This window comes from Quercus lobata, chromosome 2, assembly GCF_001633185.2.
Source record: "Quercus lobata isolate SW786 chromosome 2, ValleyOak3.0 Primary Assembly, whole genome shotgun sequence".
Lineage (NCBI taxonomy): Eukaryota > Viridiplantae > Streptophyta > Magnoliopsida > Fagales > Fagaceae > Quercus > Quercus lobata.
In genome coordinates this window covers 28450882-28595060 of record NC_044905.1, presented here as the reverse complement: position 1 = coordinate 28595060, position 144179 = coordinate 28450882, and the positions used below count along the sequence as shown (strand labels likewise).

The following is a 144179-nucleotide window of genomic DNA, read 5'->3' as shown; positions in this document are numbered from 1 at the left end:
TTTCAAACTCCATTTCCACTCTCTCATTTCAAACCCTAACAAATAACCCTAACTTCGATTCCAAAACTGCCCTCTTCGGCGACGCCGAGCTCGCCGACGATGGCTCCTACGTGAGGCTCACGCGCCCATCGATCTCGAGCTCGGGAATGGTAATGCACGCGGATCCTCTCGTGTTCACCGATCCGACGACGTCGTTTTCGTCGGAGTTCTCCTTCTCGATCTCTCCCGGCGACGGTGACGGGCTCGTTCTCGCTTTGGTTCCGAGTGGAGGCTCGTTCGTGCTTTCCGATGCGACGCGGTTTCTCGGGGTTGAATTCGATACCAGGATGGACGTTAATGTAGGTGATTTGAATGCCAATCATGTGGGAATCAACGTGAACGATTTTGAATCTGTCAGTGTTAGCAATGTTACGGCTTTGAATTTGGTGCTGAACAGTGGAGAAAGGTTGAAATCGTGGATCGATTACGAATCGAGTTCGAAGAGAATTGAAGTTAGGTTAGGTAAATTCGAAGATCCGAGGCCTAACAATCCTGTACTCGCGTACGCGATCGATTTGGCCAAAATGTGGGGAGCTGAGGAGGTCCGCGTAGGGATAACTTCGTTTAATTCGAATTCCACGCAGAGCTGTAGTGTGTATTCATGGAGTTTTAGGGTTCGGAAGGTTCGGAATTCGATGCATTCTATGCCGGTGGATCCGCGGAACGTTGGGAAAGAGCATGGTGAGAGTGTCAGGACGGAGAAGAGGGGTTTTTGTCTGTTGAGGATGATCGGCCAGCTGATTTTCGCGACGGCGTGTGCGGCATTGGTGGCGTTTATGGTGATTTTTATGTGGATGATCTTCGGCAATGTGCGTAGCTGCAGCCCGGTGTTCACGGCCAAGTCTGCGGTGTACCCTGGCGATTTCAGGTACGAGAAATTTGATGTTGTTGTTGTTGAGAAAGATGGTGATGATTTGAAGAAGTAAGGACTAAGGCATGGAAATGTATGACTATTATGAATGTTGGTTTGCTTTGTGTGTATTTTGTTGTGTTTGTTAGGAAGTAGTAATGGTAATGATGTATTTCGTAGTTTTGTACTATGTAAGACTAAGATATGTTGTACAATGTTGATGGGTAGGAATCTTATCTAACAATGTAGCTTTGATGGAATTGAACCTCTTGGTTGTGAATGTTATCAGAGCTAAATTGTGTATTGTAAAAAAATTTACATTTCAATGGGCATAACTATGTTGCTTATTAAACAACTCGTGGATTTATCCACGATTTTCTTGTCACAGAGGGTCGGTCTTTGTAAAAAAAAAGATTGGCAGTAGGCTTGCTTGGAATAACTTTTTTCAAGATGTACTTTAATGATAAGTTGTAGGATAACCTTTGCTTCATTGTTGAAATGCTAGACTGATAGTTCATTAGACTGAGTATTGGCTCCATTATGTACAAGAAAGCTAATTTTGGTTCCAATCAAAATGTCCAAGGTTCAAATCCCCCCTCCCCTATCGTTTTTACTATCGAATTATCCAAAAAAAATTAACTCCAGTTTAGACACTTGTGGCCTTGTGGGGTCTATATGTTCATTAAGTGCTTTTCTAGAAGGCTGATGAGTCTTTAAAGTGTTATCAGTTTTACAAGTATGGTTAAGTCTGCATTTCCAAGTTTTGCAAGCCACTCTAACTGGCTTGCTTGTATTTGATTGGGGAGAATGTATGAAATAGTCATTATCCTAAGGAACCATTGAGTTCTTTTTTTTTTTTTTTATAAGTAAGAAAATTATATTAAAACCTCAAGAAAACAAAAGGACAAACAGAGAGTACAGAGGAGGAAACAAAAAAAGAAGAAGAAAAGTAGAAAACAAGAAAACAAGCGAAGCCAACAAAGAACTAATTACAAAGAAGAGAACTAAGGAACATAGGGATAGAATCACTAGAGGTGAGTCCCCAAGCCCTAGACCAATCAAAAAGAGAGCCACTAAAGTAAGCGAGCAGTTGGTCATCAGTTTTGTCCCTGTGCTCAAAAGTACGCTAGTTTCGCTCCCTCCAAATGCACCACATTAGGCACAACGGAGCTAGATTCCAAACTCTAGAAGAGTGCTTTCCGAGCCAGTTCCACCAGTTGAAAAGCGTATCTGCAATCGATCTTGGCAAGACCCAAGAAATCCCAAAAGATCTAAACACCAGGCTCCACAACTGAAAAGCTTTTCCACAATGAAGAAGCAAGTGATTCGCCGTCTCCCCATTACTACGGCACAAAATGCACCAATCAACAAAATCGAAGCCTTTACACCGCAGAATGTCAGAACCATTGAGTTCTTCTGGTCAAAGAGATTGAATGTGAATTTTCCATTAATTAATAATATCAGATCTTGAGTCTAAATCTATTTGAGGAGGTGAAGAACTCCTACCGATCTTTGTTTTTCAACCTGCAGAATTCATTTAATACTTTTTTTCAGATCTAACGCTCAATTTACCAGCTATATAGAAAGAAAAAACAAAATATATTCCCTTCTCCAAACCATTTCTAGTTGCATATCCTTGGCAACTATGGTGTGGAACAAAGTTCTTCAACGGACAGCCTTTACATAGCTTTAACCAATGATTTGAATATAGATGTAGATAGAAGTTTGAACTTAAAGGATCACAGAAAAATAAATGTACAAAAACGGTATGAGTGCTTACACACTGGTACCTTTTTCTTCTTCTAGAATATCATTAAGACAATCTAAAAAACTCAGGTTACTGCTCTCTCACATCACACACTTACTCAAAATGAAGCTGTAGGCTTTTTATGCAAGCTACTGGTATTGGTGCTTCTGCCAACTTGGTTTATCTTAGGTAGTAAAATCCTGATAGAGAGAGATCTAGGGGGTGGTGGAGACTGGATAGAAAGGATTAGAGAGAAGCAAAATAGTCAGTGGTGCTGGAAGGGGGTTCTACAGAGACAAACCATGAAGACAGGGGAAGTTCTAGACAGAAGTGAGGTGGTAGAGGTTTGGTTTTCAATGTATTTTGCTATCTGTATAACAGGTACTTAATTCCATTTCTAATAGAAGCATACTTTTAATGACATCATTCCCTCAAAAAACCGTTTTTGCCACTATCATTTTCTTTCTGAATCTCAATCTTGAAAGCATTCTAGCATTATTATAGATGCCCTTTGATGATTCCGGCCTTGATTAATGTTTATAGTCATTGTTCTCTTAGTTAACTATGTACCAAGTGTTGATTGTTACACTTCAACTGTCCGTTTTTGTTCATCCCTAATTAACTGTCTGTGGAAGCTTATCACTGAAGAATTTTGAATGACACATTAGATATGATCATTTCTTTTATATGCATTTCTGCTGCCCTAAGCACGCGCTCTCTCTCTCTCTCTCATATAAGAGGGGGATCATGTTTGACTCATTATTTGGGTTGCATTTTAGTTGGAATAGATCTGTTCTTAAGATTTTGGTCAAAATAATTCAAGCCACTTACTAAGATGAAATATCTTTTCATTTTAGCCTATCCAAAATTCTTTAGCATGTATGAGAAAGAAATCCCAAGAAGATTAGAGGTGCATAAATATCCAACCATTGACATAAACATTTTTGTATAGGAATCATAGAGGTGCATAAACCCATTGCTTTCTTTGGGGTTATGCAACTAACAAGGCAGCACCCAATGTGATTCTACAATCCAAATACTGATTAGATTAGCCCCAAAAAAAAAAAAAAAAAATTATTGATTTTTCACTACTTTTCTACGGAGGTTAGCACTTGCAATGAGGGTCATAGTCATAGAAGGTTTGCATATGCAATAACTCTTGCATAGCACTCTAAGAGCATTAATATTGGTGGTGTTAGAAAGCTATATTGCTATTTTTAGCACCACCAAATACAAAAATATGACTACATTGGTGGAGCCAAAGCCAAATAATTTGGCTCCACAACTACAGTGCACAGCTAATTATTTTTGGCTATGCACTGTAGATCATAGGTAAAAAAAAAATATATATATATATATATATATTCACATGTTGTCTTTTTCTCCTGGTAGTGTTCACACTGCCAGTTACTTTTATTCACATGTTTACACTATGTAGATCATATTATTTATTGTAGTGGTTGTTTATTGTAGTGAATATATTATTTTATTGTAGTAGATATATTATTTTATTGTGTTGAAAACTAAAATAAAATTACTGATGTTGAGTGTTTTGTAAAATAAGAAGGTAAAATAAATAAAGTAGCTTTTTGTAGAGCTATAATTTATGGCTGTGGATGCTCTTAGAAGTGTAAGTATAAATAATTCCAGGCCACTGAAGCCCATATGGGTCTGTGTAAGGCCCGGAATCCAAATTGTATCGGTATGTTAGTATGTATAGGTCTAATATTGTTTGGCAGGCCTCTAATTGGATTGGCCCTAAAGCCTCCTAAAACCAGTGGCTTAAAAGTCCTCAAAAACAAATTGGACAGCGGATGCTATTTTTTTTTTTTTGATAGGAACGGATGCTATTTTTTATTACTGCTTAATAAAATAAAATAAAAAGCATTACGTGTGTGGTATGCTTTCTTTCTTTCTTTCTTTCTTATTTTCAAACATGTGGGGGGATGCGGGGATTTCAATTTAGCTTCTACCTATAGGTGGCTTTCAAGGTTTTCTCTCTGGCGTGTGTATAGGAAATAGCGTTGTGTATTTATTTTATATATGCAGAGCTCAACTGTACAACTGTGGGGGGATGCGGGGATTTCAATTTAGATCACTGTCTAATTAATTATTGTGATGCCAAAGAACGAAGTTATAGAAGGGAACTGTGTCTGTGATTGGCATATTGCTCGGGAGTGTTGTGGCTAGGCAGAGGCTAGGGCCCCACAATATTAGGTGACAAATTGCATTCGATTTGCGTCTTTTATTTGAAGATATTTGCTTTGTTTTTTTGGACCTTTATTAGAAGATACAGTATTGACGTCGGTATCAATATATACATGGGGTATAGTATCCCCGGGCTTGGATTTATATCTGAGCTAAACTAAAGTGAAAACGTGACTCAAACCTTTTTTTTTTCCTAAAAAAAAAAAAAAAAAAACTAGGATTTTATTGTACAACTGTACAAGGCCGGTAGGTTTTAAATTTCATCATGCTTGATTTAAGATCGTTGTCAAGGAAAATTGAAGTAAAAAACAAGTCTTAATAGTTTGGCAGATTATCTAACTGATGTTACGTTAACTTGTATCACTATAATTCTTTTTATTAAAAAAAAAAACCTTGAATTCCTGCAACCTCTTCTACAATTTCTCTCGGTGATCTAATGCTTCCAACACTGTTTGTATTAATTACAATTTTTTTGAATCATAAGTGTTAGAAATCTAAAATAAAGAGAGTATAGATAGTGAAATAGAACGTTTGAATTACATAGTTCAGTCTAATATCCATACATGAAAACTTCTTGATAACTACGTTTTCACTATACTGAATTGTATATTATAATGAATCTAATACATGATGTTTATTGTATGCTAAACCATATATCAACCATGGTTATTAGTCTTGTACAAATAGAATACTTTGTTTGCACACTAAATAGGATTAGACTTGATTTTTTTAATGATAAGGACATAACAAGCGGCACAATAGTGAGTTTACATTCATAAAACCACCATGATGTGGAGAGCAATATGGGCATAAGAGCTCGTTCTTGCGGTAATTATTGATCCATGTAATAGTGTATATAGTGAATTCAAGTGGCAACAAAACAGTTTTAAAGAAGTTACTAGCAATATTTAACATTGTGATATGTTTTAGTCAAGCCTAAAAAGAGAGACACCGCACTCCACTAACAAACTTGTTTATACAAAAATAATTCTCTTGTAGTTGTAGCTCCTTAAGAGACTCTCTTAGTTCATATGGCTTTAGGAGGTGTTCATGTCAGTAATTTCATTTCTTCGTAATTTCTTACGTTGATTAATCTTGTTTATTCAAGTTTCCTCTATGTTGATTTAAGCTCTTAGTTGTTAATCCTGTTTGATGTAGAGTGCATTAGGCATCAAACTGTTTTGTTGACTTTTATACTTAACATAATTTTGGTTTACTTAACTTTCCTGGAATCAATGATATTGGATTTCACTTAGAATTTAAGTTTGGTACTTGTTAAGTTAGAGTTACAATCTATTTGCTTTCCATAGTTCTCTATTAGACTATTACTAGCACGTGCTTCATCCAACCTAAAAGTCCTCTTAATTGAGGTAATACCAAACCACATTCCCTTAAACATGGAGCCAAATAATCCATCCACAACATGACACCAGGCATCGATGCACTTGTTGTAATCACATTCAACGGGTCAAAATTAGAATCATATCAAACAAACACATTCAATTCTGTCCTATTCTTTTAAAAAATTCATTTATGTTCTTTTATAATAGTTCAAACATCGTATTAAAAAAATGTTCAAACATAGTATTAAAAAAATGTTATGTTTCTATAATGAATAATTTAAATAAAGAGTGTAAGGAGAAAAAAAGACATATTCGGACATGTTATAAAATGATTTTTTCCTATTTAAATCTTCAAGTTTTAAATCATAATTCTCTTAATAAAGGAGACAAGACAATACCACTGAATTATAAGGCTTTTTAACAAACCAAATATTTATTTTAAACTCCTTAAAATAGTGTGTTTTATATCCTTGTTGATCAAAAAATATGTATCATTTTCATATTAAAAGGTGGTAACATAATTTTATTTTATTTTATAAAAGGTTAGAAATGCTAACAGTATGTTAGCATTATAGAGCAATTGGATTACCTTCCGGGTCCATCGATCTTTTCCATAATATATGCTGCTATATAAAAGAAGCATACCTTTACTTTGGAATCACTTTTACTCCCAACTTTTTTCTTGGGTCATTAGCGAATAACCTTTTCTAACCACTAAAAATAAAGAAATAAAGTAGCCTTTGATGCCTACAAATGTTAGTGGAATGCATTCGTAGGTACTGTTATTAAATAATAATATTGATAATGATCTCAAATTATTTAGTATTTAAAAAAAAAAAAAAAAAAACCTGGTGGGCCTGTGAATGAGCATTACATTTCCAATCATTGTATAGGTGGTAGATTTTAGACATTTTGTGTAATATAATTGGTATAAACAAGGTTGTCAAAATCGAGATCCTACGTAAAATCGTAGGAGGTAGATGAGATCGTGGATCATAAGATCGGAGCATAGATCGTAGGATCCTACATTATTTGAGAAAAAAAACAAAAAAAAACACATTGGTATATTAAATAATCACATAAATTAATTATACATCAATTCATAATTTGCATCCATTTGAAGTAATTACCTTACATCACTATATCCATTTATAAGATCATTTAAAAAGGTCAAAAACCTCAAAACGTGACACTCTATTAAGATGTTATTTTTCATTGGGTCCAATTGAGTATTCTGTCAAGTAAAAGAAGATTACAAGAAATCAAGATTGTTTGAGATCATTAGAATCGTACGATCCTACCGATCTTGAACGGTCGCAAAGATTGTTTGAGATCATTAGAATCGTATGATCCTACCGATCATAAGATCATTCAAGGATCTTTGCGATCATTCAAGATCCAGATTGTTTTAGACAAGTGAGATCATAAAATTGTAGGATCGTAGAATTCAAATTGGGATTTTGACAATCATGGGTATAAATATAATTAATTTGAAAAAAAAAATGTATAATACAATTGGTATAGTGGGTTATAATAATATGGGTGGCTAGATTTTCTTTGCATAGGGAAGCCACCATCATTTCGTTACCATTAGATGATTTATTGGGGGATTGCAGAGAAGGCTTTGATGCATAACTCAAACTATCATTTTATTAGTGATTCAATTTCAATGTCAATATGGTGGTGTGTTTCAATAAGGAGACATACCCTCCACTAGGGACTGGATCACTTTTAATATTAATGCCTCACAGGTCCTTAAAAATCATGTTTTTTTTTTTTTTTTTTGACGAATTGGGCTTCATTTGGTAACGATATTTAAACAATGAAAACTATTGTTTAAACACCACAACACGTATTTCCACATATTTTTTCATTCACATGTATTTTCACAAAACTTAAATAACATTATTAGAAATCTCTTATCAAACGGGCTTTTCATTTATGATATTGATAGAATAGTTTGTATTTGTATAATTACCTTTGTTCTAATTCTATTGAATTCAGTTGTTCTAATTCTATTGAATTCAGTTGTCGACTATTAATATGAGTTTGATTTTGAAATAATTGTAATTTAATATATATATATATATATATATATTGAAAAAATATATATGTAATTAGATTGAGATAAGCCAAGTAGATCAAGCTTTCTCGAGTCTCTAGGCAGCTTGACATCAAAAGCTGTTCTCTCTCGAGGAGGATGTGGTAGTTTGATGTCCTTAAGTCGCTTTCTACATTGGGGCTGGAGGCTATGTTTCATTCAACTTATAAGAATTAATCAATTAAGTCATGGGTTGTGTTTGGAGATTTTAATGAAATCTTGAACTCTGATGAAAAATTAGGATGGTTAGAGAGGGATGCTAGACAGATGGAAGGTTTTAGGGAGTGTTTAAGTACTTGTGGTTTGATTGACTTGGGTTTGTGGGTCAGAGATTTACCTGGTGTAATGGGAGAATTGGGGATCAACGAACCCTAGTTAGGCTGGATAGAATGGTAGCTAATGAGGCCTGGTTGAATTTGTTTTCGGAGGCGAAGGTAGTTCACAGATCAATGGCGGCCTCTGATCATTGTTTGTTGTCATTGTCGACTAGAAGGAGAGAAACGAGGAAGGCAGCTAGAAGGAGATTTATGTTTGAAGAGATGTGGACTAGGGAGGAGGGTTGTAGGGAAGTAATTGAAAGGGCATGGGACCCTCTGGACTGTAATCCGGATTTTTCGATCCAGAAACGCCTGAAATCCTGCCAGTTCCAACTCCAGAATTGGAACCAGAGAGTGTTTGGAAATGTTAATAATTCTTTGAAGCAGAAACAAAAACGATTACAACAGTTGGAAGAGTTGAATTTACTTCATGAATCAGCGGAGGAAGTGCAAAAGCTGAAAATGGAAATTAATGAAGTGATGCTTAGGGAGGAGATAATGTGGAATCAGAGGTCAAGGGCGCTGTGGATCAAATATGGTGATAGGAACACGAGGTTCTTTCATGCAACGGCGAACAATAGACAAAGGAAGAATAGAATTGAAGGAATAAATGACTCTGAGGGGAGGTGGAGGGAGAGCAATGAGGAAGTTGAAGGAGTTATTCTGGATTATTTCAAGGAAATCTATAGTACGACTTTCCCCACGGAATTTGGGGCGAGCTTGGGGGCAGTAGGCAGAAGGGTGACAGAGGCAATGAATGACGACCTTTTAAAGGAGTTTAAGGAAGAAGAAGTTTGGCAAGCTCTTATGCAAATGCATCCGACAAAATCTCCGGGCCCGGACGGTATGTCCCCAATTTTCTTCCAAAAGTATTGGGATGTGGTTGGACCTCAAGTAGTTCAAAGTGTTATCCATTCTCTTAGATCGGGGGTTATGCCTAATGGAATTAATGATACTTACATTTGTTTGATTCCCAAAGTAAAATGCCCCCAAAAAATTACAGAATACCGCCCAATTAGTTTATGTAATGTGACGTACAAACTTGTATCCAAGGTTCTTGCTAATAGGTTGAAGAGGGTTCTTCCGGATGTTGTTGATGAAGCTCAAAGTGCTTTCGTTCCCGGAAGACAAATCACGGATAACGTTCTTGTAGCCTTCGAAGTTATGCATTGCATTAACCAAAGGAGGAAGGGAAAGGAAGGGTTAATGGCAATTAAACTAGATATGAGCAAGGCGTACGATCGGGTGGAATGGGGGTATTTGGAGGCGATGATGCGAAAAATGGGCTTTAGGGAGAGATGGATATCTCTAATGATGATGTGTGTGACCACTGTTTCCTTCTCGGTGTTAATTAATGGGGAGCCAAAGGGAAGGATTGTTCCTACTAGAGGACTTAGGCAAGGAGATCCTATCTCTCCTTACCTTTTCCTCTTATGTGCGGAGGGCCTCTCGGCCATGTTGCAAAGGAATGGGGGAGGGGAGGCCGTGAGTGGGGTTCAAATATGTAGAAGGGCGCCAAGGATCTCTCATCTCCTTTTTGCGGATGATTGCATTGTATTTGGTAAGGCGTCGTTGGAAGAGGGCCTAAAAGTCACCAAAATCCTTGAAGACTATGAAAGAGAATCCGGGCAAAAGCTAAATAAGGAAAAGACTTCCCTCTTTTTTAGTAAGAACACGGGGGTGGAGGTTAAAGAAGCGGTGAAGGAGATGTTTGGGGCGGAAATAATCCACCAACACGAAAGGTATTTGGGGCTGCCTCCGTTAGTAGGCAGGGGCAAGAGGAAAGCCTTTAATCAGATAAAAGATCAAGTGGGGCGGAAAGTAGCAAACTGGAAGGGCAGGTTACTGTCCAATGCAGGCCGGGAAATACTGATAAAGGCAGTGGCTCAGGCTACCCCGACGTATACAATGAATTGTTTTATGCTTCCCGACTCCCTGTGCAGCGAGCTAAACTCTATGGTTCGCAATTTCTGGTGGGGCCAAAGGGATAAAGAAAAGAAGCTTGCTTGGATCGCTTGGGAGAAAATGTGCAAGCCAAAAGCTGATGGGGGAATGGGTTTCAAAGATTTAAAGGCTTTTAATCTGGCTTTGTTGGCGAAACAAGGGTGGCGGCTCTCCCAAAACCCGTGCTCCCTTGCTCATAGAGTTCTAAAAGCAAGGTACTTCCCGGGTAACAACTTCATGGAGGCACAGCTTGGTAATATGCCATCTTACACGTGGAGGAGCTTGTTGGCAGCAAGGGGGATCCTGGAGAGGGGTATGTGATGGAGTATTGGAAATAGACAAAAGGTGCGAATTTGGGCGGATAGGTGGCTGCCAACCCCCCATTCTTTCAAGGTGATTAGTCCTAAACCACAAGATTTTGAAGGGGAAATGGTGGAGTTCTTAATTAATCAGATTGAGGGGGGCTGGGACAAAAATCTGGTGAGAAGTGTCTTTATTCCCCACGAAGCGGAAACCATCTTGGGTATTCCAATAAGCTTCTCTCTTCCTGAGGATGGGGTGACATGGGCTTGGACCCCAAATGGGAGGTTCACGGTAAGCAGTGCATATAAGGTGGCTTGCAGCTGGTTGTGTGAAAGAAGCAACAAAGGGGAAACTTGTGAAGGGTCGGATCCAGGAAAGGGCAGAAAATTTTGGAAGTTCCTCTGGCAGATGCAATGTCCTAGTAAGATTAAGCAATTTTTGTGGAGGGCATGTAAGAATATTCTCCCTACGAACTACTATTTAAAGCTTAGGAAAATTCCTATTGAGGAGGCGTGTGGGGTATGTGGAATGGTAGAGTCATCAGGGCATGCCTTATGGGACTGTGAGGCGGCGGGGACTGTGTGGAGAGAGTCCAATCTGCTGCTGCCAAAATTCAGAAGTGCACACCGTGACTTCATGGAGATTGTGTGGAAGCTTTGGGAAGGCAGTAGGGAGGTGAATTGGGAGTGTTTTGCGACTACGGCTTGGTGCATTTGGAAAAATAGGAACTCATTAAAATTTGAAGGGAGGGGCAAGGCAGGAAAGGTGATTGTCAAGGAGGCCGAGCTGCTGGTGGAGGAATTCAGAATAGGGAATTCAAGGGAAAAGCTTCCTGTGGCGTTGAGATCTCAAGCTTGGAAGTCGCCTAGGGAGGGGTGGTATAAAGCTAATGTGGATGGGGCAGTTTTTAAGGAGTCTAGCAGCTGTGGTATTGGAGTTGTGATTAGAAATGACCAAGGCCAAATCATGGGAGCTATGAGTATTGGAGTTGTGATTAGAAATGACCAAGGCCAAATCATGGGAGCTATGAGTAAGAAGCTGAATATTCCCTTAGAAGCTGTGGAAGTTGAAGTGAAAGCGTTTGAAGAAGGCCTTTTGCTAGCAGGGGACCTCGGTTTGAAGAAGATAATTCTGGAAGGTGATGCTCAGCTTGTTACAAATGCCTTGCTGGGTAAGTGCTTGCCGCCAAGCTCAATACAAATGCTGATTTCTGGTGCCAGTCGCTGGAAGCATTGGGTTCCGGATTGGGAAGTAAGCTTTGTCCGTAGAACAGGAAATTAGGCTGCTCATGTATTGGCTCAAAATGCCAAATTTACTAATGATTGTGTAGTGTGGGTAGAAGACACCCCACCGATGATTCAATGCCAAGTGCATAGAGATGTTCTTTTGATGAACAATTGCTCAAGTTAATGAAAGCTATTTGTGTTGACTATCAAAAAAAAAAAAAAAAAAATCAATTAAGTCAAATGACTCACCTCGCCAGCGTCAAAAAAGAAAGAGAGACCGAAATAGAAAAGAGGCGTGGTTAACTAACATTAATCACCTTTTACCTTGCTACGCTGGGTAACCCTTTTTGACTCCATAAATTAATTCAAAACCATGAAAAATGAATATTTAGAATCAATAATAATAATAATCATAGTTCTATTTGAGAGCGAAAAACAATCAATAATCAAAATGTTTCTTATTTTATGATAACTTTACTTTTTTTTTTTTTTTCCTTTTTAGATATGATAGTATTTAAAACTTATAATATCTACTCTAAGATGATTATTTTTTATTATCACGTCAAGGTCAAGGCACCAATTAAATTTTGGTGTTGGTAGAAATTAAATCTTACATTTTTTATTCGAGACAAGAGGCTTTATTATTGTAGGTGCTTAAGAATTCTTGCCTTTGGCTTTGGCATTTTTGGCTTGATTGCCTAGCCTTGCCTTTGGCTTGATTTCTCTTGTCCCACATTGGAAAGATCTGTTTCCTCTTCATGCCTTATACCAAGCTAGTGGTACTCTTCATCCATTGGTTCATGCCTTATAAGGCATGAAGAGGAAAGAGATCTTTCCAATGTGGGACAACAAGAATTCATGCCAAGGCAAGGCAAGGCAATCAAGCCAAAGCCAATGCCAAAGGCAAAAATTCTTGAGCACCTACAATTATTATTAGAGCTCAGCTAACTGACCCACAATTAGCTTTTTATTTGAGCAAATCATGCACTTCAATCATACAATTTGACCAAAATGGAGACAATTATTCGTTCATATATATAATAAATAAAATACTAGAAAATGAAATTACTAAAAGACTAAAATGTAGTGCCCTCACTTTCACTTTTTTTTTTTTTTATAAAATATTTTCTTTGAACTAAAAAAAACAATTAAATAAGAAAGGGGGTGTATAATGGTGAGAGCCCACTCCAAATTGGGATAGTGATTGATAATAATTCTACAAGAACCGTGAAAGCTACGAATAATTTCCAACACACATGTGAACTCCCAAAAGATCTCACTGGGGGGTTAATACTTAATACTCTTCTTTTTTTTTTTTTTTTGGCTGAATAATAATACTCTATTGAGTCTATATTCCTCATATCCGAGGAACCAGACCACAACAACTATGTGACTGTGAGTGGATTCCAGTTAACTCAATTGGTAAAATCTCTGATAGTTGTATAAGAAATTTGGGATTTAATCCTCGCCTACACCAAAAACTAATTGGTATCTTGGTCTGATGATAAAGAGCTATTATCAGAAGCGAATGTTATAGGTTAAAACTCTCTCAAAAAAAAAAAAAAAAAAAACTCTGTGAATATTAGTTATTTTTGAGTCAAAAAAGAAAAAGAATAAATACGTTTCTTTTTCAGTCCCCAAATAATTTATCATCTTTTTTGTTTTCAGGAATTAGGATGTCTCGAAATGATTGTTTAAATCAAGAGTCAAAAGTTCAATTTTGCTTTCATTTGTCATTCCGATAATAATAATAACCTAAGACAAAATTGAAAAAAGAAAGATAAAAGCCCAAAATATTTTCACATGCGTTATTTTAATTGGATGTTTTGTTTAATATGTCTATCTTATAAAAATTAAGTTGTATTTAGATAAATGGGCTTTTAAAAGCTATATATAGGATTGAGAATTCAATTTATCAATATGACGAACTTGATTCCACTCAACACCTTGGTTTTCATGGGTTGATGAATTTGTTTCTAATTTTTTTTTAAACTTAGGGTTGGATCAAGTTCAAGTTGGCAAGATTTCCAACCCGATTAACCTCTAAACCAACCCCATTTTATTAATAGTTTAAAAAATATGTGTATTATTTGTGACTTCAATTTATTTTGAAATTTGAGACCTAGTTTAAATTTCTTTGTTTGATGTATTTTAATATTTTAAAACTTAAATTATGATATGAATTTGAAATATTGAACTCAATTGTGTAAATTTCAATCAATTATTCAATATTGAAACTAAATAATTGTATAAAATCTCTAATTTTTATTAGCTCTGAAAAAAAAAATTGCCATAAACCCAATGACATAACCCAATGACCTAACCCAACTCAACCCCAATAACGTAAGAGGTGGGTTGATTTTTAGATTATCCAAGGTTGGGTTGTTCTTAACCTAAAAAAGTCAAGTGAGTTGAAAAATGTCACAAACCCAACTCATCCCCTAGCTGTACCTTAAAAAATAATCTAACTTTATTTCCATTTGTTTTGTAGAGAGAGTTTCCAACATGTGGTGTCCGCTCCTGATAATAGTTCTTTATCATCAGACTAAGGCACCAATCAGTTTTTGGTGTAGGCAAGGATTGAACCCCAGATCTCTTAGACAACCGTTAGAGACTTTACCAATTGAGCTAAATAGAACCCACATTTTATTTTCATTTTTAAGCCTAACAAAACAATAAGAAATAATAATAATATGTTGCTGAAAATGGGTAAAATTATAGTCATACATAGAAAGATTGATAACTTAAAAAATTGTACATAAATAAATAACATAATTAGACCTTAAAAAAAAAAAAAAAAAAAGCTAAAACAAATGGAAACTTACACTTATTTGGCAACAACTTTTTTTACTTTTTATAAGTACCAAGTGTACAACTATACTTTTAGTAAATAAGTACAAATGGACTCATATACTCCTCTATTTTTTTTAGGCACTACTGCTCTAAAATTATGTAGCTTTTGTTTGTTTGTTATTATTATTATTATTATTTTTTTAATAATATGTAGCTTCTATTAGTATGCGTTTTGATGCAACTTTTTACTTAGGGCACGTTTGGTAAATTGTAATAGGTATTGTAATATAATAGTTATTCCTATGGTTTAACTATTCAATAGTTTTGTTATGTTTTTATTATAGGGAATAGTCATTCCTTATGAATAGCTATTCTTTAAAATGAGGAATAACTATTCATCTCTAAAAGGATTGTAATAGTTATTCCTTAGTAGATGTAATAATTTCTAACATTAATATATTTCCAAATAAATAAACTTTCCATATCCACATAACAATTATGGAAATAAAAAATCATCAAAAAATAACCCATCTCTCTAAAATTTAAAATATATTATTTTCTAGGAAATATATTTGTATAAATGAGATATTTCCTAAAGTAGATCATAAGTTTTATTCTAATGTTACAACTCACAACCAAACTAATGAATAAGTTTAGTTATTCCATTACAACACATTTTATTTCTGGTAATAAAGATTACTTTTCTTGTTGTAATCCACGTCCAGTGTACCAAACGTACCCTTACTGTATATTGCTTGTTATATTGTAAGCTTTAAACTCTAAAAATGTTCACATAAATTAGAACTAATTGGTTATATAATATATTATAAATCCAGTTTAAAACACTAATATTACTATTTTCATATGTGATCTAATAAGTATTACTGTTTACTAAAAAAAAAAAAAAAAGTTGTAAAATTTCTCATTTAACTCATGGTCGGCTAACATTCCACCCAACCTAAATTATATATAAGGGTGGAAAAAGTTATGAGACTAAAAGGTGTAAAATTTCTCATTTAACTCATGGTCGGCTAACATTCCACCCAACCTAAATTATATATAGGGGTGGAAAAAGTTAAGGGACTTTATACTTCAGCTTTTCCCTATACGAATGTTTTGTTATGTTGCAACTGATATGAAAGTGTGAGAGTGCTTTTCTTTCAAGATACTCAGGCCCAAGGATCCCGGGCCTAAATGAAAAAAAAGGAAGAGAGGATTTGGTGGACCGGGCCTTGGCTCACCGCAGCTAACGAGCTGTTTAAGAGTCAAGTAGGTGCAGAGAATACTCCTGACATCATACAAAAATGATAAACGAGGATATTGTAGAATGCCAAAATATTAACAACGTAAATTCAGAAGAAAGACAGGATTAGCAAAAAAAAAGAACGATAAAGAAAAAGGTGCAGTGGGATCCTGGGAATTAATAAGCAGTATTTTATTAACAAATTGTCTGTTTGATTACAGAAAGCTCACTAAGACGTGATACAAGGTCCAATCAAGCTCAAAAATTGCAGTCTTGAATGTCTATTTCAGCCTTCAAAACTTGCAAAGTTTGATTCCCGTTGAATCCGAGTATGTGCAATAGTGGCCTTTACAGGATATCGGGAGACAGTATTTTGTTCTTCCCTTAGTATTTTTCTTTCTGGATGGATCTTTCTGATGGTTCTTCCTAGAGAGTTTCTTCTCTCTCTTTTTTTGTGCTTCTTTTCTTTTTTCTCGTCCCTTTCTTCACGACCCGTCCCCTCCTTTTATAATGGAATTTTTCTGGGTATCCCGGGTTCCTCTGTTTTGCTCTTTTGCAAACAGAGCATGTTCTGTCCCTGTTGCCTTGGTAAGTTCCTTTGCCGTTTTCCCTCATTCTTCCCTTCTCTTGGTTCTGATTCCTTCAAAAGCTTCTGGTCGGTCATCCTCTTTGGGACGTGCTGAGGTATGCCCTTCTCGGTATCCCCATTTCTGGCGTGTTTCTCTTTTCCCTTTCTTTCCTATTTGGGCGGAATCTTGTTCTGCCATCAACGAAAGTCGTTCGTTGCTATTCTTTCTTCCCTGTCCTGGTTCCCCGAGGCCTTTTGCTGTCTGTGCTATGAGAGGTCGTTTTGCGCTTCTTGTTTTTTTCTTCTTTTCCTGTCTTCTTTCTACCGATCTGTCTCAGTCTTCCTTTTTATTTGTGCTTGAAGGGTTCTGGGGATCCTTGCTTCTTTATATTTTTGCCATGGTCTCTTTTGGGATGCTGCTTCCTTTTTTGGGCTTCAGGATCCTCTGGCTTTTCTTTTATCCCCCATGGGTCATCCGTTCCTGTTACTTTTGGGTTTAGCCTGGATTTTTTATCCCGGGCCTAAATGAAAAAAAAGGAAGAGAGGATTTGGTGGACCGGGCCTTGGCTCACCGCAGCTAACGAGCTGTTTAAGAGTCAAGTAGGTGCAGAGAATACTCCTGACATCATACAAAAATGACAAACGAGGATATTGTAGAATGCCAAAATATTAACAACGTAAATTCAGAAGAAAGACAGGATTAGCAAAAAAAAGAACGATAAAGAAAAAGGTGCAATGGGATCCTGGGAATTAATAAGCAGTATTTTATTAACAAATTGTCTGTTTGATTACAGAAAGCTCACTAAGACGTGATACAAGGTCCAATCAAGCTCAAAAATTGCAGTCTTGAATGGCTATTTCAGCCTTCAAAACTTGCAAAGTTTGATTCCCGTTGAATCCGAGTATGTGCAATAGTGGCCTTTACAGGATATCGGGAGACAATATTTTGTTCTTCCCTTAGTATTTTTCTTTCTGGATGGATCTTTCTGATGGTTCTTCCTAGAGAGTTTCTTCTCTTTTTTTTTTTGTGCTTCTTTTCTTTTTTCTCGTGCCTTTCTTCACGACCCGTCCCCTCCTTTTATAATGGAATTTTTCTGGGTATCCCGGGTTCCTCTGTTTTGCTCTTTTGCAAACAGAGCATGTTCTGTCCCTGTTGCCTTGGTAAGTTCCTTTGCCGTTTTCCCTCATTCTTCCCTTCTCTTGGTTCTGATTCCTTCAAAAGCTTCTGGTCGGTCATCCTCTTTGGGACGTGCTGAGGTATGCCCTTCTCGGTATCCCCATTTCTGGCGTGTTTCTCTTTTCCCTTTCTTTCCTATTTGGGCGGAATCTTGTTCTGCCATCAACGAAAGTCGTTCGTTGCTATTCTTTCTTCCCTGTCCTGGTTCCCCGAGGCCTTTTGCTGTCTGTGCTATGAGAGGTCGTTTTGCGCTTCTTGTTTTTTTCTTCTTTTCCTGTCTTCTTTCTACCGATCTGTCTCAGTCTTCCTTTTTATTTGTGCTTGAAGGGTTCTGGGGATCCTTGCTTCTTTATATTTTTGCCATGGTCTCTTTTGGGATGCTGCTTCCTTTTTTGGGCTTCAGGATCCTCTGGCTTTTCTTTTATCCCCCATGGGTCATCCGTTCCTGTTACTTTTGGGTTTAGCCTGGATTTTTTCTTTTGGGCTTTGACTTGCTCTTCCATTTCTTTTGGGCTTGACTTGCTCTTCCATTTCTTTTGGGCTTATTTTATTGTAACCCCTTTTTTTTTTGGACCTCAACATTTAGCCCCCCGAGCTCGTGGGTTGCCTGAAACCCACGCGTGAGTGATTTAGGTTTCCTAGGATTCTCATGGTATCCCCCTTTCCTTTGACTTCTACTGGATTTCCTTCCCTTTTAATTGGGATCCCGGCTCTTTTCTGCTGCTTTTAGTTGCCTCCTTTTGGCGTGTTGCGTTCCCTTATCATTATTACCTCTCGCAGCTTCCTCTTTATACGGGACGTGGCAGTTGGGTATTTGAGGTAAAACTCCTCTACCCACTTTTCTCGTTTCCCGTTATCCCTCATTAATAACTGCTGATCACTTCAAATTAAATTTCTTGGCAACTGGCGCGTCTTTCCATAAACTGTTTTTCCCCAACTGCTATTTGCGCCTTTATTGTAGCCGTTTCACCTTATCACTTTGCTTCTCTGAGTTTTTCACTCTGTGTTTCTCTTTCTTTTTTTTTTCTTCTTCTCCGTTACTCTGGTCTTCTTCCTTTTCGCACTTTCAATCTTTCTTTCTTCTCAGAGCGGGTGCTGTTTCGATGGCTTCTTCTTCTTCTAGAAAGAGGAGAGAACGTACTCCCAGTCCTTCTGAGGGTGAGGGTTCTTCTGGTTCTGCTCCGAGTGATTCTCACGAGGTTACTGAACGTCCGGCCTTTCCTTTACGGGATCCTTGGTATTCTCTCAGCGCATTTTTTCCTCATATATCTCATGGTGAGGCTCCTCCATCCCCTCACGTTTGGATGTTTTCTGGTCAAGCGGGTTTCGCTGGTTCCGCCCAAGTTCCTGACCCTAGAGAGATTTTTGATCTCCAGATCAGACAAGGAATCCGAGAGGCGGTTCCTATTTTCTTTGATTTTGTTCCAGGAAAGATTCAGGGCTGGCCTATATGGGTAGACAAAGAACTGTCTGATGCTGAATTTGTGGGTCGTTTGGAGCGCGCCGGTATCCTAAAGGCAGTGGCTATTTCCAGAAACCTTGAGGGCTTCAGAGACGCCAAAGGGCTCAGGCATCTGGTACGTCGTTGGTGTCCTTCCCTTCATACTTTTTTCTTTTCTACTGGTGAATTAACAGTCACCTTGGAGGATGTGGTTAATAACTTCCTCCTCCCGGTGTTTGGCGAAGAGAATCCCTTTGATATTGACCTTTCTGGTGAGGATCTCATGGTAGAAGAGAAATTATTTGGCCATTTTGGTGGTCGCGCCGCTTCTTCTGGTGGTAAGCCTGCTAGGATGGGGAGATGGGTGATGACCCTCTCTCGTGAAAAAGATAAGGAGGTGAGGTGGGCCGGTTTCCTGGCTTTTTGGCTTAGTAAATTTTTGTTCAGTGAGTTCCCTGGGTACGGAGTTAAGTCTTCGTTTTTTCCATTGGCAATCAAGTTGGCTCGAGGTACCCAGTATCCTTTGGCCCCTCTGTTTTTGGGTCATGTCTATTCTCAATTAGACCAGCTTCATGGAGATGAGGCTGAGGGTGACTCTTGTTATGCGATCACTTCGTCTCTTCACTGTGCTATCCTTCAGATTTTCATGTGGGACCGTTCTGCAGCTACTTTGGCTAAGTGCAGGAATTTGAAGTTTGTGAAAGACAAGTTCCAAGGATCCCCCGACATAGTGAAAGGTCTTTGTGGCAATTCTACCGATGCCTTTCCCATTATTTTTCGTTGGATCAGCTTAAAGGGTGGTGGTCTCAATCTTGTGGAGTTGTTTGACCAAGCTGGGAGCTTATGTTGGAGATCTCCTCGTGAGTTTGGTTCTGGCTTTGCGTGTGATTCTGTGTTGTCTTCTTTTTTATCTTCTACAGGTAATACCTTTGACTTGCGCCGTGGTGATGAGGGCAGTCTGGCCTACCTTGCTTGCGTTAGCCCTTCCTGGCTTCCTGTGCCTTCTTCAAGTGGCCCAAAATATACTCATTATTCAGCACACCGGGTGCTCCGACAATTTGGTTTTGATCAGGACATTCCTCCAGTTTTTAAGGATGTGGTGCCATCCCTTCCTTCATTGGATCCTTTCTTGAGGCTGCAGGCCTTTTCTTATTGGTCACGGAGGAGCCCCCAATTTGCAGTGCCTAACTCCCAAAGAGGAGTCTTTGCTTCTAGTGGCTATACAAGTTATTGGAGGAGAGTGCAAAAGTCCTTTGTTGATTATGTTAGCACTGGCACAGTTCGGGATGTCCCGGATCCTAGCATTGTTTCTGCTCCAACATCCAATAGGCGCTTATCCCTTCCTACTGCTGGGATTGTTTCTGCTGCTGCAAGCAGCAAGACTGGGTTTGCAGAGTGGCATGCCTCCAGGGGAGGTTGGGTGGTTTATGGACAGGATTTTCCTGAGACCTGGCTAGGTGATAGCTTCATCATTGGTGCTTCCTCTGGGGTGCCCATCAAAAGGGGTGCAACAGAGACAATAAGTGCTGCCACTGCTCCGAGTAAAGGTAAGAATGTCAAGTCGAAGAAAATGAAAGCTGCTGATGTTGGTGAAAGTACAGGAGGTGTGGAGATAGGCTCTGAGGCGAAAAGAAGGAAATCGGGGAAATCTCAAGCACACTTGGCACCTCAGGAAGGCAAGGATGTCAGGGAACCTTTGGTTTCAAGGACCCGGAAGAAGACTAAGGTAGAGCCTTCTTTTCCCCAGGTTCCTGTGACTGCCTCAGTCCATGGTTCTTTAGGATCCTCTGGTTTGGTATCCCAGCCTCCTTTAGGACCCTCTGGGCGTACTCGCAGTAAGCAAAAGACTTCCAGAGAATCTGTAGAGAGAGAGAGAAGGGCAAGACTTCTTTCCTTCTTCTCTCTTTTTTTTTTGTTGCACTTGTTTCTATTTTGCTGACGAGTGGTGATTTCCCTTGCAGTCCAAGCACAAGTCTGATCCCAAGACGGGTAAGAGCCAATCTTCTGGAGACGACGTGGTATGTGTTCCCTTTTTTTTGTTCTTTCCCTTTTGTTCTGTCATTGTATTGTCTGCATTTCCTGCTGTCTTTCTTTTGACACTGCCTTCTCCTCTTCTTCTTCCTTTAGGTGGAGGTATCCCCTCCTATGACTGACAAGGCTCTGGGGGAGGAAGTTATTACAACTCTTTCCGTTGTTTTTCCTGTCATGGGGGAGGAGCCCCCTACTGATGACCCAGCTGAGGAAACCGGGCAACCAGTGCAAGGTTCCCAGGATTCTCAGGATCCCAAAGCTTCTGGGATTCTGTTATCTCAAAGTCCCCGTCCTGAGCGTACTCCTAGTCCTATTAGGACTGTGTTTCCTCAGTCCTTGTCAGATAAAGGTGCTTTGGGAGACACTCCTTTATCCAAACAAACAGGTAATCCTTGTTTCCTTGGAATGGCGTTATATTCTTCTTTCTTTTCCAAATTTTTTTTTTTTTGAGTTCCTCCTTTTCCTTTTAGGTCAAACCAGTGAGAAATCTGGTCCCAGTGTTGCCTCTTCTTTAGAATCAGAAAGCTCAGAAGGTGAGTGCAAGCTACTCCCATCGTGTTTCCCTTTTCTTCCTTTCTTTTTTTTTTATGGCGAAGCCCCCTGCATCTATCCCTTCTTTTAGCCACTTTGCCACTGGTCCTTCACCTTTTCTTCAACTTGCCTTATGTTCCTTCCCAGAATCTTCGGGGAAGTCAGGAGATCAGGAAGAAGAGGCTCTGCCCCAAGAAGCTGGAACCGGTTTGTTCTTCTTTTTCTCCCCCTTTTTTTTTTTAAGACTAAATCTGTTCTTCTTTTTCTTTTCTTTTCTTCTATTCTTTTTTGAATATTGATGCAGGCTTTGCAGGTTCTGAGCCTGTTATTCCGGAAGGAATTGTGAGACCTGTTCAAGTTGCTGACCTTCGTCCAGAGCAAAAGGCTGCAAGTCCCCCTGTTTCTGCAAGTGGTGACACAGTGATGGGGGATGCCTCGAAGATGACTGCCTCAGATCTTGATTCAAAGCTTTCTTCTTTTCTGGCTCGCTTTGATCTCTTGGAATTCAACAGTCTTCCTGCTAGCCACTTCCATGTCTTTGGGTCTTCTTATGGCAGCTTCCTGCGTTTCTCTGTTCCTGTGGAAGGCCTGCCGCTGCTAGAGAGTCTGCTTAAGAGTCACGGGGATTTCACCAGCGGCTTCAGGGGAGGCGTCTTTCTAGGCAATATTTTAATGGAGTTGCTGTGTGCTGTGTGCTGTGCTGATTTCCCTAAGGAATTCCTCTGTAGATTCCTTGTCTGAAGAAAGCTTCTGGAGTGGAGAGGGGTGGTGCAAGACCTTCTAGAGGCCAAGTTTAATTTGTCTTTTCTGCTGGATCACTTGCGTCTGTTGGCTCATATGCTATTTCAGAGGCAATCTTTCAAGAGTGTAGACACTGAGATAGCTGCTGCTGAGGAAGCTTTGGCTCGTGCTCACAAGGTTTTACAAGACCTGAAGGTCAAACGGCAGAGGATCCTTTCTACTTTGGCTGTGCCTGTCATTTCTCCGGATGCCTCCCTGTTGGCCGGCCTCATTCCTTAGCCCCTTTTTTTTTAGATTTACATAAACAATTTGGGATTGTATAAGTTCTTTATTTTGAACATTGTTCTGCTCTTTGCTTTCTCTTTTGTGTTTCAAGACTGCTTTTTTTTTTAGTATGTGAATCTGCCTTTTATACTGCCTTTTCTTTCCTATGGCTCTTTTTTTTTCCCTGAGTCCTGGACCATGGTCTTCACAGGTTTTACTGTAAATTCTGGTCCAGGTACCCGGTAATCTATTGTGCAAGCACTGAACTGGGTACACTGGTATCCTTCTTATATTTCTTTTGAGATACGGTCCCAGTTCATGAACTTTGACAGGTTCCCCTTTTGCCAAGTGCTAGGCTAGGTATCCTAGATATTTTGCTTTTTATTCTGTGATCCTAGACCTATGCACTTGGGACTGTTTGGGGGATATCTGAAATTATTTGTGGGATGAATCCTGGGCCATATGTAAAAGGGTATTACACACTCTCCCCTTTTTTTGACTCAGGTATTCTTCCTTAAATTTATCCAAACTTTGTTTTTTTTTTTTTTTTGTAGTATGAAAAACTTAAATGTTGAAGAAACAGGAATTTCATTAAAACATAGTCATTTTCAAGGAACAAAGAAAAGTCTTTTGGTGCAGTATTGACCACAAAGTGTCAATCTATCACATGTTCCTGAACAAAATTATCTTAGACTAGAATTCATGATAAAAGCTGAAAAAGACAAAAAAATAAAAGGAACTTAGCAGATAGTGAAGCTGGTGAAAGGACCCTGAGGTACCGGGATCCCCTTGTCCTTATGCATAATATTGCTTCAACCACTTCCCGTTTATGGGCTCTGTCAGGACTGTTCCATCTTCTTTGGCAAGGTAGTAATACCCACTTTCATGAGCTGTATTGATGATGTAAGGTCCTTCCCATTTCGGGGTGAACTTGGAAGGCCCTGGCAGGTTCCTCCTCACATGCTCCGCCATCCTTAGCACTAATTGCCCTTTACTGAACACTCTTGGGCGTACTGCTTGTGCATATGCTCTGGTCATTCTTTGCTGGTATCTCTGGCTTCTTTTCTTGGCCAGTTCTCTTTCTTCTTCTACTCCTTCCAGATCTGCTAGCCTCTTTTCATTGCTGGCGTCCTCACTTTCTCCCTGGTTTTCCTCCAGAACTACCCTTGGTGTAGGAATGACTAACTCCACAGGGCTGATGGCTTCTGTTCCATAAACCAGGGAGAATAGGGAGAATCCTGTGGCTGTCTTTACAGAGCTTCTACATGCCCAAAGCGCATCTGCCAGATGGTCACTCCATTTTCCCCCATACTCATGCTTCATTTTCTTAAGGATCTTTAATATTACCCTATTAGTGGCTTCAGCTTGGCCGTTTCCTTGTGGGTAGTAGGGGGTAGATCTTCCATGCTTGATGTGGTATGCCTCAGTTAATCCTTTCATATCTTTGTTTATGAATGGGGTTCCATTGTCGCTGATCAATCTTCTGGGGATCCCAAACCTTGTAATGATGTGGTCTCGAATGAAATTTGCCACAGCTGCTCCAGTAGCTTTTTTCAAAGGGATGGCCTCTACCCATTTTGTAAAGTACTCCGTGGCTGCCAGGATCCATATATAACCATTGGATGGAGGGTTTATAGGCCCTATGAGATCGAGCCCCCAAGTATGAAAAGGCCATGGCGTCGTCATATCCTGTAGGACATTTGGGTGAGTGTGAATTGCATCTCCCAGGACTTGGCAGGCATGACATGTTTTGACCAGCTCCTCAGAGTCTCTTTTCATCGTTGGCCAGTAATATCCCAACAATAGCAACTGCTTGTACAGCCTTCTCTTCCCTGGGTGACTCCCACAATCTCCCGAGTGCACCTCTCTGACTACTTCTCTGGCTTCCTTTGGTCCCAGGCACCTGAGGGGGTCTCCATGGTATCCTCTTTTGAATAAAATGTCATTCTGTAGGAAGTACCTGCACGCTAGCTTTTTGAGCTTGTGGGCCAGTTCCCTGTCGGTTGGCAGGATCCCCTGGGCCAGGTATCCTATGAAAGGAACCCGCCAGTCTTCTGCAATAAACACCGCGTAGCTTTCTTCTTTGTCTACTGCCAAACGACATTCCTGGCATCTCCCCTGTATGATTGCTGCTTCCTTGTCCATATCCGGCCAGTAATACCCCATGCGTTGCATTCTTCTGTATAGACTGACTTTTTCTGCAACTCCACATGCCTGGGCGTGTAATTCTTCTAGTTTCGCTTTTCCTTCCTTCTCGGTAATACATCTGGACAGTATTCCTCCTGGCAGTCTCTTATACAATTCTCCTTCTATTTGAGTGTAATCCATTAGTTCTTTGATGTTCCCTCTGGGGCTTGCCTCTTTCATCCTTTCTTTGATTTCGTCCCTCCAGTCCCACTGTTTGGATTCCCCGGGGTACATCCCTTGAAGGATCCTCACAATAGAATGTTCCTGCCTTCCTATTTTTATCAGCGTATCCCTCCCATTAAATGGTATTTGGGATCCCAGGGTGGCGAGAGCATCTGCAAACTTGTTCTCACTTCTTTGAGTGTATTCTACGCTGAAGGTTTGAAATTCCATCTCCAGCCTTTGTGCCCAAGTCCTGTAGGCTGCTAGGCTTTGTTCTCGTAGTGCAAAGTCACCTTTCACTTGGGAGACTACAAGATTAGAATCTCCCAGCACCCTCATATGTTTCACTCCTATGCTGAGTGCTACAGTTAACCCAGTTAAGTATGCCTCATATTCAGCTGCGTTATTAGAGCATGAGAAACCAAGCTTGAAGGACAGGGGCATGATATCCCCATTTTCGCAGCTTAGTACAATTCCTACCCCATTTGAAGTTGCTGTAGCTGATCCGTCAAACCTCATGGTCCATTTCTTCCCTGGGATCTCCATTACTGCTACCTCACCAGGGATTTCTTCACTCAGCGGGCCTTCTTCCTTTCCTGGGAATTGAGCTAGCAAATCTGCTATGGCCTGGCTTTTAACAGCTTTGGGAGTTCTTATACCTATATCATATTGTGAGAGCAACACTAGCCATTGTGCTATCCTTCCTGTGAGAAGGGGCTGGTGAAGGAGTGCCTTTATGGGGTGGGACTTGGTTACTAGGAGGATTTGGTGAGCTGAGAAGTACCTCTTCAACCTCTGGGATGCATAAATGATCACTAGGCAGGCTTTCTCTATTCTGGGGTACCTGGTCTCGGTATCCTTGAGTGTTCTGCTTACATAATATATGGGCTGCTCATTTCCTTGGTCATCTTCTTGTGCCAGCAAAGCTCCTATTGCCTGAGAGTTTGATGCTAAGTATAACAACAGAGGTCGCCCACGTACCGGTGCCTGGAGGGTGGGCAGATGATTCATAATGCCCTGAATCCTTTGAAAAGCTTCCTGCTGCTCTGTTCCCCAGGTAAATTCATTTCCCTTTTTCAATAGTTTGGATAGGCCTGCTGTGGCTGAGGCTAAACCAGGAACAAATCTCCTGATATAGGAAACTCTTCCCAGGAAACTTTTGAGTTCTCTAATAGTAGTTGGTCTTCTCATCGTGGCAATGGCTGTGGCCTTGGCTGGGTCCACGCTTATGCCTTTGTGATGCACCAGGAACCCAAGGAACTTTCCAGCAGACACTCCAAAGGCGCACTTCATGGGGTTCATACGTAACTTGTATTTCCTGCATCTTTCAAAGACTTGCTCAAGTACTTGGAAATGTCCTGTTCTGGTTTTTGACTTGACCACAATATCGTCTACATAATCTTCCATCTCCTCATGCATCATGTCATGGAAAATGGCTGTCATGGTCCGTTGATACGTAGCCCCCGCATTTTTTAGGCCAAAGGGCATTACAGTATAGTAAAAGTTCCCAATCGGAGTTCTGAATGCCGTCTTCTCTGCATCTTTGGCTGCCATGCGGATCTGGTTGTATCCACTGTACCCATCCATAAATGAGAACATCGAGTTTCCAGCGGCTGAATCTACAAGGAGGTCTATATTGGGCAAGGGGAACTCATCTTTAGGACATGCCTTGTTCAGGTTGCGAAAGTCTACACAGCAACGGATTTGACCATTTTTCTTCTTCACAGGTACAATGTTGGAAAGCCATTTTGGATGTTGGATGGGTTTGATAAAACCAGCTGTTAGTAATTTCCTGACCTCTTGGACTATTTGAGCTTCTATCTCAGTGTGGAAGACCCTAGCTGGTTGGACTACTGGCCTCATCCCCGGGTCCACATTAAGAGAATGGACTACCAACTCTGGGTCTAGACCAGGCATCTCATCATAGGTCCATGCAAACACATCTCTGTATTTTTGAAGTAAGGTTACCAGTTGCTCTCTTTCTTGAGCCACCAGTTGACTGCTAATGAAGACAGGTTTTCGGGATCCTGGTTCTGTTCCCAAGTCTACTTCCTTTAATTCTTCCTCAGGCTGGATCTGAGCCTCCTTAACTGGTTCTTCTGGGATTTCTTCTTGGGCCATCATGCAGCTTGGTGGTCCGGGACCTTCCTGCACAATGCATTCAGGTCCCGCGCACCTTCACAAACGATAAATCAGCCTTCCCCCAGGTTCCCGAACCACCACACATTCTCGGGATCCTGAAGAGCTGGGCTCCCTCTTCTGTCTCTTTCTTTCTAGAAGGTTTCTCAGGTCACGGGTGCCCCTTCCTCCTTCTTCTTCTTCTAGGACTGGTGTCCCCGGGGTCCCTGGGGCGGGGTTCTCATCATCTGGCTCCAATTCATCATAAAACATTGTTTCTGCGAAGTTCACTTCTCCCTGGCTGAAAGGATTACGATTGGCAGGGATCCTTATGGGCCTCCCATTCAGTCTCCCTTTAATGCATTGATGGAACGTGGATGGAATAAGGCGATGTTTATGAAGCCACGGGCGTCCCAACAACACGTGATAAGAAACTTCTGCATTAATTACATGAAACCTTGTCAGAGCTACTATCGGCCCCACCCTTAAGGCTAGCTGCACGTATCCTTCTGTTGACTCTACTGATCCTCCAAATCCTGTTATCTCCATGGGAGTCCCCAGGATCCTTCTGTCAACTAACCCAACAGCTTCCAGGGTACTTAAGGCTATGAGGTTGAGTGATGCCCCTGTATCCACCAGTGCTCTCCTGACTTGAACGCCGTTTATGGTGGCCATTAGATAAAGGGGTCTACGGTGGTCTGGGTGCTCAATCTCCATATCTTCATCAGTGAAGGTTATTGCATTGGTCGTTTCCAGGAAAGCTCGACTAGCATGTGACTCAGCTGTAAAGCATTCCATCCCTGAATCTGCTGCTATGCTCATGAGAGACTCTGTGGCCACCCTCCTTGCTTCTGGTTCGAATCCTAATTGATTGAACAATGACCTGAACTTGGGATTCTTCTGGAGGGTCCTGACTGTGCTCGGGTGGAAGGATCCTTCAGATTCTCCTGCTTCTGCCGGGTTCCCGTGTATTACTACTGCTACCACCCCTTTTCCTTTGTGGTTAGGCAAGGGGTTTCTCTGCACTTCCGGCTCCTTCTGGGTGAGCTCCAGGGTTCCTTCTCTCAACTTTTTGTGGAAGAGTCTGCGAAGGGTCCAGCAATCCTTGGTGGAGTGCTTGACATAATTATGGATTCTGCAAAATAAAGGGTTCTTCCTTTCTTCTTCTGTTGGTGGCCTGGACACAGTGAATGGCCTGACCACTCCGTCTCCAATCCACTTGTCTAGGACATGGCTTAACTCCTCAGCCGTACATGGGATCACTGGTGGTTCCTCAAACATCTTCCCATCTGGTCTCTTCCTTTTCTCTCCTGCTGATGCTGTCATAGCTTGGGATGCGGGCAGCCTTTTTGTTCTCATGGTCTGCGCCGTCCTTCTAGTTCTCTGTAGCAGGTCAGCAAATTGTGTGATACATAAATTTTCAAGGTTGAGTCTGTAATCAAAAAGCATGTTGGCTATACAGGTCTCCACGAGCTCCTTTTCTTCATGGTCTCCATAGCAGTCTAGGGACACGTCTTCGAATCTTTTAATGAACTGAACAGGGTCTTCTCCGGGTCTCTGCCTCACCATTTGCAGGTTCTGGAAAGTGATTTTGTCTTCACCTGGGTAATATTTGGCGCAGAATTTTTCCATCATCTCATCCCAGGTCTTGATGGACCCGGGTCTCAGTGTGGTGTACCAAGTGTATGCCCTATCCACTAAGGATTTGGCGAATTCCCTTAGGCATAATTCTTTGTCTCCTGCATAGGGGCCCATAGTGTGGACAAACCTACTCACATGTTCTACTGCACTTCCATTCCTTCCATCGAAAGGATGGAACTTTGGGGGTTCGTACCCCTTAGGGTATGGTTTGCAAAGAAGTTCTGGAGGGAACGGGGGATCCCGAGAGAATTGCTTGGGGATCCCTGAGAGTTTTTCCCTTTCTTGCTCCAGGAGGGCATTGACGTCTGCCAGCGTCAGGTACTGAGGGTTGGCCCTTCCTCCCACTGCTGACCCTCCTTCTGGATGTGCCCCATCTTGGTGACCAGTAGGGGGAATATCGTCTCTGACCTCCTGTGTCCTGCCTTCTTTGAGAAGACGAACTTCTTGCTCCAGATCCTTTAACATTGCTGTCATTCTGGCCATTAGGTCTGGTTCCTGCCTCGCGTGTCTTTGTTCTGACACCACCTCCTGTTCTACCAAGGGTATCCCACCTCCTTGCCTGGAAACTTCCTCGTTTTCTCCTACAGGCTCAGAGGCCGTAGGTGGCACATTAGTTCCCTTGCTGTTTCTTTGTCTTGGAGGCATTCTCTGTGAAGGGTTGTTTCTTCCTTCTTCTTTGCCCAGTCCCCAGTGGAGTCGCCAAAATGTGAGAGTGCTTTTCTTTCAAGATACTCAGGCCCAAGGATCCCGGGCCTAAATGAAAAAAAAGGAAGAGAGGATTTGGTGGACCGGGCCTTGGCTCACCGCAGCTAACGAGCTGTTTAAGAGTCAAGTAGGTGCAGAGAATACTCCTGACATCATACAAAAATGACAAACGAGGATATTGTAGAATGCCAAAATATTAACAACGTAAATTCAGAAGAAAGACAGGATTAGCAAAAAAAAAGAACGATAAAGAAAAAGGTGCAGTGGGATCCTGGGAATTAATAAGCAGTATTTTATTAACAAATTGTCTGTTTGATTACAGAAAGCTCACTAAGACGTGATACAAGGTCCAATCAAGCTCAAAAATTGCAGTCTTGAATGTCTATTTCAGCCTTCAAAACTTGCAAAGTTTGATTCCCGTTGAATCCGAGTATGTGCAATAGTGGCCTTTACAGGATATCGGGAGACAGTATTTTGTTCTTCCCTTAGTATTTTTCTTTCTGGATGGATCTTTCTGATGGTTCTTCCTAGAGAGTTTCTTCTCTCTCTTTTTTTGTGCTTCTTTTCTTTTTTCTCGTCCCTTTCTTCACGACCCGTCCCCTCCTTTTATAATGGAATTTTTCTGGGTATCCCGGGTTCCTCTGTTTTGCTCTTTTGCAAACAGAGCATGTTCTGTCCCTGTTGCCTTGGTAAGTTCCTTTGCCGTTTTCCCTCATTCTTCCCTTCTCTTGGTTCTGATTCCTTCAAAAGCTTCTGGTCGGTCATCCTCTTTGGGACGTGCTGAGGTATGCCCTTCTCGGTATCCCCATTTCTGGCGTGTTTCTCTTTTCCCTTTCTTTCCTATTTGGGCGGAATCTTGTTCTGCCATCAACGAAAGTCGTTCGTTGCTATTCTTTCTTCCCTGTCCTGGTTCCCCGAGGCCTTTTGCTGTCTGTGCTATGAGAGGTCGTTTTGCGCTTCTTGTTTTTTTCTTCTTTTCCTGTCTTCTTTCTACCGATCTGTCTCAGTCTTCCTTTTTATTTGTGCTTGAAGGGTTCTGGGGATCCTTGCTTCTTTATATTTTTGCCATGGTCTCTTTTGGGATGCTGCTTCCTTTTTTGGGCTTCAGGATCCTCTGGCTTTTCTTTTATCCCCCATGGGTCATCCGTTCCTGTTACTTTTGGGTTTAGCCTGGATTTTTTCTTTTGGGCTTTGACTTGCTCTTCCATTTCTTTTGGGCTTGACTTGCTCTTCCATTTCTTTTGGGCTTATTTTATTGTAACCCTTTTTTTTTTTTGGACCTCAACATTTAGCCCCCCGAGCTCGTGGGTTGCCTGAAACCCACGCGTGAGTGATTTAGGTTTCCTAGGATTCTCATGGTATCCCCCTTTCCTTTGACTTCTACTGGATTTCCTTCCCTTTTAATTGGGATCCCGGCTCTTTTCTGCTGCTTTTAGTTGCCTCCTTTTGGCGTGTTGCGTTCCCTTATCATTATTACCTCTCGCAGCTTCCTCTTTATACGGGACGTGGCAGTTGGGTATTTGAGGTAAAACTCCTCTACCCACTTTTCTCGTTTCCCGTTATCCCTCATTAATAACTGCTGATCACTTCAAATTAAATTTCTTGGCAACTGGCGCGTCTTTCCATAAACTGTTTTTCCCCAACTGCTATTTGCGCCTTTATTGTAGCCGTTTCACCTTATCACTTTGCTTCTCTGAGTTTTTCACTCTGTGTTTCTCTTTCTTTTTTTTTTCTTCTTCTCCGTTACTCTGGTCTTCTTCCTTTTCGCACTTTCAATCTTTCTTTCTTCTCAGAGCGGGTGCTGTAGAGCTAATAGTTTTCTACATCACTTTTTATATGAACCAAATCACTAACACCACTTGTTTTATGCATTAATCGGAAGGTGTTATCCTAGCAATTGTAAAAAAAACTTATCCCTAAATTTATTATTGTGAGGGATTTCACAATTCGCTCCAATACCAATGGGCTTGGTCTCCGATTGAATGCTATAAAAGATTTGTGCCCCCCCTCATCCTTCACCAATTAGTGGTTGGATGGATCGGTAAGGCACACGGTCCGACAAATGGTATTAGAGCTCGGTCATAGGTTTGAGTCGTTGGAGCTGCATTGTGAGGGATTTCACAATTCACTCCAATACCAATGGGCTTGGTCTGTGATTGAATGCTATAAAAGATTTTTGCCCCCTCATCCTTCACCAATTGGTAGTTGGATGGATTGGTAAGGCACACAGTTCGACAATTATACTTGAAAAACAACCACCTATCAAAATTGATTGTCTTCAATAATTTCTAGTGCATGAAACCACTTGTTTTATGCACTAATTTATGGGTGTGCAACCAACCTGCTAACTCACCAAAACCGACCCAACCCAACCCAACCTGGCGGGTTTGGTTGGTTTTTAGGGCTTGGTGGGTTAGGTTGGGTTCGGGTTATAAAATTCTAACCTCGACCCGACCCACCCATATATTTAAAATATATTATATAATTAATAATTTTTTTTAAATAACCAGCTCTTCCTATCCTATATAAAAGCCAATTAGTTCACACAAACTTTAGTAAATTATTATTGTTGTTTAGTCATTAGTGTTGTTTGCCTTTAAAGAGTTACATTGATACTAATTTTTGAGTTTTTTTAATATATTTATATTTATATTTTTTTTGCTCAATTTAATAATAATAATAAAAAAAAAATTGCCCAACCAATGGGTTCAACCCAACCCATGTGGATTGGATTGGACTAACGTGATGAGTTGGGTTAGGTTGGGTTGAATTTTTTTTAACCCACCATGGTGGGTTGGGTCAAAAAATCCCCTTAACCCGACCCACACACACCCTTACACTAATTAGTAATTGCATGTCAATGGTTACGGAAAAAAAATATTTTATCCCAAAAATGATTATTCTTGAAAACAACAACATACCAAACGTGACAATTTTCTATAATTTCTAAAATAATTTAATGATTATTTCCAAAATCACTATCATATTATAATTGAAACGATTGAGCATATACACTAATTAGTAATTGCATGTCAATGGTTAAGGAAAAAAAATATTGTATCCCAAAAATGATTATTCTTGAAAACAACAACCTACCAAACGTGACAATTTTCTATAATTTCTAAAATAATTTAATGATTATTTCCAAAATCACTACCATATTACCTTAGTATCATAAGTATAAACATATGCCGTAGAAACAATAGGCAAGGGATGTGGTCAATGGTCAATGCTTGGAGGAAGGGCAGATTAGACGGAAGAATGGTAGTTGAGTTTTCTTCTTACTTGTCATCAATTTTGCCAAAAAATATAACCTACCCATTTAGTTTAAGACATTGTAGCGGTAGTGAACTGAAATACCCCACACTAATACTATATCATTTGTGTTAGAGTCCTAGTGGCGGATTCAGAAATATTTTTTAGAGTGGTCATTAAGAAACTTAAATTATATAAAATTTAATAAAAATAGAACTTCATATATTGACCATAAAAAAAACACACATACACACAAAGACATAAGTCTTACAATTTCCTTTTTGAATTTTCTTATTTTGAAATTTTTGCATGGTAGTCTCATTATCAATACTGCGAATTATATCTTTTTCAAAATTTTAGTTTCATAAAAATTTTCTTGGGCTTTTGCTACAATTCTAACTAAACAAATTAACATGGTTACATATTTTGAAAATTTAAATATTAAATTGTATGTTCTTTATGTTCTTAAAATACAAGTCAAATTCCACATGTTAATCAGAATTTATTTACTATTTAGTTTTATTTTTTTTATGTATAATTATTGACAACAAAAATTTGAAATTTAAAGATTTGAGTGATGACATAGCTATTGATATTTGATCTTTTTGAAAATTTTCAAGTATGGAGGATTTAAGAAAAAAAATATAATCCAATGGTGGATTTACCAAAATTCACATCCAATAAAAAAAGATTGAGTGGAATTGTAGTCTTAATTTACAATCAAGTTTGTTGCTAAATTTTGTCCAAAATATAATTATGTTGAGCCTAAAAAAATTTAGGATGATTCCAAATATTTTTTAAGGATAAAAAATCATAAAATTTACATATAATAATTAATTTTTTTCCAAGTTCAGGATATTCCTGTGACCACCCTCCACTCTACATGGAGCCGCCAGCATGTTAGACACTTCATTTGTTTTTGTTACTCTATTTACATGTTACTAATTAAGTAATCTAATAGTTATGTGTTTTTAAGATGCTCTACGAGTTTACTCTAGAGTGTTCATCACGGTTCAAGCTCAAACCAACTATAAAAGAGCAGAAAAGCTGGTTCCCATCTTCGTGTTCTTTTTCCTCTCTCTCTCGCTCTCTCTCTCTCATTCATTTACATACACATGATTCTGTGATATCCTAGGAGAGAAGAGAGAAATGGGAAGAGCCCCATGTTGTTCAAAAATTGGTATGAATAGGGGTCCGTGGACTCCCAAAGAAGACACATTGCTGATGAACTATATTAAGGCTCATGGTGAGGGCCATTGGAGATCTTTGCCTAAAAATGCAGGTACTTCGTTTACTACTACAATAATGTATGACTTATTGCGTTCTGTTTCTTAATATATAGAGATGAATTGTTTGTTATTATTAGAAAGAAAAAAACAACATGTTAAAAAAATCTCAACATAACTTTGATAATATGATTTAAGTATATGATCAGATATTAAGCAAAACAAGTTGAATTTTTGTTTTTACTCTAGATTTGGTGTTTTTTGTGCTTGAAGGGTTACTTAGATGCGGTAAGAGCTGCAGGCTAAGATGGCTGAACTATCTTCGACCTGATATAAAGCGAGGAAACATTGCTTCTGATGAAGAAGACCTAATTATCAGGCTTCACTCACTTCTTGGCAACCGTTGGTCTCTTATTGCTGCAAGGTTGCCTGGCCGAACTGACAATGAGATAAAAAATTATTGGAATTCTCATCTAAGCAAAAAGGTCAAGAACTCAGCAAAGAATGTCCAAAACGACTACAAAGGAGCATCAAATTGTGTTCAAGTTCCAAACAGGCGAAAGAAGAAGAATGATAATCAAGATAGTTCTAATGGAGAAATGATAATAAAGACAAAAGTTCATCAACCAAAGGCTGTGAGGGTTTCACCTTTTGCAATTACAAGGAATAATAGTATTGAAAGCATGGTAAGTGGTTCATCTAGTAATGGAGATGGAAACAATAATAATAATAATGGAGTCGATCATGCAGAGGCTCTGAATTGTCCTTGGTTTTGGTCTGATCACAAAGATGCTGATATTAATGGTGGAAAGGCTCTGGTTTGTGAAAATAACCATAGTGATTTTGTGAATGATTATGATGATGCATGTTACTTTTCATGCCAAAACTACTCTGAGACCACAGAAAATATGCTTGACAAGATTTATGAGGAATATCAGCAGCTTCTACAGGATGAAAATGAACTCCCTTTGGACTCATTTGTAAAATCCTTGTTGATTTGATTGTATACTAATTAATAATAAAAAAAAGCTCCATTGTATGAATGGAAGTAGCTATCTAGTTAGGTTTATTATGGATTTGGCTGTACTAAAAATAAGAGCAACGTCATGTGTATATTAAGTTATTAGCTCATCGATCATGTGGATTATGGTATGTTTAGTGATTGTATTTTTGTATCATTCACGTGCTGACCTTCCTCTTTTACTCGCTACCCTCTCGATCTACATGCACATAAATACACATGCCTACTACCCAGCTATTTCTACCAAATACTAGTATTTTAGTTTGATTAATATTACAGACTATTATTTAAAAAAGAATTAACATCAATTGAGTTGATTATTAGTGGTTTTTAATAGGGAAGACAATTCCGTACCGTACCCGCGGGTTATTCTGGGCCGGTACAAGATGAATGAGTTTTGTTTTTTGAGTATTTTTGGTACTTACAGATCTTTATCTTTGGAGTGTTGGATGACCATGATGGTCCAAATTTCAGCTTGCTGGATCATCCCTCACTTCTTCTTCCTCCTTTCAACAGACCAGACGGTTCAGGTGGACTATCCTTTCTCTTCTTGTTTTCATTTCAGCGAGCAACTCCCTATTTTCTTTACATCCTTGAAAGACAGAGTCCCATTTTATTTTAAAATGAGACAAGTTTTTATTTTTCGGTCAAAAGGATGAACGCATTGGGACACTCACCTCAACAGAGCTTACTTTTGTTTTTCTTTAAGGCATCAGATGGATCGTGTGCATTTACTGTACACCATCAAGTTTTGACACTTGATACTGTACTTGTGAAGTAACTTGTATAACTTAATTATTTATATTATTTGTTTTCTTTATATGCAATAAATAATCAAGCTTTGTGTTTTTTATATTGTTTTTTTAGGCAATGTTAAAGTTTAAAATTATGAATAATTTATTCTAAATTAAGGTAATGTTTTATAATAAACATGAATTTTTTAGGTAATGTTTCATGGTAAATAAAGAATTTTTTTTTGTGTGTGTGTATATATATATATTAAATATATAAAATAGCGATAAACCTGAAACGGTACACTAGTATTGACCGGTACTGAAATATATCATTTCGCTGGCCAAACCGACATAGCTTTCGGAACGAGATTGACTCCCTTGGTTTTTATTGGTTCTCGCCTATGTCATTATTAATATCATTTTTTATGTCACTTCAATTGTTGTAAAAAAATTTGTGCTCTAGACTTATTGTTGTTTTAGTTTTGCAGTGAAAGTTGAGTGTACACCATGGTTTTGAAACCTGGACCGGACCGGCCGGTCGAACCGGGATAATCGGAAACTATTTACCATTCCAGTTTTTTAAACTACCAAAACTGAAAATTTTAATTTTTCAGGGAACCTTTTGAACTGCGGTCAAACCACCCGGTTTTCAAAATCGGGTACGGGTCTAATGGTCCTTAAAAAAATTACAAAACATTGCCAAATGAATCTCCCAACATCAAATCTTCCCGGGAAAGAAGAAGAAGAAGAAGAAGAATAGATAACTATGAAAGAGAGACTACAAATCTGCTTTTGGTTTCTACATATGCATTTGATTCTTCTTTGTTTGTTGGAAAATTGTGAACGAGGGACTTCTGTTTGTTTGAAAATTGTAAAAAAGAGGTTGACAAAGAAGGGAGAGAGAGGCGGAGGCAGTAGGGGAAAACAAAAAAAAAAGGCGTAAATGCACTTTTGATCCCTATATTTTGGACATTTTTTCTATTTTGGTCCTTACATTTTAATTTCACTACTTTTAGTCCCTAAACCAATTAATGCGTGACATTTAAATCCTTATTGTTAGCCAACTAACGGAAATAGCTAACGTGGCTGATAAAGAAATAAAATAATCTTATTTTTTCACACATGGCCATTAAAATATATTGAAAAAAAAAACTTATTTAGCATTTAAAAATTGGAACGGTTTAATTTCTATAAATTACTAACTTGGCATTTTTGAATGCTAAATAAATTTTTTAAAATATTATTTTAATGGCCACATGTGAAAAAATAAGATTATTTTATTTCTCCGTCATCCATGTCAGCTATTCCCGTTAGTTGGCTGATAGCAAGGACTTAAATGTCATACGTTAATTGATTTAAGAACTAAAAGTGATGAAATTAAAATGTATGGACCAAAATAGAAAAAATGTCCAAATATAGAAATTAAAACTAAAAGTCCATTTACCCCCAAAAGAAAAGAAGACAATAATGTAGGGTTTGAAGTTTGGTGTGAACTTTGAAGAACCCAACATAGTTACTGGCCATTGGATTAAAAGCAACGGTCAAAATGGTTTACAGCTAAGTCACTTGATAGTTGGATTGGACTTCTTTGTTTTAATTGTACTTGTACAAGTTGGTTTACAGCTAAGCCTCCTTGATAGTTGGAATTCTGTAATTGTACCTGCCAATATTAAAGAGTTAAAATATATTAATGTGATAATTTTAAAGATATTGTTATATGAGAAAAGTGATTTTTTTTTTTTTTAAGAAAGAGAAATGATATAAATTATAACTACAATATTTTCATAACAAGTTTAAATGGGTAGTTTAGGTTTCACTGAAAATAAAATTAATCATTTTAAATTAAATTTTGATTGAGATTTTTAATTTGTATATATTTATTTCATATTAATTAATTATGACGTCATCACGGTTCGACCTTGGTTCAACTTCGATTCGATCTCAAAAACCTTAAACCTCTTTTTTTTACAGTTTAATGAACAGTCTGAATTTCAAAATCATGGTGTACACTTAAAAGGCAAAGGGAATTACTATAAATTGCAACTTCGTGCACAGTTCATACACTTAGTACTATTTATGCAGTTGTTTGTACTTTGTACAAGTGGAACCACTATTTATGGAATTATGCACTTCGCTTATCACAAAAAGTCACAAAATTAATCATAATTAGCTTTGGAATCGGCTTGGGACTTGTTGAGATGTGGCCATATGACATTTATCACAATGGATCAAGTGCCTAGGAGTAATAGATATAACTCTTGCCCAATTAGATTAACAACCGTGCAATGAGCTGTAATTCCAATGAATGGTAAGATTTTGCCTTTATGGTAAGGCGGTGACAAATGACATTTTTTTATAGTACAATTTTTAAAACTATTTAAAAAAAAAATTACAACCTTTTTTAAAAAGGCCATTATTAAAAAGTTTTATTTTATTTTATTTTATTTGTATTTTTTAAGCTATCTAAACAAATGAATGAACTAATATGCACGTGAAATTGAAATACACCAACAAACATGGTTGTTAAAATCGCAATCCGGATTGTAAAATCGCACGATTTTATGATCTCACCTCACCAAAAAGTTTAAAATCGTAGCAGGATCGCAAAAATGGTAGGATCGTATGTAGGATCGCATAGGATCATATGGGATCCTACCGATCTTACTGATCCTACCATTTGGATTGAATTTTTTTTTTTTTTTTTTTTTTTTTTAAGAGTGGGATTCATTTGGGTAAGATAATCCACCTAAATCCACAAGCCCAACGGGTTATCAAAAGCCCAATAATGAATTGAAGTCCCAAATTTACCCCTATGCCAACATAAAATCTCAAAAAAAAAAAAAACCTATAGTACTTAAGTTTAACGTTTTCAAAAACAAAACCTAAAATATTTAGATGATGAAATGAGATATGACAATGACAGTGATTAGATTAGAAGAACCTTAGAATGAGAATTCTTTTTTGGATTTCATATTTGTAATTAGCTAGTTTACCTTAGATTGTGAATTCTCTTTTGGATTACATATTGTAAATTTGTAGTTAGCTAGTTTTTATATGCTAACTAGCCTAACTTATTTTGGATTTGGAACTTTGAATTTGGAAAACATTTTTCATATGTGTAGATAATATTTTGATACTTAGTTGCTACTTAAACATGTACTGAATTTTTTAGATATATTATGTCAAAAGTTAAATATATTTTGTTTCGTTAGAATGACATAAGAACGATGTAGTGCGTGCAAATTACATTTTATGATGCAAAATTTTTTTTTAATGGATGGATTCATATTTTAAGTGATTATATAACATACAAAGTTACTATTAATAGGTTTTTTGCTCAAAATCTGAAAATAGGTAGGATCTTATAATCCACGATCCAATCTTACGATCCTACCTATCTCTCACGATCCTACGTAGAATCCCGATTTTGACAACCTTGCCAACAAAATTAACATCATCAAACATAGTTTAGATAAAAGTAAAGGTAGAAATTGCAAACTATCTACCCTAAACTATCAATCGAGTTGCAATATCTCCCTAAAATTTAAAATAAAGCAAATTAATACCTTTATTTTGTTTGAAAATTCCATATAGCTAGCCTTCTATGGTGCTAACTCTCCTAACATGAATGTTCTACATGTGCAAGTGCAAGCATGCTCGTTGATTTACTCCTAATTTGATAGCAATTGGAATGAAAATTGGTAATTACTAACTATGCATTTTGAGTGACTACTAAAGTATGGATTATTGAGCTTTTTTTTTTTTTTTTTTTTAAGAAAAATAATTACAGTATGTTGTTAATCTCGCAATTACCCTTTTCCCTTCTCCTAAATCTCCAAGTTCTTTGTGCATAGGGAGGTGTCAATTCAGCTATAAGGTTTTTGACATGGATTATTGAGCTTAAACAAGCACTGCTGACCAGCACTTAATAATAAGAGTAGCAGCCGTCTTCTTTATAGTCACAATAATTATAAAGTCAAAAACTCGAGCTGGGACCATGGTGCATGGGCAATCAAAGCATGAACGAAAGGGACTTTTTTGTCTCGTCCATGGTGTTAGTGTGTGTGTGTGTGCAAGTTATAGTAACTAGGATGATTTAAAAGTAATTTGTGTGCGAGTCTTATAGACTATAGTTGAATTTTGAGCTCGAGCTTGATGTGAGCTTAATCAAACAAATGAACTTGGTTTGTCAAAGAACTATTCGAATTTGAGCATGTTTCCTGTGTCTATTTGAATTATCAACCTTCTTAAACATCTAATCTAACGCGCTACATGCCAACACGCTTACTTAAAACTAGTGCAATTTTTCAAAGGCAGCTTATTTTTTAACATTACTTAATCTCACTTGTAAAACTTCAATATTTTTGTCAAAAGCGATGTTTCGTAAAATGCTTAGTCGAGAAATGTTCAGAGATTTTCTTTTTTAGTTTTAAATTATAAATACTACGTCAACAGGAATAATAAATAGAAACACACTATCTTCTCAATATATATATATATATATATATATAGTACACTAATCCTATTAATATAGAAAAAATTTTGGTTAATTTATGTTTATGAGATTTGTGAGAGTATTTAGTATGATTATAATTTGTTGATGTTGCGTGTGAAAGTAGGCATAGACAAACCTCACTCCGGTTGGAGTGCCTTGGTTCAAATCCCATACAACATACCCTCACTTACTTGGTACTTGTGATTTAAGGGTGATTGCATTTACATGTATCTAGGGTTCACAATCCGGGTAAGTTCAAACGGCATTGCTTTGGCGAGGTTCTTCATTATAAGAATAAATAAAAGTAAAGTCCATGTAGACACAATATTTTTCACAACTACTTAGTTTGCAGGTTAATATTGATTTTTAAATGAACCCATTACTAACACCACTTTATTATCCACTATTAAGTATTAACAAGTGATTGGCTAAGTGGTTCCTAATATCTATGAGATCCTGGGATCAAAAACTCTTGTCAACATCTTTGGGCCACCCCAAGGGATTCCTCCCTATAATAACCTGATGTATGTGAGATGGGAGAACTACATAAACTTAAGGGAATAATCAGATATTCAAAGAGGTCTAAATACCTTCATTTGGAAAGAAAAAAAAATGCCATTCACAAATATGAAATTTAATGTGAAATATGTTGTGACTTTTAAACTTACTGATTTTGAAAAGCATGGAATCCTAGTGGGCCTCAGAAATTCACAGATTGTAACCCCTTATTTCAATTTAGATACCCTTGTTTGTCCAAAAAAAATATACATATATCATATTCACAAGTATGAAATTTAATGTGAAATATGTTGTGACTTTAAACTTATTGATTTAAAAAAGTACAGAATCCTACATGCCAACACGCCTACTTAAAACTAGTGCAATTTTTCAAAGGCAGCTTAATTTTTCACATTACTTTATCTCACTTGTCAAACTTCAATATTTTTGTCAAAAGCGATGTTTTGTAAAATGCTTAGTCGAGAAATGTTCATAGATTTTCTTTTTTAGTTTTAAAATATAAATACTACGTCAGCAGGAATAATAATATAGAAATACATTATCTTCTCAATATTCATTTGAAACTAAATTTTTTTTTTTTTTTTTTTTTTTTTGGTTATAGATAGGATTTGTTTTGTTTTGTTTTTTTTTTTTTTGGTGGGTCTTATTAATAAGTTTTGTGTCAGTGTTATGGCTGTTTTTAAATTTTTGTTATGCCTGTGCTTAATTTTTTTTTATTTTAAATTTATGTAGGTTGAGATTGTTAAAAACTTGTTATTGATCAGTGAAACTACAACAATACTTTTTATATAAATCAGGTTCTATTTCTCATTTGCTCTACACTTGAAAGTTATTTTTTATTTTAGTCTTTATAAATATATTGTTTGATTAGAAATGTCTACTAGAAAATATGCATCTGGATATGAAAAACTTAAAAAAAGAAAAAAAGAAGAAAAATTAATTGAGTCTTAAAAAGGATCAATGAATAAATTTGTTATTAATAATAAACAAAATATAACACAAAATTTAGATGAAAATATCACAAATGAGCAAGAAATTCACCAAAATAATTTAGAAGAAAATGATGTTCAATTTTGCAATACAACAAATCTTGATAATGAACTTCAAAATAATTTAGAAGAAAATGAAAATAATGATGAAAAATATAATATAAAAATATTAAATAAACATTAATTTAATTAATATATAAGTATAAAAAAATGCTCCATTTTTAGTTCTCGCCTTAAGCCCCAAAATGTCTAGAGCTGCCCCTGCTAAGTGGTTCCTAATATCTATGAGATCCTGGGTTCAAAAACTCTTGTCAACATCTTCGGGTCACCCCAAGAGATTTCTCTTTATAATAACCTGATGTATGTGAGATGGGAGAACTGTATACACTTGAGGGAATAGTCAGATACTCAAAGAGGTCTGAATACCTTAATTTGAAGAAAAAAAATGTCATTCACAAATATGAAATTTAATGTGAAATATGTTGTGACTTGCGAACTTTTTGATTTTAAAAAGTACAGAATCCTAGTAGGCCTTGGAAATTCACATGGTGACCCCTCGATTTGGGATTTGATATTTTCCTTCACCCATTTCTCCCCGAACTGTGACACTAATTTTTGCTGATGTTAAGTACTTGCAAAGTCCAAAAAACAACGGACCAGTGGAACATAATACCATCAAAAGCTACGGTCTTTTACATAACACTATGTCTACATTCATTTATTGGGGTTGCCACTTACCACTCCTATATTTTGCGATCTTGAAGAACACTTCTAATAATTTCAGCTTCGCCTTTATTTGAATTTACAATATACACGTTGTTGGCTTTATTATTATTATTATTTTTTTGGGTGGGGGCTAAAGTAGAAGGAGAAGATATATATATATATAAATGCAGGACAAAGTTAGGATTTTGAGTTGGAGGAGCCAAAATATGAAAAAAAAAAAAAAAAAAAAAAATTCGTGAAAATCCAAATTAGCATTTACTTATTAAAAGAGAACTCAACATTTTTTATAAAAAAAAAAAATTGAAAATCATCTTTTAATTTGTTGTGAAGTCTAATTTTAACAACATTCAAATAGATAAATAAAAAGGGACAGCGAAACAGAGAGTTTGATATAAAATATGTTACAAAGATTGTTGTTATTGGCTAAGATTAATTATGTATGTCTAAAAATACTCTTTTGTCTCTTTGATATAGTTACGAAGATGCTTAAACAAACACCACAAACAACACTATATTAATTCTTATTAAAAAAAACACTATTTTAATTATTCTAACACAACACCCATTCGCTGAGCCACTCGGCACAACCAACAAGCACTACAAGCCACTTTGTTTTTGGATTAGTTTTGTATTTGGGCTAATTTGTTTGTTATTTAGGTTTTTTCTTGTTTAAGGGGTGTTAGAGATATATTAGACATATTAGCCTAATGTAATAGGCTCAAACCTAGTCCTACTTGTACTAGTAGTCTAGGGTGTCTAGGGTTTAATCGCCTATATATACTCATGTTAGGGTTCATTGTAACACAGGTTTTTGTACTACACTCTTATACAATAAAGATGTAACTCTTAAGGGATTCCTCCGTGGATGTAAGCTGACATGGCTAAACCACGTAACCCTTGTGTTCTCGGTGTCCTATTCTATGCTTCCCCTGCCGCATCCACTCTAGCATATACAACATGGTATAATACATCACGCTGCTGCTAATAATATATTTAATATGGTATTAGAGCCAAACTTCATTATTGGCATCAAACAAACATCTCTAGCATGCAAAGAAGATTCTCACGTGCACACCACCATCAGAAGTCACTCATGCTTGTCCGCTGAATCTAGACTCCACGACATCTCACAGCCGCCATTAGGGATGGCAATGGGGCAGGGTAGGGCCAAAGGATGGGGTTTTCATCCTTGTCCTGCATGGTTTTGTCTTGCTCCATCCCCGCCCTACCCCTCCTCGTGTGACGGGAAAAACTTTCTCACCCCATCCTCACCCCTTGAGGCCTCACGAAGCCTCACTCCACCTTATAAAACTTTACTTTTTATTAATTTGTCCTACAACTAGTACAATTTTTTTAATAAAACATATTTCATTAATAAATATATACTTGAAATTACAACTAAATGTATCCCATCAAATCAAATCAATTTTTAGAAAAAATTGAATGATATATCCAAGTTTTTGACAAAACAATCATAAAAAAAAAAAATTCTCGTAGTATAACACATAACAAAATAAAGGTAGAGAATTACATTGGGTAGAATAAAATAAATTAATATTAATATATTTGTTTAAATAGTAGGGTTTTTGATATGAAAAATTTACAATTATAACCCTTAACAATGTGGGGCAGGGCAAGGACGAGAAGGGGGGGTGGGGCGGGGTGGGTCTAAAAAGTCTAAACCCATCCCCACCCCACCTCGTAGTGCGGGGCTAAAATCTTGCCCCATCCCTGTCCCACCACCTTTGCGGGGCAGGGAAAACCCGCACAGGGCGAAGCGAGGAGGGGCGAGTTAAACGGGGCGGGGAAAAATTGCCATCCCTAGCTGCCATGGCAAATCCTCAAGCCCAAGCAATTCGTGCCTCTCCCTATCAGATTTGTGCACATCAAGCTTTCGCCTAATGAAACCAACAAGACAGAAGTGCTCCATGGCATATTGCGACCAAAACCTAAGAACCCAGAATCCAACAGCCTCTACACACGCCTATACGCGCTGACAAAGCCTCCAGTTACTCCTTCCACATGCCACCGAAGTTCTCGGATTCTATACTAGATTATGGCACACACGTCGCTCTGTGAGCCTCATAGCCCTCCATTCTACAAAACCTGAGAATCCCGACTACTGAAATCAAGACCCGCACCCACACGCGCCGCCTAGGTTTCTGGCATCTACTGCACGCGCCGGTGGTTATCTCACGCGCTGAAGAAATATGTCACTTAATATGTGACGTCATTTGATGATGTTAGCAAAAAGCCACGTCAGCCCTAAACACGTCATCAGCCACGTTAGCAGTGTTGCCTCGTCAGCACCACGTAACCCGGACCACCTGGATCTAACCCATGAACACTGACTGTTGACTTTGACCAGGACCTGTTGACTTTCGTTGACTTTGACTTTTGCGTTGATCTTTGACCAAAGTCAAAATTTTCGAAAGGGCCTATCTTACTTAGTTTTTCGCGTAGATTCCAATTTCGAACTCCATCTCTTCATTTGAAACTCTGAAATTGGTCAATTGGCATATTATTCATTGTGGTTTCTTTAAAGGCATTTTTCAAGTCATCTCCAAGGGATCTTCTTATGTTTATCTAACCTCAAGCCTTCATTGAGCTTCCGCCTTGAGTTTGTGGGAGGGTGTGTGAGATATATTAGATATATTAGCCCAATGTAATAAGCCCAAGCCCAATCCTACTTGTACTAGTAGTCTAAGGTTTAATCGCCTATATATACTCATGTTAGAGTTCATTGTAACACAGGTTTTTGTACTACACTCTTGTACAATAAAGATGTAACCTTTAAGGGATTCCTTCATGGATGTAGGTCAACAAGGCTGAACCACGTAGCCCTCGTGTTCTTGGTGTCCTATTCTATGCTTCCCCTTCTGCATCCACTCTAACATATACAACATGGTATAACACATTGTGCTGCTAATAATATATTTAACAAGGTGGTCAACGATTTTGTTTAGAGGGGTGAAGTTTAATTTTATAGAGCTCGGCTTCTTATTAAAACTCAACCCATACATATCTAGCATTTAAAAATAAAAAATAAAAAATAAAAAATCGGGGGGCCAAAGGCCAATGCACAGCTCCGTCCCTACTTACATGTCTAAGCTTCGATTACACCTTAAAACTCTAATTTATAATGTTGTTGTGCTAAATCAAGTTGGATTGGACAAGAATATTGTAGTTCAAATCTCACTTCTTGGTGTTTTTAACACAAATATTCAAGGTGCAAATCTCTTATCGCCAATGTAACTATTGAATTTATTAAAAAAAAAAAATCAATTTGGATAGGTTTTGAGATCACAAGAACATTATTAATCAACTGAAAGGCTATGAACACCATAAGTTCATATTTGGTCTTTCTGTGGAGTCAAGCCAGTCTTCTTAGTTTTGGTTTTATCTTTTATGGTGGTGGTGGCATTGTGGGTCGTGACTCACAACTCATGGACTTAGATGAATTTTATGCATGGGAGGAGGACCAACTGACAAGAAATTATAATGGCTTAGGCCCCTTCGTCTGAACATTCGAAATAAATTGATTTTAATCTAAATCATTGTAAATGTTGAGTTAATATTGGAACAACGCAATAAGAAAAAAAAAAATACTAACTACAAGATATTCCCTCCACTCCAAATTGTTGGTCTTGTATTCCATCTTGGGATGTCCCAAAAACAAAAAAGAATCAACAAAAATGGGACGGCCTTTTAGTTACATTTTAAAACAAGTTCACTCTGCACAAGACGTTATCATACCTTGTTGATGATGCAAAAAATAGTCAGTGAGTTGAACGATCCTTACGTGCTTTTGATGGAACCTACAAAACAAAAACACAAAAAAGACCTTATAGAGAGTACCGGTGTAGTACTGGCCAAATACCCTCTGAAGGTTAAGTTAAAGAGAGAATTTCTACAACTTTAGAGTGTCAAAGCTGGGGAATTGTGCATACCTTGATTTATGAGGGTTTTGGGGTTTTTATAGTAGTGTAGAGCTAACCTCTATTTATTGGTAGAGAAGGTATTTCCTTGTAGAGAAGATTCTCATTCATAATTGTATTTTATGGGATCCTTTCCTTGTAAGGATTCCTCTGATTATGGTTGGGCGTATAATGCAAGATATTTCCATACTAGGATTCTTGGGGACCACTCATGCCACGTGGCACCACGTGGCTTCAACAAACCGTCTCCTTTGGATCCATCTACTTTAAGGAGTCCATCCGTCGCCTTGCCTCTCCGTCCAGGTCATGAACCCGTCTACTAGTTCTTTGGTTGGTAGAGTACCTAGATTGTCTCTTTTGATGACTTTGTCACTTATGACCGCCTCCGTTAATTGGATACGTCTGCTTTGGGATTTATCCCTATCACTTGTTATCCTTTATTCAATTTTTTTTTCTTTGTTGTCCAACCCAATATTCTTCTCATCCCAAATTAAAATTGGCATTGTACATGCCATTCTCATCCAAATCAATGAGCCCAGCATCCAAGTACGTCTATAGAGGGTTAGTGGTTTTTAAAGTTTTTTTTTTTTTTTTTGCTTCCCACAGGATGTCCAAGCCAGCTTACGAGTATCTCGACTAATTCTCACTCGTGGTGGGAGCCTAATACTGGCCACAAGGTGTTATAGTTGCTAGGACTCAAATTGGGAAGCAAATCCAATCAAACCCCAAAGCCTTACTCAGTGGTGGACAAGCCATTGGGCCACACTTGGTGGTTAGTGGTTTTTAAAGTTGATGTATTAATTAAAATCTATATAAGTTGAAGCGTAGCATTTGTTGTTGGTACGCTTCAGTTAAGCCATATCAGCGTCCATATCATTATCTTTTTTCTTTCCAATTTTCTTATAATATTTTTTTAACATTCACTTTAAAAAAAAAAAAATATATTTACACTTTCTCAAACGTTTCTCATTTCCTTACTTTTTCATCTCTCCACTACCCTCTATCTTGATATCACTATTCATCTTTCTCTTCATCTTCTTTTATTTTGTCTCTTCCTATTTACTTTCTCTTACTATAAATTTGTCATTTTCTTTTCCATTCTTTGCATAGTTTTCCCTTACAAAAATGTTATCTCTCTCTCTCTCTCTCTCTCAATTGTTTGGTGGATTTTTATTTTTCTTGCATCTTTGTTTCAGGTTGATAAATTTTTGTACTTTTTAGAACTCTAATTTGGTTGATACGATTTAGTTTTTTGTTTTAAGTTATTATTATTATTTTTTGTTTTCTTTGATTGTTAAATGTTATCCTATTGCATTATAAAGAATTAAAGGTAGTAGATAAGAATATAATATTATTTTATTACATAGTATGATTTGGATAATTTAGTGTTTATTGTTATATCTTTTAGTTTTACTTTTTTTTTTTTTCATCTTATTTTATTCAATATTGAAATTCAACCACATCCTCCTTATCATTAAGTTATATATATTCTCTCCCTTTTTGTTTTAAAAAAATTTTAAAAAATAATATTTTACTTAAATTCAAATAAAAAAATTGTCCTCATCAAATTGTACTTTTTTTTTTTTTTTTATAAATATTTATACTTTCTCTAACCATTTTCTTTTCCTTTACCTTTTCATCTCCCTAAACCTTCTACGTTAATATCACTCTTCCTCTTTCCCTTTATCTTCCTTTATTTTGTTTCTTTTTATTATCATCCTCTTAGTATAAATTTGTAATTCACTCTTCCATTCTTTGCATAATCTTCCCTCACAAAAAAGGGTTATTTCCCTCTCTTTCTCCCTCAATTTTTTGGTGGATTTTTTTTCTCTTTTTTAAGTTGTCTTGCTTCTCTACTTTAGCTTGATAAAGTTTTGTGTTTTTTAGAACTCTATTTTAGGTTGATGTGATTTAGTTTTGTGTTTTAAGTTTTTTTTTTTTTTTTTTTTGCTCACTTTGATTATTAAATGTTATCCTATTTCAATATAAAGAATTAAAAATAGTATATAAGAATATAATATTATTATATTAGATAGAATGATTTGGATAAAATAGTGTTTATTGTTATATATTTTATTTTTACTTTTTTTTCTTACCTTATTATTTTATTCAACATTTAAATTCAGCCAAATCACCCATATATTTCATTAAATTATTTATATGTCCTTTCATTTTTTATTTTTAAAAAATTAAACATATAAGATTTTGCTTAAATTCAATAAATAAAATTGTCCTCATAAAGTGGAGTGATACTAGGGAAATACTCATTCTCATACCCAATGCATCAAAGGAAAAATGGAATACAAAACAAATGCCAATTTAGAAACACTAAATTTAAAATAAATAAATAAATTAATGAGGATATCTAACCAAATATAAAAATTTTAAAAAAAAAGCTAATAATGCATATTTAATGTCATAGAATCATCATCAAATTTTGGAAAACAATCGGTTGCCAATGGAGAAACAAAGAGAGAGAGAGAGAGAGAGAGAGAGAGAGAGAGAGAGAGATGGTAGAGAAAAAAATAACTGATATGCATTGATAATTGTGGGGGTGATAGACGGGGAAGCCCAGACCAATGTATATGTTGGGCCAGGGGCCCAACCCAAGGAAGAACTTTTCCTCGGATAGGCCAGGCCGAGGAGAAAGGGGACGGTCAGCCATCTAAAGGTGACGCATTGGACCACTCCACAAAAGAGGATAAGTATTAAGAAAGAAAATGACAAAGAGAGGCAGAGAAATATCTAAGAGAAAACTGCTGCCAATGCATTAAGTGTTCTGCAACTAACTAAACCCTGCTTTCCAGCCTTTACAACTACTTTCAACGATTTTGGGGAGTGGTTGATGGGACAAATATCAGCACCATAAATCTGAATCTACACGTGGGCGGTGGGGATGGAAGGAAAACAGTAAAATAGAAGATAGAGTGAAAACAGAGGATGCCGGAATGGTCACAAAGGAGGAAAAATAACATATTAAGAATCAACCTCCTCCTCGGATAAGATCCGAGGACAACACTCCCTAGTAAATGGACGACATCCCTCTTCCTTTATCATTTGGACATATTGGTCACGCGTCTAACTTGTTAAGGCCCGAGTTTCCAACCCATTTCTCTACAAATTCATTGTATCGGGCTCATTGGACCAAAGCTCCATACATATTTGGGCTTGAGCCCCATATTCGTGACCTTACAATAATAATTTAATTTTTCATATTTATATCATTATTATAAAACATTATCATACTTATTTTGAGTTAATTCATGCATTTTATATCTGGTTTTGGAATAATGCTAAATAATCAATGAGTGTTTTTTGTTATATATTTTATTTTTACTTTTTTTTCTTCTCTTATTATTTTATTCAACATTTAAATTCAACCAAATCCCCCATATATATCATTAAATTATTTATATTTCCTTTCATTTTTTATTTTCAAAAAATTAAATATATAAGTTTTTGCTTAAATTCAATAAATAAAATTGTCCCCATAAAGTGGAGTGATATTAGGGAAACACTCATTCTCATACCCAATGCATCAAAGGAAAAATGGAATACAAAACAAATGCCAATTTAGAAACTCTAAATTTAAAAAAAAAAAAAAAAATTAATGAGGATTTCTAACCAAATATAACATTAAAAAAAAAATTAATAATGCATATTTAATGTCATAGAATCATCATCAAATTTTGGAAAACAATCAGTTGCCAATGGAGAAACAGAGAGAGAGAGAGAGAGAGAGAGAGAGAGAGAGATGGTAAAGCAAAAAAAAAAAAAAAAACTAAGATGCATTGATAATAGCTTAATTTTGCATATTTATATCATTATTAGAAAGCATTATCATATTAATTTTGAGTTAATTCATGCATTTTATATTTGGTTTTGGAATAATGCTGAATAATAAATTTTGTGCTTAATTAAATCTTATTGCATGAATTTGTCTTTTGTAGGAAAATGGAATTAAATAAGTTGATTTGTGCAAAGAAGAAAACTAGTGGGCTTTACTTTTACAAGGGCCATGATGAAGTTAAAGAAGGCCAATCCAATTAAATTTAAGTCCAATTGGAGTAAGGAATTAAAGGAAATTTGCTCCAAATCCAAGTCCAATTCGAATTAGGATTCTAGCCTGCACACCAGTTAGTATTTTTGGCATAACTTTTGGTTTAGACGTCTAATCGAGATAATTCAAGTTGGGCTGGAAATTTAACTTAAAGGGCTACAACTTTGTAGTTTACCAAAAGTCTGAATTTTGAAGTTAATTGGGCAAAAATCGTCGGTTAAATGAAGCCTAAAAATCTGAGATTTTCTCCAAACGAAAATTCAACTTGTAATAGGATTCTTTTACCTATTTAAAGGCTCTTTAGGGCAAAATTCAAGGAGGCTAGTGCTAGGATTGGAGTGTAGGAAGCAGGCAGCTGCATGTGGCTTCCTCTATGGCTTTTCTTTAGCATTGTGACTATTTCTTTCTCTATTTTATTTGTCTAGTTTAATGCTTAGTATTTTATTTTTGTGTTTTCTTTCAATTATTATGAGTAGTTAAATTTAAAATTAGGGTTGAGGATGAAACCTTGTTAAAGATTATCAGTAATATATATGTGATTTGATTTTTCCCACAATAGTTGTTCTTTAATGATTTAAATTATTCTTGCTTCAAATCAATTGACTAAGATGGGATTCTAGATATGAGTTCAATCATGTTTTTCTCATGATTTAGGATTTATCTTAATTAATTGAATTCTTGGTTTATTATTTCTTGATTATAAAATTGGACATCTCTTGTGATTTTTTTGTCAACTGATACAATTGATAAAAAATATATGCTGATATGACTTACAAGGCGGAGTCCAAAACCTTAATTCCTTTCTTTAAATTGTTTACATCTCTTTACTGCTTTATATTATATCTTTGTTTAGTTTAATTATTTGCTTATTATATTTAATTTCAAACAACCAATTTTTATTAAACTAGATTAGGATTAATTTGGTTAAGATTTGATTAATTTTCCTACGTTCATTCAAGTTTTTGTGGGTTTGACCTCGTTCTTGTCAAGCTATACTTCAGTATGGTTCGTACACTTGCGAGTATTTTAAAATTTCACAACAACAACACAAGGTAATAAAGAGTAGATAAAGAAAAAAAAAACATTAATTAGTAACCTTTAATTGGAAAACAAAGAGGTTGTGAGGAGAAGTAAAAAATAAAATAGAGATGACCATATGGAGATCAGTGTAGTAAAATAAACCGTTACATTCACTTAAAAAATTTCTTTAGCCTAAGGCCTAAGGCGGTGCCAAAACCCTAGGTTAATAGAATACATGCCAACTCCATGAGTGAGGTTGTAGTTTTTCTTTTGGTTTCTTCATCGGCTAAAAGAGGGAGACAATCTCTCTACTCTGTGGGAGACCTTTTCACAAACTAAGTTTGAGGGAAGCAAGTATCAAGTCAATGATGGAGGCCTTGAAGGGAAGTTCCTCCTTGCGGCACGGTTTTTTTTACAGGCAGAGTGTTGAACATGGAAGCAATAGCTCAAACCTTCAAACTACTTTGGCATACTAAGAAGGGATTCGAAGTACGTGATATGGGCAACCACCAAGTTTTGTTTCTTTTCTTTGAAGAGTCTGATGTAGACAAAGTTCTAGCAGGAGAGCCATGGTCATTCGATAAATATTTGGTTGCTTTAAAGAGGATATGGCGACGGACAGAGATGAAGGGATTGGAATTTGACAGTGCACACTTTTGGATACAGTTCCATGACCTTCCTTTTAGCAGTTTGAATATAAGAGTGGCTTAGGATATTGTCTCAACGGTAGGGGAAGTTATAAATAGGGGGGCGGAGAGTGAGGACTATGAGGTTAGTGACTTCATGTGGGTCAAGGTGAAGATTGATGTAACAAAGCCTTTATGTAGAGGTAGAAAGATAGGGTTGAGCAATGGTGAGGAAAGTTGGGTGAGCTTCAAATATGAGCGTATGCCTAACCTCTGTTATTGGTGCCGTCGTCTTACTCACTATGATAAGGAATGCTCTACATGGTTGAAAAGGAAGGGTACTTTGAGGAAGAATGATCAGCAATTTGGTTCATGGTTGCGAGCGAATACCCCAAACTTGGCCAAGAAAACAATTATATATGTTACAGGGTATGAGGAGGAGGTAAGGGAGGATAATGAGGCTATCCTGAATCAAGAGAGGAGTGATGAAGGGGGTACTAAAGTTTTGAATGAAATGCAGAGCAATGGTGATAGAGAACAAAAACGATTTGTAGACTACGACAGGCAGATTGCAAACTCTGATGATCAGTATGTTAAGGTTGCGGCACAAGTAGCACCGGAGGTTGCCGTGACCCTTGAGGAGAGCAGTTTAGCTATCAGCATGGAACCTGCACAGATAAAAGGCCTCGCAAGCCATAATTTTCAAGCTTAGTTGGACGATATTGATGCAAAGTTTGATTGTTTTGATGTTTTAAAGGAAAAAAAGGGAAGGGTGATCGAGATATTCTGGTTGGTTATGTAGGGGCTCAGATGGTGGAGTCAACTGGGTATTTGAAGAATTCTTCCCACCAACCTGAACTTCGCAGAGAATCTTCACCAAAAATAGTAGCTACTTGAGATGCTAGGAATCTAGTCTTGCCTTCAGCAGTGATGGAACCAAGTCCTTTGAAACGTCCAAGAGAGGATTTGAGTGAGGAACTAAAACTTATGCAAGATAGTAGGAAGAAACAGTCACTTGTGGTTAAGAGTTTGACGATGAAGGCTGATGCTCAGCCCCTTTGATAACCATGAAAATCTTAGCTTGGAATTGCAAGGGGCTTGGGAACTGGCATGCAGTTCAAGAGCTTGTCGATATTGCACAAGCACAAGATCCCATGATTGTGTTTTTATTAGAAGCATGGTCATCTAAGGAGCATATGAAATGGGTTAGAGATAGGATTTATTTTTTTTATGGATGTTTTATTGTACCTAATGATTTTAGGGGTGGTGGATTAGCTCTTTCTCAAGGCCGAAGCTTCCATGGTGCTGTTTAGGTGATTTTAATGAGCTGTTGGAGGTGCAAGACAATAGAGGTGGGGTCCCTCGAAATCTTTGTTTGATGCAAAACTTTCAAGATGTGCTGGACTAGTGGGTTTGCTGATCTAGGGTTTTCGGGACCGGATTATACATGGCATGGTAGGCAAAGGGGGGAGTGGATATGGGAAAGATTGGATAGAGGAGTTGCAAATTATGAGTGGTTGACTCGGTTTCCTACAGGTAGGGTGAAGCACTTGAATTGCTTTACATCAGATCATAGGCCAATTCTTCTATCTTTTGATGGAAATGGTGAGCAACAAAAGTGGTGTATGAAGCCTTTCCGATTTGAAGCAATGTGGATTTCGGATCTTGAGTGTAAAGAGGTAATAACAAGAGCTTGGGATTGTGATCCTAATGGTACACCCATGTTTGTTGCTGCCATAAAACTAAAAAGATGCAAGAAACAGTTAAAATCCTGGAGTCGTGATCACTTTGGTAATATGAAACAACAGATAAAGCAATTAAAGGATCAATTGTGGCATGCTAAAGAAGTTTTGGCTGGATTTGGGGATCATGAGGATGTTGTTCGATTAAAAAAGGATTTGAATGTTTTATATGATAAAGACGAGAAGATGTGGCAACAACGATCCAAGGTTCAGTGGTTGAAGAATGGTGATCAGAATACTAAGTTTTTTCATGGGACTGCAACTCAAAGGAAAAGGAAGAATTTTCTTAAGGGCTGTGTGATGGGAATGGTGTTTGGCAGGAGGATGAGGAGGTATTTTCGGCTCTCCTTAATGATTTTTATACTCATCTCTTTACTTCCTAGAATCCACAGGATTTAGATCGTGTGTTGGATGGAGTTAATGTTGTAGTAACTGAAATGATGAGAGCAGAACTTGATAGACCTTTTACTAGTGAAGGGGTGGGAGAAGCAATTAGGGGGATGGCTCCGCTTAAAGCCCCTGGCCCAGATGGTATGCCACATTTATTTTTTTAGACTTATTGGACTGATATTGGAATGGATATTTCTCAGGCAGTTTTATCTTATTTAAATTCAAGGTCTATTCTTAAGTATATAAACCATACCTTTATTACTTTGATTCCTAAAGTCCACAATCCTAAAAGGGTATCAGATTTTAGACCCATATGCCTTTGCAATGTGATTTATAAGATCATAAGTAAGGCAATCACTAATCGCCTCAAGCCTATGCTTAATTGAGGTATTTCTGAGATCCAGATTACTTTCATTGCTGATAGATTAATTATTGATAATATTTTAATTGCTTTTGAGTCTTTGCATCATATGAAGATTAGTTGTACAGGGAAGAAAGGTTTTATGGCTATGAAATTGGATATAAGCAAGGCTTATGATAGGGTGGAGGGGGTTTTTCTTGAAAAAATTCTCCTTAAGATGGGATTCCTAGATGCATGGGTGGCTTTGATTATGGAGTGAATTACTACTATGTCGTATTCTTTTCTAGTGAATGGTGAACCAAAAGGTGTAATTGTTCCCTCTCGAGGTTTAAGACAGGGGGGTCCTCTTTCCCCTTATTTGTTTCTCTTTTATGCTGAGGGGTTGAATGCACTCTTACGAAATGCTACAGCAGAAGGAGAAATCCAAGGTTTCTCTATTTGTAGAAACGGGTCTAAACGAAATCACTTTTTTTTTTTTTGTAGATGATTGTTTAATCTTTTGCCGATCTACTCTAGATGAATGTAATAAAATTCAAGAGTTGCTTGCTTTCTATGAGGTTGCTTCGGATCAAGTGATCAATAAGGAGAAAACTACTCTCTTTTTTAGCAAGAATACAAATGCAGCTATTCAGGAAGCATTAAAAGTGGCCCTCAATGTCCTAACCATTAGACACTATGAGAAATATTTAGGGCTACCTTCTTTTGTTGGTTGGAACAAGAAAGCGTGTTTTACTTAGATCAAAGAAAGGATTTGGGCCCGAATGCAAGGTTGGAAGGAAAAGTTGTTGTCTTAAACTAGGAGAGAAATCATGATTAAAGCAGTGGCTCAATCTATCCTAGTTTATTCTATAAGTGTTTTTAAGTTACTAGTAGGTCTTTGTAAAGATATTGAAGCCATGATTCGAAAGTTTTGGTGGGGCCGCGGCGATGTGAAGAAAATTCATTGGATTAAATGGAGCTCGCTATGTTCTTCAAAATCAATCAGAGGTATGGGATTTCGAGATTTTCAAAAGTTCTATAATGCTTTGTTGGCTAAACAGGTTGGCGTCTTATTCATCAATGAGACACATTCCTTTTTTAAAGTCTTTAGTGCTAAGTATTTCCCGAATGGTAATATTCTTAAGGCTCTAGTTCATCCTAAGTGCTTTTATGCGTGGAGGAGTATTTTGCAAGCACGAGAGGTTATTGAGAAAGGGGCGATATGGAGGGTTGGAAATGGACAATTGATAGATGTGTGGCAACATAGGTGGCTGCCTGAACCAAACAACAACAAAATCATCTCTCCAAAAGTCAATTCTTTAGTACTTCAGGTTTGTGACTTGTGTCCACTTGATACGAGGGTTTGGGATCCAGGTCGCCTTGGAAGCAAATATGGTGAGGAAAATCAAGGTGTGTGAGGACAGGGAAAAGGATATTCTGATTTGGCCATTAACCTTTGATGGTGAATATAGTGTTAGGAGTGCTTACCATATGCTTGTAGATGCTGAGAATCTTTCTATGCCGAGCTCATCCTCTCCAACCAATGTTAGTTTGGTTTGGAAGAAAATATGGAAGGTCTGGGTCCCTAATAAGATTAGGCATTTCATTTGGCATGCTACTAAGGACTTTCTACCCACCAAATGGAACCTGTAGGCTCAATAAATCCCAGTTAATGAGGTTTGTGATGGTTGTGGGGATCAAACAAAATCGATTTTGCATTGTTTATGGCTTTGCAATTAGGCCCGTTCAATTTGGATGTTAGATCTAGGGTTTGGTTTTCTAGTTTAGACGAAGTGTCAAACCTTCTTTGAGTTACTGGAGGTGATTTTTAGTGCTGGGTCGAGTTTTCGTATAGCTTTGTTTGCCATGATGGCGTGGTGCTTATGGCAGCATTGCAATAGGATGCGAGAACTTCAACCTTTATGCCTGTTACATGAACTGGGGGACAAAGCAAGAATGCTGGTTGTAGAGTATTGAAATGTGCATCCACAGGAGCAGCGCGAGCCCAATCGTTGCCCGCAGGTGCGTTGGTCTCCTCCACCTAAAGATTGCTACAAAGCTAACTTTGATGCAGCTTTTTTCGAAGGAATGAGTTCGGCAAGAGTTGGTGTTGTATATCATGATCATACAGGGCAGGTCATTGTGGCATTACGTCAGAATATTGGCTTGGTTCAATCAGTTGAAATGGTTGAAGCTTTGGCGGCTCGAAGGGCAGTGATTTTTGCAAGGGAGCTAAGCTTGTTTAGAGTAATAATTGAAGGTGATTGTCTTTGGGTTATTCAAGCTTTGAATTGCACTGGACGTTGTCATACGTTGTTTGGCCATATCACTTATGAAATAAGCAACTTGGAGGAACATTGAGGAGCTGTATGTTCCAGCATGTTCAACGAGAAAGGAATAGGCTAGCTCATAGTTTAGCTAAAAATGTAGTTTTATTTGCAGATGCTGATATGTGGGTAGAAGCTTTACCTGAGAATGTGGATGATGTATTCCAATTGGATTTGCCTTGAGTTTGTTTGTGTTTGTTTTTTAATAAAATTTTGCTTTCCTTTTCTCAAAAAAAAAAAAAAAAAAAATGCAATCATAGTACTAAATTTAAACTTAAAACTAGTCAAACTCTAACCATGAAAACCATATTTCTAATCATAACTAGAAAAAAGATGTTCTTTAGTAATAATAAAAATTACATAAGATATAAAGTTAGAAAAATTTAAAATCTCTTTTTTGACATTTCATTTAACCTTATATATATATATATATATATATATATATATATATATATATATATATATATATATTATACAAGATAGAAATTCTATTCTAACATAATCTAAGTATATATGTATGTGAAGCACCTTCTTGAAAACTTGAACTCCAGCCCTTGTCCCCCACATTCCACGAGTACTTATACTTGTAAAGTGACTATCACACCAAGGGTGTGCAGTGGTTGTTAGAAATATATGATAATGGTAAGAAATGTTACAAATAAGATCATTAAAAAATGACAAAACTAATTAGCCACTATCATTATAGAGCAGTAATCTATGATTTTACGCATCTAAAAAAATGGAATATAAAGAGTTTACTTAAAGTTATGTGTAAAGATTCACATATTATATATATATATATACACACACACACACACATCGATATAAAGGTTATAAAAAAAAAGTATATTTAAGGTTTTTATTAACTTAAAAAATAATGAAAAACCAACGATTAATAACTAAAATAATAATATTTATAAAAAAAATATTTAATGAGATTATCTTAAAAAAATTATCACATGCAACACATGGGTATGAGACTAGTTTTTTTTTTTTTTTTGAGAAAGAAACTAATGGATTTTATTAATAAAATTCAACTACATCCAATTGTAAAATCGAACCAATATGAGATGGGACATCTTCCATCAATACTTGAAAATCTGGTATGCATAATGCATTTTTAGCCAGACTATGAGCAACCCCATTGTCGTTTCTCTTAATGTGAGAATACAACAATCCTTCTTTACGAACATGTGAAAACCTAATACAGTGAAATAAACTTACAAAACATTTAACATCACGACTAAGTAAACCAAAGGATTCCAAAGACTGCGAATTTGCATTCAAAGCGTTCATTGCAATCACTGAAACTCCCTCTGGGGTGACATCTTCCAAACTCGGATCAGCATCAAAGCCTTCGATATAGCCAAAGTTTCAAGCTCTATGACAGTTAGGGGGAGAGGGATGATTTCGACCATGTGTGCCAAGCCTTTTCCTTGGCATTCTTGGATGATCACTTCAATCCCTGCCCTATCTTCTTCTTGAAACATTGTATCGATATAATTTGTGCCCGAACCCTCCACAATTACGTCAATAGTCAATCTCCAAAACAACACTAATCCACCTCCCATATCCAAAACAACATCCACAGAATTTTGTTCCCGGAAAATCGCATCATCAGAGTTCACCTTCAAGATCAACCATGGATGTGTCCCTAATATCCAAAACATGACCGAGAACAACTTTTTATTTTGTTTCGTTCTGATCATCCACGACAGCAACTCTTTGAAATCCATGAAAGCTACTTCCACAATAGAATCGCTATTAATCAAAGACTTAGTCGTACTGAGGATATGCTCTAGCCTTGCTTCGTCTACCCATGTTTCGGCTATGAACATGGCAGATGGATCTTTTGCCCATGATATTTCACTAGGCTCTCTCTCTGTCCATGTGTTCCCAAGCCCATGGCAGATCATTACTAAGAAAATCATTTCATCAGGCGGGGCTGTGGTACAGCCTCTACCAATATTTGTGATTGAGAGACATCCTCCTTGGAAACTTGCCTGGTCCACCAACAAGGTTGATGCATGAGACGCTTCCATGACCTAATGTTTTTTTGGCTTTTCCCCACTCTCCACCGTTGATGGACTTAATTGTTTTTTATCCAAATTAATTGTCACGTGGTGCTCATGTGTTGAGGTGGCAAGGGTTGTCTCCAAAGTAATTGATTTTCTCTCCATTACTACTGTTTCTACGGGATATGCATTCATTATATGATTTGTATTCAAAACGCTGAAGTTAGGCACTTTATCCGTTACCATATTTGATCCTTCAAGAGTTGGGTTGGCATCATTAATTGTGTGATCAATCACGCCAGCTGCTGCGTGTAATTCCGAATCATAGCTCCCTGAATTTGGCATAATTACTTCCTTATTTTTCGGGGTGGATTGAGTGTTAATCTGACTCACTAGAGTAACGCTTTCCTTCCCCATTCTTCGCTGAACATTAAAGCGTGTAACGGTCTTTTTATTCAAACTTGTTTCTAGCACTTCCCCAACCGTAATGGATACCACCACCGGAGGCACCGTGGTTGGATTTGCTCCCGATATCTAATTTACAAATAACCCCCGAAATCTTACTCTTCACCCTACTATCAACACACTCATTAACAATGAGAACTAAATCAAGTATCTGTCTACCATCCACAAAACTATTCTAAGACTCCGATATCAGTTGATCCAAAACCTCTTTCAGGCGATTTGCCAACACCTTAGCCAAGATCTTGTAAACACTCCCCACCAAGCTAATAGGTCTAAAATCTCGAATATTGGAAGCACCATTCTTCTTAGGGATTAAGGCTATGAAAGTTGCATTAAGAGATTTTTCAAACTTGCTATGTTGATAAAACTCTTTAAACACAGGTAAGACATCTCTTTCCACAACTTCCCAACAATGGTGATAGAAAGCCAAAGAGAAACCATCAGGACCTGGAACTTTATCTCCTTCCATCTCTTTAACAACTCGAAGAACCTCCTCCTGCTCAAACCTCCGTTCAAGCCAATCCCTCTCCAACCCCTCTATCTGATCAAACTCCAACCCTTCCACACAAGGCCTCCACTCATTTGTCTCCTTGTACAAATTTTTATAAAACTGTACAGCTTGGTCGGCCATCTCAGATTCGTCCTCATAGGTAAACCCATCCACCTCCAACATACCAATATGATTATGCCTTCTCCAAGAATTGGCCATCTTGTGGAAAAATTTGGAATTGTTGTCACCTTCCTTAATGCAAAGCATCCTCAATTTCTGTCTCCACAAGACTTCTTCCAAAGAGAGAAGGTTCTGTATTTGTGATCTTAACTCAACTCTCTCACTTAACTCCACTTCAGAAAGGCCGAGCTCCCCTTCCTTAACATCCAATAATTTTAAAGCCTCCATCAATTCTTTTTTCCAACGCTCTACATTACCAAACTCACTTCGGTTCCACTGAATAATATCTTCCTTCAATGCCTTTAGCTTCTTGGCAAGTACGAAACTGAGGGTACCAGAGAAAGAATATCGATTCCACCAAGAATGAACCCTATCTTTGAACCCCTCCGACTTTAGCCACATGTTCTTGAACCTAAAAGGACTTTTCCCCCCTTAATATCCCTCTTGCCTCCACTAATATGGGGAAGTGGTCTGAAATAGGACGAGGTAAAACCCGTTGGGTCACATTCAGATAGTGATCCTCCCAATCAAGAGAAACCAGAACTCTATCTATCCTAGACATCGAAGGCTGCTCTGAGCCAGTCGGCCATGTATAACTCCCCCCTTCCAATGGAAAATCTATCAAGCTAAGCTCCTCAATGAACTCAGAAAAATTCTCCGAAGCTAGGGTCAGACATGATCCCCCCAACCGTTCACTAGGGAACCGAACAATGTTGAAATCCCCTATGTAACACCATTGAACTTCCCAAAGTTGCTGAATTCTAATAAGCTCATCCCATAACTGCCCCCTCAAGTTATTATTATTCAAGTCATAAATAGGGATGACAATTTTGCCCCATCCCACTTGACCCGCCCCTCCCCGCTTCGCCCCGTGCAGGTTTTCCCTGCCCTGCAAAGGTGGTGGGGCGGGGATAGGGCGAGATTTTAAACCCACACCACGGGGCAAGGCGGGGATGGGTTTACACTTTTTAGACCCACCCCACCCCGCCCGCCCCACCCTGCATTAATAAAGGTTAAATTGTAAAATTTTTATACCCTAAAACCTTACAATTTAAACAAAAATATCATTAGCTTATTTTATTCTACCTAACGTGGCTCTACCTCTTTTTTCTCTCTAGCAAAGTTGGAAATAAGGTACCAATTTTAATGTTTTTTTTTTTTTTTTTTTTTTTGTCTTTATTAGAAACAAATTTATATACTATTGAATTACTGGTTTCATTTATGATTCATAAGTCTTTCTCAACTTACTTTTCATCATGAACATAATATAATTTTTTTTTAATGAGGTACGGGTCTGAGGCTCTAAATATTTGTGTCTGTGTCATTGTTTTTGTAATTTTGTGTGGGCATTTGGCTGCTTAACAACACTACTTCTTTATGCTTGTCAAAATCCATATCTATTTTACAAGTTGGGTTTTTGTTTTTTAATTTTTGGAGAACAAGATGATGAGGAATATGTTTCCTTATTGGTTTGGTTGCAGATATGATAGCATCAATCATGTACTAGCTCTAGCTGATTGTTCTAGTTCTCCACACAAAAATTATATACAATTTAATTTAGTTTTCTATATTTTTATTAAAAAACATAAGGTATAGGTTTGAAACTTTTTCCCATTCTCTATGAAATAGTCTCAAAATGGGAGGAATTAAATAATGCACACTACTTAGTATAAAGGAGATTTGTTTTAGTGTTTTTAGGCCAATGAAATATAAACATTTAGATAATATTATTCAATTTTTGCTAAAAATTAGTTTGATTTGATAGGATAAATTTATTTATAATTTCAAGTATATTTTTATTATTGAAACATGTCATTTTATTGGAAAAAATGGTAACAGTTATAGGGGAAATTAACAAGAAATAAAGTTTTACGGTGTAGGGCGGGGCTTTGCAGGTCTTAGAGGGGCCTTAAGGGGCGGGGATGGGGTAAGAAAGTTTCCCCGTCATGCGGGGCGGGGCGGGGCGGGGATGGGGCAAAAAAAATCCATGCGAGGCGGGGGTGAAGATCTCATCCTTCGGCCCTGCCCCGCCCCATTGCCATCCCTAGTCATAAACCCTAGAACAAGGCCAAATATAACCATCCCCCAAACCCTGCCACCAAACTAATATGGAAAATTGACCCACCATTACCTCTAGCTTTTCTAAAACCCTCCTATCCCACATCATCAAAATCCCACCAGCTGTCTGATCCGCATCCATGGCTACCCAGTCGACATAGAGACAACTCCACAAGCTGCAAATCAATTGTCAATCCATGCCTGCAAGCTTAGTTTCTTGAAGGAAAACTACATCACAATTCCAAGCCCGTAATAAATTTCTAACTACCAAACGTTTCCGCGAATCATTCAAACCTCGAACATTCCAAGACACCATTCTTAACTTCATTGAAACTGTAAACTCCCTACTACACCCTCAGTTAAGCAACCAAAGAAAGGAAAACTATCTCCCATCATAATTAACCGAGGAAATCAAATTCCTCAACTCCCTCTTCCCTTTATCTTTAGAGACAACTTTTTGGAAGGCAACATCTTTCCTATGCACCAGCTTGGTTGCCTCAATCTTCGTCTCAAGTCTTTGTAATAGCATTATACACCTCTTCTCATGTCGACCCAAGGAAAGCCCCATCATCTTACTAAAGCCGGGGAGTCTATATTTCACCCAATTAGACACCTTTAAAGTGTTATCCAACCTCCACACCTCTGTATTACAATTCAATTTAGCTGTCACCACCACCCCCAGGGGATTAATAGACATCAAGGGGGAAGAACTCTCCACATCACCCAGGGCCTCAACTGCATAAGCTGTATTGACCTCAGACAACGCCGACACCAACTGGTTAGCTTGAATGGAGGTGTCAATCCCCTATATATCACTAGCATCCTCAACCTGACCACCTTCATCTCCACTCAGAACACCCCTTTCCTCAAACCCAATTCTCGGTGGACTCAGAACATGATTGGAAAGCTCAAGACCTATTAATGCCCTATCACCCTCTATTTCTGTCTTACCTAGTATGAACGGAGGCTCATTGACACCATGCTCACCAGAATAAGTCTCTCAGCCTCTGCCGAAGTCTCTACAAGGCAACCCAAAGGCTCGGTTGGAGGAAAAGCCACTAAATCTAACCTTGTGGTGTGGGAAAAAGTTGTACCAACCTTATCCCATACTGCCAGTAAAGCCCCGGCACGAAACCCATCGGAAAAAGGGCCACCAAACATCGCCGATACCTTTTCTAGACAACGATCCATGTCGGTTTGGGTCGCTTGCGATCCATCTTGGTGTCGCACTGTGCCGGACGATGATCCATCTTGGTGACGTGCTATACCGGCCTTCACCAGTGGTGCCGGAGACTCCACAACTTGAACGACATAAGCATTTGTGTTGTCCTGAGCCTCCAAAGCTTCGTGATGAACTTTAGACATCACCGGTGCTTGGGCTTCCTGCCTTAAGAGTCTTGGGTGCCCCACAGTTGGGCTTTCACCCACTTCTAATCTCATTGGGCCGGTGGGCTCTGGACCAGAGAACATAGGAAGGCCTACTTGATTACCTGAGCCCACCAGAGAAGATTGGTGAACTTGTGAACTACTAGGCACGTGCTCCTTTTGATCCCTTGTTACCCATAATGAATTCTTCAGTCCACCTTTCTTCCATGACACCCTCCTTTTTCCTTCCCCATTCACTTCAATAGTTAGGCTTTTTCCTGCCCAGTCAAAGCTCCCCAGTTCATGTTTATTTACATAACCATGTTCAAACCAAACTAATTTGAATTGCAACGAAGATCTCTTATTATATCCTACCCGATTTTTCTTTCCAATGTAAAACTCCTCTGCACTACACCAAGAAGCCACAGCTCTACCTTTCACTGGAACTAGTAAGCTCACCGGCACTTCTCTCAACAAATTTTGTTTATTGACTAGGTTTTGCTTCTCTGGCTAGTTCCTGCCCCTAACCTGCACCTCATGCCCACGCACCGTATCAACTAAGGATTTAAAAGGTTGAACCCCTGAGTTAACCTTATGACATTAAGCCACAAACTTTAACAGCCCAGTCCCACCATTCACATAGTTTTCAGGTTCCAACATCTTCCTTAACTCTTCCAACACTCCCCCTCAAGTGTAGTGTGGAATCCCCCTTAATAAGTGAGGTCAAACACACAGTATTTTTAATTTTTAAAATGGGAGATAAAGTAAAGACAGGGTCAGAACTCAAGAACACCTGTTACTATGTTAAACTACCATTTGTCTCAAAAGTTTAAGTTATTATGAAATGATAAATTGAATCATTTAACTATTATTCTAACAATGTAGCAACCCCAAAACCACCTCCAAAAATTGAAATGCTTATATAAACAAAGAATCACAAGTACATATTTGTGACCCCAAACCCAAACCCACCTCCAAAATATCAAATACTTATACATACAAAGAAACAAAACATACATACATAAATACATATCAACAATTCTTAGAAGTATTTGGAAATGAGTAAATGGGTACCTCGGAGATATGTTCTGATGGCACGGCGTGAACGGAACAGGAGGACGATGCAGCACTAGGGGATTTTAGAGGTTTCCGGCAAAAGGGTCGCCATTTTTGTGTGGAGATTGTGGAGTATGTTAGTGGAGCTGGGTTTTTGGGGGGTTTTAGGTGTTTGGGATTGAAGATGGGTTTGGACTTATGGGCTTTTGCTAGGCCCATAGTTTGAAGGTGAAGTATGGAGTGCTTGGGTTGGGTCTGCAGTTTGGAGTATGGACACTAGGTCCCAATAGATAACAAAGTTAAATTCATTTTGTCATTATTGAGCTCCTCTTCTTGTGGGTTCCTGTCTTCAGTCTTCTTGTGGGTTCAAATTCACTCTCTCCTATTAGAACTATCAAATTATTTAAAAAATAAATAAATAAATAATCACCTCTTCAATTATGGAGAGTAAGGTCATGATTTTAAACTTACTAGAGAATTCACATTGAGCGCAATAAACCAATAGTTTTCTAAATTTTGATTGGCCTAATCCATTGTTGAGTACCTAGTAAAGCAAAATTATTTCTTGCTAATTTTGTATTACCTCCCAACACAGACAAATCTCTCTCTCTCTCTCTCTCTCTCTCTCTCTCTCTCTCTCTCTCTCTCTCTCTCTCTCTCTCTCTCTCTCTCTCTCTCATAGATAGATCTTTCTTGAATGAACATCTTGGATTACCTTCATGTTAATGCTTGAAGTTGTATGGTCAACAACCGTGACCCAATGTCCAACTAAATCGAGCATTGGCTTGAGCTTGGCAAAGATGACTGTGACAACGCCCACATGATGCCACAAGCGACTAGACTGTAGGTTTCTTTTTTTCTTTTTTATACAAGATAAAAATTTTACTCTAGCCTAATCTAAGTATATATGTATGTGAAACTCCCTCTTAGAGACTTGAACCCCAGCTCTTACCCCTCACACCCCATAAGCACTTATACTTATAGAGTGACCATCGTACCAAGGGTATGCAGTGGTGACTAGACTGTAGGTTTCAATGTTGATAGAATCTACATACATTTAAGACTAAAATGCAAAACTCATCCTCTAAGTTTTTTCAAAATTCATTTCAGTCCTCTAACTTTGTTTTCATTCATTTCATTCTTTTAAGTTTCAGATTTATTCAATTAAGGTTTTTCCATCAACTTTTATTAAAATTTTTTGGAAAAAAAAATCCAGAAATTACTTTTCAATCGTTAATTGAATTTTTTTTTAATTTAAAAAATTTGAAGGAAATTTTAAAAAATTGGAGAATTAATCATAACATATAACAAAAATTAATGGAAAAGTTTTAATTGAATAAACTAAAAAGTTAAAAGACTGAAATGAACGAAAGTAAAGTTAGAGAACTGAAATAAATTTTGGTGAAATATAGAGAGTGAATTTTGCATTTTAGCCTATATTTAACAAGTATTTGAGTAATACTAGAGATATAATCTTTTTTACAAAAAATTTTACGAACTACTGATGTGGTAGGTAGTTATTGGTAAATGAAAAAGTGATATTAATGGTGTGTCTATATGAAAACCAATAAGAAGTTGGTCAGTCTTATCAAAATAGAGAGGTTCATATTCCCAATACAACATACATTTTTTATTGTCTTCATAAATGTGGGGGGATTGAAGAATTTTCATCTAGACCTGAGGCCCAATCACCTAAGAGACCCTATTGTGACTGTAGCATTACTCTAAGGGCATGTTTGGTAGACTGTAATAGGCGCTGTAATGTAAAAGTTATTCCTACAGTTTAGTTATTTTTTAGTTTGGTTATTTTTTTATTACAAGGAATAGTCATTCCTTATGAATAGCTATTCTTCAAAATGAGGAATAACTATTCCTCTTTAAAATGTTGTATTAGCTATTCCTTAGTAAGTGCAATAATTTCAAAACTTAATATATTTCTAAATAAACAAACTTTCCATATACATCTAACAATTATAAAAATAAAAATTCATAAAAAATAACACATATCTCTCTTAAATTTAAAAATAACAATTTTTAAGGAGGTATAATTGTATGAGTAAGATATTTCCTAAAATAAATGTTAAGTTTTATTCTAATGTTATAACTCACAACCAAACTAATGAATATGTTTAGTTATTACATTGCAACACACTTTATTACTAGTAATAAAGATTACAATTCCTGTTGTAATCCCCATTCAGTGTACCAAACGTACCCTAAAGTATATTGTTATACACACACACAAAATCTTAATTATGAAATAGAGTCTTATCAAAATAGAGAGGTTCATATTCCCAATACAACATACATTTTTTATTGTCTTCATAAATGTGGGGGGATTGAAGAATTTTCATCTAGACCTGAGGCCCAATCACCTAGGAGACCCTATGAAGGGGAATGGGCCAAACCCATCTACTTAAGATAAGGCCCAATAGCCATGAAGACCTCGTGGAATGGAATGGGACCGGTCCATATATTTAGGAAGCAAAAGGAATCCTTACAGATCGTTCCTGCAAAATTAACGATACATTACATTTAGCAAAGTCTTATCCAAGGTATCGAACACGGATAATCCATGGCATGCTCAGAATTGGCGGATATAACCCTAAGAAGCACTCCAGATAGATAAGATTAGTAGAGATTTTTACCTCCGCATTAATGAGGGGTCGTCCACCTAACCTCTACCACATTAAATACGTACATATGAGACAACCTGAACCTGAACAGTGAAAACACCTCCAAAAGTCTTGTTTCAGGATAAGGAATGGTGGAACCCAATAAAGAAGAGGAAAAATATCCCTGAGAATCCGGCTGGAAATAGGACAGCCGGGAGGATAAGGGCAAAAAATATGCCTATATAAGGGGAGGGACTGGCAAATAGAAGGGGGATAATATATATATATATATATATATATGTATATAAAATAAATAAATAATAAATAAATAAATAAAAAAAGAGGGAGAGAGTGGATAGAGAGAAAATAGAAAGAAAATCCAATTTGTTACAATTGAATAGCACCGGGAAAGAGAGTTTTCTCTATTGTAATGAGCAAGTTTCAATTGGAATACAAGCCGTGTTAGTTAAATCAATTGTTTGAGTTTCCCATTGTAGAGTCTTCCCTTATATGTTTTAGATAAATAAATTGTGGTTGTCATACCAACACCACCCTCTATCTAGCTTTTGGAATGTTTTTTAGTAGTTGGTTTTTGACACCCACAATAAATATTTAACAAATATTAAGTGATTAATTTGTTGGTTTTAATGGGTTTTGCTAACGAGTGCTCTTAGGGCACTCATTAATAATCCACTTTAGGAAAGTTTTGATACCACTTTTATGGGAAATGAAAAAAGCTGTCAAAATATTAATTACTTTTTTTTCATTTCCTATAAAAACTTTCTTTATATGGATTATTAACCAGTACCCTAAGGGCATTCGTTAGCATTTCCCTATATTTAAAACCCTAGTCAAATCTTATCAAAAATCTAGAAACTGTTTCTATATATAATGGACTTCAATGCTTGCAGCATATAAACATGTATCATTGAAAGTTAACTGAGTATTGATTGTATCACGAGCATCATGAGTAGAGCTCAATGCTTTGTTTGGTGTTAATGCATTTGGTTTTCGGTTCATTTGAAAAGGATGCTTACAAAAAGAATGAATGAGTACTGTAGTGCCGACTAGTGATGTTCCAAATGTTTTAGGTAAAAATTAAATTTTCTTTGCAAAAGTTATGAGAAGTATTTCATTTAAGAAAGTTTGCTTATGTTTATTCCCCTCCCCCCTCTTTTTTATATTATTATTATTATTGTAAAAAATGACAAGTAATAGGTAGTGTATACAAATTTTCTGATCTCTTTTTTCTATGCTACTTTATGCTACACTAATCACAAAAAATAGGATAGAAGATTTGTATAATTCACTTGTAACTATTGTGATGTAATTCACAGGGTGTAATTAACTTGTTGGATTGCCATATGGAATATGGTAGCTAGGGATAGTTTTGGCTAATGGATTGAGTTTTGTTGCTTTATTTATCCAAAATGTCTTGTGAAATATCACCCTTTTTCATGGCCAAGAGGAAAAAGATTACTGTTAACTAAGTTTAGGTCCAATTCCTATCACCAAAAAGAAATGGATACAATGATTTTGTGATGATATCATATCAGAGTATGATGAAGGAGAGGCATACATGCCCTTAAACGCGTGCATCTTCCCCCATGACGCATGTTACTAGGACCCATACCAACACTCTCAAAGATACTCCTCAAAAATCAACCACCACCACATGGTACAAACCGACCCCATGTTCTTATTGTCCACTCATTCCTCTTTTTTTCAACAAATATTTTTGCTTTAAACAAACCAATATCCATGCGTACTAATTGTATTATTAACACAATCTTAAGGTTTCCAAGCACTTTCATTTCCCAATCAAAAACCCCATCAACATATATAAACTGTAATCCCATAATCATTGTATCATAATAGCAATCTAATATAACACCATACCATATTCTATTTCATACTCTCATTTTTATAAGTCTTAACAAATAGCTTAACCTCCTCATAAAAAAAAAAAAAGCTTAACCTGTACCAACTAAGAGGTGCACACACACACACACAGATATATATATATATATATATATATATCTTATAACATACAAAGGATATATATCATATATAATTATCTATTACTACAATACTCAAACCCTAGTATACAAACGTATTTCTTCTAGCTAGATTTAGTGTGTACTATTTAAAGACACTGCTGCATTGACCCTGAAGAACGAAATATATGCTATTCTTTCTCGTCACTATCTTGACATTCTAAATATTCGTGGACAAGGATATGACGGTGCTAGCAACATGTGTGGTGAATGGAAAGGATTGCAAGCCTTAGTTCTTAATGATTGTCCTTATGCATACTATGTGCATTGCTTTGCTCATCGGTTACAATTAGCATTAGTTGCTGCATCAAGAGAGGTAATCCCTATCCATGAATTCTTCTTGAATTTAAATTTCATTATCACTACAGTTGGTTCTTCGTGTAAACGTAATGATGAACTAAGAGCTGCTCAAGCTGCAGAAATTGCTAGAGTGTTAGCTATTGATGAACTTGAAACAGGAATAGGAGCAAACCAAATTGGAACTCTAAAACGGGCTGGAGATTCTCATTGGGGGTCTCATTTTAATTCTATTTGTAGCCTAATAAGGATGTTTGGTCCAACTTGTTTGGTGCTTGAAAATATAAAGGAAGACGGGTCCACCTACTTGCAACATGGAGATGCAAATGTAGCTCATAAAATGATTAATTCATTTGAGTTTATATTTAGTTTACATCTAATGAAGGAAATCATGGGTATTAATGATGTTCTTTGTCAAGCTTTACAACAGAAATCTCAAGACATCTCAAATGCCCAAAATTTAGTTTCAGCAACAAAGGCACTCATCCAAAATTTAAGAGTAGATGGCTGGGATAATTTTCTTGAGAATGTCATAGGATTCTCCAAAATATTTGAAATTGATATTCCAGATCTAAGTGCTCAATATGTTGAAGGTAGAAGTTGTAAGAAAAGGGATCATTTTACAGTGGAGCATCATTATCATTTTGATATATTTAATGCTACAATAGATGTTCAACTGCAAGAGCTTGACAATAGGTTTGGTGAACAACCAATAAAACTCTTGACACTTTGCTCTGCTTTGGATCCAAAGGATGCTTACAAATCCTTTAATGTGGATGATATATGTCGTCTTGTTGAGAAATATTATCCTCTTGATTTTTCTGAGCGTGATAGGATTGGTTTGAAAATTCAATTGAAGCTATTTGAGCATGATGTGCAAAATCATTTGAAGTTTTAGAATTTGTCATCTATGGCAGAATTATGTTGAAGGTTAGTAGAGACAGAAAAGTCACAAGTATATCCTCTTATTGATCGATTGATTTGCCTTGTTTTGACTCTTTCAATGTCCACAGCAACTGGTGAACGAGCCTTTTTAGCTATGAAAATTGTTAAAACAAGACTGCACAACAAAATGGAGGACTTGTTTCTCTCAAATAACTTAGTTGTCTACATTGAAAAGGAAATTGCTAAGAACTTCACTACTGACTCAATACTTGATGACTTTAGATCTCTTAAAGAGTGTAGGTTACAGTTTTGAACAAAGATGTTTAGCTTTTATGTTATTGTATGTTTTGCGACTTTGCCCATTTTATAGTTGATTAAAGATATTAAATTTTTTTTTTTTTAATTTTGTCTCATGATTGTTTAATTTTAATTAAATATACTTTGGCTTATACATACTCAGTTATGAAATATTGTATATTACTATTTTACATTTCATACACACACAAAAAAAAATTTATACATGGCCCCCCCCCAAATATAAATTCCTGACTCCACCACTGGCTCTACCAAAATCCCATTAACAAATCCACCGTTTTTTTTATAATATGTTTCAATATAGCTTACCTAAATAATTAGTGGCAAAGGTCATTTCTACTCCGTCTTCAGAGATTGCATGCTTGTGAGTAAACTTGCCCGCGTTGTTTCTAAGATCAAATACAAAGACAAAGTTACATCTTATTATACAAAACCATAGTCTAAAATGTCTACAATAATATTCTTATAAAAACCAACTTCTCATCGATCACTTATAATTGTTTTTGGTCATCGAGAAATTATGGAAATCGGCTCATATAGTAGAATACAAAACCATGGTTTATTCTAATATATTTTGTATATTCTTTTATATATGTAGATCAATCTGCCATCGAACGCATATATATATATATATGTATTTTGGTTATCAAGAAACTAAAAATTATAATCCGCTTACTAAAAATCTCTTAATATTTTTAGGCGAAAAACACATTTTGGTCCTTACATTTTCAGTCGATTCCCGTTTTAGTCCCTAAGTTTTTTTTTTACTGCTTTTAGTCCCTCTCTTGAAAAATGGTTCCATTTTGGTCCCTATCGTTACATCATAAACGGATATTGCTGATGTGGCAAACGGCATTGATAATCAATAATAAAATAATGTCTACAGTAACCTGACATTCCACTGTTAGTTACTCCCGCCCTTAGTGGTCACGTGCCACTCACGTGATGGTCCCTAACCCAAGCAAAACCCCAAATCACCCAATTAGACCTAACGGCGAACTTGCTGAAAATCCCTAATCTCTTACCTTACCCGTTGCTCATCACAAGACCGATCAAAAAACCCAAAAATCGGCAAGCACAAAAATCCCACAAATCGGCAAGCACAAAAAACCCACAAATCGGCAAGCTTCAGTGTGTTTGTGCTGAGCAGATTGCGAAGGTGTATTTCTCTCCAACTCTCTCTCTCTCTCTCTCGTTATGTTATGAATGCCATTTTAAGTGCTGGGTAATCGTTCTGGGTTTGAATCTCAGTTGTTGGGTTTTAAGAATTTGGGAATTTTGAGATGTTGTGTTTTGTTATTGCTCTGGAATTTCAATTTATCTCTGTTTCTCTCTCGTTGTGTCTCACTCTCACTCTCTCTCTTCCTCTCTCCCTTTATAGCTTTTGTAGTGGACATTATACTGACCGTGATAGTGGAATATTGTTGGGATTTGCATTGTTTGGCTGTTGTGTGTTGCTTTTGTTATTTGCGGCTATGTTTGTTTTACTTTTGTTTATCAGGGACCACAATACTGACTGTATTTTTGTTGGCAATTGCATTGTTTGTTTGAATTATGTGTCACTATTTTTTATCAGGGACCACTATATTGACGTTTGATAAACCATGGAATCTTTGTGTTGGTATTTGCATTGATTGTCTGTATTGTGTCTTGCTTTTCAAGAAGTGGCTGGGTCCATATGATCCCTTTGTCGGTATTATATGCTTTTTTATTTGTTTATTAGCCTAACAAAGTATTATTAATATCTGTTTTCATTTTCATTCTGTTTTCTTCCTGTGACTTGCATGCAGGATGAATGAGCTTTTTACTCTGCATGTCCACCATGGTGGGCATTTCATGTGGAACCCTCAAGTGTATGTGAGAGGGACAGTTGATATAGTGGATAATTGTGACCCAGATAGGTGGTCAAAAGTAGAGATTGAGAGTATATGTAGGGATTTTGGCTACTCTGAAGTAGATAAGCTATGGTATAAAATGCCTGGTGTGAACCCAGAGCGGTCAAATTTCCATCAGGTGGTTGATGATGATGCTGCTATGTTCATGACTAACTTGGTGAAGGGATATGGGGAGATTCATGTCTTTGTGGAGCATCCAGTGCATAAACCAGTTGAGTTACCAATGGAGGATTTTGATCCCTTAGCTGCTGGAGTACCTGGTAGTGAAGTAGAAGGTGTAGGTGTAGGTGAGTATGATAATGAAGAGTACAGACCTGATTTTTCATAATTTGGAGGCCATGATAATGTTGAATTTGTTAATGTTGACCATGGTGAGCCACATGAGGTAGATGATGAGTAAGTTTGTGCTAGGAGGGCTGGCAAAGCACCAGTTGTTGATGACTAAGTTGAGGAGAGTAGTGAAGGTAGTGAGGGTAGTGAGGGCAGTAAGGGTAGTGAGGATGAGAGGAGTGACTTAGAAGAAGAGCCAGAAGTGCAACCAATGAATATTGGTGAAGATAGTCCTGATAGTTAGGACAATTAAGCTGAAGATGCTGAGGTTAAAGCAGGACAAATGGGTGGTGGTGTCATGAATTCTGACTATGAAAGTGAGGAGTTGCTTAGCCTTGATGAATCATCATCAAGCAGTGAGGGTGGTGATGATTCAAGTGATGATGATATCCCTGTTGTTGAGGTTGACAATTCTATTAGGAGCAGCAAATATCCAATCTTTAGGCCAGTAGCCAAAGCTGAGAACCTTAGGTTTGAAAAGGATATGTTGTTCATCTCAGCTAAACAATTTAAAGATGCTATAACTGATTATGCAATCCATGGTGGGTGGGGTATAAAATTTGTGAAAAATGACTTGGTGAGAGTGAGAGCCCGATGCCAACCAGGGTGCAAGTTTGTTGCCTACCTTGCAAAGGTGCCAAGGGAGAAGAGTTTTAGATTGAAAACACTGAACATGGAACACACATGCAGCAGAAGTTATAGAAATCCAAGGTGCACAGCATCATACATTGGGAAGAAGTTAGTGAAGAGGGTTAGGAGACAGCCTGGCATAAAGCTTAAGGATATTCAGGATGCTGTGCATGAGAAGTATGTGGTTGACATAAGTGTAGGCAAGGCAAGTAGGGCTAGAGAGAAAGCTCAAGATGCTATTGATGGGACCCACACTGCATAGTTCAACCAACTATGGGAGTACTGTGATGACTTGAGAAGGTGCAGTCCTGGGAGCACAATATTGATGAAGGTGCATACTTATGATGATGGTGATTTGGCAGCTGAGCATGAATTGGCAACCGGGCTGCCATATTTTGAAAGGATCTACATCTGCCTTGAAGGTTGCAAGAAGGGCTTCTTGGCATGGTGCAGGCCAATCATTGGTCTAGATGCATGCCATCTGAAGACCAAGATTGGTGGGCATCTGATGTGTTCTGTTGGCAGAGATCCCAATAATGAATACTTCCCATTCGCTTATGCAGTAGTAGAGGCTGAAACAAAGGACACTTGGACCTGGTTTCTTAATTTATTGCTTGCTGACATAGGAGATGATAATATATGGGTGTTCATATCTGACCAGCAGAAGGTATGATGGTAGTTTTATTGCTTGTTGAATTAATTGTAGTTAATGGTAGCTTTATTGCTTGCTGAATTAAATGATTGTGCTTTGCAGGGGTTGGTGAACACCTTTGTTGACAATTGGCCACAGTACGAGCACAGGATCTGTTGCAGACATTTATACCAAAATTTGAGGAAAAATCATCCTAGTGTCCTTATTAGAGACCTTTTTTGGAAAGCAGCCAAGGCTACCTATCGGCAAGCATTTGAGAGGGCAATGAATGAGTTAAAGGAGGTGGATGAAGATGCATTCAAATGGCTGCAATCTCAGTCAACAACTATCTGGGCTAGGCACATGTTCAAAAGTGATGGCCAGAGTGACACAGTCTTGAACAACATGTGTGAAAGTTTCAACAGCACGATAGTTAAATTCAGGAGCAAACCTATAATCACCATGGTATGCATAATTCTCCCTTTCATGTGCATTATGATCCATAGACCTATGTAATTCGTGAATGATTAATTCTCCCTTTCTCTCTATGTGCTTGCAGCTTGAGTGTATTAGGCTATATCTGATGACTAGATTTTAAGTAAACAGAGAAATGATTATGAAGGTGGAATCTGAGTTTTTTCCTAAGATAAGGAAAAGGCTGTACAAGGAGAAGTTGGCATGCAGCAAGTGGATAGCATGTTGGGTTGGTCGTATGAAGTTTGAAGTGAAGAATGGGTTTGAGAGTTTCATTGTGGACTTGGAAGAGAAGAAATGCAGCTGTAGGAAGTGGGACATAGTTGGCATACCATGTTGCCATGCCATTTCTTGTATATTTTTCAACAGAGAAGATGCTGAAAAGTATGTCAATGTTTGCTACAAAAGGACTACTTACATTGATTGCTATGAACCCATTATAGAGCCCATCAATGGCCAGAATATGTGGGGACCTAGTGGACTGCCACTTGTGCAACCCCCTATCAAAAGGAGACCTCCTGGCAGGCCTAAGAAGAAGAGGGCACTGGAGCCTGATGAACCTAGAAGTCACAGAAAAAATAGAGGCTTAGGCATCTCAAAACAATGCAAGTTATGTGGGAAATTAGGACACAACAAGAGGAGCTGCAAGGAAGAAGTAGGAGGGAACTCCTCCTTGCCTGGGAGTGCATCCCAAGCCAGTAGGACCACTAAGAGGGTAAATATACACTTTGACTTAGATATCCTCATTGTTTTGTTTTTCAGTTGGCAAACTATTAATTGTTATTGTGCTTATGCTTGCAGGCAGCCAAGGATGCTCAGCCAACAGTACATAGGGCACAACCAAGCTCTAATGATGATGTGACCACAAGTGCACCTCCACCCCCCACTAATAACCAGTCCAATCCAAGACCAAAAAGACAGAGGAAGAGAAGTGCAGTCACTACTGAGACCTTGAATGCAACTAGGAATGCAACAAGATATATGGTAGCAATGAGATCTGCTAAAAGATAGCAAACTGAAGCAGGACCTTTTTTTTTTTTGTGCTATATGTTGAAGCACTCTTCATATGTTTATGTAACTGCTAGAACAATTGGCATATGTTTATGGGCTGACCAAGTCCTTTTTTGTATGAATGTGCTAGGTAGACTTTGTCCCATATTTTGTAATTATTGTGGTACACCAAAAACTATCATTAGGGTTAAATATTTTGTAATTATTCTCCCATTGTTATGATGATTCAGCTTCCATTATTCAGATTTGCTGGTTTTTAGCTTTGGTTTTTAAAAGACTTAAACTCAAATTTGTTGGTTTTTAGCTTTGGTTTTTAAAAGGTTTAAACTCAAATTTGCTGGCTTTTAGCTTTGCTGGGCAGTTTGGTGATTATGCAGGTTTGGTGAGCATTGGAATTTAATGTGCTGGGCAGTAGCCAGTTTAATGTGTAATGATGTATGATGTATGAATAAATGTGTAATGATGTAATGATGTATGAATAAATGTATATTATACAGGTTTGGTAAATTATGTAGGCTGCTGGTGTGCTAAATATGTTATAGTCAGCTCCATTTTGAGTGATGCAGTGTCAAATTGTTGTGTCAAATTGCTGTCTAAAACAGGATGCTTTCTCAAATTGCACAGTTAATATCAAAATTGACAGTTGATGCACAGTTAATATCACAAACTGCTTTGGCACAAACACTTAACAACAATGTAATAAATTGGTACACAAATCATAGATTAATTAAAAAGACCATATTCCATTGCTAAAGTCTTAGATTGCAAAGAGAATTACACCAAAAAATCAGGCCTTTTCCCACTACTACATACCAACAAATTCCAACACAAATTATGGCCTTTTTCCACTAATACATACACCAAAATTCAGGCCTTTTGCCACTAATACATACAACAAAATTCAGGCCTTTTTCCACTAATACCTACCCACCTAATGACCCATTTCCCCCCCCCACCTATTTAGCCAACCAGAAGAAGCATCAAACAAAGTAGCATCCCACTTATCACCAAAGACAGCCCCAGGCAAATGAGCAGCCTCTTCTCTCTCTTCCTGTAGCCTACAATGGCAGCTTCAAGGGTCAAAATCTGTTGCCTCTGCTCCAGAATCAGCACTTTGCCACGCTCGCAGATTTCATCATCAAGCCACTGAAAAAATTTACACTTGCGTCCAACCTGACACCCAAGGGCCAGATAAATGATGTTAAATGAACAACCAAAATCATGAAAAATAATAACAAATAGTATTAGCAAATACTACCTTACCATAAACTAAAATAGTATTAGCACAATGTTCTTGTATTAGCACAATTTATATTGTCAGCAACAAGCTGAGTTTTTTTTTTTTTTTCCTTAAAATTTTTAAAATTTTTATTTATTTAAGAAAACAAATTCTGGGTTCCCAAGACAAGAGAACCAACTTGGGTTTTCTCTACGAATTAGCAAAAAAAATTTGGTTGTCAAATATTATGAAGCTGTGTTGGTTTAAGATCAAAATGACAGTCTTAGCGAGACAATAATGAAAACTAAGAGAAATAAAAGGTCTGTAAATGAAAGAGAGAGGGGTTAGACTTAGACTAAAGGGGATTGCAAGATTGAAACGAAAATGAAGAAGGAAAACAGAAAGGCTAAAGGGAACCTGAAGTGCTTCCAAAGTTAAAAACCCAGAAATTTAAAAACATTACAAAGAGAGATACTACCTTACCCAGTAATTTGGACAACCGTAGAACCTTCTTCTAGGGTTGTCAGATGTCCACGAAATGACCACAACGGGTTTCTCCGAGCAGAAGCATCAAGCTGGGCCCCTTTTCCTCAAGCTTCCACTCGATGACATCGAGCTTGAATCCATGGAAAGCAGTTGATTTGAAGATGGTTTTTGGCTGTGTGGTGAGCGAGGAGCAATTGATTTGAAGGTGTTTTTGAGTTCGTGACTGGTGAGGGACTTCAATCCGTGTGGTGACTGATGAGCGAGGAGTTGAGGAAATTTGGGGGTTAGGGATTTCTATTTGGGTGATTTGGGGTTTTGCTTGGGTTAGGGACCGTCACGTGAGTGGCACGTGACTACTAAGGGCGGGAGTAACTAACAGTGGAATGTCAGGTTACTGTAGACATTATTTTATTATTGATTATCAATGCCGTTTGCCACATCAGCAATATCTGTTTATGATGTAACGGTAGGAACCAAAATGGAACCGTTTTTAAGGAGAGGGACTAAAAGCGGTAAAAAAAAAACTTAGGGACTAAAACGGGAATCGGCTGAAAATGTAGAGACCAAAATGTGTTTTTCGCCATATTTTTAATGACATACATGATTCAAATTCACCCTTCTAAATTATCAAATTATTAAAACAAAACTATAGTCTACGGTTTATGTTTTATTTATCTATATATAAATATATATATATATATATATATATATATATATAAAACCGAAACTTTTGAAGCTCACACAATTTTCCACGTCAGCACAATATTTAAATTAAATTTAAATTAAATTAAATTTTCCACCTCATCACTGTTTTCCTTTTCCAATGCAAATTAGACTTCTAGCTAAATAAGGACACTCTCCCACCGCCTCTACTCTCTCCTATTTAAGAATTGCTTGCGTAGAAAACCTAAGCCCCAAAAACTTATTTTTGCCGCAACACAATTTTCTCCTTAAAACTTATTTTTCTTCAAGATTTTTTTTGAGGGCGGCTCATGCTTCACAATTCACATATTCCACTTATGTATTGGACTCCTCTCCTTCTTCGGTCAATGCATCAAGGTTAGGATTATTTGATTTGTTCAATAAAAATTATAGATTTGTTGTTTTTTCTTATAAGTTTGTCAATTGTTGTTTTGTTTATTTAATTGCCGGGCCTAAATCTTTTAATTAAATCTTCAAATTTTTATTGAACAAATCAAATAACCCTAACCTTGATACATTGACCGAAGAAGGAGAGGAGTCCAATACATAAGTGGAAAAACTATAATCATGGATTCCCTTCTTTCTATTGTATTTCTCTATTGCGTAATTATATATTGTTTTATTTCAATACTTTTGAAGTTTTGAATCTTCTAATTTTTTTTTAAAATTTTTTTTTTGGCTTTTTGGAAGTTTTAACATCATAACTTTTGGGTTTTATTTTTTCTATTATCAGAAATTATCTAGAAGATTTCAATGAATATCCATGGATTATTCTTTTTGAGGATAATCCATCTTTATCTTATATGTCTATTCCTAACTTTTTTTTCCTATATTTTTTCTTTAATTGTCCGTGTTTACGTCTCTTTTGTTTTTCTTATTTTTTCTTTAATTGTCCGTGTTTATGTCTCTTTTTGTGTGAGTATGTGTAATCGTATCTGGGTACTTAGGCAAAATCTATAAAGACTAAAGATGCTTTTTTTTTTTGGTAATAAATCCTGTATTTTTCATGACTTTAGTGAGTCATATTCTTAATGATCGAAATAGTTTTGTTTGACGTGGATTTTGTTCATATTGGTTTCAAAGTTTATTTCTTGGCTTATATTATAGATTGTAATATATTTATTCATCAAACTGTTTAGTTGAGTTTGTTTTCGAAATTGTTTTCAATGTTGAACATTTTCTTGAAGCATGTTGGTATCATATATTAAAATATTGTTAAGTTGATAATAATAATAATAATAATAATAATAATAATATAGTTTAATAAATGTCTGAAACGTATAACTGTTAACAAATGTTTTAGTTATATGATTTTATTTTATAAATTCAATTTTGGTGTTGTAGTAAAATAAACAAATATTAAATTATATATTGTACTCAATACATTTTTCGTGCATAGCATGAATTAGCGACTAGTTATTCTAATAACAATACTAGTACATTTTCGAAAACGTCCTATGAAAAATACAAAACGACAAAAATAAAATAAAATAAAAAATAGAGGAGGACTTTTGGAGTTTCATGAGAAGACTGAGAGGCAAATCGAGGGACTCGAACTCGGAGACGAAATTTCGGACAGAAGTGAGAGAGCTAAGGTCGAGCGACATGACAAAAATCTCGGACTCGGGACACTCCGACAAGATACGAGCTTTAGCTTCTTCAGCGGCCTTGAGGCTCCTAGCCGGAAGAACCAGTCTGGCTCCTCGCTTGGCTAAAACCAGAGCTGTCTCGGCTCCAATCCCCGACGTAGCCCCTAGCCAATCACAAAAACCCAAGTCAGACTCTCACTCTAGCTCCCACACATACTTATATATACTGGTTTTTGATTGAACGGTCACGATTGATTACCTGTGATGATGGCTGTGATGGAGCTCAGATCACCACCGCATTCGCTGACTTGCTTGGCCGTGGACTTTGAGCCGTAGCCACTAGCACCGGCTGAGCCGATTAGGTACTTCACGGTCTCAAGCATATCTTTTTTTTTTTAACTGGGTTTCTCTAGCAGTAACTAGCAGTTTCTTTGTTACGGTGGGTATTCTTGAATTTTTCTTGGTTCAGTTGGGAACTTGGGGTAATGGGTTCTGTGTGTTTTGGTTAAAGTGTGAGTGAGTGTGTAACTAAGTTGACAACGTACACTGTTCGAGTATCACAAAACTGTCAAAAAAAAACCCAAAGTACGTGTACTTGTCAGTTTTGCTGTATTGCGTAGAGAACCAACAGAATCTTCAATTTTTTAGAGGATTCTGGCATTTTACCCCTAATTTTGAAAAAAATTAGCAACATGACTCCGTTTGCAAACTATATAGGAGCGTGTCCCTGTTTTGATACTCGATTATCCTAAAATCGAGATCAATTAAATACTTGATTTGTAGAAAATCGAGTTATGCCCTATCAAACTTAAAAAAAAATACAAAAGAAAAAAAATTTCCATGGAACTCGAGTTTCCTGAAACTCGAGTTCCATGCAAAAAAAATTTTTATAAGTGTGATTGCTCTATATTCAGGGAGCCCTATAGTGGCGTTTTTAAGCCCTATAATGACGTTTTAAATCCCTATAGCGGCATTTTCCTGCAAATATTTTTAGAAGTGTGATTGGCCCATATTCACGGTGCCCTATAGTAGCGTTTTTAAGCCTTATAGTGATGTTTTAAGCCCCTATAGCGGCGTTTTTATGCAAAAATTTTTATAAGTGTAATCGCTTTGTTGTGGGTGCCCTATAGTGATTTTTAGGCCCTATAGTGACGTTTTTAAGCCTTATAGTGACGTTTTAGAGCCTTATAGCGGCGTTTTCCTACAAAAATTTTTTATAAGTCCCCATACCAAGTTTAAGGGGCCTTATAGTGGCGTTTTTAAGCCCTATAGTGACGTTTTAAACCCCTATGGCGGCGTTTTGGAACTCGACTTCCCTAAAATCGAGTTCTATGCTTTTTTTTTTTTTTTTTAGTTTTATTTGAAATAACTCGATTTTCTACGAATCGAGTATTTTAATGAAACTCGATTTTAAAGTAATCGAGTATCGAAACAGGGGCATATCCCTATATAGTTTCGAAAAAGGGACATATTGCTAATTTTTTTCAAAATTAAGGGCAAAAGGCTAGAATCTCCCAATTTTTTATACTATTTAGAAAATAAACAGTAATTTACTCTTTTTTTTAAATATATTTTTAATAGATTATCTATCTCATTCTATGTCTCATTTAAATATTATTTTTTTATTTATTATTTATTCTTTTTTTAACAACTATACATCTTCTTGATGAGCTACTATTTATGAGCAAAAAGAAAAATCTAGGAATAGAAAGTCTATTGAAGAGCTTTTTTTTGGGTTTCACTCTCTATTATATTGAGAATTTTAGATTTACATAGATCATTAGAGATGCTCTAAATGTGGTGTTTTTTTTTGTCAGATTTTGCAGCCTACGCCGCTTTGCATTTACTGTGTTTCTCTGTATGTGTGCTACAAAGATAGAGAGGTTGATGGGGAGAAATTATTAGAACCTACGGGAGGACTGCTAACTTGGTCCTCCCAAGCCCTACCAACCGATAAAAACATGACAACTGTTTAAAATTATGAGTCAGCTTAATTCCATTAACCACACTTACAAAGAAACTTGACTCTATTACCGCACACCCTTGGTGCGATAGTCACTCCACAAGTATAAGTACTTGTGGGGTGTGGGGGTAAGGGTCGGAGTTCAAGTCTCTAGGAGAGAGCTTCACACACATATACACTTAAATTAGGTTAGAATAGAATTCTATCTTGTAAAAAAAAAAAAAAAAAAAAAAACTTGATTCTTGGTTAAAATGCAAAACTAAACCCACTGGAAAAAATCAAACCCATTATCTTCTTTCTTTTTCTCCCTCTCTCTATTTTGCTATTTCCTCACACTCTCTGCTCAGTTGAAAATTAAAATCCCTAGAAGTCTTGGCCGTGGAGCGCAACGCAGTGACATAGTCAACAGACGTCACAAGCTCTTGGGCGGCCGGTTTTGGTATTAGATTCGGTAGGGACCTGAGGATTTCGGTGGTGGGGAGAGACAGATTTGGAGTTTTGGGTTCTTTGTTGAGATGGAACCCATGCCCACTTCAATCTCAACATTGATTGTGATGATGAGATGAAGGTGTAGAGCGATTTTTTTTTTTTCATCATGGTTTTATTTTATGAGAGGAGATTTTTTGCATTTGAGTGTTGCTTTTGCATGTTGCTGGGTTCCTTGATTTGAAAGTTGTTGTCATTATTTATCTGTTTTTATGGGAAACGTTGTTCTCATCTGTATAAGGGAATGTGAATAAAACATCAGAATCATTATCCCAAAATTATCAAGGAGGTCTGATTTTCATTTTCTTTTTTCCAAATTAACAATATTGAAGAAATGGCAAAGATTGATATTCGAAAGCTTGAATCAAGATTGTATCAGTTATATTCGGTTGTGGGTTTGCTGCTAGCTTTGAAGAATTGGTTTTGATGCGATTACCGAAATAGAGATAGGGAGAAAAAGAAAGAGGCAGATCGCAGATAAGATAATGGGTTTGATTGAAATTTGTAATTTTGCGGATGAGTTTAGTTTGCTTTTTAACCCAAAGTTAGGTTTGTGTAGCTAGTGGAAGCTGACTCATCTTTTTTTTAACGGCTGTCATGTATGGGTTTGATTGAAATTTGTAATTTTGTGGATGAGTTTAGTTTGCTTTTTAACCCAAAGTTAGGTTTGTGTAGCTAGTGGAAGCTGACTCATCTTTTTTTAACGGCTGTCATGTTTTTATTGGTTGGTAGGACTTGGGAGGACCAAGTCAGCAGTCCTCCCGTAGGTTCTAATAATTTCTCGTTGATGGGGGCCTAATTAAGATGGTCACAGAGAAGAGAAGGGAAAGAGGGTTTTGCTTTTGTAGGGCTAGTTGAAAGCTTAAAGAAAAAGAAAAGGTTTTTATGGGATTTTATTGGTGTAGTAGCTAGGTGGAGAATCAATTAGAGAGAGAGAGAGAGAGAGAGAGGATTACATATTTGTCATTGATTGATTGAGATAAAATGTGTGTATGATTGGGTATATTGTTGTTTGTTAGTGGGTCGAATCCAACACTTAATCCAAATGGAGGGTTTAATTTACTTGACTAATTAGAAAATGGAGGTTACTTTATTCACCAATTGTTTATTATTTGTAATTGGTGTGAGTGAGTTAGAGATGATCCAAAAAGACGTGGGCATATATGAAAAGATCGGGGGATATGATCGCCGTTGTCTCTTTTGGCGTTTCGGTGGATGATTCTTCACATTAAAACGACATATATTTAGACCTTATCACATCATTTTGCATGTCTTCTATATGATTTTGTGGAATTGTGTAAGTTTTTACCTCTTTGAAGAGACTTTTTCTTTAATGGATTGAAGAGACCACATTGAAAACTACTAATGCAGCCATTAATGGGTTGAAGAGACCACAGAGTTGAAAGTTATTGAATTTACTCTCTTGCGCGGTTACAAACAAGGTAATTGCACTTTTACCTCACCACCCTTGGCACAATAAGAGCTTTTTGGTAAAAAATTTCTAGTATTGTTTGTTTAAATATTATAAGTCCCGTTAGGTAATGTTGTTCTAATAACGTTGTTTGTATTTTTTTAAAAATATGTATAGGTGAAAAAGTGTATAAAAATATATTTAATATTATTTAAATATTAAAAACTGTCGTTTAAACAATGTTAACAAATAGTAACAATAAAGTATGTGTTATAGAAATACATGCAGGTGAATTGAAATGGCTATTGACAGAATCATGGAAAGTAGTGGGGCAGTGCTGAGAACTCAGGGTTTTGAAGAGGGATTTTCTCTTAGTACCATGTCAGATGAAGTGCCAGAATCCTTAGAAAATGGTGTTTCAGAGGATAATTTTGTGTGTAAAATCAAGAATTTGGACGATGGAACTGAGTTTGCTGTGGATGAATTGGGGCAGGATGGAATGCTTAGTAGACTACGTGAAGTGGGTTCCAATCGATCCATTAGTTTTCAAGAGTTTCATAGAAATTTTGGGCCTTCTCCTTTGGTTCATCATCACTTGCGTAGAGAAATTGATGAGGCAAGGTATTTGGTAGATGCAAAAAAGAAAGTGAGAGAGGGGGGGGGGGGGGGTTTGGCTAAGGTCATTAGGTGCTGCAGCATGTATTGTTGATACTGCTGCTCTACAGACCAGTGATCTTGAATCAGCATTAGGGACGGGGATGCAAAGAGTTCGGGTTCATCCCTATAGTAAGAGGTCCAAAGAACTGTCCTCCCTTTATGTTTGCCAGGAATTTGTAGCACATGAGGGGCCAATATTGACAATGAAGTTTAGTCTTGATGGAGGATACTTGGCAAGTGCTGGCAAAGATGGAATTGTGCGTGTGTGGAAGGTGATTGAGGAAGAGAGCTCAGAGGCTTTTGAAAATCTAGAAATTGATCCTTCATGTGTATACTTCACAGGGAATCATCTTTCCAAATTGTCTGTTCTCGATGTTGACAAAGGGAAATTTGGTAAGATGGAGAAATTGAGGAAATCTTCAGGCTCAGTTTGTGCCATTCTCCGTACAAAGGTTTTCCGGATATGGGAGAAGCCTCTACATGAGTTTCAGTGACATAGCGGCGACATCTTGGATCTGTCATGGTCCATGAAGGGGGTTAGTATTTGGAATCAAGCAAGGTTTTTATTTTTACTTTTTATTTTATTGCTTCCTGAATTTGATGAGTATTGATGCCATTTTCGTTTTTTGGGTACTGGCCTCAGTTTCTGCTGTCATCCTTTGTTGATAAGACGGTTTGTCTATGGCAAGTGGGATGTGACAGATGCCTAAGAGTTTTCTCCCATAATAATTATGGTGAGCCTGCTGATTGTTCATATTAAACTCTAACATCTACTTGTTCAATGCTTTGTTTAATGTTAGTCGATCTATGTTGGTTTATTTCTAACTCTGCTCTCCCATTTTGTTTCAAGTCATTTCACACTGATTTTTATACTGCTATTATTTATGCAGTGACGTGTGTTAATTTTAACCCTGTGGATGGAAATTACTTCATCAGCGGTTCAATTGATGGAAAAGTTCGAATCTCTGAAATTGTTGGTTGTAAGGTTGTTGATTATATTGATACCAGAGAGATAGTCACTGCTGTGTGTTATTGGCCTGATGGAAAGGTATGGCAACTTTTATGGGTTTAGATTCTGCCATGAAACATTTAGCATGATATGCTGAATTAATCAACTTTTGCAGGGAGGAATTGTTGGTACCATGACCGGGAACTGCCGATTTTATGATATCATAGGTATGAATATCTTCCTGGAGCAACCTAACGAATTTATGTTTTTGGTTAATCTCTGCAGCATGTTAATCTTTACAATTCTAGTGTGTGTGTGTGTGTGTGTGAGAGAGAGAGAGAGAGAGAGAACCTGTTTTAACTAGCTAATGAGCTGTAGCTAAACTAGCACTTCATTCTCATATAATAATGGGATGGAGGGTGAGGTCATGGGTTCAAGATTCACTGGGTGTGTGTGTGTGACTTACAAATAACAAAACTGTTGTAATTACAAAGAATTATAATAATTAGTTGGTTAACTGGTATTTACTTTTTGACTACTGACTTCTTGACAGGATGGAATTCTCTTGTCTGCATATTGGCTTGAGGATATGTTCGTATCTGTACTGATTTCTCTAGGTTTTTTTTGGTGTGGTGTGTGTGTGTGTGTGTGTGTGTGTGGTGGGGGGGGGGGGTGGCGCGTGGGGCGCTTAAGTGGTCTTAGTGATCCATGATAGAATTGCTGAACAACAGGAATGGCAGAGTTGATGTTAATTTGAATAGGTGCATTATGGAGTTGCATTGATGGAAACATGTTCACATGTTTATGCGGAAATAAATGGATAATATAACTGGCTGTTGTGATGATTTTAGATACATTTGTTTAACATGGTTTTTGAAATTTTATAAGAGGCTGTCAAATTCCAGGTATCAGCCTCTAATAAATTGGGGCAAGGCTGCTTACCATGACCTCACCCAGACCCCACAAAAAGTGGAAGCTTTATGCACTGGGTACAACCATAGGCTGTCATATTGATTAATCTATATATGGTTTTAGATTTTGTCTTTTATTGCCCATCTATTCTGTAGAGATAGAATAACTTGTTTGACAAGTGTTGAAGACAGAAAATGCCTCATGTTGAGTTTATGATATCATAGTATCTGATGCTCTATTTTATTCTTACATGTTCTATTCACGAAAATTCAAAACCTCAAAACTTTATTGAAGGGTCAAATAAATTTTTATGGATCAACTTTTTTATTTTATAAATTCTTTGCACATTAGATTTTCTAATTCTGATTTAATACAAATATGCTTACATGGTTTATTGCTAACTTATAGTGTTTTGTTTGTTTTAGATAATCATCTGCAACTGGATGCTCAAATATGCTTACAGGGAAAAAAGAAGTCACCAGGCAAGAGGATAACTGGCTTTCAGGTTGTTAAATTATATCCACTATTTTGTTCTATAATTCGTGCTCTTTTTAGTTTTTACTAACTAATTTAGTGGAAAAGACTAACTTAATATGGCTTTACTCTTTAGTTTTCCCAAAGTGACACGAGCAAAGACTAACTTAATATGGTCACTTCTGCTGATTCAGTAATCCGTATTCTTATGGGGGTTGATGTCATATGCAAATTCAAGGGTATGTATTTGTGAATCATAATTCTCATTTTTCTGTTCTGCAATTTAAAAAGGTTCTTTTAGATGCATGGCAAACAATTATTTTTAATAATTTTGCATATGCAGTCTCCATTTGTTAAAATCTACCGGAACTGTTTAATAAATTTTAGGTAAAATTACAATTTTACCCCCCGGGGTTTGTTCCTATCACAATTTAATCTATAAAATTTCAATTGTTACATTTGACCTTCTAAAGCTTGGATTAAAATGAAATCATAGGGTTCCGTCTAAATTAACAGATTTTGCTTCTTGTGGACAAACTTTTTCAATTACAACTTGCCCCCTTGTGGTTTAACCCTATCACAATTTAGTCCCCAAACTATTCAATTGTGACATTTTGGCCCCCTAAAGTTTATTTTAAAATGAAGTCTTTAATGGGTATTTGGATGGAACCCTAACGATTTCGTATAATTCCAAACTGTTAGGGGTCAAATATAGCAATTGAAAATTTGTGGACTAAGATGTGATAGGACCAAATCACAGGAGGCTAAATTGTAATTCCTCTGGTGGGTTCCAGTTAATTCAACTGGTAGTCCTTTGTTGTCAAATAAGGGACTTGGGTTCGAATCTTTCTTACACCAAAATCAATTAGTGTCTTAGTCTAATGATAAAGAGCAATCATCATGGAGCGGACATTATAGGTTCAAATCCTATCGTATCTATCCCAAAAAAATAATTGTAATTCTCCCCAAATTTTATGAAGTTTATGTTCATTTTGTTGTTAATTGTTAACTCTCTGCGTCTTCCATTTTCAGGTCTTAAAAATGCGGGAAGCCAGATGTCTGCGTCTTTTACCTTAGATGGGAAACATATTGTCTCTGCAAGTGACAATTCAAATGTCCACATCTGGAACTATGCAAGCCAGGACAAGGTTTCTTCTCGGGCAAAGACTATTTGGTCTAGTGAGAGTTTCCTGTCCCACAATGCATCAATTGCTATACCTTGGTGTGGCATGCAAGCATTGACTGAAACACTTCTCTCCCCAACATTGAGCGCAGATGTACGGGGTAGTAGTGTCAAAACTGGATCGAAACATCGCAATTTTGATGAGAATTCCGACCAAAAAATGCCTCTATCTTCACCTGATTGTTTCTCTCTAAACCGCGGGTTTTTGTTGGAGTCTTTGCCAAAGGGATCTGCAACCTGGCCTGAGAAGAAACTTTCTGATTCAAGCTTGTTCAGTTCGATATGTAAATCTGAGTACAAATTTTTGAAGAATGCTTGTCAGAGCTTGTTCAGTTCTCCTCACATGTGGGGTCTTGTGGTTGTGACTGCAGGCTGGGATGGGCGGATTAGAACGTACCACAACTATGGGTTACCCATTCATATTTGAAAATATAGGTCTTTCTTTCGGATTTGCAATATGTCATTGCAGATCTGAGTACAAGATTTTGAAGAATCCTTGCCACAGCTCACTTCTCACATCCTTGTGGTCATGACAGCCGGCTGGGATGGACAGATTAGAATGTACCGCAATTATAGATTACCTATTCCTCTTTGAAATCCTTTGTTTGGGAAGATCATCAGACCTTAGTTTCAGTTGTATGGAACTTTAAAGACATTGATTCTCGTTGTAGCAGGATGCAAGGGGTAATACAGGTTTACTTATATGATTCTTTTATTTGTTTAAGACTTGAGGACTGTCAGCTCAAAGTTATGGAGTTTCATGTGCTTATGGTCTCCCATGATGTGTGTTTAAATTGCTAGTATTAGAACCAACATCTATGGGGTTTTCTTTTATGGGCCTGTTAGAGAGCTTGGCTGAAATTTTATTTATGAAAAGTAAGCTTTGTTTGAGATGGGGAGTACCACTCTCAGCTAGTTCAATTTTATTTGTTGTATGATGCCAATGCATAGATAATGGCCTTTCTGTGTAGCTGAAATCTCTTTTGAATTTAATGCCACTTCTTACTTAGTGGGACTAAAGTAGCATATTGCTTGTGTCGAGGTGTCTAGTATAAAGTTTCAGAATCTCTAAAAGGATAACCAAGATTGAACGGTTCACCAATTATGTGGGGAGTAGGGAGTTGGGGTTTGGTGCTGGTGAGCCATCAGCTTCCTTCTTAAGAAGCAGAGTGGATGTCTGAGGTCAGGCCAATGAACCCAATCTGAGTTGCTATACAATTTGGCAAACGCTTATGACATGTAACTATCCCTATTTAACAACAAACAATTGCATGTGCTTTTTTCTATGACCAAGTGGTAATGACAACAATAATGTATGTAAAGGATTAATTATATTGGAGAGATTCATGCACTATAAGAATGTTAGCTCTATTATCAACACCAAAACAGGAGAAACTTCTAACAAATAATTTGAATCTTTAGGACAGTTATAATTTATCCTTGGTGGTTTTATCTTATCACAATTCAATTTACAAAATTTTCGTTTTTATATTTTATCCTTAAAGTTTGGACTAAAAGGAATCTTTAGGATTCAGTTCAAATTAAACGATTTAATTTTAATCCAAATTTTGGAAATCAAAATGTAACAATTGAAAAAAAAATGTGGGACTAAATTATTATTGGTCAAATTACAAATGAGTAATTTGTTTTGTCTAAAAAAAATGCAAAATTTGTTAGTTTGGACTGATTCGTAAGTTATATTTTAATCCAAACTTTAAGGGGTCAAATGTAGTGATTGAAAGTTCATGGAATAAATTATAACAATGCTAAATCTCAATGGAGAAATTGTAATTTTCAAAAAGTTATTATTTTTGGAAACCAAATCACAGGGACCATCTTGTTAGTAGATGTAACAACAAAATATATTGTTATTAACTATTTTTGTGAATATTAAATGGCAGAATGGTCAACATCTTTGCAAACTATTGTTATTAAACTTTCCTAATTCTGCAAGTAAGCATAATTCACATTGACACATTAATATTGTTCACTCATTTGAATTTGATGTTCCCTCTATACGTGTCAATGTTCGTCTCACAAAATAAAAATAAAAACCTTTTGTAGCTAATATGGTTGAGTTAATTAATAAAAATAATGATGAAGATAAGCTGGGTTCGAAGTGGTCTTAGATAGATGAGAAAATGCAGTGATAACGAAGCCTACGGAATGAAATATTTGCCTAATATTAAAAGGCAAAACTGCTTTTGATCTAGGAATTATACTAATCGCAGCATTATAGTTACCATCCACAATAGTGAAGTTAAAAATTTAGCTATTTAGCACTACAAAATGTTACTTTATTTATTTTACCAACTCACTTTTCAAAACATCCAGTAGCAGTGGATCTATTTTAGCTTTCAACACAATAAAATAATATATCCATTATAATAAACAACAATCATAACCATCGCAACCGCTACTGCTGCCACTATCGCCACTCCCACCGCCCTTGCCGCTGCCACCGACTCTTCCACCAATGCCGCCGCCACATAATAGCAAATAATTGTTTAGTGTTAACAAGTGATTTTTTTAACCCTAAATTATATTTATACACTTTTTTTTTTTTACTAAAACAATTTCTCAATCATTATGATAGCAAATAATCATCTAGTGTAATAATAATATTTTGTTTTAACCCCCAAATCTATATATATATATATATATATATATATATATATAAAACCGAAACCTTTGAAACTCCCACAATTTTCCACATCATCATTTTAATTTAAAAAAATTTTAAATTAAAAGATTTCCACATCATCATTTTAATTTAAAAAAATTTTAAATTAAAAGAGAGTCCTAACAGGAGTCTTTTATCTATATATATATATATATATATATAAGACAAAATCTTTGAAAACCCTAAAGCAATCTCCTCTGTCAGTCTCCACTAAAAGAGAAAACCCTAAACTTCAATTTCTTTGGTACGCTTGCTATTACTTTTTCTCTTTTTTGTGAATAAGTTTTTTAATTTTAATTAAAAGATTTCCACATCATCATTTTAATTTTAAAAAAAATTAAATTAAAAGAGAGTCCTAACAGGAGTCTTATATATATATATATATATATATATATATAAGAGACAAAATTTTTGAAAACCCTAAAGCAATCTCCTCTGTCAGTCTCCACTAATAGAGAAAACCCTAAATTTCAATTTCTTTGGTACGCTTGCTATTGCTTTTTCTCTTTTTTGTGAATAAGGTTTTTTTTGCTTTTATTTTGTGTCTGGTGGAGGTGATCTTGCGGCTGTTTGTTCTTCCAGGCCCCATGAGATTTTACATGACTTTCATTGGCGATGGAGTGGTACTTTACAATATATAGTATAACTACAAGTATTATGGTAAGTTTGCTAACTTTTTGTGTGGTTCAGATGCTATATTCTATATTATTTTAGATTATATAACCTTAAGCTTTACCTTATGGAGACGTATGTTAGGTTGTCTCACATCAGAAGTAGCTTATTGCATTTGTTGTAAAAGTTTTCAATTCCTTTTGTGTGGATATTTTTTCACAACTGTGGAGTAAGGTATATGCACTATATGTTATCTTATGTTTTCTCTTATGGTGTCATGCTTCTTTGTTTATTAATTAAAGATTATGTTAGAAGCCTATATTATTTGCACCTTCAAAGTGTTTGACAATGTTTGAACCAAATTTTTCATCAATTAGAAAGAATTGGATAAAAAAAATTTAGAAAAGCTTTCCATCCTTACTGAAATTGTCTCGCAATAATGACTTTTTGTTTTTGTTTTGTTTTTATAATTTGTAGGTTTTGAATCTTTTGATTTTAAATTTTATTGTCTTTTGAAAGTTTGACCATCTAAATTTTTGGGTTCAATTTTTTGCAATATTTGAAACAGTTTAGCAAATTTCAACTGTTATAACTATGGATTATTCTCTTGAAGGTAACCTATCTTTCTCTTATATTTTCTCTATTTGGTAGTCATATATATATATATATAAATATATATATATATATATATATAAATATATATATATATATATTTTTTCCTTTCGGACGTTTTAACATTAGAATTTTTTAGTTATTTTTTTTTCAATATCTAAATTTGTTAGCTAGATTTGTTGCAACCCATTGCATGTTCAAGCAATGGCTTATTCATCAAATTGTAACTCAAAAAAATAGGAACAATTCACACAATAGTATAGTTTCATAATCAATTTAAAATTTTATAAAATTATTTTAGTCTATTATAAATAGGTAAGATCCCGTGCGTTGCACGGGTTTCCGACTAGTTATATATATACAAATTTATCTTTTTTCTTTTTTTTTTTTAGTGAGAAACAAACATAGACAAAGGAGAGGAAAAATGATTATAACACAAAGTGAGCATTTGGATTCAACTTAATCCAGCTTTTTCACTGTAGCATTTACGTTTTGCTGAAGCTGGGACCCACACGCACACTAAAATTGCGTTTTCGTTTTTTTTTTTTTTTTTTCCAGTCGCACTATTTGACCAAGTCAACCATGAACAGTGCACAGTGCACTGTTCACGGGTCCCACAAATTCCACTTTTCAGCCACTTTTTCATTAAAAATGATTTCCACGGCACTATTCACATATTTAAAAATTATTTCGCTATAGTGTTTTCAGTTTCAGCAAAAATAAACTCAATCCAAACGGACCCAAAAGCACACCACAACTCCTCCACTCAAAAGCCATGATAATTGAGTTGAGTATATTTTTTTTAATTTAAAAAAGTCTAAAACGCCATAGTTTAAAAAATAAAGAAAGCTAGGCACGAGTTCATTAAATGGTTTAAAAATAAATGTTTAAAACTACACAGTATTATTAAAGTATATTATATTATAGGGTAAACTACATAATTAGTCCTTATCCTTTACATCATATTTCAATTTGGTCACTTGTCTTTCAATTGTGTCAATTTAGTCTCTAACCTTTTGGAATCGTGTCAATTTGGTCCTTGTTGTTATGTTTTGGATGGAAATATCTAATGTGTATAACAGTATAATTAAAAAATAGTTTTTCTATCACATAAACTGCCAAGAATACAGCCATGTCATACTTATAAAAAAAAAAAAAAAAAAAAAAAATGACCCCCTCATGTGTTTGTATTTAAAGGCCAGGCGATTGACTTTAGATACTAAAACTCAGTTTGTCAGTTACAGCCATTGTATAATGACTATGCACAATATATATATATATATATATATACATACATATATATATATATATATATATTAATGGACTTGGTCAGATCTATTGGTAATACAAGCAAATCATTTCCTTTCACTCCATATTTCTTGATTTCCTCTTATTTGCTCATAGTAGTTAGTCACATTACCTTCTAGAACTTTCACAACTATTTGGTCACTTCTACGTGATCCACTACTGCCACTCCTTTCGAGCTCTCATCAATAATGATACCTGCAACTTCATATTGAATGAGAGAGTTAGGGATTAATGGCGTGAGAGTGAGGGAGAGAGGGCCTGACGAGATAGAGTGAGAGTTAGGGATTTAATTTTTTCCCCTAATCTAACTCACGTGAGAGGAATTTTGTTCTTAATTTTTTTTAAGTATGACATGGTTGTATTGTTGGCCGTTGACGTGATAGAAAAATTATTTTTTAATTATATCGTTAGACACGTTAGATATTTCCATCCAAGACACAACGGCAAGGACCAAATTGACATGACTCCAAAAGTTTAGGGACTAAATTGACACAATTGATAGGTTAGGGACTAAATTGAAATATAGTGTAAAGGATAGGCACCAATTATGTAATTTACCCTATATTATAATATAATATAAATCCTGGCACTATGTCTTCTTCTTCAAAATCAAGTTGCAAATGTTTCTATCAAAAAGAAAAAAAATAAAGAAAACCAGGCAGTAAATGTGAATCATTCAATCATGTAAAACACACACACACACACGAAAAAGGATTATCGACACCATACCTGAAAGCTTCGGTGGAGCCTTTCATCAGTTAGATCGGCGCGGCTCCGGCCGGTTTTTTCGGTGTCAGTTTGTTCTTAAACAACCCTAAGTTTGAGAGAGTCGTTTGAGGAAGTTGAGAGTGAGTTTGAGGGAGTTGTGTTTTTTCTTCAAAGTTTTGCATGAGAATAAAAGAATAGAAAAAAAAACAAACAAACAAATTTTATTTTAAACGGATGGAGAATATAAAATGAATTTTTTTTTAGCTCTCAACTATAGTGCACAGCCTTATATAGTTGTGCACTGTAGCAATGAAGATAAAAATTTTACCTTTAACTCCACCATTATAACACTTTTTTTTATATGTAGTGGTACTAAAAATAGCTTTTTAACTTTGCTCTATACCCAAAAGTAAAAATAAAGGGTCTAGTTTCTAGCCTAGCGATTATGGGAAACAATCTAATAAAGGGTGTCACCTTTACCTTCAAATGGAAAATTGTACCATAGGGATGATAAGGACTTAACATGTGTCAAACTTGTGGCCCATAGAGATGCACCAAGGACCTTCCAAAATGCTTTGCATCAATGGGCTTCATGTGGCACTTATAGAGCCTATCATAGAGAAATAGCAACTATGTTTTATGTTAGCTACTAACCTTCTTGTGCCGGATCACCTAAGAATTTCCCAAAATTTTTATTAAAGCAATTGTTACCAAAAGGGTAGATTTGGAGTCTGATTCCATCAGGAAAAAATGAAGAAGAAATTCTTTGGAGTTTGGACTAAGAAGTAAGAACACCATAAAATAATTATAAAAAAAAAAAGGTCTAGAAACACAATATTTACAATTATCGAGGTGACAAGTTAGTATTAGTAGGTAAAAATATTATGTTGGTAGCAAACTTAAATGAGAACCAATAAGCTTTACTGTTGTGAAAATTGTTATCTGTAGTTGCTCCCATAAAATAGTAACAAAAAGAGGGGGGAAAAAAGGAGGGGAGGTTTTTTTTGCTAAAAAAATATTTTTATTAAAAGAACAAACTAAGATACAGAGAAAGAATCCTCCAACAAAACATTCACAACTACAAGAGGAGTACTAGAGTGTAAATGTATTTTCGAGTGTAAAATAATTTAAGGGGAAAATATTTTCCGATAAGGAAAATGCTTTCAATGTGTTTGGTTGCGCCATGGAAAATAGGATAGAAAACGATTTCCAGTGTTTGGCTGCTTTGGAAATAGTTTTACTGTATTCATTTTCCCATGTTTGGTTTGTTCAAAAATTTCACGGAAAATATGAAATGAACAACAAAGAAACACCTGCATTCCTGTACCAATCTACACAAAAATGAAGTACACATCCACTTCAACATCAACAAAGAGCATCCAATAAATAGTTTCATAATATTCATATGAAAAGGCACATAATGTACTTTCACCATTGGCATTACACCTCCATGGTCTACAAAAATGATACTTACAAGTGGTATCAGAATAGTACACATGTGCCTTACATGCTTACACTGAACATACATAACTTGAGCAATTGAATCATCCCAAGCATACAAAAGACTACATCCTACAATCAACGTACGTAACTGTTATCCCTTAGAGCATAACAGTCCACAAAATATACGTACCATCATCGTATGTCCAAAGTTAGAAATACATACATAGCCTGCTTACAGATAATACAATACTGTTACATATATGGTACAATCAGAGGTGAATACTAGTACTACGACATATTACCAAATCCAAAAACTACCATCACAGTCAACACCAAACAGATAAGCCAGAGTCGAGTAAAAAAATAACTATCCATCCAAAACTTCCTCAACTTAGCATTCTTAGCTAGAAATCCCCTAGTTGCCTTCTTATTTTCACACAGATGATCAAAGTCAGTTACGAGCATATCTTAACTATACCTATCCGATGCCATGGCCATCACCTCAGAGTAAAGACTAGTGTAATTAACAGGCTTCCAGTTGATTTCTTTTAAGGCCACAACAATTTTCTTAAGTTGATCAAACAGATTAGTGAGAACACTATCATCACTGGGAGGTGCACGGCCTCTCTTGTGGGACTTTGAAACCGTGGACCCGATGGTGAATGATTCTACCACATTCTTCCCCATATCCACCACACCCTCCTCGCCATTGTCAGCCACAATCTCAGTGTCATCACCATTTTCTTATTGTGTGTCAAGATCAACGTATGACTTAACAAAGCTACCTATTGCCATATCCTTACCCACTACAATGGCCAACTCATCGTACATCTCTATCCTCTTGTTCAAAAACTCGACATGCTTACAATGCGCCTGTAAGAGAGAAAGGAACGTATAATAAAATTCAATATTCACTTCAATAATCAAAATTGACTCATAAGATGCCATATTCACTCATAACATCAATATTTACTAACATAACTCAGTACACATCGTAGGAGCATCAAAAGAAGGCTATATTAACAAAATATTGTTGGAAGCCATACCATAACTTCCTCCTGATATGTCTTGGCATCACATGTGATCATCTTGAGGTTGTCATCCCATCCAAATCCACTCTTCTTCTGAAGAGTCTGGATGGTACTCCACATAGTCCTTAACGTATGCAACCGGTTCTCCACAAATGAGGGGTAGCACTCAACCCCAAACTGAGTAGATATGGCCTTGACTACAGTGGCAAAGGAGCTTGCCTTGAAAGTGTTTGAGGGCTTGTTGCTCTTCATAGACTCTTTGGCAAGTAGGGTAAGCATGGTGGTGTGCATTGGAGGTAACCACCTGAATTGCTTAGTGCCCACCTTCTCCTTCTCTTTCGACATTGCTACATATAAAAATTGTACAGTGAGAGTAGCATTTAATAATTAGCGTGCATATGAATAACAAAACAAACACGCATTAACATCAATGAACCTACAAATGTGCACAAAAATCAAAACAACTATTGGAAATAATAATTTAATATTGAAAATAATTATCCTTACACCACCGCAAGTCTATAGTAAATACATTGTCCTTACACAACAAATAGTTATAATTCATATCAGTGTCATCAATTATAGAAAAAAACATTACGTATTACAACTATAGAACTTTGAATCACATATATTTAAAATACTACTCTCCACTCCTGATATAATCAAACCACATGGCTTGGCATATCTTATCTCTCTTAGCATTCCACACTCTACTCTCTTCAGTGGAGTCCCGACGTAAACGTGTTTCCGGTTCTCCACCACTAGCCTCTACTTGGTTCATTACAACTTCCATAATATAGTCAGTAGGATCAACCCCCATAATGTGATTATGAATCACACAACATGCTAACACTACTTCCACTTAGGTTTCAAAAGACCAAAATGGTTCTACATCCAAGACTCGAAAATGTTTCTTCAATACTCTAAACCCTCGCTCAATAGTAGTTCTCAAGGATGAGTGACAGAGGTTGAACAATTCATGTACATTCTCAAGAGGACGATCACTAAACTCTTTCAAGTAATATCAAACACTTCGATAAGGTGACAAAATTCTATTTTTATTACCATACCCAGCATCACCAAGATAATATTTACCTACATATATTGCAAAATAAACTAAAATCACTAGTATTCTTTAGTAAAACGAACAAAATTGATTAAAACTAAAACCCATAAGGTGAAATAATCCTATAATACCTTCGGGAATTGAAAATCACCCTAGTCTAGCGAATGCATCATTTAACACACGCGAATCATGTGCACTGCCTTCCCATCTAGCCAATACGTAAGTGAACTTTAAGTCAAAACTAATGGCAGCTAACACATTTTGAGTGGTTCCATCTTTGAGACCACGAAACCTTCCTTGTATTTCAAGTGGGACAAATGCATGAACATGTGTGCCATTTATTCCTCCAACACAATCCTAATTTTCGACAAATATAATGATTTAAAAAATACACAAAATCTTCACAATTACAAAAATACACAAAAGTTACAATATTTACCTTAAAATATGGGTAGAATCTTCTACTATCCCTTATCTCTCGGGGTGTATCTTCGCTAGGCAGTCTTATTAGAGCTCTATATAATTTTAGAATCCCCCTAAGGATGACCCTAAAATATCTATGAACAGTTTCAGTTAATCTATGGAACCGACTACCAATTACACAAAACCTCACATTATGACCAATTATGTTTAAGAAAATTAGCACTTGCTTCCTAACGGACATGTTCACAGTCGGCCGTATGTGCTCCCCCTGAGTGAGGATGTCACATAATTGTTGGAAAGCTATAGGCTTTCCATGCAGAATACTATTTATGTAATGCTCTCTTTCGGCTACATGATTAACACAAGGTGCCCTACGTAGTTGATTACGCTGCAATTTCCTTAACAATGCAACCCCCACAAGGAGGACAAATGCAGCTGAGGCAAGAATTGCTGCTTTGGTTTTTTTCTTCATCTAAAAAATAACAAACATTGTGCTATAAGATGTACATAGACAAGCATGCTATTAAGACATTACACATTGTATACAATAGCACAATGACAAAACAGCAAGCACACCCTGTCAACCAACACAATGACCTAATCTCTAACATAATTAGTATATATAGCCATGCAATGTGTTTTGTTAAACCATCTAGATTCACAAGAACAACCTAATCTCTAACACAATTAGTATATACAGCCATGCAATGTGTTTTGTTAAACCATCTAGATTCATAATAAACAATGCTAAATTTTGCACTACCAAAAAATTTCACAAGCTGCCATATACTTTCACAAGCTACCAGATTCACAAGAACAATGCTAAATTATGCGCGTCTATTTATACAAATAAATATATAAATAACTATATATATATATCTTGGATTTCGTACAGGGATGGGGAATGGTGGGTTTGTCGGAGTGGGATAGATGGGGTGTGGTGGGTTTGAGGAATGGGTTTTGGAAATTTCAGGGATGGGTGTGGTGGGATGCTCAAATCGGTGTGAGTAGCTGTAGTGGGTAGATCGGGTTTGGGCATTGCTCGATCTAGTCTTGCTTCATCGGAGTTGGGTATTGTGCAAGATGGAGGGGACGATGACAAGGATGGGTTTGAGCAAGAAAAGAAAGGAAGGAAGAGGTAAATACCACTCACCGTCGTGTGGAGGGGATGAGGATGGCGATCTGATCGGCAAGGATGTGCTTGGGTTGTCTTCAGGTGAAGTGTCTAAGGCTGTGTTTGATCTCTCTCTCACTTTCTCTCTTTAGGTGTGTAGTCCAAAAATAGAGTGAAGGTAAAATAATTGTGTAAAAGGTTTTACGGGTCAGCTGGGGGTATTTTACAGTCAAGGGAAAATGAAATTCAGTTTGACCTTATTTGCATGCATGTGCACCCAAACACACATGATGGTGTAAAATAATTTCCCAATTCTATTCTCCATTGAAACAAACGCACCCTTAGAACCCAAAAAAATCCAAAAACTCTATTACAAAGAGACCATTGTCCAAGTTCATGAGCAGTTTTGTTGGCCCCCCTAGGAACCCAACTAAAAGAAAATGAATGAACAAAATGCACTAAGGCCTTCTTTTCTAACAAAATATTACTAATATGGCAAGGAATAGAAGCACAAGAGGCAGAGAGGCCTTGAATACAAGTTTGGTAGTCACTTTCAATAACTACATTAACAAGATTGTATTTCATAGCAATGGAAGTTGCCCATTGTAACGCTTCTGCCTTGGCTTGGATAGGGATGGTGTTCACTTTAGAAGAAAAAGCAAACACCAGATTCCCTCTCCAATCCCTAGCTATCAATGCAACAACTGAATCTTCCGAACTTATTGTTGCATCACAATTGAATAATATTGCACAACTACTAGCAACTGCACTTCTGTAAAATATTTATTTTCCCCTAATTTCACTTTTTTAGTCATAACATTTTAAAATAATTTGTTTCCAAAAAGTATAAAAATAAGTTAGAGTGTGTTTAGACGCGCTTTATTGATTATTTATTTATTGAAAACACGATAGAGCAAAGATAGAGGAGGGATTTTTTTTTTCCTGTCAAAATAAGCTCAAAAGTTTTTTTTTTTTTTTTTTTTTTTTTAAGGACATTTTTTGCGTTTGCCAAATGCACTCCAACTATCATTTTTTCAAAGGGATTATGGGTTTCCTATTTACTTAGAAGAAGTGTCTTAAAAAATTTAAATTGAGAAGGAAAAAAATGACATTTAAATTAAAGGGGAAGAAAACATTTATGATTTAGCTCCACTATGATACATCGATCATGTATTATTGATATAGATTGATGGCATAATAAAATTTTGTAATTCCCTAGATTTCAGTCATTATGTCTAACAAGGAGGTTTATCAAAGATAACGCAAAGAATACAAATTTTTTGTCTCATTTTTTGTGTTTCACTTTATTTTTTTATCAATTACAACTTGTCACGTACTTTGGAAGGAGGTGGAACATAAAATATATTTGTATTTGGAAGCAGGGAAAAAAAGTAACTAGTAAGACATTTTTTCCCAAAAAAAAAAACTAACAAGCTAATCAATTATTTTAAATTAAAAAAAAATTGTGGAAATATTATGAAATCATTTATGGTCCAGTAGTCCAACATAGTGGAAGATTTTGTTTAATTCCAATGGCCAAATATGATAAGGAATGGATTGGTTGGGAATTGTTTGAATTGTCACGTAGCACAATTATATTCCTATTATAATTATTTATTTAGCGTGATTGTCACGTAGCATGATTTTATTTAGTATTTTTGGCTGCTTCTGGCGCTTTTGAAAAAAATGCCAAGCTTACCAGCATGAGATTGAGAAGGCTGAAATTTGGTATACAAGATGGATACTTTGAAGCAAATCCGATTGTGAAAACTGATACAAGCATGAATATGGGTTCAGTGGGCACCACCAATCAAGCCCTTCAACATTTATGATGTGCTACTTAAATGATGAAAGGTTGAAAAATAAAGTAAAGGGGTGCATTAAAATGTACCAAAGGACAAAGCTTGAAGAATAAATATGGTTCTCACTGTCAAAAGTATGTGGTTAAATAATTAAATTTATCATATTTCGATAGTTTAAATATTTGGAAGAATTGGTAATTTAACATGGTATCAGAGTATGAGATTCTGAGTTTGATCTTTATTTCCTCCACTCTATCTCATTTAAATTCCCACTTGTTAGGCCTCACCTATGAAAATGTAGTTTTGACCCTTACGCAAGGGGAAGTATTAGAAATATGTGGTTAAATAATTAAATTTACTATATTCCAATAGTTTAAACTTTTGAGAGAATCGATAATTTAAACTCACAATTCCTAGGACCTGGTTTCTAGGTACAATGAGCCTGTGTAAGGGACTTTAAGACCAATGTAGTTCATAACTTAGTTTGGTTATGTAAAAGCACAATCTAGTTAAATCATTATCTCTTAGAATATTCTAAAAGATAACAATTTATTTATATTAAGAGTATTGTAACTCAACTAGCACTTCTTAAAAACATTTAGGATTTAATGAGAATTTATCACTTTTAGAAATGAAAACAAAACATTCTTCTCTATAGGAATTATGGTTTTTAACAATCGAATTTGTCACTCTATTGTTTGGTTATGTAAAAGTACAATATAGATCTTTATTCCTTAGAATGGATAATTAAATAAACTTTGTAAATTTCATATAACTCAATTGATATTTTTTGGTGTTTCTAACAAAGACCTTTAGAGTTTGAATTCCCTTCTCCTGTTGTAACTATCAAATTTATCCCCTTAAAAAAAAGAAAAAGATAATTAAAACTCAAAAAAAAATCCTAAGAACATAAATTTTTTCAAATCTTGCTAAGAGAGCAAGTTATGATTGGTAACTTATTCACATGTAGGGCTAATAGTTTTCAATATCACTTTTATAAGAACCGAATCAGTAACGCCATTCGTTTTATGCATTAATCAGAAGATGTTATCCTAGAAATTGTAAAAAATTTGTATCCCTAAATTTATTATACTTGAAAAACAACCACCTATCAAACTTGATTGTCTTCAATAGTTTCTAGTGCAAACCACTTTGTTAGGACATATGTGTTTCACATGTTAAGAACATATGTCATGATTTTATGTAATTGGCTTATCATTTGACAAAACGCACTTTACTTGTATTTGGGTAGATTTAGGATGTGTTTAAATACTTCAAGAAACCATGTTTCAAGATCAAGTGTTGAAGCCTTCAAGTATGTCCAAGAAAACAAGTTGATAGTGCAAATTCATTAAAACTCGACAGCTGGCTCGACAGTTGTATCTATCGAGCTTAAGAAAGCTGTTCTAGATTCAGTATGCTTGACAGCTGCTCGATACCTTCTATCTGTCGAGGTTTAAGAATTTTAGAATTCTAATATGATTTTTTTGGGATCCGTGAATATGTATTTGGGTCTTCTTTTCTCCTAACCCTAGACATATAAAAGGATTGTTTTAAGGGCAGTCAAATAGATCACAAGTTGCACAAGCATTGAGTAAACTCTGTTCAAGCAGATAGTGACCAGAGACGAAGTTCTTGCCCTAGCTCATCTCTTTCTCTTGAAGAAGTTGCTATGTATGTGCACCGTAGGGTTTTGTGACCAAGCATCTTCTTGATCTTCATCGTGTGTGATAGACCACAAACTGAATGACCCCTTGTAATAGAAATTAATTAATTAATTAGTCAAGTTATTAATTAATCAATTTATCATGCAAACGTATGGTAGCACAAACAAATCACCAATAAACTAAATATGTAGCAGAAAATAAATAACACGGTGATTTGTTTACGAATGGGGAAAACCTAACGACAAAAACCCCACCGGGTAATTTTCAGGTCACCACTCCCGAAACTCCATTATTATCACAACAAGCGGTTACAAGAAAGGAATCCAAGTACCTTATCAACCTACAATTGAACCCTTACACCAATACTCAATTGGACTTGTTCTGTAGTGACAGTTCCCCTTTCGATACACGACTCCCAAGTACGTGACTAACCAATTGCGCGAATCCCAGTACGTGACTTCAATCACCAACTAAGAAGGTTGTTGGTTGCAAAGTTCTTCAGTTCATCCACACGATGAATATCAAGAAGATGCTTGGTCATAAAACCCTATGGTGCACATACATAGCAACTTCTTCAAGAGAAAGAGATGAACTAGGGCAAGAACTTTGTCTCCGATCACAATTTGCTTGAACAGAGTTTGCTCAAAGTTTGTACAACTTGTGAACTCTTTGACGGCCCTTAAACTGATCTTTTTATATGTCTAGGGTTAGGAGAAAAGAAAGCCCAAAGACACATTCACGGATCCCAAAAAATTCATATTGAAATTCTGAAAATCTTAAATCTCGACAGATAGCAGGTGTCGAGCAGCTGTCGATCCCAGTACGCGACTTCAATCACCAACTAAGAAGGTCGTTGGTTGTAAAGTTCTTCAGTTCATCCACACGATAAAGATCAAGAAGATGCTTGGTCACAAAACCCTACGGTGCACATACATAGCAACTTCTTCAAGAGAAAGAGATGAACTAGGGCAAGAACTTTGTCTCCAGTCACAATTTGCTTGAACAGAGTTTGCTCAAAGTTTGTGCAACTTGTGAACTCTTTGATAGCCCTTAAACTGATCTATTTATATGTTTAGGGTTAGGAGAAAAGAAAACCCAAAGACACATTCATGGATCCCAAGAAAATCATATTGGAATTCTGAAAATCTTAAATCTCGACAGATAGCAGGTGTCGAGCAGCTGTCGAGCACACTGAATGTAGAACAGCTTCCTTAAGCTCGATAGATGCGGTTGTTGAGACAGTTGTCGAGCTTTAATGATTTTGCACTCTGAACTTGTTTTCTTGAACAAACTTGAAGGTTTCAATACTTGATCTTGAAACAAGGTTTCTTGAAGTATTTAAAGATATCCTAAATCTACCCAAATACAAATAAAGTGTGTTTTGTCAAATGATAAACCAATTACATAAAATCATGAAATATGTTCTTAACATGTGAAACACATATGTCCTAACAATCTCCCCCTTTGGCAATCCATGATAAAACCACAACAAACAAATGAACATATGAGAGTAGTCATAAATCACTCAACTTATATTCACTTGTTGAATACGATAAAATCTATCATAATACAAACTCTTGAAAAACTTTGCAAGAAGAAAGTTTATGGCAAGTAGACTTTGACAACCTGTATTTCTGAAATACTTTAAACAAAACTCATCAAGGCATCTTTGTGTAAAATAGAAATAATAGATTGCATACAAATATAAAAAACATGTGTAAAAAGGCAGAAAAGAAACAACACATGAAGGGATAGGTGAAAGAAAAACATACATCAATATAAAGAGAGAGATAAGTACAATGTATGTCTATAAATGGTCATAAGACCTTATGTACAAGAGTAATGTATCTAAAAAGAAAGAAAAGAAAAGATACATAATATCCTCACTACATCCCTCAAAATGTATCAACACTCCCCCTAATAAAATGGTCCTATACTAACTCTCCCTTTAAGATAGACTACTCTCATACCAAAACTAGTCTCCATTTTTGTCATGAATAACAAAGGGTAAGAGTGTCAATTAGACATCTCATTGGTAGAGCTAGCATCTCCATCAGCAACATCCAAAGCATCATTGTCATCACCATCATCATCATCCTCATCCTCAGAATCAGAAGCCACGGGAGAAGGTGGTGAAGGAGTAGCCTCAAGAGCAAAACCACCCATGGACGCCTGTCGTCGTGCAATACGACCGACAGGAACGTTCACCTGATACAACTCCGTAGAGAGTGTATCTAGGCGAGCATCCATGCGCTGCAGCTGCACCATGATGTCTCCTAAAGACACATCACCCGAAGAAGAAGGAGGAGCTGATGTGGATGGAGCAGAACAAGATGGAGTTGAATGGGAGGAAAGAGCTGTTGAATCTGACTGCCATGACCGAAGCTGGGCCTCGCTACGTTTAATGGTAGCGTAATCTATGGCACACATGACTGTAAAATGGTTGGAAGAGGGAAAAGGAACGAAAAAATGGCGTAAGATCCTCGTGATAGCGGAAGGAAAGATGAGCTTATCACGGGACGCCGAATCTAGATGAACATCTATAATAGACAAAATGAAATGAGAATGAAAGTCTATGGTAAGATGCTCAAGAAGCGATAACAAAAATCGAGCACGAGACTCTGTGATGGAGTTATAGTGAGAGAGGGGATGCAAAACAAAAGTCATCACTATGTTCATGAATCTAGGACCTTTAGCAAAAGGTCGACATGGTGTAAACAGACGCTCACACCAAGCAGTAAGGCGCTCACAGAAAGCAGACATAAGCTCATCCCTAGACACAGTCCTCAGACGCTCACAACTAGGATAGTCAGGAAACTCTATCCTAGGGACCCGAAGCACATCCGCAACAAGTTGCGGTGTGATAGGAATGTGCGTACCTCGAACGCGAGTGAAGAAAAGAGGTACTGATCAATCAATCCTGTGCATGTTAGAGTAGAACTCCTGGATAAGCACGAGAGGACAGGTGACTGGGACGTCACACAGTGACTCCCATCCCCTACTGTGAATGACAGAGGGAAGGTCGGTGTCGGCAAAGTCCGTCAAAATGACTTGGCATTCCAAATGAATGCCTCGTCTAGAAAAGTTCTCCGAAAATGCCTTAAAGGCATCATCATCACGGAACCGGATATGAGATAGAGTAGGATCAGACGATGAAGAAGCACCGGAATGAAGAGGATTCCGGGCTGGAGTGGATTTACGCTTAGGTGCCATAGACACGACTAACGTAAACTAACAGAGAGTTAGAGAAAGAATGACAATCAGAAAAGTCCCAAGCAGTTTCAAATATATCAAGTATATTGAAAAGAAGTACGTATGCATGGGAAATGCATGAACATGTGACATGCAAAAGAAAATGCATCATGGGCTCAGCCCAATCCAAACCTATCAGCACACAAACATATAGCACACATCTAAATGCATGACAATATCATTATAATACTAATGTGATGCAATGTATGAGGTTTTAAACTCATTTAAGTGAAAACCTATCCCAAAATTTCAATGAAAGCTCATCAATTTTGAAAAACCCCAAAATTTTCAAAAACCCCAAAACCTAGGTTTCAAAACATGAAATGCATGAATGAGAAAAGATTAGAAGCTTACCAAGTAAAGAGAAACTTGAAAAAGCTTGAAGAATCCTTGAGGAACAAGTTTGGAGTGAGATGAGAGTGTTTTGGGGGAGAAAACAGAATAGTATCGAGAGAGAGATCGAAGAAAATGATTTTCGGATCGCGCAGCGGCCTTATATAGAGTAGCCAGTAAATCTCGATAGATGTAGGTATCGAGAGGTATCGAAGGATCTGTTGAGGAGGTGTCGAGAAAATGCTCGTTGACAGCTAAGGTGTCGAGAAGGTATCGAGGAACAACACATCAGAATCAAGAACAGAAGCTCGATCGATCCACCAGGTGTCGAGAAGCTATCGAGGATACAGACCCAATCTCGATCGATCCACCAGGTATCGAGGTGCAGGCGAGATTGCAATAAGAAAAAGCTTAGGAAGCTCGACAGATAGCTAGCTATCGAGGAGGTGTTGAGCCAGTTTTTAAAAGCAGTTTTTCGAGATGTGAAAAACACAAACATGAATGCAATCCAACATGCAACTCAACCAACGATCCAATCAACATATTAAGCTTTCAAAATCATCTCTCAAATAAAATTTAAGCACATGGATTTTCAAAAACACATACACACACTAAACAAGTCTAACCAATTTTATACTTAAAAAACAAGTCAAGACAATTTAGTGAGCATACATTAATACATATAAAACCTCGTGATGGCCAAATCACATTGTACCTGCACATGTATCAAGAATAGCAAAGAATATTGCGTGTTGTGTGTGAAAAATATTACAAGATTGCATAAGTGTATGCATGTTATGACGATTTGAGATATGAAAAAATCTCTTTAACTCACACACAATCATAACTGCTTGATGGAGACTATCACCTTTGAGGTGCATCCTATAACTCCCACATCTCCTGGAATACACGCTTGCAATCATATTTAAAGCATTTTTGATCTTTTTGCTTTTGATTTTTCTTTGCATATTTTTCTTTTAAGCATATCATGCATGGGTATATTAGAGAGAGAAAAGAAATACCCAATGATATTTGACATTCTAATTTTGCTATGCCTAAGCACACAAATGTCATTGACACTGCACTTTTGCTATGCCCAAGCATATAGGTGTCATATTATGATTGGCGGGTAACAGTGGTGAGATGGTTATTTATGCCTTTCTCTCAGGATTTTTTAGTCCTTCCCGTCAAAAAGAGTGATATGAGTGTTAAGTTTAAGAGACAACTTAATCATACTCATCACAAACATGAGCCACAAAGCTCACTTGCTTAGTTGTGCATAGAGATGCTCATCTAAGCTACAAATGATACAAAGTTTAGAAGACTTTATTTCAATGGTCATCCAAGGTACACAAGTACCAAAGTACACAAAACACACATTGTTTTTGTATTTTTCTAATTTTTTCAATTTTTATTTTTATTTTTATATGAAAAACAAAACAAGCAAAAACTGAAAAATAACCAAACAAAAACATGTTAAACAACCAAAGCATAAAAACTAGACTGACTTAAAACATGAAATCAAAACACCTAAGTAATGCACACACAAAAACAAGAAGAAAGAGAGAAAAGTGACAGAATCACTTGAAGCCATTTTCCTTCCACACCTTGGAAGAACCTTTCCGTCTAGCGAACCTTTCCGTCTAGCAAACCCTTGAACCGGCGGTGAAGGGGAAGAATTAAAACCGTTCAAGTTTGAAAGGAACATGAGGGCTTTAAGAAGATCTCCAAGGGGAGCAAGAGAGGATTGAAGCTAATTCTGGTTCCCAGATGCTATCATGCCGTTGCTCTGTTGAGTGGCAAGCCACTTGTAGCAATTTGGTTGAGTATGACCGGCAACTTCACAATGATGACAGAGATGCTACTTCTTTTGTTTAGGCTTTGGAGAGTTAGCCTTCTTAGCCTTAGGGTTTTTAACATCTTTCTTCTCAAGCTTAGGGGGTGCTCCTAAGATAGATTTACCCTTATCTATGTTCTCACTAACTAATTCAGTTTTAATCTCATTGTTCTCAGTTTTAACATTATTAGCAGGAGGAACAAAAACAGTAATACTAGAAGAAGAAGTATTAGAGGAAGAAAGACCATACCCTAAGCCTGTTCGATCTGAAGCAGATTTCTAAATGCTTAGCATCTCATCTAGCTTAGCGCTTGAAGTCCTTTCCAGTTAAGCTCTAACTTGACATAGCTCTGCTTCAAGCTTCTTGGTCTTCTCAGCCATGAAATTGTTCTCAAACCTCAGCGTCCCAATAGTCTGATTAGCCTCATCAAACTTTGTGGAAAGCTCCTCATGGTCAAGTTCCACATCACTGAGCTTCTTGGTGGTTAGCCTATACAGTTTCTCATGCTTCTCAGAAAACTTGTACAGTTTCTCATAGGCTGTATGGATGTCATCTTGATCATCCATCTTCTCAAATTTGGATTCCACCAATTCCTCTTCTTCAACCACATCTTCAACAATCCTATCAGTATGATTGACAGTGGCCATGAAGGCATTTAAGATTCCGTCATTCTCATTGTCGGAATCATCCTCAGGCTCAGTGTCGCTCAAGGTAACAGCAAGTGCCTTGCTCTTCCCAATGCTCTTAAGGTATGTAGACACTCATGCTTCATGTGACCGAACCTTTGACACCCAAAGCACTTAGGTCCTGAGGGAACAATGTACTGACCACTTTCCTTAGCATCCTTCTTCCCTTTGTCTTGGCCTTTAAACTGAGAAGAACTAGATTGCCTGCCTTCCTTGTCAAAACCCTTTCCATTGGCGTTCTTCATAAACTTCTTGAATTGTCTGGTAATGTAGGACTTTATCTTGGAATCTTCATCATCAGAAGATTCATATGTTTCACTACTCTTGGCCTTTAGTGCCATACTCTTACTTTTACCCGACTTGCCTATCCTTGTCAACCCTAGCTCGTAGGTCTGCAAGTTTCCAACCAGCTCAGTCAGAGGAATCTTGTCAATAGCCTTTGATTCCTCTATTGCCGTAATCTTGGCATGAAATCTCTCGGGCAAAGATCTGAGCACTTTCCTCACAATCTTGGGTTTATGAATGGTTTCCCTAAGATTGAATGCTGAGTTCACTATGTCCTTTAGCTTGGCATAGAACTCATCGAAAGACTCATCCTCCTCCATCTTTATCTCTTCAAAGCTTGTAGTGAGCCTTTGAAGCTTTGAGTCCTTGACAGCCTTAGTACCCTCATAGGTTGTCTGGAGAATGGTCCAAGCCTCCTTGGCAGTTTCAGTTGAGGATATCTTCTTGAACTCCTCATTAGTGGCTGCACTGAACAATGCATTCAATACTCTGCTGTTGAAGTTTGCTGCCTTAATCTTAGCATCATCCCAATCGGCTGGCGCTTTTGTAGGCTTAGTCCAGCCTATCTCCACAGCTTGCCACACTTTCTCATCTAAAGACTGTAAGAAAGTTCTTATGTGTACTTTCCAGTATGCATAGTTAGTGTCATCAAATAAAAGAGGTATGATTAATGATTGTCCTCTATCCATGACAAACAGGGGTCAATGGATCAATACAGTAAAGATTAAACCCTAATCAGAGTGTGCCTACTCTGATACCACTTGATAGGCCATAAACTGAATGACCCCTTGTGATAGAAATTAATTAATTAATTAGCCAAGTTATTAATTAATCAACTTATCATGCAAACGTGTGGTAGCACAAACAAATCACCAATAAACTAAATATGCAGCAGAAAATAAATAACACGGTAATTTGTTTACGAATGGGGAAAACCTAACGGCAAAAACCCCACCGGGTGATTTTCAGGTCACCACTCCTGAAACTCCACTATTATCACAACAAGCGGTTACAAGAAAGGAATCCAAGTACCTTACCAACCTACAGTTGAACCCTTATCCCAATACCCAATTCGACTTATTCTGTAGTGACAGTTCCCCTTTCGATGCACGACTCCCAAGTACGTGACTAACCAATTGTGCGGATCCCAGTACGTAACTTCAATCACCAACTAAGAAGGTTGTTGGTTGCAAAGTTCTTCAGTTCATCCACACGATGAAGATCAAGAAGATGCTTGGTCACAAAACCCTACGGTGCACATACACAACAACTTCTTCAAGAGAGAGAGATGAACTAGGGTAAGAACTTCGTCTCCGGTCACAATTTGCTTAAACAGAGTTTGCTCAAAACTTGTGAACTTGTGAACTCTTTGACGGCCCTTAAACTGATCCTTTTATATGTCTAAGGTTAGGAGAAAAGAAAGCTCAAAGACACATTCATGGATCCTAAGAAAATCAGATTGGAATTCTGAAAATCTTAAATATCGACAGATAGCAGGTGTCGAGCACACCGAATGTAGAACAGCTTCCTTAAGCTCGATAGATACAACTGTCGAGACAACTGTTAAGTTTTAATGATTTTGCACTCTGAACTTGTTTTCTTGAACAGACTTGAAGGCTTTAATACTTGATTTTGAAACAAAGTTTCTTGAAGTATTTAAAGACATCCTAAATCTATCCAAATACAAGTAAAGTGCGTTTTGTCAAAGGATAAGCCAATTACATAAAATCATGACATATGTTCTTAACATGTGAAACACATATGTCCTAACAGTGTGGATGAACTGAAGAACTTTGCAACCAACAACCTTCTTAGTTGGTGATTGAAGTTGCGTATTGGGATCCGCGCAATTAGTTAGTCACGTACTTAGGAGTTGTGCATTAGAAAAGGGAACTGTCACTACAGAACAAGTCCAATTTGGTATTGGGGTAAGGGTTCAACTGTACGTTGGTAAGGTACTTGGTATTTCTTTACTTGTAACTGTTTGTTGTAATAATAGTAGAGTTTCGGGAGTGGTGATCTGAAAATCACCCGGTGGGGTTTTGTCGTTAGGTTTTCCCCATTCGTAAACAAATCACCGTGTTATTTATTTTCCGCTGCATAATTAGTTTATTGGTGATTTATTTGTGCTACCACTCATTTGCATAATAAATTGATTAATTAATAACTTAGCTAATTAATTAATTAATTTCTATCACAATGGGTCATTCAGTTTGTGGTCTATCACACTTGTTTTATGCACTAATTAGTAATTACAGGTCAATGGTTACGAAAAAAATTGTATCCCAAAAATGATTATTCTTGAAAACAACAACCTACCAAACGTAACAATTTTCTATAATTTCTAAAATAATTTAATGATTATTTCCAAAATCACTACCACATTTTAAGACAAAATTTGCTCAATAGCATTTTTCAGAAAAATATTAGATAAACAGCACGCGTTTGAAGTTATTTAGTAAGTTGGACTGTTTTTTGAAAATCGAGTTTGTGAAACTTGAGTTCCAACCCAAAATCGAGTTTCTCAAACTCGATTTACGCCTGATCTTAAAAAAAAAAAAATGGTGGAACTCGAGTTTAGTAAACTCGAGTTCCATTTAAAAACAAAAAAACAAAACTCGTGTTTCCTACACTCGAGTTCCATTTGGGTTTTTTTTTTAAAAGCATGGAACTCGAGTTTACTAAACTCAAGTTCCACCCTTTTTTTTTTTCTTTTTTTTTTAAATCAAAGTCAGGCATAAATCGAGTTTGAGAAACTCGATTTTGGGTTGGAACTCAAGTTTCACAAACTATTTTCAAAAAACAGTCCAACTTACTAAATAAGTTCAAATGCGTGCTAGCCACCGAATTTTTTCCAAAAAATATACTGTTGATCAAATTTTGCCCACATTTTAATCATAAGCACAAACATATGCCGTAGAAACAAAGGCAAGGGATGTGGTCAATGGTCAATGCTTGGAGGAAGGGCAGATCAGAGGGAAGAATGGCAGTTGAGTTTTCTTCTTACTTGTCATCAATTTTGCCAAACATATATAACCTACCCATTTAGTTTTAGACATCGTAGTGCCGGTAGTGAACTGAAATACCCCACACTAACACTATATCATTTGTGTTAGACACTTCATTTGTTTTTGTTACTTTATTTACATGATACTAATTAAGTAATCTAATAGTTATGTGTTTTTAAGATGCTCTACGAGTTTACTCTAGAGTGTTCATCATTATGTGTTTTTAAGATGCTCTTCGAGTTTACTCCAGAGTGTTCATCACGGTTCAAGCTCAAACCAACTATAAAAGAGTAGAAAAGCTGGTTCTCATCTTTGTGTTCTTTTTCCTCTCTCTCGCTCTCTCTCTCTCTCTCTCATTCATTTACATGCACATGATTCTATGATATCCTAGGAGAGAAGAGAGAAATGGGAAGAGCCCCATGTTGTTCAAAAATTGGTATGAATAGGGGTCCGTGGACTCCCAAAGAAGACACATTGCTCATGAACTATATTAAGGCTCATGGTGAGGGCCATTGGAGATCTTTGCCTAAAAATGCAGGTACTTCGTTTACTACTGCAATAACGTATGACTAATTGCATTTTGTTTCTTAATATATAGAGATGAATTTTTTGTTAGTATTAGAAAGATAAATATAACATGTTAAAAAAAATCTCAACATAACTTTGATAATATGATTCAAGTCTATGAGATATTAAGCAAAACAAGTTGAATTTTTGTTTTTACTCTAGATTTGGTGTTTTTTGTGCTTGAAGGGTTATTTAGATGCGGTAAGAGCTGCAGGCTAAGATGGCTGAACTATCTTCGACCTGATATAAAGCGAGGAAACATTGCTCCTGATGAAGAAGACCTAATTATCAGGCTTCACTCACTTCTTGGCAACCGTTGGTCTCTTATTGCTGCAAGGTTGCCTGGCCGAACTGACAATGAGATAAAAAATTATTGGAATTCTCATCTAAGCAAAAAGGTCAAGAACTCAGCAAAGAATGTCCAAAACGACCACAAAGGAGCATCAAATCAGTGGCGGAGCTAGGATTCTAGTTTAGGGGGGCAAGATGAAATAAAGAGTTGAAGGCAAATAAATTTCAATTTTTTTAATTAGTATAATTAAAAAAATACTTAACTAATTTATCAAAAAATTTGATTAGCATATAAAATATAATGTAAGTGATAAGTTGTTTCTTTTTTTTTTCCCCTCGTGCATAGCATTAGATTTATTTATTTATTTTTAATTTTTTTTTTAAATTGATTGTATGGCATTTTTTTTTAAATCATAAAAGTATTGATGTTTATTAATTCTATGCTATATTGTGTTTATCGTAAAAGCATTATAGAAGAATTAAAGAAAGCAACATAAAAAATTTGGCATATTGGTTGGAGATGTTGTGATAATATACCATTTTTTTAGTTCCAAGATTACATAGAGTACATATAAGAATTTTTCTCTTCATTACATTAGCCGAGTTTGAAATATTTTCAAAATAAAATTTCAGGTCAAAGCTATTATTACTAAAAATGATATTTGTAGGGGAATATAATGAGCTTCTTGGTAATCATCAGCCAAGAAAAGTACATTACAAGTGGAGCCAAAAGTCACAACCCAGTAGCACAATATTACATGCAGAGTTGCAGAATATAAACTTATAGCAAACAGAAACATACACAAAGAAAATATAGGAAGATATGTATATTAAGGGGGTATGAGTTTGGGTGAGGTCAGGGGGGGCAATTGCCCCCTCTCGACCCCCCCTAGCTCCGCCCCTGCATCAAATTGTGTTCAAGTTCCAAACAGGCGAAAGAAGAAGAATGATAATCAAGATAGTTCTAATGGAGAAATGATAATAAAGACAAAAGTTCATCAACCAAAGGCTGTGAGGGTTTCACCTTTTTCAATTACAAGGAATAATAGTATTGAAAGCATGGTAAGTGGTTCATCTAGTAATGGAGATGGAAACAATAATAATAATAATGGACTCGATCATGCAGAGGCTCTGAATTGTCCTTGGTTTTGGTCTGATCACAAAGATGCTGATATTAATGGTGGAGAGGCTCTGGTTTGTGATAGTGATGATGATGCATGTTACTTTTCATGCCAAAACTACTCTGAGACCACAGAAAATATGCTTGACAAGATTTATGAGGAATATCAGCAGCTTCTACAGGATGAAAATGAACTCCCTTTGGACTCATTTGTAAAATCCTTGTTGATTTGATTGTGTACGAATTAATAATAAAAAAGTTCCATTGTATGAATGGAAGTAGCTATCTAGTTAGGTTTATTATGGATTTGGCTGTACTAAAAATAAGAGCAACGTCATGTGTTTATTAAGTTATATATTAGCTCATTGATCATGCGGATTATGGTATGTTTAGTGTTTGCATTTTTGTATCATTCACGTGCTTACCTTCCTCTTTTACTCGCCACCCTCTCGATCTACATGCACATAAATACACGTGCCGACTACCCAGCTATTTCTCCCAAATACTAGTATTTTAGTTTGATTAATATTACAGACAATCATTTAAAAAAGAATTAACATCAATTGAGTTGATTATTAGTGGTTTTTATTGGTTCTCGCCTGTGTCATTATTAATATCATTTTTTTTTAACCTATTAATAATAACTTGTCACTTCAATTGTTGTAAAAAAAATTTGTGCTATAGACTTATTGTTATTTTAGTTTTGCAGTGAAAGTTGAGTGTACACTTGAAGGCAAAGGGAATTACTATAAATGGCAACTTCGTGCACAGTAATACACTTAGTACTATTTATGCAGTGGTTTGTACTTTGTACAAGTGGAACCACTATTTATGCAATTATGTACTTCGCTTATCACAAAATTAATCATAATTAGCTTTGGAATCGGCTTGGGACTTGTTGAGATGTGGACATATGACATTTATCACAATGGATCAAGTGCATAGGAGTAGTAGATATATATAACCCTTGCCCAATTAGATTAACAACCGTGCAATGAGCTGTAATTCCAATGAATGATAAGATTCTGCCTTTATGGTAAGGCAGTGACAAATGACATTTTTTATAGTACAATTTTTAAAACTATTTTTAAAAAAATTTACAACTTTTTAAAAAAGCCCATTATTAAAAAAAAAATTTAATTATTTTTTATTTATTTAAGTTATCTAAACAGATGAATGAACTAATATGCAGGTGAAATTGAAATACACCAACAAAATTAGCATCATCAAACATAGTTTTGATAAAAGTAAAGGTAGAAATTGCAAACTATATATCTACCCTAAACTATCAATCGAGTTGCAATATCTCCCTAAAATTTAAAATAAAGCAAATTAATACCTTAATTTTGTTTGAAAATTCCATATAGCTAGCCTTCTATGGTGCTAACTCTCCTAACATGAATGTTCTATATGTGCAAGTGCAAGTATGCTCGTTGATTTACTCCTAATTTGATAGCAATTGGAATGAAAATTGGTAATTACTAACTATGCATTTTGAGTGACTACTAAAGTATGGATTATTGAGCATTTTTTTTTTTAGAAAAATAATTACAGTATGCTGTTAATCTCGTAATTTGAACCATTTTCTGCTCTCCTAAATCTCCAAGTACTTTGTGTATAGGGAGGTGCCAATTTAGCTATAAAGTCTTTGACATGGATTATTAAGTTTAAACAAGCACTGCTGACCGACACTTAATAATAAGAGTAGCAACAATTTCTTCTTTATAGTCACAATAATTATAAAGTCAAGAACACGAGCTGGGACCATGGTCCATGGGCAATCAAAGCATGAACGAAAGCAAGGGCGGAGCTACATGTTAAGGTGGGGGGGCCATGGTCCCCCCAAAATTTTTGAATTTTTTTTTTACTATATAGAAATATTTAATATTTTAATAATTAGCCCTCAAAAATGGGACTTGGCCTCCCCAACTATTTGAGTTGGTCCAATAATGTTCTTAAAAAAAATTGTCCAATTTGTCTAGTAGTTATAGAGAACGTATTGTTTCTCAAATTCATTTTTTATGGTAAAATGTGTTCTCGTATTTTTTAAAGTTTTGAGTCATTTATGTCTTTGAACACTTCATTAATTTAATTGAAATTTTTTTATTCACAAAAGTAGACAGTTTTGGTAACTTATATTAAAAATGAAAATTGAAAGGATTTCACTATAGAAGATGGTGAAAGATTAATTTAATTCTATAAAATATTTAATTTTAAGGATTCATTATGAAAGATACTAATTTTGTGTGTGTGTATAGATACATGTGTTTGTGTATGTATATAAAAGTTTGTATAGACTAATAAATTAGCAACACAAATCGGCCTCCCCCAAACAAAAATTTCTGACTCCGCCCCTGAACGAAAAGGACTTTTTTTTGTCTCGTCTATGGTGTTAGTGTGTGTGTGTGTGCAAGTTATAGTAGCTAGGATGATTTAAAAGTAATTTGTGTGCGAGTCTTATAGACTACAGTTGAATTTTGAGCTCGTGCTTGATGTGAGCTTAATCAAACAAATCATCTTGGTTTGTCAAAGAACTATTCGAATTTGAGCATGTTCCTGTGTCTATTTGAATTATCAACCTTCTTAAACATCTAATCTAACGCGCTGCATGCCAACGCGCTTACTTAAAACCAGTGCAATTTTTCAAAGGCAGCTTATTTTTTAACATTACTTAATCTCACTTGTCAAACTTCAATATTTTTGTCAAAAGCGATGTTTTGTAAAATGCTTAGTCGAGAAATGTTCAGAGATTTTCTTTTTTAGTTTTAAAATATAAATATATATAGAAATACACTATCTTCTCAATATATATATAGTACACTAATCCTATTAATATAGAAAAAATTTAGGTTAATTTATGTTTATGAGATTTGTGAGAATATTTAGTATGATTATAATTTGTTGATGTTGCGTGTGAATGTAGGCATAGAGTTTGTTTAGCTACATTAATGTTTTGCATAATTTTCAGAACCAATTGGTATTCATAGCCTCCTCTTAATCACAAAATTAAAGTAATGTAGCCGGTGAGGGTGTGGGCCGATTGGTCAGGGTAGGCTGTAGCAGACAAACCTCACTCCGGTTGGAGTGCCTTGGTTCAAATCCCATACAACATACCCTCACTTACTTGGTACTTGTGATTTAAGGGTGATTACATGTATCTAGGGTTCACTATCCGGGGTAAGTTCGAGGTTCTTCATTATAAGAATAAATAAAAGTATAGTCCATGTAGACACAAAATTTTTCACAACTATTTAGTTTGCAAGTTATTATTGATTTTTAAATGGACCCACTACTAACGCCACTTTATTATCCTCTATTAAGTATTAACAAGTGATTGGCTAAGTGGTTCCTAGTATCTATGATATCCTGGATTCAAAAACTTTTGTCAACATCTTCGGGCCACCCTAAGGGATTCCTCCTTATAATAACCTGATGTATGTGAGATGGGGAAACTACATACACTTTGAGGGAATATTAATAATCAGATATTCAAAGAGATCTAAATACCTTCATTTGGAAGAAAAAAAATGCCATTCACAAATATGAAATTTAATGTGAAATATGTTGTGACTTTTAAACTTATTGATTTTGAAAAGCATGGAATCCCAGTGGGCCTCGGAAATTCACAGATAGTAACCCCTCATTTCAATTTAGATACCCTCGTTTGTGCAGAAAAAAAAAAAAAAAAAAAAAATCATATTCACAAGTATGAAATTTAATGTGAAATATGTTGTGACTTTAAACTTATTGATTTTAAAAAGTACAGAATCCTAGTAGGCCTTGGAAATTCACATGGTGACCCCTCGATTTGGGATTTGATATTTTCCTTCACCCATTTTTCCCCGAACTGTGACACTAATTTTTGCTGATGTTAAGCACTTGCAATGTCCAAAAAACAACGGACCAGTGGAACATAACACCATCAAAAGCTACGGTCTTTTACATAACACTATGTCTACATTCATTTATTGGGGTTGCCACTTACTACTCCTATAGTTTGCGATCTTGAAGAAGACTTCTAATAATTTCAGCTTCGCCTATATTTGAATTTACAATATATACGTTGTTGGCCTTTTTTTTTTTTTTTTTTTGGGTGGGGGGCTAAAGTAGAAGGAGAAGATATATATATATAGGACAAAGTTAGGATTTTGAGTTGGAGGAGCCAAAATATGAGAAGAAAAAAAATCGTGAAAATCCAAATTAGCATTTATTTATTAAAAGAGAACTCGACATTAAAAGAGAAATTGAAAATCATCTTTTAATTTGTTGTGAAGTCTAATTTTAACAACATTCAAATAGATAAATAAAAAGAGACAGTGAAACAGAGAGTTTGATATTACAAAGATTGTTGTTAATGGCTAAGATTAATTATGTATGTCTAAAAATACTCTTTTGTCTCTTTGATATAGTTACGAAGATGCTTAAACAAACACCACAAACAACACTATATTAATTCTTATTAAAAAAAAAAAAACACTATTTTAATTATTCTAACACAACACCCACTCACTGGGCCACTCGGCACTACCAACAAGCACTAATTTGTTTGTTATTTAGGTATTTTTTTTTGTTTAAGGGGGTCAACGATTTATTTAGAGGGGTGAAATTTAATTTTATAGAGCTCAGCTTCTAATTAAAACTCAACCCACATATACCTAGCATTTAAAAATAAAAAATTTTGGGGGGCCAAAGGCCAATGCACAGCTCCGTCCCTGCTTACATGCATGTCTAAGCTCCAATTACACCTTAAAACTCTAATTTATAATGTTGTTGTGCCAAATCAAGTTGGATTGGACAAGAGTATTGTAGTTCAAATCGCACTTCTTGGTGTTTTTAACACAAATATTCAAGGTGCACATGGGCAGAGCTATAGCATGGCTTTGGGGGGGGGGGGGGGGGGGGGGGGGGGGGGATGCCCCCACCCCCCAATTTTAAAAATTTATTTTATATTATGTATAAGTATTAAAACTTTAAATATTTAGCTACAAAAATAGAAGTTGGTCCCCCTCAAATGTTTGAGTTAGTCTAATAATGCTCTTAAAAACCTATAAAATTTGTCAGATGGTCTAGTAGTTATAGAGACAAGATAGTTTTTGTTTTCTCTAATTCATTTTTTGTACATGTTTAATACCAAACTAAACAGCTTTTGTATATTCATTAGAGTTTAAAAGATGATAAGTTCCCCTAAAAATTATCTTGTGAATATACATATTTGAAAATTGTTAATTTTATATACAATATATTTATAAATGATGGCATACTCTAGTATCAAAATATTAATATTTATATTTGTGTATGTTTATATTTGAAGGTGCAATTCTCTTATCGTAACTGTTGAATTTATTAAAAAAACAAAAATCAATTTGGATAGGTTTTGACATCGCAATAACATTATTAATCAGCTGAAAGGCTATGAACGCCATAAGTTCATATTTGGTCTTTCTGTGGAGTCAAGCTAGTCTTCTTAGTTTTGGTTTTATCTTTTATGTTGGTGGTAGCGTTGTGGGTCGTGACTCAAAACTCATGGACTTAGACGAATTTTATGCATGGGAGGAGGACCAACTGACCGGAAATTATAATGGCTTAGGCCCCTTTGTCTGAACATTCGAAATAAATTGATTTTAATCTAAATCATCGTAAATGTTAAGTTAATATTGGAACAACACAATAAGAAAAAAAAAATACTAACTACAAGATACTCCCTCCACTCCAAATTGTTGGTCTTGTATTCCATCTTAGAATGTCCCAAAAACAAAAAACAATCAATAAAAATGGGGCGGCTTTTTGGTTACATTTTAAAACAAGTTCACTTTGTAGAAGATGTTATCATGCCTTGTTGATGATGCAAAAAATTGTCAGTGAGTCGAACGATCCTCACATGCTCTTGACGGAACTTGTGAAACAGAAACACAGAGAAGACCTTACAGAGAGTACCGGTGCTGTATCGACCAAATACCCTCTAAAGGTTAAGTTAGAGAGAGAATTTCTACAACTCTAGAGTGCCGGAGTTGGGGAATCGTGCGTACCTTGATTTATAAGGGTTTTTGGGTTTTTATAGTAGTGTAGAGCTGACCTCTATTTCTTGGCAGAGAAGGTATTTCCTTGTAGAAAAGATTCTCATTAATATTCATATTTTATGGGATCCTTTCCTTATAAGGATTCCTCTGATTATGGTTGGGCATATAATGCAAGATATTTCCATATTAGGATTCTTGAAGACCACTCATGCCACATAGGCGCCATGTGGCTTTAACAAACCATCTCCTTTGGATCTGTCTACTTTAAGGAGTCCATCTATCGCCTTGCCTCTCCATCCAAGTCATAAGCCCGTCTACTAGTTCTTTGGTTGGTAGAGTATCTAGGTCGTCTCTTTTTATGACTCTGTTGCTTATGACCGCCTCTGTTAATTGGATCCGTCTGTTTTAGGATTTATCCCTATCACTTGTTATTCTTTATTCAATTCTTTTTCTTTGTTGTCCAATCCAGTATTCTTCTCATCCCAAATTAAAATTGGCATTGTACACACCATTCTCATCCAAATCAATGAGCCCAGCATCCGAGTACGCCTATAGAGGGTTAGTGGCTTTTAAAGATTTTTTTTTTTTCCCCACGAGGTATCTGAGCCAGCTTATGCGTATCTCGACTAATCCTCGCTTGCGGTGGGAGCTTGACGCTAGCCACAAGGTGTTGCAGTTACTAGGACTCGCACTGGGGAGCAAACCCAGTCGAACCCCAAAGCCTTACCTAGTGGTGGACAAGCCATTGGGCCACACTTGGTGGTTAGTGATTTTTAAAGTTGATGTGATAATTAAAATCTATATATATAAAAAAGTTGAAGCGTAACATTTGTTGCTGCTACATTTCAGTTAAGCCATATCAGTGTCCACATCATTATCCTTTTTCTTTCCAATTTTTTTATAATATTTTTTTAACATTCACTTATTTTTTTTAAATATTTACACTTTCTCAAACCTTTCTCATTCCCTTACCTTTTCATTTCCCCACCATCCTCTACCTTAATATCACTATTCATCTTTCCCTTCAACTTCCTTTATTTTGTCTCTTCTTATTCACTCCCTCTTATTATAAATTTGTCATTTTCTCTTCCATTCTTTGCATAGTTTTCCCTCACAAAAAGGTTATTTATCTCTCTCTCTCTCTCTCTCTCTCTCTCTCTCTCTCAATTTTTTGGTGGATTTTTATTTTTCTTGCATTTCTATTTTAGGTTGATAAATTTTTGTACTTTTTAGAACTCTAATTTAGGTTGATACGATTTAGTTTTTTGTTTTAAGTTATTATTATTTTCTGTTCTCTTTGATTGTTAAATGTTATCTTATTGCATTATAAAGAATTAAAGACAGTAGATAAGAATATAATATTATTCTATTACATAATATGATTTGGATAATTTAGTGTTTATTGTTATATCTTTTAGTTTTACATTTTTTTTTTCTTTTCATCTTATTTTATTCAATATTGAAATTCAACCACAACCTTCTTATCATTAAATTATTTATATTCTCTCCCTTTTTGTTTTAAAAAATTTTAAAAAATAATATTTTACTTAAATTCAAATAAAAAAATTGTTCTCATCAAATTGTACTTTTTTTTTTTTTTAATATTTATACTTTCTCTAACCCTTTTCCTTTCCTTTACTTTTTTATCTCCCCAAACCTTCTACCTTAATATCACTCTTCCTCTTTCCCTTTATCTTCCTTTATTTTGTTTCTTTTTATTATCATACTCTTAGTATAAATTTGTAATTCATTATTCCATTCTTTGCATAATCTTTCCTCACAAAAAAGGGTTATTTCCCTCTCTTTCTCCCCCAATTTTTTGGTGGATTTTTTTTATAAAAAAAAATTTCTTGCTTCTCTACTTTAGCTTGATAAATTTTTGTGTTTTTTAGAACTCTGTTTTTTTTTTTTTTTTCACTTTGATTATTAAATGTTATCCTATTGCATTATAAATAATTAAAAATAGTATATAAGAATATAATATTATTATATTAAATAGAATGATTTGGATAAGTTAGTGTTTATTGTTATATATTTTATTTTTATTTTTACTTTTTTTTCTTCTCTTATTATTTTATTCAACATTTAAATTCAGCCAAATCCCCCATATATATCATTAAATTATTTATATTTCCTTTCATTTTTTTATTTTTAAAAAATTAAAATATAAGATTTTGGGGTGATACTAGGGAAACACTCATTCTCATACCCAATGCATCAAAGGAAAAATAAAATACAAAACAAATGCCAATGTAGAAACACTAAATTTAAATAAATAAAAAATTAATGAGGATATCTAACCAAATAAAGCATTAGAAAAGAAGAAGCTAATAATGCATATTTAATGTCATAGAATCATCATCAAATTTTGGAAAACAATCGGTTGCCAATGGAGAGAGAGAGAGAGATATGGTAAAGAAAAAAACAACTGATATGCATTGATAATAGTTTAATTTTGCATATTTATATTATTATTAGAAAGCATTATCATACTTATTTTGAGTTAATTAATGCATTTTATATTTGATTTTTGAATAATACTGAATAATCAATTTTGTGCTTAATTGAATCTTATTGCGTGAATTTGTCTTTTGTAGGAAAATGGAATTAAATAAGTTGATTTGTGAAAAGAAAAAAACTAGTGGACTTTACTTTTACAAGAGCCATGATGAAGTTAAAGAAGGCCAATCCAATTAAATTTAAGTCCAATTGGAGCAAGGAATCAAATGAAATTTCCACCAAATCCAAGTCCAATTCAAATTAGGATTCCAGCCTGCACATCTGTTATTATTTTTGGCATAACTTTTGGCTCAGATGTCCAATCGAAATGATTCAAGTTGGGCTGGAAAGTTAACTTAAAGGGATCAACTTTTTAGTTTACCAAAAGTCCTAATTCTGAAGTTAAATGGGCCAAAATCGTCGGTTAAATGAAGCCTAAAAATCTAGGATTTTCTCCAAACGGGAATTCAACTTGTAATCAGATTCCTTGACCAATTTAAATGCTTTTTAGGGCAAAATTCAAGGAGGCTAGTGCTAGGGTTGGAGTGCAGGAAGCAGGCAGCCACATGTGGCTTCCTCTATGGCTTTTCTTTCGCATTGTGACTATTTCTTTCTTTATTTTATTTGTCTAGTTTAATGCTTAGTATTTTATTTTTGTGTTTTCTTTCAATTATTATGAGCAGCTAAATTTATAATTAGGGTTGAGGATGAAACCTTGTTAAGGATTATCAGTAATATTTATGTGATTTTATTTTTCCCACAATAGTTGTTCTTTAATGATTTAAATTATTCTTGCTTCATATCAATTGACTAAGATGGGATTCTAGATATGAGTTCAATCATATTTCTCTCATGATTTAGGATTTATCTTAATTAATTGAATGTTTGGTTTATTATTTCTTGATTATAATTGGACATCTCTTGTGATTTGTTTGTCAACGAATACAATTGATGATTTGATTTTATACTTAAGAAGCGAAGAAGAACATGCTTTTGATTTTTAAAACAAGGATTTTAATGAGATTATTTTCCATAATAGCAAGATTGATTTCTAGATTATCATGCAATAATTAGGAAAAATTAATGATCATAAATATATGCTGATATGACTTACAAGGCAGAGTCCAAAACCTTAATTCCTTTCTTTAGATTTTTTACATCTCTTTACTGCTTTATATTATATCTTTGCTTAGTTTAATTATTTGCTTAGTATATTTAATTTCAAACAACCAATTTTTATTAAACTAGATTAGAATTAATTTGATTAAGATTTGATTAATTTTCCTACGTTTATTCAAGTCCTTGTGGGTTCGACCTCATTTTTGTCAAACTATACTTCAATACGGTTCGTACACTTGCGAGTACTTTAAAATTTCACAACAACAACACAAGGTAATAAAGAGTAGATAAAGGGAAAAAAAACGTTAATTAGTAACCTTTAATTGGAAAACAAAGAGGTTGTGAGGAGAAGTAAAAAATAAAATATAAATGACCATATGGAGAATATTAAAAACTTTACAGTGTAGTAAAATAAACCATTACATTCACTTAAAAAATTTCTCTGGCCTAAGGAGGCACCAAAACCCTAGGTTAGTAGAATACGTGCCTACTCCCTGAGTAAGGCTGTAGTTTTTCTTCTGGTTTCCTAACCGGCTAAAAGTGGGGAATTTCCTAGTGAGTCAAGTATGGACAATCTCTCTGCTTTGTGGGAGACCTTTTCATTGACTGTGTCTAAGGGAAGCAAGTATCAAGTCAATGATGGAGGCCTTGAAGGGAAGTTCCTCCTAGCGGCGCGGTTTTTTATAGGCAAAGCATTAAACATGGAAGCAATTCCTTGAACCTTCAAACTACTTTGGCTTATTAAGAAGGGATTCGAAGTACGTGATATGGGCAACCATCAAGTTTTGTTTCTTTTCTCTGGAGAGTCTGATGCAGACAAAGTTCTAGCGGGAGAGTCGTGGTCATTCGATAAATATTTGTTTGCTTTGAAGAGGATATGGCAACAGACGGAGATGAAGGGATTGGAGTTTGACAGTGCACACTTTTGGATACAAGTCCATGACCTTCCTTTCGGCAGTTTGAATATGAGAGTGGCTCAGGATATTGTCTCAACGGCGGGGGAAGTTATAAACAGGGGGGTGGAGAGTGAGGACTATGAGGGTAATAACTTCATGCGGGTCAAGGTGAAGATTGATGTAACAAAGCCTTTGTGCAGAGGCAGAAAGATAGGGTTGAGCAATGGTGAGGAAAGTTGGGTGAGCTTCGAATATGAGAGTATGCCTAACCTCTATTATTGGTGTGATCGTCTTACTCACTATGATAAGGAATGCTTTATATGGTTGAAAAGGTAGGGTACTTTAAGGAAGAATGATTAGCAATTTGGTTCGTGGTTACGAGCAAATATGCTGAACCTGGCCAAGAAAACAGCTATACATGTTGCGGGGTATAAGGAGGAGGTAAGAGAGATAATGGGGCTGTCCCAAATTAGGAGAGGAGTGATGAAGGGGGTACTAAAGTTTTGAATGAAATGCGGGGCAATGGTGATAGAGAACAAAAATGATTTGTAGACTACGACGGGTGGATTGCGGACTCTGATGATCAGCATGTTAAGGTTGCACAAGCAGCAACGAAGGTTGTTGTGACCCCTGAGGAGAGCAGTTCAACTATCAGCATGGAACCTGCACAGACAAGAGGCCTCGCGAGCCAAAATTTTCAAGCTCAGTTGGACAATATTGATGCAAAGTTAGGTCGTTTTGATGTTTTAAAGGAAAATGGGAAAGGTGATCGGGATGGTGGAGTCAACTAGGTATTTGAAGAATTCTTCCCACCAACCCGAACCTAGTAGAGAATCTTCACCAAAAATAGTAGCTACTCAAGATGCTAGGAATCGAGTCTTGCCTTTAGCAGTGATGGAACCAAGTCCTTTGAAGCATCCAAGAGAGGATTTGAGTGAGGAATTGAAACTTGTGCAAGATAGTAGGAAGAAACAAACACTTGTGGTAAAGAATTTAAAGGTGGAGGCTGATGCTCAGCCAGATCGATAGCCATGAAAATCTTAGCTTGGAACTATAGGGGGCTTGAGAAATGGTGTGCAGTTTAAGAGCTTGTCGATATTGTACAAACACAAGATCCTATGATTATGTTTTTTTTAGAAACATGGTCATCTAAGGAACATATGAAATGGATTCGAGATAGGATTTTGTTTGATGGATGTTTTATTGTACCTAATGATGATAGGGGTGGTAGATTAGCTCTTTTGTGGAAAAAAAGGTGTGGAGGTGTGGGTGGATAGTTTTTTGAAATACCACATTGATTCTATTGTGCATGGTGGTTCGGAAAATGCTTGGAGATTGACTGGGTTCTATGGGGAGCCTGATATAAGTCGCAGAAGTGAGGGTTGGAACATGCTAAGAATGCTTAACTCAAGGCTGAAGCTTCCATGGTTCTGTTTGGGTGATTTTAAGCTGGAGGTGCAAGATAAGAGAGGTGGAATCCCTTGGGCTCATTTTTTTATGCAAAATTTTCAAGATGTGTTGGACCATTGTGGGTTTGCTAATCTAGGGTTTTCAAGACCGGATTACACATGGCATGGTAGGCGAAGAGGGGAGTGGATATGGGAAAGATTAGATAGGGGAGTTGCAAATTATGAGTGGTTGACTCGGTTTCCTACAAGTAGGGTGAAGCACTTGAATTGCTTTACATCAGATCATAGACCAATTCTACAATCTTTGGGTGGAAATGGTGAGCAACAAAAGTGGCGTAGGAAGCCTTTGTGATTTGAAGCAATGTTGATTTCAAATCCTGAGTGTAAAGAGGTGATAACAAGAGCTTGGGATTGTGATCCTGATGGTACACCTATGTTTATTGCTGCCACAAAACTCAAAAGATGCAAGAAACAGTTAAAATCTTGGAGTCATGATCACTTTGGTAATGTGAAACAACAAATAAAGCAAGCAAAGGATCAATTGTGGCATGCTGAAGAAGTTTCGGCCGGATCTGGGGATCATGAGGATGTTATTCAGTTAAAAAATTTAAATGTTTTATATGATAAATAGGAGAAGATGTGGCGACAACGATCCAAGGTTCACTAGTTGAAGAATGGTGATCAGAATACTAAGTTTTTTCATGGGACTGCAACTCAAAGGAAGATGAAGAATTTCATTAAGGGGCTGTGTGATGGGAATGGTGTTTGGCAGGAGGATGAGGAGGTATTTTCGGCTCTTCTTAATGATTTTTATACTCATCTCTTTACTTCCTCAAATCCACATGATTTAAATCGTGTGTTGGATGGGGTTAATGTTGTAGTAACTGAAACGATGAGAGCTGAACTTGATAGACCTTTTACTAGTGAGGAGGTGGGAGAAGCAATTAGGGGGATGGCTTCACTTAAAACCCCTGGCCCAGATGGTATGCCGCCTTTAATTTTTTAAGACTTACTGGACTGATATCGATATGGATGTTTCTTAGGCAGTTTTATCTTGTTTAAATTCAAGGTCTATTCTTAAGTCTATAAACCATGCCTTTATTACTTTGATTCCTAAAGTCCACAATCCTGAAAGGGTATTAGATTTTAGACCCATATGCCTTTGCAATGTGATTTATAAGATCATAAGTACGGCGATCACTAATCGCCTCAAGCCTATGCTTAATTCTATTATTTCTGAGACCCAAATTGCTTTCACTTTTGATAGATTGATTGTTGATAATATTTTAATTGCTTGTGAGTCTTTGCATCATATGAAGACTAGTTGTACAGGGAAGAAAGGTTTTATGTCTATGAAATTGGATATGAGAAAGGCTTATGATAGGGTGGAGTGGGTTTTTCTTGAAAAATTTCTCCTCAAGATGGGATTCCCGGATGCATGGGTGGCTTGATTATGGAATGCATTACCACTGTGTCATATTCTTTTCTAACGAATGGTGAACCAAAGGGTGTGATTGTTCCTTCTCGAGGTCTAAGACGGGGGGATCCTCTTTCCCCTTATTGTTTCTCTTTTGTGCTGAGGGGTTGAATGCTCTCTTACGAAATACTACAACAGAAGGAGAAATCCAAGGTTTCTCGATTTGTAGAAACGGGCCTAAACTAACTCACTTATTTTTTGCAGATGATTGTTTAATCTTTTGCCAGTCTACTCTAGATGAGTGTAATAAAATTCAAGAGTTGCTTGCTTTCTATAAGGTTGCTTCGGGTCAAGTGATCAATAAGGAGAAAACTACTCTCTTTTTTAGCAAGAATACAGATGCAGCTACTCAGGAAGCCCTAAAAGTGGCCCTCAATGTCCCAGCTATCAGACACTATGAGAAATATTTGGGGCTACCTTCTTTTGTTGGTAGGAACAAGAATGCGTGTTTTACTCAGATCAAAGAAAGGATTTGGGCCCGAATGCAAGGTTGGAAGGAAAAGTTGTTGTCTCAAGCTAGGAGGGAAATCATGATTAAGGCAGTGGCTCAATCTATCCCGGTTTATTCTATGAGTGTTTTTAAGCTATCGGTGGGTCTTTGTAAAGATATTGAAGTCATGATTCGAAAGTTTTGGTGGGGTAGCGACGATGTGAAGAAACTTCATTGGGTTAAATGGAGCTCACTATGTTCTTCAAAATCAATTGGAGGAATGGGATTTCGAGATTTTCAAAAGTTCAATAATGCTTTGTTCGCTAAACAGGATGGGGTCTTATTCATCAACAAGACACACTACTTTTTAAAGTCTTTAGTGCTAAGTGTTTCTCGAATGGTAATATTCTTGAGGCTCCAGTTCATCCTAAGTGCTCTTTTGCGTGGAGGAGTATTTTGCAAGCGCGAGATGTTATTGAGAAAGGGGTGATATGGAGGGTTGACAATGGATAATTGATAGATGTATGGCAACATAGGTGGCTGCCTAATCCATACCACAGCAAAATCATCTCTCCAAAAGTCAGTTCTTCAGTACTTCGGGTTTGTGACTTGTTTCCACCTAATATGAGGGTTTGGGATCCAGGCCGCCCTGCGAGTAGCTTTCTCCCATGGGAAGCAGATATGGTGAGGAAAATCCAGGTATGTGAGGACTGGGAAGAGGATATTCTGATTTGGCCATTAACCTTTGATGGTGAATATAGTGTTAGGAGTGCTTACCGTATGCTTGTAGATGCTGAGAATCTTTCTATGCCTAGCTCATCCTCTCCAACCAACGCCGGTTTGGTTTGGAAGAAAATATGGAAGGTCCGAGTCCCTAATAAGATTAGGCATTTCATTTGGTGTGCTGCTAAGGACTCTCTGCCCACTAAATAGAACCTGCAAGCTCGGCACATCCCAGTTGGTGAGGTTTGTGATGGTTGTGGGGATCAAACGGAATCGATTTTGCATTGTTTTTGGCTATGCGATTAGGCCCGTTTGGTTTGGATGTCGAATTTGGGGTTTAGTTTTCTGGTTCAGATGAAGTGTCGAACCTTCTTTGAGTTACTGAAGGTGATTTTTAGTGCTGGGTCAAGTTTCCGTATAGCTTTGTTTGCCACGATGGCGTGGTGCAGCGTCGCAATAGGATGCAGGAACTTAACCTTTATGGTCGTTACATGAACTGGGGGACAGAGCAAGAATGCTGGTTGCAGAGTATTGGGATGTGCATCCATAGGAGCAGCACGAGCCCAATCATCGTCCACAGGTGCGTTGGTCTCCTCTACCTGAAGATTGCTAAAAAGCTAACTTTGATGCAGCTTTTTTCGAAGGATTGGGTTCGGCAAGAGTTGGTATTGTATATCGTGATCATACAGGGCAGGTCATTGCAGCATTACGTTAGAATATTGGCTCAATTCAGCCAATTGAAATGGCTGAAGCTTTGGCAGCTCGAAGCGCAATGATTTTTGCAAGGGAGCTGAGCTTGTTTAGAGTAATAATTGAAGGCGATTGTCTTCGGGTTATTCAAGCTTTGAATTGCACTGGACGCTGTCATACGCTGTTTGGCCACATCACTAATGAAACTAAGCGACTTGGAGGAATGTTAAGGAGCTGTATGTTCTAGCATGTTTGATGAGAAGGGAATAGGCTAGCTCATAGTTTAGTTAAAAATGCAGTTTTATCTGTAGATATTGATGTGTGGATAGAAGCTTTACCCGAGGATGTGGATGATGTATTCCAATCGGATTTGCCTTGAGTTTGTTTGTGTTTTTTTTTTTTTTTAAATAAAATTTCGCTTACCTTTTTCTCAAAAAAATGCAATCATAGTACTAAATTTAAACTTAAAACTAGTCAAATTCTAACCATGAAAACCATATTTCTAATCATAACTAGAAAAGAGATGTTTTCCAATAATAATAGAAATTACATATGAAATAAAGTTAGAAAAATTTAAAATCTCTTTTTTGACATTTCATTTAGTCTAATCTAAGTGCATATATGTATGTGAAGCTCTTTCTTGGAAACTTGAACTTTGGCCCTTGTCCTCCACACTCCATAAGTATTTATACTTGTGGAATGACCATCGTACTAAGGGTGTGAGGTGGTTGTCAGAAATATATGATAATGGTAAGAAGCGTTACAAATGAAATCATTAAAAAAATGATAAAAGTAATTAGCCACTATCATTATGGAGCAGTATTCTATCATTTTACGCATTTAAAGAAGTGGAATATAAAGAGTTTACTTATTAAAGGTATGTGTAAAGATTCACATATTTTATATTTTATATATATATATATATATATATATCGATATAAAGGTTATTAAAAAAAAAAAAAAAAAGGTACATTTAAAGTTTTTATTAACGTAAAAAATAATGAAAAACCAATGATTAATAACTTAAATAATAATATTTATAAAAAACATATTTAATGAGAAAAATTATCATGCACAGCACACAAGTATGCAACTAGTTTATAAATAATAACTGTAACATTGTTATTTAGAGAAAATTACGGCTTTGAAGAGTGGAAAACCTGCTTAAAGCCAAAATAGCAGAATTCAGGCTTAAACAATCCAAAGATTCAAAATAAGTTATGAACGCCACTCATCATTGAAACCAAAAGCAAAAATATTTTGACAAACGGGAAAAAAACAAAGGTGAGACTTCCGTAGCTTACCAATTTTTATAGACTCGTCACGTTGGCACAATGAACATTTGTTAGATTAACCTCTTCCTTTGATGTTTGATCCATCTAATCTAATCTTGTCCTCTTCATTTTTTTTTTCCTGAAGGCCGTATACAAAATGACAATTAAAAATGAAAATATCACTGCAAAAGGGCCCCAAGTCACCCCAGAGAGGTCTTTTCATTAGTATTACAGGGACAAATTTACATGTGAGGCATACTCATCACACCACATGCTCAAACGAATCCTCCGAGCCATATTGTTTGGTTGATCGACAAACATCAATTGTGACCTGCCTGTCCCGACTAACAGGTGAAAAAATAAGCCTACCCCAACTACCCCCCAAGATCAGCAGAGGTAGTTTCTTCTCCTTCTGGTCAGCAGCATCAGTATCCATTACAACAGAATCATAGGTAGCTGGATCCACTTCTTCGTATGGAATATTACCAGCTTCTCGTTGTAAATTAATTAGGTCCTCTATCAAGGTCATTAGAGATGGTATCAGAAAGAAAATGAAGTTCAGAAATTCCCAGATCACACTGGAATGCTAGTTGATTAGCATATGTATACTAGTAATCACATTATAGCAAAAACAAGTTTTAATTATGAAGATCTCTCAGAGAGGTTTTCCGTGGAAATAGAGTACTCAGATGTACCATAGTCAATTTCAAGATCTTGGATTTCTTTTTGCATGTTGCTCCTTCAATGTCTCAAATTCCATGCCATCAAGGGGCCAAGGTTCCCTGATCAAATTAAACAGTCATGTAATATATAAATGTCTAGGAGCTGCAAGGTGGAGGAAATAGAAAAAAATAAAATCTCAAAAATAACTTGAGGAATCATATTTGTGCAGTTTTGGTAAATATACTCATCATAGAGATTGATAGAAAGAACCTGTGATGAAAAAATCACTTAGCTAATTAACAATTAAGATGTAAAAGAATTACTTTCGTTCTGAATGAACTTCATAAAAATCATCAAATTAACAGTATTATATGCTTTTGTACTTTTTTTTAAAGAGTATGCTTTAAAACTATTTTAGGATTGAGCTGTTGCTGTCTACGAGGAAAAATCCATAAACAGCCCTGTCTCTTTGAAAGCAGCCCTGTCCAGTGATAAGATGGAAGGTAATATTGATGACATTAATTTCCTTAATGCATCAAGTTGCCTATTTTATAAAAAAAAAAAAAATCTTCCCCAAACTGGAAGAATCATAGGAATAGAACTGTAAGGCAACTTGCAAATAAGAAGAGAATAACATGATTAGTATAGTTCTTTGACAACTTTTTTTTAAGTCACTACATTATTAAGCAACCTGCAAGTTAGGACTAGTATTGAACCCATGATAAACCATTAAAACACACGGATCTAATACTCTCTTCATAAGTAACTCTTGAAACATGCTTAGAACATCTGTCAATCAAATATGACATCGCATGCATCATGTTTTTACAACCCAGACAGGACTGACTGGTCTGACTGGGTTAAATAGGAACCAGTATCTAGGCCGATCAGGTCCAAACAAAAAGAAGGGACAATTTCTTAAAGATTTTGACCATTGAAAAAAAATGCATGCATTAAAATTAAATGAACTAAGTTATTCATTTAACTAAAGAATGCTAGGCCCAACAAAATTTAGCTCTTGCATTGAACACTTCACATACTTTAAGGATTGTGCAACTAATAGAGAAAAAGTATAAAATCTTCCTCTATTTTTTCAATGTGAGACTTGTAACAGGATCAAGAATCAAGATCTTTCAGAGTTCCTAGGGTACTTTACCATAAAGAGTTCCTTAAATCTTGACCTTTCCTTTTTAATGGAATGCTGACATGGCAACATCAGAGCCTTTTATTAAAAAGAAAAGATTAATGAACTCTGTGGTTGAGTACCATAAAAGTGATAAAACCTCTTTCTTATTTATAGAGGAAAAATCTTAGTGTCTTCCTTTATTCTTTCAATATGAGACTTGTAAGACTTTAAATATATATATTTCATTCATTTTTTCCATGTGGGAAGCAGCATTTTCTTTAATTAACTTATTTTATTATTTATGCTGGCTGTACTTTAGAGCCTTGAACCTCTCTCTTTTCAGTTTTCAGGTTCTCATAACTGCCTAGGTTTAAAAACCATGGCATGCATATAAACATGTAGTGGATTGGCCCACTTACAGATGATAAAACGAATGGTTAACTAAGCAAAGGAACAATAGCCACATGGGGCAGAAGGTGTAGGATATGGATTAAAGGAGGAACCTTGTATGCTTGTTGTGATGATGTCCTCTCCAAGTGTTGGACAAAATGACAGTATTTACTAGTTTTTGCCAATGTACATTGCCCATCATGAGGACACTGCATAAAGAGAACCATATGAGAGAGATAGAGAGGGTGGGACTATAGTACCCACAGGGGCAACCATGTATGCACCACTTTTTTGAGCCACCACCAAGTCCTTTGAAGTTGTATTATTGCAGCTTTAGATTTACGGAATTTCTAAGAAATCATGAATATGACACTCCACATAAGCAGAGTTAATAAAGCACATTAGTTAATCAGAAGCACAAGAGTCTTGCAACAAATATAGAATAGTTACCCTAACTAAAATCTTGTCCTGAAGAATGAACAACTTACCCTTTTCTCCATCCATAATATATGACATCACATCTGAGATATGGCATTAAATCCATGAGGTGTTCCAGGTTCAACTGAAACCTACTCCATATTTGCATTTCATAAACATTAAAGGAGAAAACTTGAATGCTGAAAAGATCAAGACTATAAAAGCAAGTAAAACAATTCATCAATAATGTGAGATCATCACTATCTCTATGCCATGTACAAACATGATGAAACATGAAAATTTCCATAAGCAAGAATCATACCAGAACATCCTGTGAAAGATCCCAAAGCTGGCATACTATAGTGATTCTGTCCTTCAGTGATGGTATCTCTCCAAGCATATAGGACTTCACCCCAGAGCCACTACCCATTAAATATCAATTAGTACCAGATATTCAAATGATATTTGTACACTCTCTTATAAACCAAATAGAGTGATGGAATCCTCATTCATGTTAAATTATTATTAATGGGCTAAAATATAAAATAAATATGGTAAAAAAAAAAATATTTGATAAAAGATTCCTTAGGTGCAATACTTTAAAAAATAATATATCATATAGAAACATGCTACTTCCTACATTCATGCCTAGGCAAAATACAAATAATTCAGGGAAATGTTTTAGGAAGAGACCTAGAAGAATGCAACTTACAGCAATCACAAGACCATGTCCTCTCTCTGACTTATTGATGCTTTTAGTAAGTGCCTTAATGCTACCATAACTACGAGTAAGTGGCAGGTTCTTCATACCTAGGAAAAATTGTAACATAGTTTTATTTTGATCACATGAATTTGCAAGGGGAAAAAGGGAAAAGGGGAGGGAGAGGAGGAACAAAGGATGGTCACATGGAGAAGCCTAGTGATACTGCAAACATACTTCACATTTCTCAGGAACAATGTTAATAAGGCAAAATAATTTTCAAGGCACACAATGATAGTATGTCAAATGAAATTTAAATCTAAATTGTGCCTAAAAATAAAATTTCATATGTTAATCTTAAGCCTATCCCTTCATTTCTTAACAGGAATTCTTGAGCATTTATTCACAGCCATAATGCATGTTTTAATTTTAGAAGGAATCATTAGTGGAGATACTTTAGAATAATGAACTGATGAATCGGTGACAATACAAATAGGCAGCATCACAATGATAATTCTAAAAGAATATAGCAGTAACGGAAAATGAGGACTCATGGGTTCTGGTTCCACTCTAGATTCCATTTTCTAAGTTTTAATTAAATTATGACATACGATAGTTGCTAAACGAAATTAGGATCTATGAAAGAGTCCACTATGGACATGGTTACATAAAGGTTTTACTCAAATTGAGCTCATGCATACAAGCACCATATCACACACCTAATGCAAATCACTAAATATCATTGGCCTGAGCTAATTCATGAATAAAAAATCATAGATATTGTATTATAAGGTTATTCTATACATAAATACTAAGTTTGTGTAACTTCCAAATCCAAGACTCCAAACCCATTTAGCACCCAATGGATTCCAATACAATTTAGCACCTTAATGAAATACAATGGGTAATGAAAAATTACTATACGGTCCCTTCAAACAATAGTAATTTTTCATCTAATTACCAGCTGCTCTTTGAAATATTAAACATACAATAATCTCACAGAAAAATCAACTATTTGAAACGGGAAAATGTCAGTTACCTTGTATAAGGCTCCAGCCAGCATGCTGCATTGACTGGGATGGCACTACGAATTTAACTTTCTCCAAGGACTGTGGCCACACTACTTGCAGGGCCCTACAAAATTTTGTTCAAATTGTCGCAAATGCAGCTACTAAGAGATAACAATGAACCAATATGCATTCCAGTATGCAGGTAACCATATTGTGAGATAACGAAATGAGCTTTTCACCAGAAAGCTGAACCCGTGCCATCACCAAAACCTAACACTCTAGCTAGAGAGAAACTTGGTAACCTTCTACGAACCTAAAAATGCAAAATGTACAAAAATGACAAGAAAAATATTCAAATCCCAAAAGCTTCATTTGCTTGCTAAGAACAGGTACAAAAAAAAAAAAGGGCAAAAAGCAGGGAGGGGGGGAAGTAATCAATTAGAACTCAAGGAAACTAAAAGCCTTGACCCAGTTAAGCCTAATTCAACTCTTTGACTGAGTTAAGCTCAGAACTTCATCTAAGTCTCAAATTTCGGCAACCAAACGGAAAGCAATACCAGCAATTCCACACAGAAAGCACCCATTCAATTTCCTATCTTTCACTTAACTTGGTAACATGCTTAGAACACAGCAGGCATCCGAGACACAACATAAGCGACGGTCTCATCCTACGTATACTTGAAGCCAATGTCACCATAGGAGCTTTTGATCTTCCACCACTACTTCAACTGCTCTACTAACTTCAACAGGTCCTCTGTTAGCTTCCTCTATGTTGTTGTCACTAGCTGTGCATTCACATCTTTGATTGTGTTCAGCAACAGTGACAGCCTCAGCACCTTCCTCTTCATGTGCGGCTCCTCAAGCTCCTGTATCCCCAATTCCCCACCTCCAAAAATTAAATGCATATATTATATAAATAGAGAGAAGCATATATACATAGATATTTGTAACCCCCAAAACACCTCCAAAACTAAAATTCTTATGCATAGAAAGAATCATAACTACATACCTATCTGTAACCCCAAACCCTTGTCCAAAAATCAAATCCTTACACATACAATGAAGCATGCATATCCATCCATAAACCCAAACCCACGTCCAAAATTCAAACGCTTGTACAATATTCATACAATGAAGCATACATATCTATCCATAAACCCAAATCCACCTCCAAAAATCAAAGCACACATACATTTCTGTACACCCAATACCACCATATATGATAAACTACCATTTGTCCCAAAAGCTTAAGCTATTAAGAATTGGTCGATTTAATCAACCATAATTCCAACACTCCCCCTCAAGTGTAGTGCGGACTCCCCCTTAATAAGTGAGGTCAAACACGCGGGATTTTTAATTTTTAAAATGGGAGATAAAGTGAAGATAGGGTCAGAACTCAAGAACACCTGTTACCATGTTAAACTACCATTTGTCCCAAAAGTTTAAGCTATTACCAAATGATAAATTGAATCACTTAACTATTATTCTAACAATGTCAGCAACCCCAAAACCACCTCCAAGAATTGAAATGCTTGTATAAACAAAGAATCACACGTAATATTTGTAACCCCAAACCCAAACCCACCTCCAAAATATCAAATACTTATACATACAAAGAAACAGAACATACATACATAAATACATATCAACAATTCTCAGAAGTATTTGGAAATGAGTAAATGGGTACCTCGGAGATATGTTCTGATGGCACGGCGTGAACGGACCAGGAGGACGATGCAGCACTGGGGGATTTTGGAGGTTTCCGGCAAAAGGGTCGCCATTTTTGTGTGGAGATTGTGGAGTATGTTAGTGGAGCTGTGAGGAAGAACTGGCTTTTTCTGCGTGTAAGAGTTTGGGTGTGTGGGTTTTTGGGAGGTTTTTGGGGTTTGGGGATTGAAGATGGGTTTGGACTTATGGGCCTAGGCTAGGCCCATAGTTTGAAGGTGAAGTGTGGAGTGCTTGGGTTGGGTCTGCAGTTTGGAGTCTGGACACTAGGTTCAAATAAACATAGCTTTTAGATAACAAAGCTAAATTCATTTTGTCATTATTGAGCTCCTCTTCTTGTGGGTTCCTGTCTTCAGTCTTCAGTCTTCTTGTGGGTTCAAATCCACTCTCTCCTAATAGAACTGTCAAATTATTTTAAAAATAAATAAATAAATAAGCACCTCTTCAATTATGGAGAGTAAGGTCATGATTTTAAACTTATTAAAGAATTCACATTGAGCGCAATAAACCAACAGTTTTCTAAATTTTGATTGGCCAAATCCATTGTTGAGTACCTAGTAAAGCAAAATTATTTCTTACTAATTTTGTATTTCCTCCCAACACAGACAAATCTCTCTCTCTCTCTCTCTCTCTCTCTCTCTCTCATAGATAGATCTTTCTTGAATGAACATCTTGGATTACCTTCATGTTAATGCTTGAAGTTGCATGGTCAACAACCGTGACCCAATGTCCAACTAAATCGAGCCTTGGTTTGAGCTTGGCAAAGATGACTGTGATGACGCCCACATAATGCCACAAGCGACTAGACTGTAGGTTTCTTCCCTCCTTCTTTTCTTTTTCTTTTTTTTTTTTTTTTTTTTTTTACAAAATAAAAATTCTACTTTAATCTAATCTAAGTATATATATGTGTGAAACTCTCTCTTAGAGACTTGAACCCCAGCCCTTACCTCCCACACTCTACAAATACTTATACTTATGGAATGACCACCGCACCAAGGGTGTGCAGTGGTAACTAAACTGTAGGTTTCAATGTTGATAGAATCTATATACATTTAAGATTAAAATGCAAAACCCACTCTCTAAATTTTTCAGAATTTATTTCAGTCTTCTAACTTTGTTTTCATTTATTTCAGTCTTCTAAATTTCAGATTTATTCAATTAAGGTCTTTCCATCAACTTTTGTTAAAATTTTTTGAAAAAAAAAAATCTAGAAACTACTTTTCAATCGTTAATTGATTTTTTTTTTTTAAAAAAAAAAATTGGAGAATTAATCATAACATATAAGTATAACAAAAATTGATGGAACTGCTTTAATTGAATAAACTAAAAAGTTAAAAGACTGAAATGAATGAAAGTAAAGTAAGAGGACTAAAATGAATTTTGGTGAAACATAGAGAGTGAATTTTGCATTTTAACCTATATTTAACAAGTATATGAGTAATGCTAGAGATACAAACTTTTTTACAAAAAATTTTACAAACTGCTGATGTGGTAGGTAGTTATTGGTAAATGAAAAAATGATATTAATGGTGTGTCTAGATGAAAACCAATAAGAAGTTAACTACGTCAACAGTTTGTAAAAATGTTGTAAAATAGTTTGTAACTGTAGCATTACTCTAAGTATATTGTTATATACACACACAAAATCTTAATCATGAAATAGAGCCTTATCAAAATACAGAGGTTCATATTCCCAATACAACATACATTTTTTATTGTCTTCATAAATGTGGGGGGATTGAAGAATTTTCACCCAAACCTGAGGCCCAATCACAAAGGAGACCCTGTGAAGGGGAATGATCCAAACCCATTTGCTTAAGATAAGGCCCAATAGCCAAGAAGACCTCTTGGAATGGAATGGGACCGGTCCATATATTTAGGAAGCAAAGGGAATCCTTACGGATCGTTCCTGCAAAATTGACGATACACTACATTTAGCAAAGTCTTAACCAAGGTATCGAATACGGATAATCCACGGCGTGCCCAGAATTGGCAGATATAACCCCAGGAAACCCTCCGGATAGATAAGATTTGTAAAGATCTTTACCTTTGCATTAATGAGGGGTCCTCCACCTAACCCCTGTCACATTAAATACATATGAGACAACTTGAACAGTGAAAACACCCCTAAAAGTCCTGTTTCAGGATAAGGAATGGTAGAACCCAATAAAGAAGAGGAAAAATATTCTTGAGAATCTGGCTAGAGATAGGATAGCCGAGAGGATAAGGGAAAAAAATATGCCTATATAAGGGGAGGGACTAGCAAATAGAAGGAGGATTAGGAAAAAGAGAGGGAGAGAGTGGATAGAGAGAAAATAGAAAGAAATTCCAATCTGTTACAGTTGAATACCGCGAGAAAGACAGTTTTCTCTATTGTAATGAGCAAGTTTCATTTGGAATACAAGCCGTGTTAGTTAAATTAATTGTTTGAGTTTCCCATTGTGGAGTCCTCCCTTATATGTTTTAGATAAATAAATTGTGGTTGTCATACCAACACCACCCTCTATCTAGCTTTTTGAATTTTTTTAGTAGTTGGTTTTTGACACCCACAATAAATATTTAACAAATATTAAGTGATTAATTTGTTGGTTTTAATGGGTTTTTGTGATAATCCAGTGGTAATGATATTCTTTATGATGTCACGTGTATGAGATTTGAACTCCATCTCTCCCTCTCCCACTATCTACTCATCTAAATTAAAAAAGAAAAAGAAAAAAAAAAGGGTTTACTGGTTTTAGGGATGGTGGTTTAATTTGGAGCTTTTTTTTAGTTCATTATTTTGGGAGGGGGAGGGGGTTTAAGTATTTTAATTTTGTAGCCATTGCAGCAAGCTTATAGCAATAATATCACCTATAGACTATAGAGTTTGAGGTAGGAGTAGAATTCATAAAGATTCCTGTTAGGTCACATGCTCCTAATGCACATCCTTTTTTCACACTTTGGTTTAAGTTAATCGTATCAGATAATGCTTCACTGATAAGGTACGCAATTGGGATAATTGCTAGTAATATTTTATTAATTATGGCTAACTATTTTAGGGTAATAAACAGTCAATGATATCCAACAATTGACCCTAACAATATTTATGTTGGTCCCAAGGAAATAATGTAAGTCAAAAGTTTGCATGATATAATAGCCATGAGGGGCAGAGGATAGCATATATTATTGGAAAAAGAGACATCAATAACTGACTTGGTCCATTGTAGCTGTAGCACGCAATTTTACTTTTTGAGAAACAGGAAATATATTTAAAACCCTAGTCAAACCTTATCAAAACTCTAGAAACTGTTTCTAAATGGACTTCAATGCTTGCAGCATATAAACATGTATATCATTCAAAGTTAATTGAGTATTGATTGTATCACGAGCATCATGAGTAGAGCTCAATGCTTTGTTTGTTGTTAATGCATTTGGTTCACGGTTCATTTGAAAAGGATGCTTGCAAAAAGAATGCATGCGTGGTGCCGACTAGCGATGTTCCAAATGTTTAAGGTAAAAATTAAATTTTCTTTGCAATAGTTATGAGAAGTATTTTATTTAAGAAAGTTTGCTTATGTGTATCTCCCCCTTATTATTGTAAAAAATGAAAAGTAATAGGTAACGTATACAAATTTTCTGATCTAATTTTTGTATACCATTTTATGCTATACTAATCACAAAAAATGAGACACAAGATTTGTATAATTCACTTGTAACTATCGTGATGTAATTCACAGGGTGTAATTAACTTGTTGGATTGTTATATGGAATATGGTAGCTAGGGATAGTTTGGGCTAATGGATTGAATTTTGTTGCTTGATTTATCCAAAATGTCTTGTGAAATGGCAAAGAGGAAAAAGATCACTACACTAAGTTTAGGTCCAATCCCTATCACCAAAAAAAATGGATACAATGATTTTGTGATGATATCATATCAGAGTATGATGAAGGAGAGGCATACATGCCCTTAAACGCGTGCATCTTCCCCCATGACGCATGTTACTAGGACCCATACCAACACTCTCAAAGATACTCCTCAAAAATCAACCACCACCACATGGTACAAACCGACCCCATGTTCTTATTGTCCACTCATACCTCTTATTTTTAACAAATATTTTTGCTTTAAACAAACCAATATCCATGCGTACTAATTGTATTATTAACACAATCTTAGGGTTTCCAAGCACTTTCATTTCCCAATCAAGAACCCCATCAAAATGTGTAAACTGTAATCCCATAATCATTGTATCATAATAGCAATCTAATATAACATCATACCATATTCTATTTCATACTCTCATTTTTATAAGTCTTAACAAATAGCTTAACCTGTACCAACTAAGAGGTGCACATATATATATATATATATATATCTTACAACATACAAAGGATATATATCATATCTAATTATCTATTACTACAATACTCAAACCCCAGTATACAAACGTATTTCTTCTAGCTAGATTTAGTGTGTAATATTTTCCTTTCTCCTTCTTTCTTTCCTTTCTTTTTGTTTCTTATATATATCTCTTTTCTACTTTTTTATATCTTTTTCAAAACAAGGCGTTGAGTGGATTAAACACTGCTTTTGGGTCTCTAGAAACCATGATTTCAGAAGCAGACCATAATCGTACAGCTTCGGATGAGTTGGATCCCAATTTTGACGTTGTAGCTTCATTGCAATCGGCAAAGTACTTTCCGGACACATTTAACAGTCTTGGATGAGTGGCAACGTAACACGAGGTAGCAGCAGCCTATATAATATATTATCGCATTCCAGTCATATGGTTTGACAGTATCTAAGAAATCATAGGATAAAAAATGAAAGTTTCATTTAAAATTGAATTGTATATCCAATATTTTAGCTTACACATACCTGAGGTATTGTCTTTAAGAGCTTGGAAGCCAAGAAGAAAACCAAATCTGCAATTTAATCAAACACCCAAAAACTCAGAATTAAAAGTTAAAACAATGGTCTCGACTATATATATACTCCTATGTATTGATAAATATCATATGATTTGGATGCACAATCATTATTTTTTTATATTAAGCCAAGACACAATATCTCTTATTTGACAACAAAGACCTTTCCCAATTAAGTTAATTGGAACCTACTCAAACATATTATTATTATTATTATTTGTTTGGGGATTCCAATTTAACCTGTGACAAAGCCTTCACGTTCTCTGGTGAGTCTGGTTCTCACTATTCCTGGATGAACACAATTCACAGTCACGTTGGCCTCCATTTGCTGCAAGTTATTGTAAAATATTTTTGTAAATGTTAAATGAACAAAACAAATTGAACAAGAACAAGTTAAAAACAAAGAAACAAACTTTCACTTTTCTTTTTCTGTCTGCAAATCCAACAACTAACTAATAAATCAAATAATTTAACAACCTTAAGCCTCCAAGCAAGTTCCTTGGTGTGCAAAACGTTGGCGAGCTTCGAAAGTGCATAAGCACGTGTTGCATCATAATGGCTGTAGAGACCAAGACAAATTTCAATCAAATCAAAGTCATACGTACATACATATACATATATAGTGCACACATAATTTTTTTTTTTTTTTACTTATTCTATATTCACCTTTTGTCTCGGGTTATCAGACCGAGATATCGGATTAAGTCACCGGAAAACCAGCCGTGAATGCTCGACGACACGTTCAAGATTCGGCCTTGAACGCCGGTCTTCTTTGCCGTTTCGATCAGCCTATTCAGCAACAGCTTCGTCAACAGAAAATGACCTGCATATATTCATTGAAAACAAAACAAGAAAAAGATAAACTCATTATTGAAGCTCTACCAAAACCCCATTAACAAATTCACCATTTTTTTTAATAATATGTTTCAATATAGCTTACCTAAATAATTAGTGGCAAAAGTCATTTCTACTCCGTCTTCAGAGATTGCATGCTCGTGAGTAAACTTGCCCGCGTTGTTTCTAAGATCAAATACAAATTAAGACAAAGTCACATCTTATTATACAAAACCATAGTCTAAAATGTCTACAATAATATTCTTATAAACACCAACTTCTCATCGATCACTTATAATTGTTTTTGGTAATCGAGAAATTATGGAAATCGGGTCATATAGTAGAATACAAAACCATAGTCTATTCTAATATATTTCGTATATTCTTTTATATATGTAGATCAATCTGCCATCGAACGCGTATATATATATATATATATATATATATATATTGGTTATCAAGAAACTAAAAATTATACTACAAAATTATAATCCGCTTACTAAAAATCTCTTAATATTTTTAACCTAACCACGTACAAGATTCAAATTCACCCTTCTAAATTATCAAATTATTAAAACAAAATTATAGTCTACGGTTTATGTTTTATATATTATTCTAATGACAATACTAGTACATTTTCGAAAACATACTATGAAAAATAAAAAACGACAAAAAATAAAATAAAATAAAATAAAGGAGGACTTTTGGAGTTACATGAGAAGACTGAGAGGCAAATCGAGGGACTCGAACTCGGAGACGAAATTTCGGACAGAAGTGAGAGAGCTAAGGTCGAGCGACATGACAAAAATCTCGGACTCGGGACACTCCGACACGATACGAGCTTTAGCTTCTTCAGCGGCCTTGAGGCTTCTAGCCGGAAGAACCAGTCTGGCTCCTCGCTTGGCTAAAACCAGAGCTGTCTCGGCTCCGATCCCCGACGTAGCCCCTAGCCAATCACAAAAACCCAAGTCAGACTCTCACTCTAGCTCCCACACATACTTATATATACTGGTTTTTGATTGAACGGTCATGATTGATTACCTGTGATGATGGCTGTGATGGAGCTCAGATCACCACAGCTTTCGCTGACTTGCTCGGCCGTGGACTTTGAGCCGTAGCCACTAGCACCGGCTGAGCCGATTAGGTACTTCACGGTCTCAAGCATTTTTTTTTTTTTAACTGGGTTTCTCTAGCAGTAACTAGCAGTTTCTTTGTTATGGTGGGTATTCTTGAATTTTTTTGGGTTCAGTTGGGAACTTGGGGTAATGGGTTCTGTGTGTTTTGGTTAAAGTGTGAGTGAGTGTGTAACTAAGTTGACAACGTACACTGTTGGAGTATCACAAAACTGTCAAAAAACCCAAAGTACGTGTACTTACTTGTCAGTTTTGGTGTATTGAGTAGAGAGCTAAAGGTGGTGTTTTCTTTGTCAGATTTTGCGGCCTACGCCGCTTTGCATTTACTGTGTTTCTATGTATGTGTGCTACAAAGATAGAGAGGTTGGTGGGGGGGCCTAATTAAGATGATCACAGAGAAGAGAAGGGAAAGAGGGTTTTGCTTTTGCAGGGTCAGTTTGGAAGCTTTAAGAAAAAGAAAAGGTTTTTATGGGATTTTATTGGTGTAGTAGCTAGGTGGAGAATCAATTAGAGAGAGAGAGAGAGAGAGAGGATTACATATTTGTCATTGATTGATTGAGATAAAATGTGTGTATGATTGGGTCTATTGTTGTTTGTTAGTGGGTCGAATCCAACACTTAATCCAAATGGAGGGTTTAATTTACTTGACTAATTATAAAATGGAGGTTACTTTATTCACCAATTGTTTATTATTTGTAATTGGTGTGAGTGAGTTAGAGCACTAGCATTGAAAAATGCTATCCTATGCTATTATACTATCCCAAAAAGTCACTTTATTACTTATACCATTCCATTTTACAATACCTCCCACATCCTAAAACTCTATTCTTATTAAAATATTATTCTTTAATCTTTTTTTATTATTTCTTTTTAACCAATTTTTTTTTTCAGTTCTACTTTCCTAGGCTTTCCAACCGTTTCTTTTTTTTTTCCTCTGCCTCCCTCAACACCAGCTCCTCTCACAGAACCACACAGACCCATCACCGATCAACCCACCACCGA

The 144179-nt window shown here is 36.3% G+C and overlaps 6 protein-coding genes and 3 pseudogenes across 6 annotated transcripts in view; 6 read left to right on the top strand and 3 right to left on the bottom strand.

Annotated features, from left to right (window-relative positions):
- LOC115975205 (L-type lectin-domain containing receptor kinase S.4-like) overlaps positions 1 to 1328 on the top strand; it is a 1526-nt gene extending 198 nt beyond the window's left edge. Inside the window, exon 1 of the mRNA XM_031095904.1 lies at positions 1 to 1328. This exon is cut by the window's left edge and continues 198 nt beyond it. Within this exon, the coding sequence (XP_030951764.1) occupies positions 1 to 965 (965 nt within the window). The 3' untranslated portion in view covers positions 966 to 1328.
- A 32756-nt stretch (positions 1329 to 34084) lies between these two features.
- LOC115977856 (transcription repressor MYB6-like) lies at positions 34085 to 35162 on the top strand. The gene is made up of 2 exons (XM_031099881.1): positions 34085 to 34217; positions 34435 to 35162. Exons 1-2 carry the CDS (start codon positions 34085 to 34087, stop codon positions 35160 to 35162), a joined length of 861 nt encoding a protein of 286 aa, XP_030955741.1.
- A 26512-nt stretch (positions 35163 to 61674) lies between these two features.
- On the top strand, positions 61675 to 61761 carry LOC115978452 (annotated as a pseudogene).
- A 7827-nt stretch (positions 61762 to 69588) lies between these two features.
- On the top strand, positions 69589 to 70584 carry LOC115962520. Its single transcript, XM_031081372.1, has one exon. It carries the CDS (start codon positions 69589 to 69591, stop codon positions 70582 to 70584), a length of 996 nt encoding a protein of 331 aa, XP_030937232.1.
- On the bottom strand, positions 70581 to 80475 carry LOC115962510 (short-chain dehydrogenase TIC 32, chloroplastic-like). The gene is made up of 4 exons (XM_031081365.1): positions 80113 to 80475; positions 79786 to 80017; positions 71196 to 71275; positions 70581 to 70723 (listed from the first exon to the last, which is right to left on the bottom strand). The coding sequence occupies exons 1-4, from the start codon at positions 80234 to 80236 to the stop codon at positions 70581 to 70583; spliced, it is 579 nt and encodes a 192-aa protein (XP_030937225.1). The 5' UTR covers positions 80237 to 80475.
- A 1648-nt stretch (positions 80476 to 82123) lies between these two features.
- Positions 82124 to 88733, top strand: LOC115975203 (annotated as a pseudogene).
- A 23134-nt stretch (positions 88734 to 111867) lies between these two features.
- LOC115975295 (transcription repressor MYB6-like) lies at positions 111868 to 113970 on the top strand. The gene is made up of 3 exons (XM_031096023.1): positions 111868 to 112297; positions 112513 to 112785; positions 113540 to 113970. The coding sequence occupies exons 1-3, from the start codon at positions 112165 to 112167 to the stop codon at positions 113968 to 113970; spliced, it is 837 nt and encodes a 278-aa protein (XP_030951883.1). The 5' UTR covers positions 111868 to 112164.
- A 16429-nt stretch (positions 113971 to 130399) lies between these two features.
- LOC115962486 lies at positions 130400 to 136513 on the bottom strand (annotated as a pseudogene).
- A 4053-nt stretch (positions 136514 to 140566) lies between these two features.
- LOC115975202 (short-chain dehydrogenase TIC 32, chloroplastic) lies at positions 140567 to 143693 on the bottom strand. The gene is made up of 8 exons (XM_031095903.1): positions 143086 to 143693; positions 142759 to 142990; positions 142151 to 142230; positions 141877 to 142033; positions 141688 to 141769; positions 141451 to 141538; positions 141161 to 141207; positions 140567 to 141038 (listed from the first exon to the last, which is right to left on the bottom strand). The coding sequence occupies exons 1-8, from the start codon at positions 143207 to 143209 to the stop codon at positions 140838 to 140840; spliced, it is 1011 nt and encodes a 336-aa protein (XP_030951763.1). The 5' UTR covers positions 143210 to 143693; the 3' UTR covers positions 140567 to 140837.
- Positions 143694 to 144179: the final 486 nt, after the last annotated feature.

What these genes read in the sequence shown, in the direction of transcription:
- LOC115962510 (XM_031081365.1), bottom strand. Translation starts at nt 80,236, where the DNA reads ATGCTTGAGACCGTGAAGTACCTAATCGGCTCAGCCGGTGCTAGTGGC. An exon ending in TTGCCTCTCAGTCTTCTCAT is followed by an intron (nt 71,276 to 79,785) that starts GAAACTCCAAAA and finishes ATTTGATCTTAG; the next exon opens with AAACAACGCGGGCAAGTTTA. An exon ending in CTTTGCCACTAATTATTTAG is followed by an intron (nt 70,724 to 71,195) that starts GTAAGCTATATT and finishes CAATTTTCATAG; the next exon opens with CTAAAAAGGCTCGTTCACCA.
- LOC115962520 (XM_031081372.1), top strand. Translation starts at nt 69,589, where the DNA reads ATGTGTGGTGAATGGAAAGGATTGCAAGCCTTAGTTCTTAATGATTGT.
- LOC115977856 (XM_031099881.1), top strand. Translation starts at nt 34,085, where the DNA reads ATGGGAAGAGCCCCATGTTGTTCAAAAATTGGTATGAATAGGGGTCCG. An exon ending in ATCTTTGCCTAAAAATGCAG is followed by an intron (nt 34,218 to 34,434) that starts GTACTTCGTTTA and finishes TTGTGCTTGAAG; the next exon opens with GGTTACTTAGATGCGGTAAG.
- LOC115975202 (XM_031095903.1), bottom strand. Translation starts at nt 143,209, where the DNA reads ATGCTTGAGACCGTGAAGTACCTAATCGGCTCAGCCGGTGCTAGTGGC. An exon ending in CTGATAACCCGAGACAAAAG is followed by an intron (nt 141,770 to 141,876) that starts GTGAATATAGAA and finishes TGGTCTCTACAG; the next exon opens with CCATTATGATGCAACACGTG. An exon ending in TCTTAAAGACAATACCTCAG is followed by an intron (nt 141,039 to 141,160) that starts GTATGTGTAAGC and finishes TATATTATATAG; the next exon opens with GCTGCTGCTACCTCGTGTTA.
- LOC115975295 (XM_031096023.1), top strand. Translation starts at nt 112,165, where the DNA reads ATGGGAAGAGCCCCATGTTGTTCAAAAATTGGTATGAATAGGGGTCCG. An exon ending in ATCTTTGCCTAAAAATGCAG is followed by an intron (nt 112,298 to 112,512) that starts GTACTTCGTTTA and finishes TTGTGCTTGAAG; the next exon opens with GGTTATTTAGATGCGGTAAG. An exon ending in AGCATCAAATCAGTGGCGGA is followed by an intron (nt 112,786 to 113,539) that starts GCTAGGATTCTA and finishes ATTGTGTTCAAG; the next exon opens with TTCCAAACAGGCGAAAGAAG.